Raw genomic sequence first — 144,179 nt, 5'->3', positions numbered from 1 at the left:
AAAGAGATCTTCCTGTAGCAAACCATCCTGGCCTGCCACTACATCCTCCACCCAGGATCTGAGTTTCTTTCTCCATCTAATTCTTTCTAGTATAGAGGCAGAGGCATAGGTGGAGTTGGCCACTCATCTTTTCTGGTCAGAATAATGACGAGTGTCAAGTGAGACTAGACTAAAATGTCCAAGGGAAGCTTTGAGTGGTGATGTCTAGGGGGAGTGAGTTAAGACACTCCCAGAAGTTCCCCAACTCTGTCCTAAATTAGACCGAGTGCTGGGCTTCCCCGGTAGCCCAGTGGTAAAGAATCCACCTGCAATGCAGGAACCCCAGGAAATGTTGGTTCAATCCCTGGGTTGGGAAGGTCCCCTGGAGGCAGGCATGGCAACCCACTCCAGCATTCTTGTCTGGAGAATCCTATGGACAGAGGAGCCTGGCGGGCTACAGTCCATGGGGTCAAAAGGGTTGGACACGACTGAAGCTACTGAACGCAACACACAGCACAGCACAAGGGATAGTTAGGGCGGGGGATAGGAAAGCTGTTTTCTGCTCTGTATTAATAGTGTCTAACCTAATTTTTGTACTTAATATTTCGTTAAACATCTCTCTCTCTGTGTTTTATTAGAGAGTCACTGTTTGCTTAATGCATTCATTGTAGTATTTTTTAAAAATAATTACTTATTTATTTGGCTGCACTGGGTCTTAGTTGCAGCAAGCAGGATCCTTGTTGTATGAAGCAGGATCTTCCATCTCAGAGCTCGGGCTCAGTAGTTGTGATGCGAGGGCTTAGTTGCCTCTCCACACGTGGGATCTTTGTTCCCTAACTAGGGATTTAACCTGGGTCCCTTGCACTGCAAGGTGGATTCTTAACCACTGGACTACCAAGGAAGTCCCTCTTTGTAGTATTAGGCTGGGTCATAATTAATGTTTGTGTGCACATGGCAGGTACTCTATAGAAATGATTCTTTAGGTTCATGGTACATTAGGGTTTGGGGTTTTATTTTGTCAGATTTATTGAGATATAATTTACATGCAAATGCAACTTTCCAGTCTTAACTGTACTGTTTGAATTTTGATGAATTTGTACTGAATATGTACCGTTGTTAACAACCATTTCAATGATTATAGAGCATTTCCATCCTCAGAAAGGTTTCTTCATGCCCTTTAGCACAACTTACCCCCAGTCACTGATCTCTCTACAAGATGTTTATAATATGTATTTACGTTTAAGAGAACTAGGTTAAATCAATAAATGGGTAGATGTTTAGCTATGTCCGCATTAGTAAACCACTATGGTTAGCATGAATGTTCATTTTTTTAGCTTGCTACATTTTGGTAATACTGAGTCATAATCAAGAAGAGGAAAATTTGAGTAAAAAGTTTATATCAATTATAGTAAAAAACATTTTTAAATGCTCTGAATTATTTTTTACTTAGCAAATAATGTAATTGACTCTGTTGCCAACTTTTCTCCTTCATTATTGCTAATGAACAAGACAGATTTTTCTAAATGTGCACAAGTGATGCAATTAAATTGCAGGTGAAGGTCCCTTTCTCCTGCAATTATTTATTTTTTTTTACTTGTGTGTCTGTTTCTACATGAGAAAAATACCATATTTTTTGTTGATAATATTAGATCCATAGGGCTACATAGACCTCCTCTCTGAAATTTGAAATTTGATTTAAAAACATTAAATGAGATGATTTTTAAATCTAAATGCATTCATGTTCATCTTTGGTCAGTTTTCTCAGACATTATATCTGTGACTATATTGGAAATCTGTGTGGAATTTGAAAGTTATTTTACATTCAAGGTCATCTACAATGCCATGGCTTTGAACTGTATCAGCTCAAAGGTCTTTTCAGTTCTGAAGTAGATAATTCTTTGAGGTGTTTTTTTTTTTTTTTTTGCAATTATATGTGTGCGTGTTTGATTTGTGTGTGTGTGTGTGTGTGTAGGTGTGTACTTATAGGACTGTGTATACAGATTCACACATGAAAAGAGAAAAACCCCAAATGTTGTGCTGTAGATATTTTAGAGCTATCATGTTCAGAGGATTGATTGTAAAGATCATTAAAATAAACATTCTATATGTTGATTATACCAGTGTGAACAGTGATGAAGACAGAAAGTTATTTGCTGTGAAATTTTGTTAGTCCCTCTGCTGCTGCTGCTGCTGCTAAGTCGCTTCAGTCATGTCCGACTCTGTGCGACCCCAGAGACGGCAGCCCATCAGGCTTCCCTGTCCCTGGGATTCTCCAGGCGAGAACACTGGAGTGGGTTGCCATTTCCTTCTCCAATACATGAAAGTGAAAAGTGAAAGTGAAGTCGCTCAGTCATGTCCCACTCTTCGCGACCCCATGGACTGCAGCCTTCCAGGCTCCTCCGTCCATGGGATTTTCCAGGCAAGAGTACTGGAGTGGGGTGCCATTGTCTTCTCCGATTAGTCCCTCAGTTGTGTCCAACTCTTTGCAACCCCATGAACTATATATAGCTAACCAGGCTCCTCTGTCCATGGAATTCTCCAGGCAAGGATACTGGAGTGGGTAGCCATTCCCTTCTTCAGGCTAACTTCCTGACCCAGGGATCAAACCTGGATCTCCTGCATTGCAGGGTGATTCTTTAACATCAGAGCCACCAGGGAAGGAAGTTAAAGGGCAAAAAGAAGAAAAAAAAAAACCCAGCTTATTCTGTCCTTCAGTTTCATCTCCTTCAAATTTAGAGTAACCTGATCACTAGCTTCATAAATGCCAGGCTCTTAAATCCTTTGCAGTAACAAGGGCATGTTTTAGTGTTGTCAGAACTTTTGTTTGCACCTGGTGTTACACTTGATCACTGAATAATTGAGTGATAATGACTGTTATTTTTAAACTAAAGTATAACATCAGAGGAGGATGAGAAACACATAATGATTAACTTCCCAAGGGGAGTAGGGAAAATATTTATGTGTCAAGAATGGTAGAACTGTTGAAAGTACATGCAATCAGCTATGCCAACTCAGAACAGAAGTCATGAAATGATTTGTTCTGCAGCTCAAAAAATCAGACTCTTTTTAAAATTTCATAAAGATGAAAATTCAAGCAAAGGAAAATGAATAGAATTTGGACGTTAGTGAACAAGAATTAGGAAACTATCATAACAAGCCAACCACAACTGTTCAGGACCAAGGACAGGGGCACAGGCAAGCCTCTTCCCACTTAAAACATTCCTTCCCCCCCCCCCCCCCTTTTTTGGTAAACTCTTCATAGTTACACCTTAAGTTATCCATTTGCTTCATTTATTCATTCAGCAATTATCTATTGAGTATCTATCTTGTGGCAAAACAAGACACATCAGAGCTCTGCCCTCATGAGACTTGTTTTCTCTTGGGTCCTTTTCTAAAGTTAGCTCTTTTATAAAGTTATATGCTCTCTCTCATCTTCTGGGGCTTGGGTCCTCCTCCAGGGTAATTCCTGTCTTCTGTATAAATACCTCCTGTTAGATTTCTCAACCTACTGGTCTTCTTCTGTTACATTCACTCTGCCTAGTTTTCACTAGCTTTCTATTTCTAGAGCTATTGAAGTTGTAAGTATTGTTCTTATCTCAGCTTTTATAACCATATTGAAAAAATAATTACTGTTTTCCTTATTTTTAAATGGCTGTTCTAAAGATGAATGAAGGGTGCTCTGAGTAGTTTAGTGGTTAAGTATCAGTTGGGTTCTTGCTCAAAACCAGTTATTTGGGGCTTTCCTGGTGGCTCAGTGGTAGAGAATTCATGTGCCAATGCAGGAGACACGAGTTTGATCCCTGATCTGGGAAGATCCCACGTGCCATGGGGCAGCTAAGCCCATGTGCCATAACTACTGAGCCAGGGCTCTAGAGCCCAGAGCTGCAACTGTGGCAGCCAGTGTGCTCTAGAGCCCATGCTCCACAACAAGAGAAGCTACCGTGGCGAGAAGCCCACACACCATTACTCGAGAGTAGCCTGTGCTCGCTGAAAGTAGAGAAAAGCCTGATCAGCAATGAGGACCCATCACAGCCAAAAATAAATAAATAAAATCTTAAAAAAAAAAAACAACAATCATATGGAGTTAAGTTTGTAAGCATTGGCTCTTGAATTATGACTGAAATGATACCCAGAAACAGAAGACATACAATGTCTAATTTTAAAAAGGTATCTATTGAGCCTCTAATAATTTGGAATTTGCTAAACTTGCCAAAGAATTGATGCTTTTGAACTGTGGTGTTGGAGAAGAGTCTTGAGAGTCCCTTGGACTGCAAGGAGATCAAACCAGTCAATCCTAAAGGAAATAGCCCTGAATATTCATTGGAAGGCCTGATGCTGAAGCTGAAGCTCCAATACTTTGGCCACCTGATGCGAAGGACTAACTCATTAGAAAAGACCCTGATGCTGGAAAAGATTGAAATCAGGAGGAGAGGGGACAACAGAGGATGAGATGGTTGGATGGCATTGTTGGTGACGGACAGGCAAGCCTGGCATGCTGCAGCCCGTGGGTCACAAAGAGTTGGACACGGCTAAGGGACTGAACAGAACTGAACTGCAACTTGTATTATGTTTAGGAAGTCTGATATAGTGGAAAAACATAGATCTGGAACTTAATAACCCTCTGTTTGACTCCCACAATTAACCATTTATTAGCTTGGTTCCTTTGTATATGTATTTAATGATCTCTGAGCCATCATTTCTTTATAAATAAGGGAATAGTAATACCTCAAGACATTGTAAGTCTTAATGAATGTAAAGCATGTAGAAAAATATATGTAAATTCCCTGCCCTCCTCTGTATTTTCGTAAGTAGTGAATTTCCCCTTATAGTAAAATTCTATGTTTTAGATTTTTCAATTTTAGATTGGTTTTTCTATTCCAAATACTAGTTCACTCTGCTTTTACTCAGTACAGCTTTAGTTTTAGAATTAGAATAGAAGCAACACAGAAAAATCATGTCTATTTTATTTTGGAGAAGAAACCAACATTTACTGAGCCCTTTTAGGACCCCAGAGATGGGAATACCAGCCACCTGACCTGCCTCTTGAGAAACCTATATGCAGGTCAGGAAGCAACAGTTAGAACTGGACATGGAACAACAGACTGGTTCCAAATAGGAAAAGGAGTACGTTAAGGCTGTATATTGTCACCCTGCTTATTTAACTTCTATGCAGAGTACATCATGAGAAACGCTGGGCTGGAAGAAGCACAAACTGGAATCAAGATTGCCAGCAGAAATATCAATAACCTCAGATATGCAGAGGACACCACCCTTATGGCAGAAAGTGAAGAGGAACTAGAAAGGCTCTTGATGCAAGTGAAAGAGGAGAGTGAAAAAGTTGGCTTAAAACTCAACATTCAGAAAACGAAGATCATGGCATCCGTCCCATCACTCATGGGAAATAGATGGGGAAACAGTGGAAACAGTGTCAGACTTTATTTTGGGGGGCTCCAAAATCACTGTAGATGGTGATTGCAGCCATGAAATTAAAAGACGCTTACTCCTTGGAAGGAAAGTTATGACCAACCTAGATAGCATATTCAAAAGCAGAGACATTACTTTGTCCACAAAGGTCCATCTAGTTAAGGCTATGGTTTTTCCAGTGGTCATGTATGGATGTGAGAGTTGGACTGTGAAGAAAATTGAACTCCGAAGAATTGATGTTTTTGAACTGTGGTGTTGGAGAAGACTCTTGAGAGTCCCTTGGACTGCAAGGAGATCCAACCAGTCCATTCTAAAGGAGATCAGTCCTGGGTGTTCTTTGGAAGGACTGATGCTAAAGCTGAAACTCCAGTACTTTGGCCACCTCATGTGAAGAGTTGACTCATTGGAAAAGACTCTGATGCTGGAAAGGATTGGGGGCAGGAGGATAAGGGGACAACAGAGGATGAGATGGCTGGATGGTATCACTGACTCAATGGACATGGGTTTGGGTGATCTCTGGGAATTGGTGATGGACGGGGAGGCCTGGCATGATGCAGTTCATGAGGTTGCAAAGAGTCAGACACAACTGAGCGACTGAACTGAACTTTATGACCCCAGGTACTCTGCTAGGATCTCGGTATTTCTTATCCCATTTTTACCATGAGAGAAATTGTTTTCAGTATGTTTTCAATTTTTCCCTCATCTAGGCTTCTGTAATTTTCACTCATGCCTTTACCCTTGTAATGATCCTAATTATATGAATGTTTGTGAAGTGTGGGGCTGGTCCTCAATATTTCTATACATTGAATATACAAAGAGGAAATGGTTGTCTATCATCTTTGTGATGAATATATCATACATCTCCAGGTATCATAACACAAAATGTTTCTGGAACACAGGTAACATTGTATTTCTGGTTGTTTGGGAAATGGTGCTGCTGGTAGTGATGACTCTCAGAGGGCAGGAGTGAAAATGGAGAGCCAGTTGGCTTTTTGTACAGTATACATCCTTATTACTGTGCTTTGGGGAAGGCTGTGAATATTGAGTCTTTGTGTGGGTGTCTCCACCTCTTTTTTCTTAAGCTCCGCCCCCCAAATTAGTTGCAGACTGTTTGCATTATAGCCAGTCTTTCCTCATGATCCACTACTATGGTGCCTAATATGGTATGTGCATATATAGTTTTTAGAATTGCAAAAAGAAAGTTGATCTACTATTGACTGTTATGAGGGGTGCTATTTATTCTTTTTGCTTACTTTGCTTGCACCATTTTTTTTTTTTAGTCTCTTCCGCCCTGTCCAAGCTTGTGTCGAAATCCTCCCTGGCATTCCTTTTGCTTAAACCATCTTTCTTTACTCTTTCTCTTCTTCCTTCCATCCTCATGCCAGGCATGTTCCTTACTCAGGGCTTTCCTACTTTCCTCAAGGGATCTTCTTCCAGCTCTTGATCTTCTTCCAGCTGGCTTCTTCTCATTGTTGATGCCTTAGCACAAACTGTCACCTCCTCCCAGAAGCCTTTCCTGTTCCCCCTCTCAAAAACATCCTTCCCACAAGGCCTTTTTAGTAACATAGCCTTATTTTCTTCATCTGAATTTCTTATGTAATGTCATCTCTCTTTGTCTGTCCCCCCCACCCCCTGTCTGGGGCAGAGACCTTGGTCTCTTTTGTTGCTAGCTACATCTTAAGCTCATAGTGTAGTACCTGGCATGTGCTGATGAATATAGCTTTTGATTCATAAATGGCTGTATTGAGCAGTAGCTGTGCTTTGGTAAATAGGAAACTGAAGCTCATATTGACTGGAATATTCCTGGAGTAAAGTTCGGAGTTATAGAGTATTTAGGGTTGGGATCATTTTTGAAGGAGTTGAACACAATCCATCAGTTTGTAGTTTTTCTTCAAAAAATCGCCCTGGCATTTTGGCAACTATATCTGAGGCAAATTTTTATTCTCTTGGTTCAGTTGAAAGAAAATCAATTGGAACCCATATTTCTGTGTCTTTTCCAGAATATGTCCTGATTTTGGGGGTATAGTAATAAAAAACATATCATTCTTTTCATGGTCAGACTGTCTTAAAGATGAACCACCAAATATCTGTACAATCAAACAAATGCTATAGAGATGGTCACTTTGCATAGATTCTCTCACATTTGATCTTCATGTTTACTACAGAGAGAGATCTGATGGGTCTTAACATTTTAAACACTGGGAAATAGCAAAGTGTAATTGGACTTGAATTCTCTGATTCCAAGTTAACTTCTCCATTGTCTTCTGTTTCCTCCCTCAGAACTGAATCTATCCAGTTAGGCAATAAATATCTTGCTTGGTTTTAAGTGTTCTTTGAAATTATACAGTCAAACACAATTTTGCACTGAAGAGTTTGTTTTTCAAGTACACTCAGTTTTTGAGTCGGAGAAGGCAATGGCACCCCACTCCAGTACTCTTGCCTGGAAACCCCCATGGACGGAGGTGCCTGGTAGGCTGCAGTCCGTGGGGTCGCGAAGAGTCGGACATGACTGAAGCGACTTAGCAGCAGTAGCAGCAGCAGTTTTTGAGTCATTTGAATGTGGGCTAATAGTTCTCAAACTCCTTGAGACCTGAAGACTCACTCTCGCAGAGGTTGCTGGGATTCTTCATGTTTTCTTGAAATAGTTCTTACTTTTCTGGGACTGTTTGGATTACTCAGGGTTCATTAATACACATAATGAAAAATGCAGATCTGTGCTTTATAAAGAAGCACATGCCTAATAGGGGAAACAGAATATCCAAGCCTCTGAGCACTTTCAGTTCAGTTCAGTCGCTCAGTTGTGTCCGACTCTTTGCGACCCCATGAATCGCAGCACGCCAGGCTTCCCTGTCCATCACCAACTCCCGGATTTCACTCAGACTCACGTCCATCGAGTCAGTGATGCCATCCAGCCATCTCATCCTCTGTCGTCCCCTTCTCCTCCTGCCCCCAATCCCTCCCAGCATCAGAGTCTTTTCCAATGAGTCAACTCTTCACATGAGGTGGCCAAAGTACTGGAGTTTCAGCTTCGGCATCATTCCCTCCAAAGAAATCCCAGGGCGGATCTCCTTTAGAATGGACCGGTTGGATCTCCTTGCAGTCCATGGGACTCTCAAGAGTCTTCTCCAGCACCACAGTTCAAAAGCATCAATTCTTCGGCGCTCAGCTTTCTTCACAGTCCAACTCTCACATCCATACATGACCACAGGAAAAACCATAGCCTTGACTAGACGGACCTTTTACCACCTATTAAAATTGTTTTTAAGGGAATTCTCCTGCAGACCAATGTTAGGACTCTGCACTTCCACTGCAGGACTTCAGGGGGCACAGGTTCGATCCCTGGTTGGGGAACTAAGATCCCACATGCTGAATGGTGCAGAAAAAAAAAAAAAAATCAATTTTAAGGTTTTTTTTTTTTTTCACATACTCACTCCTCTTTTGTATTACAAATACCTTTCTTTGGGGTATACTCCACATTAATGTTTCTATTTTAGCATCCTGAACTCAGAGCTTTTTATAGGATGTACTTGTTCTAATTAATTATGATGCATATTCTCAGGTTGATGCTCAGACCATCACAGCTTGACCTGCAGGAATCTTCTTAAGCTTTCTCCTTGGTCCTCTCAGCATCTCTCCAGGCATTCCTGAAAGCACTTTTATTTTCTGAGAACCAAAACAATTTCCAGTTGACCTTGATTTTCTTTTCCTGTCCCCAACACGTGGAATCAGCTATTCTCCAAGGAGCTCTGATTCTTTAGTAGAGAATAGTATTGGAGTTGAAAATTTGGATGCTGGGCCATTCAAGTGCCCCTGAAAAGAAGTGATTCCTCTGTTAGGTCATTTTAGGGTGAGATCTGTAAAGGTTAAAGTCATGAGTTCAAATAGCTATTTCCAGTTTAAATCCAGTATTACTAAATCCATTTTTATTTTGTTCTAAATATAAATTTATATATATATTTCTGCTCAACAGACCTACTCTTGGACTTTTAAGGCCCTTGTCCTCCTAAGTATTATATTTTATTCCTTTCTCTTCTATAATATTTAATGTCTCATTCATCATTTTATTGTAATCACTTTATTGACAAAATAATTTTGAGATTATCTATGCTTGTCATAAGAGACAAGGGAAAAATACGTGAAAATGAGACTTGCGTTTCATCTTTAAGTGGCATCATTTTGACCAAGCTTTATGTCTTTGCTTTTTTTCTTGGAAATGCAACAGATATTTTTTTGATGTATGAGGGGAGGTGACGAATTACTAGGGACTAGAAGAATATAGCTGATTTTGTACTTGGATGCTCCCTCCAAACCATTATCAGCAGGAAATAGCTCTGGTTTCTGGGGATGGGGGTGGGACACGGGGTCCTTTTAGATTCATCTCACAAATATCATGATTGGCCATTATTTTTGCACCAGCTTAGTGTTTGGACTTGCCAATTTCTATTTAAAAGTTAATTATATTAGTAGCATTGCTAATATCAGTATTATGTTTAATATATAATAAGATGATATGCTAAAATCTATTTTAACCAATACCCAACAGTTAATGTGTTTATACATATAGAAGTATTAGGTGTGCTTGTGTGTGTACACGTACACACACATACACATACATGTTAGACTCCAGCGCATTATCTCAAGGAATTATGAGTGGGTGTGTGTGATTGGCAAGTGTGAAATTAAATTTAATATGAGATTCTCTGTCTTAGGTAAAATATTTGAAAGGATGCTGGTAGTGAAAAGCTGTCTAGCTTTGGGGAAAATGGCTTATGTGTTTTGGGAGCAAGAGGTCTGAATGTTAAAATTTCATTTAAATGGCAAAACATTTTTAGAACTACACTGAAGAATTTGGCTTTGGTGGGAAAACGTTAATTTGCCTCTAACATGAAGTACAAGTTATTAATTGCACCAAAGATAACATACTAATTAAAAGGTTCATGTATAGTTGTCAGAGGTTACCAGTGCATACTGACAGACTTGGAATAGAAACTAATTATGTTATGTTCTCTAAAAGGAGTATTTTTACCCACAAATGTACCATACCTTATTATAGTACGGTTTTTTCCTTAGCTTGGAAAGAAGTCTATTAGATGTACTTTATAATAAAACTGCAGTGATAAGCATTCAGACCAATGGTGAGGCTATATAAATAACTTTACTTGCAACATTAGCTTCAAACATGGTTACAGAGATAATTCCAAAGAAACATTTATTCATATTTTCAGCTTATAAGAAAGATACACAGAGTGGAACTTTCCTAAACTTATTATCTTGGGTTGAAAGAACATCACAAGAACCAGGATTTCTAGAAATACTCTAATGCTTCTTTTACAATTACTTTCTCAATAACAATCATCTTTTTTGATTGTTAGTATGCTAGAGATTCATGCGTATTCAGTCTTTTATTGCACTTTAAGCCTCTTAATTGTTATATATATGTATATATATAAATATATATATAACAACTATATATAGGGGCTTCACTAGAGGCTCTGTGGTAAAGAATCCTCCTGCAATGCAGGAGATGCAGGACATGTGGGTTTGATCCTTGGGCTGGGAAGATCCCCTGGAGCAGGGCATGGCAACCCATTCCAGTATTCTTGCCAGAAAAATCTTATGGACAGAGGAGACTAGTGGGCTACAGTCCATGGGGTTGCAGAGTCAGACATGACTGAAGTGACTGAGCATGCGCAGATAACTATATATGTGAATTTAGATTGGAAAATATATTTTACGTGCAAGAATATAATTAATGTTTCAAGAATAATAAAGCCATCACTTTATTCACTATATGTGAATTTAGATTGGAAAATATATTTTACATGCAAGAATATAATTAATGTTTCAAGAATAATAAAGCCATCACTATCTAGCCAACACCCAGCTTAGTTGAAAGTATTAATAACATTGACACCTCCTCCGTGTCCTCAATTGCAACTCTTGCCATCCCACCCCCAGAGGCAGTCACTTTCCTGAAGTTTACAGTTACCACCCCTTGTTTTTCTCTATAGTTTGACTATACATCTAGTTATCCCTCAACAACATGTTGTTTGGTTTTACATATTTCTAGCCTGTTTAATAAGTAGAATTCTACTGGACATTTTCTTTTCTGCTTGCTTCCCCCGCCCCCCTTCAGTGTTATTTTTGTGACATTCATCCAAGTTTATGCATCTGGCTGCACTTTTTGGGTATTCACAGCTGTACACTACACTTTTGTGGTACACACTGCTGTACACTATTCCACTGTATGGACTGAATTAAATTCATCACCAACATTTTGCTGTTATGAACAGGATCCCTGCACACATCCTCTATCTGTATCCCAGTGCTCTCCTGTGTTTCTCTCCTGTATTTGCTTAGGAGTGCAGCTCATGAGTTTTAGGGCAGAATATGTGCTTGACTATATGATGCTGAACTGTTTTCCAAAGTGACTGTACGAATTTACACTTGCACCAGATATATCTGTGTTAGACCTCTCCTTCAAAACAGTCTTCGTATTAATGCCTCCAGATACTTGTATGATTAATTAATTCTCTAATTATATCAAAGGAATTTTTCCCCCATATAATGGAAACTTAAAGGAGTTCTGCTATGTTAGCTTATTTCTTTGATTACAATGCTTAGTCAAAAGTGCTCAGTATTTTTGATCAAATATTAAACGTGTTCAGAAATAAGCCTAAAGCTCATTCATAATATTGTTATAGCTACATCAAGGCTATATATTGTCACCCTGCTTATTTAACTTATATGCAGAGTACATCATGAGAAACGCTGGGCTGGAGGAAGCACAAGCTGGAATCAAGATTGCCAGGAGAAATATCAATAACCTCAGATATGCTGATGACACCAGAAAGTGTGGCAGAAAGTGAAGAAGAACTAAAGAGCCTCTTGATGAAAGTGAAAGAGGAGAGTGAAAATGTTGTCTTAAAGCTCAACATTCAGAAAACTAAGATCATGGCATCTGGTCCCATCATTTCATGGCAAATAGATGGGGAAACAGTGAAAACAGTGGCTGACTTTATTTTTCTGGGCTCCAAAATCACTGCAGATGGTGACTGCAGCCACGAAATTAAAAGACGCTTACTCCTTGAAAAGAAAGTTATGACCAACTTAGACAGCATATTAAAAAGCAGAGACATTACTTTGTCCACAAAGGTCCATCTAAGAGTCAAGGCTATGGTTTTTCCAGTGGTCATGTATGGATGTGAGAGTTGGACTGTGAAGAAAGCTGAGCACCAAAGAATTGATGCTTTTGAACTGTGGTGTTGGAGAAGACTCTTGAGAGTCCCTTGGGCTGCAAGGAGTTCCAGCAAGTCCATCCTAAAGGAGATTAGTCCTGGGTGTTCATTGGAAGAACTGATGATGAGACTGAAACTCCAATACTTTGGCCACCTGATGTGAAGAGCTGACTCATTGGAAAAGACCCTGGTTCTGGGAAAGATTGAGGGCAGGAGGAGAAGGGGACGATAGAGGATGAGATGGTTGGATGGCATCACCAACTCAATGGACATGGGTTTGGGTGAACTCCGGGAGTTGGTGATGGACAGGGAGGCCTGGCGTGCTGCAGTTCATGGGGTCACAAGGAGTCAGACACAACTGAGCGACTGAACTGAACTGAAGTGACCCACTCCAGTATTCTTGCTTGGAGAATTCCATGGACAGAGGAACTTGGCAGGCCCCAGCCCATGGGGTCACAAAGAGTTGGACACGACTCAGAGACTAACACCTATGCAAACTCCATAGCTTAGTTGTGATAGAATTGAGTCCTCTGATATACTTTCACTCTTTCCTGGGTTTTCTTCTGTCACCTAACATAGTTGAAAGTCACTATTTTCAAATAATATAATCTAGACTCAAAAAAGAAAGAAAAAAGATAGTATTAGGCCTGTGTGTGTGCTTAGTTGCTCAGTCATGTCTGACTCTTTGTGACCCCCTGGACTGCAGCCTGCCAGGCTCCTCTGTCCATGGGGATTCTCTGGGCAAGAATATTGGAGTGGGTTGCCGTACCCTCCTCCAAGGGATCTTCCTGACCCAGGGATCAAACTCAGGTCTCCTGCACTGCAGATGGATTCTTTACTGTTTGAGCTACCAGGGAAGCCTACGTATTAGCCCTAATAAAATGTAATTAAGATCATATAATAGACAAACTGTAAAAATGATCTCATGTATAAATGAAATCCTCAGTATGTAACTTCTAGACTTTAGTACCAGTTCTGTAGGAACTGATACTTTGGGTAACCTATGGCATTTCTTTGCTCTATTAATAGGAAAATAATCATATGTTTCATTTTCTATTTTTGACATAATGTTTTCCTAAATACGTCTCTTCTTGTTTGTGGCTTACTTTGCTTACTGAACTGTGTGCAAACAATTAAGCATAAATGTTGAAATGAAGACTTCATGACTCCTTTGAGGTGCACCTTTTTACCATCAGAAGCCCCCTGATGGTAAAGAAGGCAGGGAACTCACGTTCTTCAAGGTCATTTTGCTGCCATCAATTCTCTAAAGTCTCTTGTTTTATTTTTTTAATACAGTTTTGTTTTTTAAACATAGTTCCTCCATGTTTACTATAATACAAATCATGGCTTTCTCCCTCCACCCCCATTCTTGGAATAAAATTTGTCTGGAAGATTGTCAACTTCATTCTGTGACTTGGAAAATATTTTTATGTATACCCAATGCATCTGTGTGCCCTAGTTAAATAGTGGTGTTCCATCTATTTTAGCATTAAATATGAACTATGTGAGCTTCATCACCTTGACAGCCAGTGACCACTTTGTTGGAAGCCTTAGAACCGTGTGAGAGGAATTAAGATCTCCATGGGGGACTCTAATCACAGTTTCCTGCCACTTAAATTCATTAGTCTCCATGATGACTCAGTGAGTCATCTCACCTCAGTGAGTACTTGGCACAAACATTTGTTGTTCACTCGCTCAGTCGTGTCTGACTTTTTGAGACCCCATGGACTGCAGCATGCCAGGCTTCCCTGTTCTTCACCGACTCCCAGAGCTTGCTCAAACCCATGTCCATTGAGTTGGTAATGCCATCCAAGCATCTCATCTTCTGTCATCCTCTTCTTCTCCTGACTTCAATCTTTCCCAGTATCAGGGTCTTTTCTAATGAGTCAGTTCTTCACATCAGCTGGCCAAAGTATTGGAGCTTCAGCTTCAGCGTCAGTCCTTTCAGGGAATTATTCAGGACTGATTTCCTTTAGGATTGACTGGTTGGATCTCCTTGCAGTCCAAGGGACTCTCAAGAGTCTTCTCCAACACCACAGTTCAAAAGCATCAATTCTTCCATGCTCAGCCTTCTTTATGGTCCAACTCTCACATCCATACTTGACTACTGGAAGAACCTTAGCTTACAAACAATACTATGTTATACATGGAAAAATCATAGCTTACAAACAATACTGTGTTATAAATTGTAGTACTTCTTAGATGAAGTAGATTTAGAAGGACATTCTAAGGGAAATCAGAATTCTAAGGAGGAGAATGTTAATGTATGATTTAATCATGTTTTTGAATTTTTTAAATGACCATAAGTGGTATCCCATTGTTGGGGGCCACCACAATAATTCCATCCTCCTTACTCCCCCATAAAAATTCTCTTACCTTGAACCTTGCTTTCAGGTTCTGATTACTTTGTGAACCTGAATAATATGCTTGTAATAAGCAACTTCTGGTAGGAGTCTGGCTGCCATGACCCTGTGAACTTTGAGAGAAAGGTCAAGAATCCATAAGACCCTTGAGTCATGTACTGCAGCTCTTTCATGATGACTATGGTCTACCATTCTGTGTGATGCATCACTTGGTGAGTTGGGTTGATATGAAGTTTCTGATGACTATGTATTTTGAATTCTTACCTATGGGAAGTTGTTCACCTTCTTGTTCTTTCCTCTTTTCTGTTGGACCTGGCTTCTAGCAGTTAGAGAAAAACACGCCTCTCTATCTGTTGTATTTGTTCATGTCTTTTGGTAGTTAGACCTTTGGGCATATGAGGAATGAAGCTTGAGTATTTTGTGTGTTTCAGGCATCTGCCTGCTAAGACTTGAAACCAAGAGGCACTCGGTGCATTGTTTTCAGCATGAGAAGAGTTTCAATTGCACTGCTTCCCAAATTCTTGGCTGTAGATAAAATAGCCTTGGAATTGAATATTGAGACCCCTCTCTGGTGATTGTAATTTTGTGTGTCCACTCAGGGCTAAGTTAATAAAATTCATCATTCAGGTTTCAAATAGATTTAGATGAAAATTGAGATTCTCCTAGAGATTCTTCATTCTTCTTGTGATTTAAAATTATTAATTAGTTGATTGTGATCCTGATTTTGCATTCACCAGAAGGAACTTGGGGCTTATCCATGAGGTCAAAGCAGTTGATGATTTTTGTGGCAAAATGCAGTCATCAGCTCCATGAAAACTCAATTTAGTTACATTGTCTAGTATAATCTGTAATTATTCCTATGCTTACCAATTGTCAATCAGCATGCTTAATGCTTAGTTTGGAGACCCCGACACTCAGAGTTTATTATAGCTAAAGATACAAGCAAACAAGTCATCCCTCTGAAAAAAATGGATAAGCCAGTTATTATTGTTATTCAAATGAGAAGTTAATAAAGTCAGAACTATTGGTAGCAGAAATGAATTGTTACATCTGAACTGCATTGATGACTAAATAAGAGTAGCAAAAGAGTCAGATTCAGAGATTCTTAGCCAGGCTTGTTCTTTCCCATGTATTGGTATCCTTAACTGATCTGTGTTTTCTTAGTGCTTTAAAGTTTCTCTGTCTTTAATGTATTACTGCTGCTCTATCTATGTCAATAGGTCTTTAAGAGACTTCTTTATGCCAACAGTGAAGCACACATCTCTTCCATCCTTTGAATCTCACCTGTGCTTTTCAGTGCTGTCGTGTGAGCAGGAAAGCAAGTGTGTGTGTGTGTGTGTGTGTCTGTGTGCGTGTGTGTCTGTGTGTGTGTGTGTCTGTGTGTGTGTGTGTGTGTATGTAGAGTCCTGTGTGCACACAGACATTTCTCATTCTCTTCATTTGAGAATGTGATCATCTTAAGGGAGTAAGCCAGGCCTTTTGGTTCTTTCCCAGCCACAAAAATTGTTGCACAACAGGAATGGTTGGCATATGTTGCCCTTATGTTCAATTTTGCTAAAAGAAACTACTTAATCCCTGGACTTTCAAGACCTACTATTTATTAAATATCTCATCTCATGCTGTCGTGAATAGGAAGTTGTTGATTCTACTGGAGGACAGATATCAGAATATGTCTACTTGATTTAAAAAAACAACAATAAATCAAACTTTGGAGTGATGTGTAATTCTCTCACATTTTTGTTCTAAAGAGTATTGTTTCGTAGTATTGAAACCGGTTAATTTACAATATGTGTGTTGTTTCCATAAATGCATCCCCTGGTTCAAGGTTGTAAAATAACAGCTTTCATTTACTTTTTATTTCTTATTCCTTGAAAGTTGGAGAGAAGGGCATTATATATAATTTTCTCTAGAAAACCTGTTGATACAGTTTCAATATTAACTATTACTTTCTGTTGCTTTTCTCTCTTGTGAAACACTGGAAGATCCAGTTTATGCCTTGACTTGGAAGCTAAGGTAACATTTTGCCATCTCCTACTCTTTCATTTATTTAATTTGATCATTCATTCAACACAGGTGCATTGTGCTGGATTTTTTAAAAAAATATCGTTAGAGATAAGCTGGAAGAAAGTTGATAGCAATGACTGTTATAGGTCGTGTGGTAGAAATGTGCTTTATAGTCGCTGTCTGGTCCTCACAAGGAATGACACTATGGTGTCAGGACTGCCATCATCTCCATTTTACAGGGGACAAAACTGATATCTGTTGATGGTAGGTCACTTGGCCTGAGTCACACAGCTGTCCTAGAACCCATCCCTGTTTGACTTCATAGTCCAAGGCTCTTTCTTCATCCTGTATTTTTATGAGCAAACATAATTTTTAATGGGCAAATATAATTTTTATGGTGGAATGATCCCAATAAACAGCAAGCTGAAAAAAAGTTAAGTAGATACAAGTAATCATTTAAACCAGGGGATGGAGAACTATGGCTCGAGGGCCAGTCGTTAAGTTTTTGTAAATAAAGTTTTATTGAAACACTGCCACACTCATTCATTTATGTATGTCTGTCTTCTGTGACTGCTTTCATGCTGCCTCAAGCAGAGCTGAGTAGTTGCAATACAGATCAGATGGCTCATAGAGCCCAAAATATTGAATTAGCCAATGTTCTGTGAAAGTGTACAGAAACCCAAAAAACTTTTTGGCCAACCCAATAAGTACTATCTGGTCCTTTAAGAAAAAGTTTGCTGAACTCTCTGAAATGTAAGAATGCATTGTTATTATTATTCTTCATATTAATATTATACCAGCAAGCTGAAGTTATACTTAGAACAAGAAGCAATATTGTTTGATTATGTTTTGAAATTCCCAGAAACTGAATTACCAAGGTTTAGTCTTCATCAGGATACTATGGAATTCTTATGTTAGTCTCTCAAAAAAAGTTGGTAATAATTGTAAAATACTTTCTCTTCTTTTAGTTTTGTTAAAAAGTTATATTTAGAGCTCATTGTGGCATTCTTCATTTTGACTACAATATAATCCATTTATTTGGTCGAAGTTCACTGCTAAAGATTATCCTTAAAAACCTTAGGGCTTTTCATTAGACATGGAAGCCAGGATCAATGGTAATTTTCCTTCTTTGCTACTGAACTATTTTCTCAATCTGTCCTTTTTGTTGAGAATAGACTTTTACATTTTAACTGAAAATTGTTTCCTTTTCTTGAAGACCCCATTCTTGTAGGTTTGATCTGTATGGTATTGACTACTGCTTATCTTGTTAGAAACTGGCTTTCTGGCTAATATACAAGAGAAGATATTTTAGAAATGAGAGTTAAACTTAAAGCATGGAAGAGTGTAGCTTTTTCTAGCCATGTTAGGTTTTCTTCCTGTTTTTTATGGTTGCAGCTTTTGTGTGTGTTCCTGGTAATGTGCATGGGCTGGCAAACAGTAGGCACTCAGGAAATGCTTGAGTATTTGCCTTATTGTAGGGTTGGAAGGGACTGTAAGGAAAAAAAATGTAGTTGCAGTGTTCCAGAAAACCATGCATTGATAAGCCACCTGGGAAGATGTGGCCACTTTATTGACAGGACTCATTGACATGCCCATGTTTTGTTTGGTGGGTATTCAACTTACAGGAAACTGATACCTTCCTTCCTTTTTCTGTTGCTTCCTTTCCTCAAGTAATTGCAGGATGGTGAGACAAGTCTGTACCACCCCAGGAAGGAAGGCAGAGGGAGCCTTAGTTGGTGGTGTGGTTGTCTTTCATAGATCATTCTAGATAAGGAGGGTTGTCACAAGTAATTTGTTTAGCAGTGGTTTCCCTATTATGGCCTCACATAGCTCAGGGAGTGACTTTAGGATCAGAAAAGAAAATATTAGTAATTGTCTCTATGTTTCTCATCCTTTTCTTTATAATTTTTGGTACGTTTTAAAGTATGTACACCATGTCAGAACGGTGATAATTAGCTATATAAATTAAACTAAATAAACCTGCATATGTTGGCAGCGGATGTCAGTGATTTTAGGGAGACACTTCAGTCGAGGTGGAGTCTGCTTATCTGCATCACCTGGTTGCCTTGATCAAGGTCCTTAGTTTGTCCCTCTGTAGAATGGGTATAGTCATGGCACCTGGCTCAGATTGTTATGAGGAAGTAATGAATTAACATAAGGAAAGGGCTCTGAAGTGTGCCTGGTACAATGGTAAATGATATGAAAGTGTTAGCTACTATTATTTATGAGAAGGTTTTAGTAGAGATGTACAATAAAAAAATTGTAGACTACTGAATTAGAATATAAGACTTCAGAATCAGACCATTCTTAGTTTGAGTCCACGTTTTCTTGCTGTGCAATTGTGGACAAGTTACTGAACCTCTCTGAACTTTGTCTCCTTAGTTGTAAATGGGTATAGTAATAATAAAAATACCATATATCATTGATCAAGGCACACATTTATTCAAATTTTAACAATCTGTAGTTGGATTTTATCTTATAATCGGTGGTGTCCTAGGTTTTATAAAATATGATAGTTTCTTTTGTACCTCACATAGATGTTGTGAAGGATAAATTAGATAATTAATGAGATGTGATGAGCAGAATGCCTAGCATACAGAAGGTACTCAATAAATGTTAACTGTTATTATTATTAAGACACATTGGCATATGAATTATTCTAAAGGGAGGTAAGAAAGCAAAATGCAGTGACCATCACTGGAAGGTTTTGGAGATCAGCTCTTGATAACCAGTAGGAGTGTAGATTCAGCCTTCACAGCTCTTGGAAATTCCTCTATGGTACCCAGCTTGAGAAATGTGGCGGCACTTAAATGTTCCCCAGAAATCTTTGTGAAACATCCAGTGTGATACTGTTGGTTCACGTGATCAAATACTGATGAGGTAGTGCCAGTGATGGTCAGTTAGCAGGGTATTTGTTGACTATAAAGCTATGTCCTCAGCCAATGCTGAGGAGCTGATATCTATGGGGTGTACGTGTTTTATTTACATACTCTTTGATATTTGTTTGAGTCATAGTGCCAGTCCTCCAATGAAGGAGATGTTTAAACACAAGAAGGACTTGTGCATTTACAGGGTAAAATTTGATGTGATGTGACTTCCTTTGCCAACTAAATGTCAGCGTGTTACTTCTTTTAAATCTCTTAAATATAGCATAATTTCTTTTATCTGGAGAGGAAAACCATAGTCAGTGATCCTTTTTCCAGTTCTAGAATGCCGTATCTTTGTAAAGATGGAAAACTTCTGGCTTGCATAACAGTATCCATTCTTAACATGGAGCCAGAAACAGAAATTCATAGTTGTCACTTTGAAGCCAGTGACTTTGTGTTTAAACCAAAGACTGATGCTTGCTATGGTTTTGTGTTTGTCTCAGACATCTTGTATGCTCTCAGAAGCTGACAGAGAACTGACTTGGAAAAAGCTTTTATGAAGGGTCATGCGTCTATACCTTGTACCTAAGATGATGCAAAAGTTGCTGTTTGGTACTTTTCTGCTCACCCTCTACCTGTCCAGGAAGATATATTTTTGAGACCATAGTGAAAGCATATTCTCATCTTGCTAGAACCATGAGTCCAGGTGTGCACTCTGCCAGCTGAGAGTATCCTGAGGTGGATCTTAGATCCTTCAAGATTGCTGGAGAGGAGACTGGTTTAGAAATAAAATAACTGAAATGAAATTTACATCCTTTTTACTTGGGCTGGGAGACAGGGATGAAAGAGGGCCTTGAACCAAAATACTTCAGGCAGTTTTGCGTCATTTGTTTATTCTGGACTTTTAGAATCACTTGATCTTTAAAAATCTGATTCCAGAAGTGATGAATTCTTCATACTTTGTCTAGAATCCTTTAGTTTATGGTTTGTTTTTTTTTCAATTTTAAAAATTTTACTGAAGTATAGTTGATTTACCAAGTTGTGTGAGTTTCAGGTGTATAGCGCAGGGATTCAATTATACATATACACATGTATTCTTTTTTTTCAGCTTCTCTTCCCTTATAGGTTATTACAAAATATTGAGTATAGTTCCCTGTGCTATACAGTAGGTCCTTATTGGTTATCTTATATCTTTTTTAAAATCAGAAACCTTATACTAATGATATACGTGAACACAGCTTTAGTTAATATTATGAGTATCTGGAACATATGCCATGAAGAAAAACGAAGGAATACCTCTCAGATAATTCACGAGGATGGGGTGTTTGCGTTGTTCCCAAGTAAATGCTGCCTGGCTTCCTCCAAGCAGCTGTCTGCCTCACTAAGACTGGTGTGGGAACACCCAATTCCCTTCTTGCCTACTGGCTTTCTAATTTTTCCCCTGTGATTATAGTTATAAAACCTAATTTCCAGGGGGGTCTTGTGAATCATATTAGTAGCTTTCTGTTATAATAGCAATTTGATATTGCATTGGTATTCATTTTCACTATTACAGAATAATCAAATCAGCACCTCTCTTGTTATGCCGTTGAAATAGAAAATAATGGACTGTAATGTAAAACTGCTAATGTGATGAAACTCGCTCATTGTGTGAGGGTAAGAATGTCCTCCTTTCTTGTTCCAGCTCACTTGAAACTGTGATTGAGGAAGGAAATGGAAAGCATTTCTACATCTGTGATAAGGCCCCGCGTATATCCTTCATTTGAATACGTAATTGTCTTTTTATGGCTCAGGCAGTGACGGTCGGTCCACACGCTCGGAGGCCTTCCCTGCCACTGGGGCGATGCTCAGGCTGGCGAGCAGGAGGTCGTGTGGCTCAGTTTCATACCACAGTCTCCCTTTTAATCATGAGTAACATTTGATGTCTCTTTGCTTCCAGAATTGTTTGCATTTGCTTTCGTGTGCATCCAGGCCTTCTCCTGGCTTAAAAAAAAAAAAAAAAAAAAACAACCAAAAAATCCAACTTGAAGAACACATTTAGGCTACATTGTTAGAAAATACAACAACCCCCACCCTACCACCACCAAAGGTTCTGATTTGACAGGAATCTTGGGAGGGCGGTCAAGTGACTGCCTAATAAAGATGAATGAAGGAAATTGCTGGTACCAGGATCATGCCGGGGCTCCCAGCCCAGGTTGTTGAAAGTGTGATGGAATCTCATCGCTTCATTTATCAGTGTCATATTTGGGCTAAAAGTGAGCAGTATTGTTCTCATTTCTCCCAGATGGATAGGTCAACGTTAATATTTATTGCTCTTGTAGAACATTTGTTTGATGTATTTCCATTAGCTAGGCAATAATAGAAAAGCAGTGGAGAGAAACATAAAACAGTTCTCTTCCTATTCAGTTGAAATACAGCATACACTAATGTCGAACTACAGCTTGAAGTGCCACGAATTTCCCCCCTTTTGGCTGATGACATGATTGTATATATTAGAGAGTCCCATGAAAATAATGGGGAAGTGGAATGAATATAATGTATATTGAGAGCAGCTGGTGGGGTATAAATTGTGCTGTCTTTTGATTTTCATGATTTGGTCATGTAATTGGTGGATTCCTCTTGGCTATATATTAAATTCTTAGCCCAATATCATATTTTGGAACTGGGAATAATGTGCAGTAGATCGCATCATCCTCTGGGTTCTATGGCGAATCTCAATAAAGCTAGCATTTTCTTCACATCATAGAGCAAATTGTTTTCAGTCGCTGAATAATGTTGATTTATTTTTTCCTTTCTGTCTCTGTGGGAGAAAAATACCATGTTCCACAAAGTATTTTCCCGTATGTTTTGAATATATGAAAAGATAAGACCCTAAACACTTGAAGAGATTGGCTCTGCAAGGACATCCCGATTTATTAGCTGATACTCACATTTTGCAGGCATCTCAACGTTGGGATATTATTTTCTGCTGTGGCACAAACCTAGCTCTTTGTGAGGTAGGTGTTGTCTTAAGTGCAAAGCAAACATCCTAGCCATATGTTTCTATAATTTAAATTAATTTGGTACAGTCATACTGTTAATCTTTAGTGACTTGTTGATTGGCATTTTGCAGACATATTTCTGGAAGGCTCCCAATACCATTTTCTGCAGCCTTTCTGGCAGTAGCAAAGAGCAACATTTCCACAAATTGGAATCTTGTACAGCACTGGGAAGCAAGCCAAGATTTAAATTAGACAATAACCTCTGCTCTGTATATAGCTTCTATTCTTCAGCTGTAGGCAGAATGATTTGTTTAAAACAGTCAGCCCTGTAGCATATAATAGACTGATATATGAGTCACTCCTTGGCAATGTGTGTTTCTTAAATTTATATAGATTGAACAACTGGTTGGTAATGTACTTAGTTACAGTTGTACAAACAATAACTATTAGCAGGGCTGAAACAGGCCTGGAAAAGCTACACTGGGCTGGTGTTTGCAAGGATCCTGAAGTATTGCCGAATTTCAGAATAATTCCCCTTTGGAGGCCGAGGGAGACTCTATTTCATAAACATGAGTGTGCTTTTTTAGCAAAGTAGCAATAAAAGTTTGATGTTATAGTTTTCTGTTTCTCATTTTCTATTTGTTTAAAATTGAATTGGGGAACCTAATTTGCTTCAAAAATTAAACTTAACATCAGTCTACCTTTGGGGCAGGATCATTTGGTTGCAGGGTCTTTGTGTGTGGGTTGTGTGCATGTATAAACGTTTCAAAGAACATGAGTATAAATATGTATTTTCCATTTTTTTCCCCAGGTTAGATTTGTCACTGGCATTAACCGTTCATAGGTTGAAAGAGATCTTTCTGGACAACAAAGATCTTTTCTTAAGGGAAAAACCTGTGCTCCAAGTTCAGTTCATGTTTATTTAAAAGATTAAATTCATTAGACCAGATCTCACTTTTTTTTTTGGTCCAAAAGAAAATTGATTTTGCTTTCTATAAAAGTGGGATCTAAAAGAGGATATTCAGGAATACACAAATGGAGGCGATGGAGGAATCTGTTTGTGCAGCTGAACAAAGCAATTGTGTTTTTACCGCTGAACATTTACTTAGCCGTGGTGTGAAAATTTCTGAACAGAATTGTCACCTGTCTTTAGAAAGTGCTTCTTTTGTAAGGCAAAGGGGATCATTTTGATCTGAAATGTTTTAATGCCTTTTTTTTTTTTTGGCTTATGCCAACTCGAGCATTTATAAAATAACACACCCTGTAAATATTGAACAATACAAAGACATCTTTCATAACAGTTTATAGTATGTTGCCTGTGCTCTGTGGAAGCCAAGCAGTAGTTAGTGGCAAATGATATGCCAATCAAAAATTATTATTGCGAGTATAACCTGGTATAATGCAGTATCTTATCTGGAAGTGTCAACTTGATATAAGCCAAGTCTTTGTCTTTTAAAGTTAAGCTCCTGTTTGCCCTCAGTTAATTCTGTCTCCCAAAGGCTCATTTGAATTGCATAAAGGATAATCTACTTGACAGTTTTATACATTTAAACAATCTTGATTATATGGTATTTTACAGGTTTTTTTTTTTTTTTTTAAAGCTCCGAGTTACTATTTTGTGCAGGCTTTTAAGTCTTTAGAAAAGAATGAGAAAAACTCATGGGTAGAATTTGATCCTCTTTTGTGAACAGCATTTAGTAAAATTGGATACACAGCACTTCTTTTCACCGGCCCCATAGTTCTTAGTGATGATGTTTGATCATTGTTGATGGTGTAGAGTCTGCTTTCAAAGTTTCTCAGGCTAAAATTCTAGTGAGAATAACTGGAAGAAAATGTAATACTCAAGTTTCACTCTTCTGAAATAGACATTTATAGATCTTTTTTACCCTCTCTCCACGGTCATTTCGAGAATTTCTAGATTAATTTGGAGTGGGGGATTTCAAAATCAAGTGCCTTGCTGCAAGAATTTGGAGATTATCAGTGGGCCAGCTGTGCTCTGGAAGGGCAGGGGTGGGTATCGACACTGTTGTGGTCACTGAGAGCACAACATCTGGCATGATCCACCTTGGCTTGGAACCCTGGGTCCACCACACATGCATGCACTATGGTTTCTGAACAAGTTGCTAAAGTTCTCTGAGAATCAGCGTCTGCATTGACAACCAGAGGAGACAGCAGTACACCCCTCATTCAGGGCTGTGATCCAGGTGAAATGTACTGAAATCCCAATAAATGTTACTCCAGTGTGGTCTATCCTAAAGGAAATCAACCCTGAATATTCATTGGAAGGACTGATGCTGAAGCTGATTCTCCTATACATTGGCCACCTGATGCGAAGAGCTGACTCATTGGAAAAGACCCTGATGCTGGGAAAGATTGAAGGCAAAAGGAGAAGAGGGTGGCAAAGGATGAGATGGTTAGAAAGCATCACTGACTCAATGGACATAAACTAGAGCAAACTCTGGGAGATAGTGGAGGACAGGGAAGCCTGGCAGCTGCAGTCCAATGTTGCAAAGAGTCAGACAGGACTTAGTGACTGAACAACAAGTATGGTCTATTCATTCAATGTTTTAGAACTAGTGAGATTTGGGAATATGGATCCAGAGTGGTTAATACTTAAATTTCCTTTCACCAGCCATGTATTTAATAATTATTTGATCATTATTAGGAAGGTCACATGGCAATTCTCCATATCTTTTGAAGAAATGTGTTTTAAAGACAAAAATAAGGCATTGGAGAATTGCATTTTGAGGAGGTAAGAGGATCTCTGTTTCCAAAGTACCTGGTAATGTAGAGGTAAAGATATCTTAATGATAAAAGGGGTTTTCTTCATGTCTCTTATGGGTGGATGGTCAACAGTCCTACAAGGTCTAGGTCAGTATTATCTCTGTTCTTTGGATGAGGAAATGGGAGCTTACAGAGTTTAAGACACTTATAAAGATCTTACATAACTACAGCCTGTGGGTGGGATTTGAACCCATGTGTGGAGAAGGCACTGGAGACCCACTCTGGTACTCTTGCCTGGAAAATCACATGGATGGAGGAACCTGGCAGGCTGCAGTCCATGGGGTCGCTGAGGGTCGGACACGACTGAGCGACTTCACTTTCACTTTTCACTTTCACGCATTGGAGATGGAAATGGCAACCCACTCCAGTGTTCTTGGCTGGAGAACCCCAGGGACGGGGGAGCCTGGTGGGCGGCCGTCTATGGGGTCGCACAGAGTCAGACATGACTGAAGTGACTTAGCAGCAGCAGCAGCAACAGCTGCGAACTCCAAACCCCTGCCCTCTTCAGTATCAGCAGACAGTGATCCTATTTTTAAGAGAAAAATTTCTCCTATGGAAGATCTGAGAACCACCCCTCCGTGTATGGTGCTGAGGTGGATATTGTCATCAATGAGGTAATGACACCCTGTTGGCCATTTGACATAAACTCTTGTACCTGCAGTATACAACACAGGTGAATGGTTTGTCATAGGAAAGCAAGCAAGCTAAAAAAAAACCTTAGTCTCTCCTCCAATGTGATATCATCAGGTTGCCAAATAACTTTGCATTTGATATAAGAGTACTGAATAAATATTTATCAATGGAGGGATTAAAAGAGTCATGTGACCAGATGCAAATGAGTGTAATACAAGCAATACATAAGGGCTGAGAATATGGTTTTTGGTGGAAGTTTTGATTAGAGAAGTAGATTTGATTAGAGCTTTGAAGGTCAATGTGGACACTGAATGAGTCATTCAGTGATGGCCTCAAAACCTGTGAGACTAGAAATGTTCAAATGGAAGATGAATAGACCAAATAGAAGATGCAGCCGAGCAAATAGAAATGGTGGTCTGGTCAAAATAGCCCAACCGCTGTATAGCCTAATAGCTCTAACACCAGGGGCTTCCCTGGTTCCCTGGTGGTTCAGATGGTAAAGAATCTGCCTGCAGTATGGGAGACCTGGGTTCTACCCCTGGGTCAGGAAGACCCCCTGGAAAAGGGCACAGCAACCCACTCCAGTATTCTTGCTTGGAGAATCCCAATGAGAGAGGAGCCTGGCGGGCTACAATCCATGGGATTGCAGAGAGTTGGACACGACTGAGTGACTACACTTTTCTATAACAAATAGACTTCGAATGTGTAATGAAATATACATAATAGAGATGTAGTTCTTGTTCACCCATACCGATCAAGACTGAGTCCACTAGTTGGGAAACTAGGCTGGTGGAGCTTCTGCCATCTTCTTTTAAGTGCCAGCAACAGCTGTGATAGAAGTGGAAGTAGAAGATGGAGAAGCCACACTTACTTCTCAACTGTTTCCTTCCAAACGTGACACACATTCTTTCTGCAGTGATGAGAGCTAGTTGCCCAGCCTGGCCAAAGGGGTTTAGAAACAGCCAGTAATTCTATACCATGAAGAGAGGAGCCTGACTTTTAGAAAATAATTAGCTGGAGCTGCCACACATGACAGAAAGATTTGTTTGCTAGTATTAGAGGATTCTTTGGGGAGTTGCAAGAAGAGATTATAAAATTATTCTTAGAAGTGTGGCTGGAAAGATTGTAAAGGAGTTTTGGATGATCAGTTGGAAAATATCTGCTCTTCTAAGATATGAAATTCAAACCTTTCAATGTTGGGGAAGATAAATGTTTAAGGAGTATGTGCCCACAGGGAGAGTTATAAACACTGAGAGAACATCTAAAATATTGACACTGAATATAGAGAATGTGGCTGTGACCAAGAGTTGTCTGGCTGGTTGTGGGCTTCAACGCTAGGACTTTGGGAAATAATTCTTCCAAATAAAGGGGGAGACTTTATAGGAAAGGTGGGCTTTCAAGAGATAGAAGCAAAGGTACTGAGTATTTGGATGAAAAGACGCCTTCTCTAAATAAGACGTAGTCTTTAGGAAGGTTCTGAGATGGACAGGGGTGAAAATAAAGAAACTGAGGAAATTTTCCTGTGAGTAAGAGAGAGGTTGGAAAGGACAAAAAAGACTGTTTAGGGTGGTCAAATATTTATAACCAATTGTCTCTCTTCTTGCCAGTAATTCTCTTCAGGTGATATTTGGTATAAAGTGGGCTTTATGGTTTCTTATCACTCTGTAGTTTGTTACTGCATTTATTTTTTAAGCTCTCCTGGGAACTCACCATTACTTTTATGTTATGGTCCAATTTATGGATATGCTGAACTTGAATAAAGATTTTAGCTCTCACTTTCCCAAAGAACTGGTTTCTGAGAGGGAGAGGGTGGATATGCACACGTTCATATGAATATGTGTGTGTTGTGTGTGTGGGGGGGGGGTGTATGGCTGTGTGTTCAAGGTTAAATATTTCTTGACATCATCTTACATTTATTTCTCCCCTGTACATCACTGCACATGTTGTCTGGAATACTGAACTGAGATCCTCTTGCCTTTGCCCCAGTTTTAAGTCACTAGTTTCAGCTACTTCTGCCTTTTGCAGGCGAGAAGTCCTTTGCAGGTGTGAGGATTAATGAAGCGAAGGAAAGCATGCTTCTGTCCACTTGTTCTGTGTTCAGTGAAAGTACAAAGTACATGTTTGTTTCACTTGTAAGTATAAAGGGGAAAAACCCACCTGTTTTGCCTTCAGAAAAATTCTTTTGATCTGACTGTTCTCAGAACGAAAGCTGGGGTGAACTTTTTTTTTTAGTTGGATTGTCTGATCTACCTTGTGCCTCGCATGAAAACAAAATTGGGAGTTGAAAGAGTCTACTCTTGAGGAAAAAGAAAATAAAGACGCTTTTCATCATTCTGCAAATCAGAAGCAAAGATACGGCCTTTCATTTTTCTCGTCATATCCGATAACACCTGGTAATGTTTGGAGCCCTGACTCAATTGGGAAGGAGAAGAGTGCCTTAATTTTGATCGGCCATCTGTCTTAGATCCCAGATACAGTGTGTGAAAATTCAGTTGTTCATGAGTGTTCTACATAAAAAGGAAAATTAAGGAATTTTTATATAATTTTAAAAATGATTGACAACAATAGAGCCATTAAAAAGTTTATAAAAATGGCCAAAGTAATTTGATACCCAGATTCATTGCACACACCCATTTTGAGAAACTGATCTAATTTATAAATCCTGGAACAACTGAAGGAATAATATTTCAAAGCCAACCTTCGTCATGTCAAGGGGGCCCAGCAGATTCAAGTCCTTCAGAAGCCAGCCTTCCTCTTGCTACCAGCCCCAGGGCATGTGGCCTTGAAAGCAGCTTGGCCTGTGTCTCATGAAAAACAAGAAATCCTCTGAAAAAATGATTATGGGATGCTGAAACATACGAGTGTGTCATCTTCTGATTCTTGATATTCAGTTTCTACTCTCTAAGGTTGGAGATCATGCTGTCAGGGACCTCATGGAGTCACTTATTCCTTCTTGCAGGAAGTATGTACTTAGCACCTGTCTAGTCCCACAGTGTGTCCGATACTCAGAACAAAATAGGAAAAAGGGATGCAGTTTCTATATGACATTGACAGTCAATGAGTGGGTCAAGCACATTCATCAAATAATTACCAATACTTTGTCCACCTGATACAAAGAGCTGCTGCTGCTGCTAAGTTGCTTCAGTTGTGTCCGACTCTGTGTGACCCCATGGACTGCAGCCTATCAGGCTCCTCTGTCCATGGGATTTTCCAGGCAAGAGTACTGCAGTGGGGTGCCATTGCCTTCTCTGATACAAAGAGCCGACTCATTGGAAAAGACCACAATGCTGGGGAAGATTGAGGGCAGGAGAAGGGAGCGACACAGGATGAGATGGTTGGATGGATGGATGTGTTGAATTTGAGTTGTTGGTAAGACATCCATTGCAACTCTCAGGAGGAGCTGGAAAACTGAAACTCAGTATAATGACAGATATTTAGCCTGGAGAGTGTTGGTAGTGACTGATGCATCGGACATGATGAATATCCGAGTATGTATTAAGAAGAAACTGAGAACTCTTCAGAGGAATAAGAAAACTGGCAGAGAGTCTTTCCAAATAAAAAATACTCTTTCAAAAAGGGGATGGTTGAAAGTGTCAGAGGAGGGAAAGTGACCATTTGAGACAGAGCAGGGAAGTGATGGTGAATTTTGGTAATTAAGAGTCCAAGAACAGCAGTGGACTTCCCTGGTATTCCAGTGGACCAGGATTAAGAATCCACCTGCCACTGCAGGAGACATGGGTTCAATACCTGGTCTGGAAAGATCCCACATGCCGAGGAGCAACTAAGCCCATGTGCCACAACTACTGAGCCTGTGCTCTGGAGCCTGGGAGCCACATCTGTTGAAGCCTATGTGCCCTAGAGTCTGTGCTCCAAAACAAGAGAGTAGCCTCCATTCGCAGCAACTAGAGAAAAGTCTTCGTTCAGCAACAAAGAAGACCCAGCACAGCCATATACAACAAGAACAACAAAAACCCCGCAGTTCATTAAATAGAGGAAGACACTTGCAGCCTTAGGAATGAATGAAAGATCAGGTGTGGAATCAGGGTGGGTAGAGATGGGGTGGGAAAGAGGAGAGGTTTATTTTAAGAGGGGCTCTGGTCTCAGTGGTCTTTGGTTCCCCTTTCCCTAAAGGATTTGAATATTTTTATAAGTCTAGGGAGGAAGCTGTGAAGTGGGAAAAGCTGAAGGATCAAATGAGAGGTAAATTAAATAGAGGCAAGTCTAGATGGGAGTAGGATGTACAGGAAGAAGAACACGTTTTCCTTGGCAAAGGAAGGAAAAGGATGATTTGACGGAATGGTTTGGGGGTGATAGTTGAAGAACTCAATTGATGGCCTCTGCTTTTTTTTGATAAGGGACACAGTTCTCTTGTGGAGGAGTAGGTGAGGACTGGCAAAGAGCTAGAGGGGAAGGGAGGGATTTGGCAGAACCACTCTGGGAAATGGATCTGCAGTTGCAGGGGACTGCTGAGTGTTTTCAGGGCTCTGCTGAGATCAGAAACTTAATAATACAGAGATCATGCCTATTGGGAGTTACATATTTTTGGTGCTGTGTTTCCATAGTCTCTTGTCTGTGTGTGTATGGGTATATGTGTATTCTATAAGGAAGGCTCCACACACGTTTGTTGAACAAAAGAGTCATAGGTTGGCAGATAATTTGGGGTTAGACACTTTTTCCTAGAACCCAAGTAATATGTCAAGATTTGAATCCCTTTTCCTTGTTACTTTTGTGACTTGGTTTCCTTTCTCTTCAGTTGATATTTTCTCTTCCACTAAAATACAAAGTTAATGTCAGAATGAAAAATTAAATCCAAATACTTATTGTGTCTCTTCTATGGATAAAGCATTGTATGTAGCTAGCCTTGCAGAAGAGTCGGAGGGGACAAGATGGTCCTTGGCCTTAAAGAGCTTCCAGTGTGGTGGGAGAGGTGGGATAAAGCATAGGAAGAATGCATCATTTTTGGCACATGCTGAGCATCGTAAAAGACATGGGAAGGAAGGGCTTTGAAGATTTCAAAGAAGGAGAAGCAGCTCTGCTGTCCTGGGCTAAGAAGGATCCTGCAGAAGAGGAGGTGTTCCCAGTGCATCTTGATGAATGCATAGAATTTCAACAGGAGGCCACTAGCTGGGGGCAGGAGTGTGTTGGGATGGGGTTGGAGAGAAGCAGCACTTAGATGGAGAAGATGGCCTGGAGCTGGGAAAGGCTGGGATGTGTTCAAGAAGGAATATATATACCCGGAGACTACATATGGAGGAAGTACAGTCAGTTAGTTACTCATTTTCAAGTTTAGGGACCCAAAAGTTTATCTTTCACTTAATAAAGCTGACAGGACCTCAGATTCAAGGTAGACAAAGTTCTTGGAGTGTAGTTTTGACTTACAATATTCTGTTAGTTTTAGATGTACAGCAAAGTGATTCATTTACACATATACATGTATATGTCAATATTATTCTTTTGATTCTTTTCCACTATAGGCTACCACTATGAGATATTGAATATAGTTCCCTGTGCTATACAGTAAATTCCTGTTGGTTATCCATTTTATATATAATAGTATGCATCTGTTAATCTCATACTCCCAATTTATCTCTCCCCTGCCCCTTCCCTTTTGGTAACCACAAGTTAGTTTGTTTTCTATGTCTGTGAGTCTGTTTGTGTTTTGTAAATAAGTTTATTTAGATTCCACATATAAGTGATATCATATCTTTCATTGTCTGAGTTAATATGACAATCTCTAGATCCATTCATGTTGCTGCAAATGCCATTATTTCTGAATTTCATTCTTTATACATATCAGAATCAGGAGGGAAATTTTGCTTTTCCCTCTTAGCCACTACATTTTTGATCCCAAAATTTATAGACTTGTAGAATTCATATTGATGGCTTCATAGACAATGAGTCAGTTTTCAAAGGCCCCAACAGCAACCTTTATCACAACCAAATTGCTTTGTGAGAAATAGTTTCAAATTTCTTAGAAATTTCCTCCAATTTTCAGTTAAAATTTCATGCATTAACTTTAACCACAACATCTAGTCTGATTCTCTTGTTTTTAAAACAATATTGAGAAAATAATCTGACAATAGCAGTTGCAGGCTTACAAATTTGTTGTCCTAGAAACAGAAGCAATCCTTCTAGCCCTGTTTCTTCTAGATGCTATTTCCTTCTGAACATATCTGGATAATTCCTTATGTTTAAATGGTGTGTGTGTTGGGGGGCACTCCCCTGGTGGTCCAGTGGTTAAGACTTTGCCTCCCAATGCAGGGGGTGGGGGCTCGATTCCTGGTTGGGGAGCTAAGATTCCACATGCCTCATGGTCAAAAAAAAAAAAAAAAAGCAGAAGCACTATTGTAATAAATTCAATGAAGACTTAAAAAAAAAAGTGGTCCATATTGAAAAAAAAATCTTTAAAGGGTGGGGGTGAATAAAAGTGGAGAGAGGAAGTGTTTCTTCTTCCATTACATGTATGTTTAATTTTGAACTACCCCTATTTTAGAATTAAATATTGGCTTCCCTGGTGGCTTAGACGGTAAAGCACCTGCCTGCAATGCGGGAGACCTGGGTTCGATCCCTGGGTCGGGAAGATCCCTTGGAGAAGGAAATGGCAATCCACTCCAGCACTCTTGCCTGGAAAATCCCATGGATGGAGGAGCCTGATAGGTTACAGTTCATCGGGTTGCAAAGAGTCGGACATGACTGAGCAACTTCACTTTCACTTTCATTGTCCTAAAATCAATCTACAATACCTTTTGTATTATTTATTATTTTAATTGGAGGATAATTGCTTAACAATATTGTGTTGGTCTCTGCCATGCATCAACATGAATCAGCCATAGGTATACACATGTCCCCTCCCTCCCCCTCCCACCTCCCACCGCATCCCAGCCCTCTAAGTTGTCACAGAGCACTGGACTGAGCTTCCTGTATCACACAGCAAACTCCTATTGGCTCCCTGTTTTACAGATCGTGGTGCATATGTTTCAGTTCCATTCTCTCATTGCATCCCACCCTCTCCTTCCCCGACTGTGTCCACAAGCCTGCTCTCTGTGGCTGCGTCTCCATTGCTGCCCTGCAAATAGGTTCATCAGTACCCTGTCTCACAGTACCTTTTAATGTGTGACACTTCTCAGCCATGAAAGAATATTGGGAAAGCTCACTTTTCTCCCTCGTGGCCCCACTCATGATGAAGCAGGTGTCTTCCTTTTTCCTTGTCTGTCATCTATGACTCAGCTGCTCTGGTGAGGAGGGATGTGAGGTGGAGAGCTGACATGGCATTGCCTCGTGCTCATCACCACCTGAAACCAACAGTTTTGGGCCATTCAGCTCTTTGAGCTCATCAGCAAACAAGGCCTTTTCACTCATCCCAGAAAATGTACCTTCTGCTTTATTATAAGAGAATCTTGTTTGTCCATTTGTTCTAAGGGCTTTTCCTTTACAGATGTTTTGGGACCCTTGTTTATCTATTAAGGGATGATTTATATGTGAAGACCATAATGCTTATTATTTTTTTGTCCCATAATAAATGAAAACTGTAGGGTAGCCGTCCATCACATTTATTTACTTACTTGTTCATTTATTTACATTGATTTATAACATTAAGTAAATTTCATCAGTTTTTATTTTTAAAGTTTTATTTATTTGTGGCTGTGCTGGGTCTTCGTTGCTGCTGCCCACTTTCTCTAGTTGCACAGAGTGGGGGCTAACTCTCCACTGCGCTGTGCGGGCTTCTCATTGTGTGGCTTCTCTTGTCTGTGGGCCATGGGCTCTAGGGCTCACGGGCTCTGTAGTTGTGACTTACAGGCTTAGCTGCCCTGTGGCATGTGGGATCTCCCCAGACCAGGGATTGAACCCGTGTCCCATGTGTTGGCAGGTGGATTCTTAACCACTGGACTCCAGGGAAGTCCTATATATATATATATATATATTTTTTTTTTTTTTTTTTTTTTTACGTAAGTGAAATCTTCCTTAGCCACAGGCATCCGCCTTGCTTCTCCCCTTTTCTCTTCTCACCCAAAGTGGAGCTGAATCCTGGAGCCCCTTTGGGAGGTGGTTTCGTGCCATTGCCTGCGTGTCAGTATTGTCTTCGCAACCGCTGAGGGCAGCTGGTACTCTCCCTCTGTCATCTTTCTGCTCGGCGCCTTCTGTGAACAGCAAAGTATTTTGGTGTCACTAAATCCAACAGATGTATTTCAACTTCATCCTACTTTAAGTTTTTGCAGTATTTAACAGGACCTCTTCCTCTCTTTCTGAAGTTTCTCTTGGTGTCGGGAATGCCAGTCTGTCTAAACGGCACTTCTGCAACCCTCGCCATGCTTCCACAGGCTCCTTTGCTGAGTCAGCATCCTGGACTTGCTCACTGTTCTGTTCTAGGCTTCTTCTCCTCCCGGTCTCATTCCTGTTCATGGTTGTGCTAAACATCTGCACCCATGAGTCTTAACAAAGATTCTCGCCAAAAAAATTCTCACTGTTTCAGACCTTTCCCACACACTACAGATGTTTCTTAGGTCTCTGAATCCCAGTTGTTGCCAAACACAAGTTCAAGTGTCCAGCGCACAGTGAGGCCAAACAATACCTACACATTGGAGTTTAGAGCAGGGAAAGGTTTATTGCAGGGCCATGCAAGGAGACAGGTGACTTGCGCCTCCAAAACCTCCATCCGTGAAGAATTTCAGCAAAGCCATTTTTAAAGGCAAGGTGAAGGAGGGGGCGTGATTAATTGTTGGAAGCTTCTTGGTGTCTGAATCCTTTGTTCTTGTAGCTATCCACATTGATCAGATCACAATGTTCCTATACACCTCCAACAAAATAAATGCCATTCTTTGTTCTGAAACTTTTTATCTCTCTATGAATGGACTCTTAAAGGTCAGAGCCCTGAGAATAGGCTATCCTGTTTATTTCAGGCTATAGGCAACTTTTTTTTTTTTTTTTACAAAAATACAGAACCAACTTGACTAAGCACAGGCAGTAGAACAGATCTAATATGGAGTCAGATTTATTCTTCCTTATTGCAAAACTCTGGGTTTTTCTTGGCTCCTGAATCTCAACACAGTTAAAATGCACCCATGATTCAGCCCACCCCCCAAACCCAAGTCTGATTCTGTTCCGCATCCCCTGCTTAGATGAATGCCACTGTCACTCATCCGGTCTCATGAGCCTCAAACCATGCCATCTTCCTTGACAATAGCCTTCTCCCTCACTCTTCTCAAGTCATCATGAAGTCCAGGGAGAAATAAATTCCTGGATGCCATCCACTACTCGACTTTCCCCACCTTCCCTCCCTTACCCCCACCATTCCCACCTTAGGTCATGCTACTATCACCGCTCATCTGGTCTGTTGTAATATGTTCCTTCTGATCTACCAGCATCTATTCTAATCCATTTTACAGCCTATGTCCTTCTTCATGGCACACCTCACAGGTGAAGTCTCGTCAAATATTTCTATAATCATTTAATTGCTATCTTATCTCTCTGCTCTCAGCTATATGCTCCATGGAGTCAGGAACCACCTTTTTTTGGCTTGCATTGTATTCTCAGTATTAAAGCAAACTTCCTGGCATGTAGATTTTATCAGAATATATTTACTGTAAGAATGAGTAAATAAATGAACAGTAAAAATTGATTATTGCTGTTTCTTCAGTATTTTCTAATTTATTATGTGCTTTGTGCTGATAGACATTGAGGAAATCCTTCTTGGGAGCAGTTCCATTATAAATAATATAGTTTTTCTGATTATCAAACTAGTAGGTGCTGATTTTAGAAAGCATAAAAGAAGAAGAAAAAATTATTTCACACTGTATATGGTTTTCTAACAAATCATGACCATTTTCCTACAACATTAAAGCCACTTTAGAATTATTTAAAATAAAATTCCCAAATGTGAGACATATAGCTTTTCTAGAATGTTTATATTTGATGCATGTCAACATTGGGAAGACCCTGTTTAGCTAATGGAGTTAGGAGCTGTTGGAGTTCGTAAGGTTTGATGACTCTTAGGCTTCATTTAAAATATACGGTCACTGTTCATTGTCAAAGATATGTTTTCTACTTTAGACTGCTACTTTCTAAAACCCTTTATTGTTACCTGGACCTCCCCTCATTCAGATTTTTCAAGAGCAGGGTGAAGATTCCTTGATTAATATCTGTCCCAAAGCAACACTTGATATAGGCCCAGATGACCACCTACAATATCCACTTCAGGTTCTACCATTAGAAATGAAGTCTTGTCTCTTTGGTAAACTTAGTTTCCTTGTATTAAAAACTGCCCTGACCAGTATGGGAAGCAACTTGAAAAACTTTTGCCCAGCAGTGGAGAGAAAGCAGGTGAGGCTTTCCTTGTAGCTCTTGTTTTCTAAAGGCATGCGCAGGGAGTTGATCACTGTTCAGCGCTAGAATGAGATGAACACTGAACACTTGGTGTTTTCCCAGCCCTTCTTTTCTGGTCAATGCAAGGATCAAGGACTTTGACTTAATAGAATACATTTCCTGTTATCTCTGGAGGGTTTATTTTTCCATGGAGATGTGTGATCTTTTATGTCAAGAGTTTCCCTATTATATGTATCTCCCCCCTGCACCCCAATGGTGTATTAGGATATGAAGCTTCACCTCTTTATAATCTGATGCAAGTCATTAAAACATGATGAGAGTAAACAGTTTGGGCGATAGTTGTGGTTTTTAAGGGCGTGATCTTTCTGTGAGCATTTATTTTGGGTATGGCGCGTTTAGACAGCACAGTGAAGGGAGCAGCAGCCAGTGCCAGATGGAATCCAGGGCATCCCTCGTGGAATCTGTTCCTTATCCCAGGGGCCCTATTAGACAGGGTTCATTTTCAATATTAATCTTGATATGAAGGCAGCTGCGGTTCTTTAAAAAATCATGCCCTAGGACTTGCCAGGTGGTGCAGTGGGTAAGAATCCTCCTGTCAATGGAGGGGATGCGGGTTCAATCCCTAGTACAGGAAGGTCCCACACGCCATAGAGCAACTAAGCCTGTGTGCCACAACTACCGAGTCTGTGCTCTAGAGCCTGGGAGCCACAGCTACTGAAGCCCACGCTCTAGAGCCAATGCTCTACAAGAGAAACCACTGCAGTGAGAAGCCCGTGCACCGCAACAGAGTAGCCCCACTCGCCTCAACTAGGAAAAGCCCTCACAAAGTAACGAAGGCCCATAGGAGGCAAAAAAAAAAAGAAACAACCGTTAAAATAACAATCATACCCTAAATTCTGTTTATTAGGGCCAAAGAAATTTATAGATAGGCTTTATAGATGGATCTGACTTTTCCCCTCCATTATTAACCAGCACTATAGAACGTGTAGTAATTTTTCCTCTGTGCCATATATATTCTTCCACTAGTAGAAATTCTCTTCCTAGGAATAAATGGAGTCAGTATAGGTTGATAAATATGTACGTTTAAAAAATAAGAGTCACTATAAATAAGGTGCTAACATTTTACTTTAAAGCCAAGTAGTTTGCCTTTTCTAAGAAGTTTCCAAGCAAAAATTTCCTCCCCTAATAGGTGGCATTTTAACTGTGGCCTATTAAGAGGGTTGGGGCCTCCCAGGTACAACTTGTGGTAAAGAATCCACCTGCCAATGCAGGAGACATAAGAGACATGGCTTCGATCTCTGGGTTGGGAAGATCCCCTGGAGGAGGGCATGGCAACCTACTCCAGTATTCTTGCTTGGAAAATCCCCATGGACAGAGGAGCCTGGCGGGCCACGGTCCATGGGGCTGCAAAGAGTCAGACACGACTGAGCGAGCAACTAAGCACATTGAGAGGATTGGTTCATGTTCAAATAGGATGCACACAGTCCAGCCTTGCTAATATCCCTTTGTGATTGTTTTAAGATTTTCACCTGTTTTACCTCATTTGGGGTCACTTTTGCATTTACAACTTGATACAGTTTGCCTTCATAGCGTTGAGTCACTCTTCTAGACTCGAATGTGGATTTTGCTGAAGAGTAAAATTTGATATATGATTTAAGAAGAGCTGCTTACAAATTGCTGTATAATCACATCTTTTTAAATTCATGCAAAGAAATGTTAAGGTAATCTTGAATGTACTGGCATACAACGACTGGGATTCCAAGAATAAAATGCCTCTCTTATTTAGGAATGCTTAAACTCATGGTTATTTTATGTAAAATGCTAAAATAAGTTTGAGCTCTACACCAGATTAACACTGACATCTTGACTGAATTCCATTATTTGTTTTTAAGATGAAAGCCAACAGTTCCTACTTTGAAGGGATTTTATTTTATGGTTATGTTTAAAAAACCATTAGCCTCATACTCAAACTAATTAAAATATAGGTCTAAAGGGGGGAAAAAACCTCCTTTAAAAATAAATATAAGATATAAAATCTTAAGTTACAGATTTCAGAGTAGTTGTTTGGGAGGCATGTAATTTCCCTCCCTCCTGCCCTGAGACCTTATCAGAAGTGGGATTTAGAGTCTCCTGTGAGCACTTTCCTAGTAAAAGATTTTAGCTAAATAAACAAACATAACTGGTAGGATACAGAGAACTAATGAAAGCTATATGATCGCCCATCTGGTAAAAAGTTGTCCCTGCAGAATTCAGACAATCATAAAATCACAGAAAAAATGTATATAATCAAGATATTCTTGCAGTGTGAGCAAAAACTCCCTGCCCTATACTGTAAAACACTAGTCCTGACATGTTTCCATAGCCAGCACAGAGCCAGGGTCTTGTACATTCTTACAATTTCTTATCAGGTATCTGAGACATGTTCTTAAGCTTTTGGAAATGATAGATGTGAATTAATAGGCATTCATAGACATATGTAATCCTGTTTGATTTAAACGATTATGTATTTGCTGACAAAATCTTATCATTGATAACTTTTGAATTAAATGGGCTTCAAGTATTTGGTGCATCAAATATGTCTGAGACTGGAAAGTGCACACAATAAGTCACTTATCGTTCTTTGGGAAGAATTTATAGGTTTATTTCTCTTTTTAAAACAGCCTTAGAATAACGGCTATAACTATTTTTGTTTCTTGACTTATTCAAAACAGGGAAAAAACATGCAACTAGGTATTTATATAAGTGTAAAGCTTCAGAGCTGACAACCAACTAGTTGATACATATTTGAAACCCATTTAAGATAACCCTTAATTGCAGTCAATAATCTTATAAGTAGATAACATCCAAAGTCAGCACAATGCCCACTTGAAGAAAGAACACTGGTTGTCTTTGGATAGTGTAACAGCAAGAATCCTGTAATATGTCTTTTAAAATACTTTAACTTTTGTTTATGCTTAATGTATGAATTGATCTATATCCGGATTTCTCAGTCTCAGCACTGTTAGCATTTTGGTTTTGTTTTGTTTTTTTAGCGGCCAATATTTTATTTCTTTTCCCATTGTCTTTTGTTTTTTAATTAAGCCTATTTTGTATTGGAGTATAGCCGATTAACAATGTTGTGATAGATTCAGGTGGACACTAAAGGGACTCAGCCATGCATTTACGTGTGTCCATTCTCCCCTCAATTCCCCTCCCAGCCAGGATATGGCACTAATGGCACTTTGGATAGGATAACTTTTTGATGTGGGAGATGCTCTGTGCATTGCAAAATATTTAGCAACATCTGTGGCTTTTACCCACTAGATGCCAGAAGCACTCTTTAGTCATGTCAATAAAAACTCTTTCCAGACAGCATCAAATATCCCCTGGGGGGGCAAAATTACCCCTGGTTGGGAATCACTGGTCTCTATACCTGTGTATGTATATCTGTAAATCTATAGCTTTATCTCATCTCTATATGAGCATAGTTGTTTTAGGCACCCCAACACAATATGATACAATTTAGGAGCATTAAACTTTATACTTTAGCAATCAAAGAGTGGAAAACAATACAGAAAGTCATTTTTGGTGGAATTCATACTAACTCATAATTAGAGAGATTGAAACTGGAGAACACATGTTTTACCTTTGGTTAGGAGAGTTTGGTGACTGAACTAAAAAAATACTGTAATTAGTTAAAATGTTTTCATTTAAAAATAGTGAAGAGCATTTTGCTTAATGCATGGTTCCTTTTTTACATTTGAAATTTCATAGGGTTGTGCAAGAATTAAGACCCAAGAGACTTACTGAAGGTATTTAGAATAAATGTGTCCTGTCATTAGAGACCTTAAAGTTTGTTTTCAGTGGAAAGTTTCTGAGGTCCTGGGTCATTTGACTGCAGTATGAACTACAAAGTCTGGCAGGACAAGGAAAAGAACTCAGATTTTATCTTAGATGACTTTCCATTTCTATTTTAAGACTTGGCAGTGCTTTGGCAAACCCTCCCAGCGGTTCACCTGAATTTGAAGTGGACTGAATCATGTGCACAAAAATAAATGGTTTAGAAAAAAAATAATAAATGGCTTAGCTACACACTAAAGCTGCCAGTGGCAAGGACCCCTGAGTTGATTCTGAGGCCTCAGTAGTTGAGTACTTCCTGTGTGCCAGGCCATGGGGCTGTGATGGCCAATGAGCCACATACAGCCTCTGCCCTCAAGGGAGACAGACTTGGAAATAGATTGTTTTAGCACAGTGTAGTGATGTCTTGTGGCTTAGCTGGTAAAGAATCTGTCTGCAATGCGGGAGACCTGGGTTTGATCCCTGAGTTGGGAAGATCCCCTGGAGAAGGGAAAGGCTACCCACTCCAGTCTTCAGGGCTAGAGAATTCCACGGACTGTATAGTCCATGGGGTTGCAAAGAGTCAGACACGACTTAGTGCTCTTCACACTTCCCTTTAGAGTGATGTACAGTTGGCTTTGGAGCTTGAAAGAGGAGAATCTAGCAGAGCCCGGGGGTGCACAAGGTGCTGCCAAGGAAGGCTTTCCAAGGTGTTGTTTTCTATTTTTTTTTTTCTCTTTCAGTTTTATTGAGATATAATTAACATATGGCATGGTATAAGTTTAAGGTGTGCAGCATAATAATTTGAAATGATTAGCCTGGTATCAGGAACATCCATCATCTCATACAGATACAAAATTAAAGAAATATAAAAAGTGTTTTTTCCCCTAGTGATGAAGAACTCCTAGGATTTCTTCTTTTGACCATTGTCATATATTACATGGAGCAGGGTTAATTATATTTATCATGTTGGACATTACATCCCTAGTATGTATTTATCTTATACTGAAAGTTTGTACCTTTTGATCACCTCCTCTGACCCTCCCTCCCCCAGTAACCACAAATTTGACCTATTTTCCTATGAATTTGTTCATTTGTTTTTGAAGTATAGTTGACCTATAGCACTATATTAGTTCCTGTTACACAACATAGTGAATCGATACTTCTATACATTTCAAAATGATCACTGAGATATATCACATGCAAAGACATTACATAATTATTGACTGTATTCCTTACACTGTATATTTCATACCCGTGACTCATATACTTTGCAACTGGAGGTTGGTACCTTTCACTCTCCTGCCCCTATTATATTTCTGTCCTCCCACCACCACCTCCCCTCTGGCAGCTGTCTGTCTGTTCTCTGTGTCTGTGAGTCTGTTTCTCTTTTGTTATATTTGTTCTTTTTTTGTTTGTTTGTTTTATAGATTCACATATACATGAAATAATATGGTATTTGTCTTTCCCTTTTTGACTTACTGCACTTATCACAATACCCTCTAGGTCAATCCATGCTGTCACAAAAGGTAAGATTTCTTCCTTTTTATGGCTGAGTAGTATTCCATTTATACATGTACCATATCTTCTTTACCCATTCATCTATTGATAGACACTTAAGTTGCTTCCATATCTTGGCTATTGTGAATAATGCTGCAGTGAACCTCAGGATGCATAGATCTTTTCAAATTAATGTTTTTGTTTTCTTCATGTAAATACCCAGGAGTGGAATTGCTGGATCTTCTGGTAGTTCTGTTCTTCGTTTTTTGAGGAATCTCCGTGCTGGTTTCCATAGTGGCTGCAGCAATTCACATTCCCGCCAGCAGTGCACGAGGGTCCCCTCCCTTTTCTCTGCATTCCATGGAATTGTTTTCTGAGCATCCCTGAAGATGATACCACTGTGTGCATCAGTGGGTCTATTTATTATAAATTAAAGTGAAGTGAAATTCGCTCAGTCGTGTCCAACTCTGCGACCCCATGGACTATACAGTCCATGGAATTCTCCAGGGCAGAATACTGGAGTGGGTGGCCTTTCCTTTCTCCAGGGGATCTTCCCAACCCAGGGATCAAACCCAGATCTCCTGCACTGCAGGCAGATTCTTTACCAACTGAGCTATCAGGGAAGCCCCATTATAAATGAATCCACACTAAAGTGCCCTTGAGAGATGAGAACAAAGTAGTTATTTCTTTCAGGGATGTTAGAATTTATCTTGAGACACAGCCCTTTCTAAACCCAAGTAAGTGCTAGTAACAGAAATTTGCATGTGAATGTCAGATCTTTGGGGGACAGGCAGAGATCTTTCTGGTTTTTACAGTGACATCAAAGAAAGTAGCTGTTTTTTCCATTCACATTAATGGCTACTCTTCTCTCTCATTTCAGACCTTTTTAAGAAACCAAAAGAGACCAAGCACATCTAATGTACAAGTTGCTATCATTATATAAGAGATGCCCACAGTTTGCCAAATACAAGGGAAAACACTGTAAGAAAAGACATTATTCTTGCCTTCTGGAAGTTATACTCTGGACCTTATCTTCTGCTTAATGTTGGCTGCTACTTTTTTTCTTCTGTCTTTAGTCTTTCCTCTGCCTGCAAACATCCGTACAGCATGTCTGAGCTAAAGCTCTCCAAAGTGTAGTCTGTACTTGCTGGCTCCCATACACTCTCTGTTCACTGCCAAGAATGCACACATCCCCATTTCTTTGTCTGCTAGGCCCGCTGATGACAAGTAATTTTCTCTACCAGAGTGCTCTTGTCTCATAGACAAACTCCTATACATCCTTCAAGACCCCATTTAAGTGGCCTCTATTATTTGAAAACTTCTGCTGACTTTCCATGGGGAGTGTTTTTCTTATCTCTAGTGTATAGAGTGGAGAAGGCAATGGCACCCAACTCCGGTACTCTTGCCTGGAAAATCCCATGGGCGGAGGAGCCTGGTGGGCTGCAGTCCATGGGGTCGCACAGAGTCGGACACGACGGAAGCGACTTAGCAGCAGCAGTAGCGGTGTATAGTGTGGTGATGTGGAGTCCTACCTGTCCTTAACATTGGAGCACTTCTAGGGTAGAAACTGAGTTTTATTCACATGTATTCTACCAAACGTGTACCACTGTGTCTTTTATATTATGTGTGTCCTCAGTAGCTCAGTCACGTTTGATTCCTTGCAACTGCATGGACTGTAGCCCACCAGGCTCCTCTGTCCATGGGATTCTATAGGGAAGAATACTGGAGTGGGTTGCCATTGCCTTCTCCCAAGGAATCTTCCTGACCCAGGGATTGAATCTGTGTCTCCTGCATTGGCAGGCAGATTCTTTACCACTGAACCACCTGGAAAGCCTCTTTTATATTGTGGAAGTGAAAGTGTTAGTCGCTCAGTCGTGTCTGACTCTTTGCAACCCCATGGTCTGTACCCCACCAGGCTCCTCTGTCTATGGGATTTTCCAGGCAAGAATACTAGAGTGGGTTTCCATTCACTTCTCCAGGGGATCTTCCAACTCAGGGACTGCCCTTGGGTCTCCCACATTGCAGGCAGATCCTTTACCGTCTGAGCCACAAATAAATATTACATGAAATGTTTCAATGATGCATTTATTTTTCCCAGATTACCAAACACCAAGTTCTTTACTCTCAACTTTCTTTTTTGTTTAGTCACGTACCCCTTCCATATAAAACACTTTGCTGGGGGCTTTGTCTTGTCTTACGTCTCCTTACATAGCCCAGTCCCATGAAGTTCTATCCTTTCCTTCTTAGAAACAAGAAAACAGAAACTTAGGGATGGAACATGAAGCATGGTACCTAATGATAACCCAACATGTAAGTGGTAAAGCCTGGATTTGAACTTGGATCTTTCTGGCTCATTCATCCACTCATGCATTCAACTATCAGGTAATTACTGTGAGCAACCATACTTACACAGGAGCCAGAGGAAACCATGTAGACCCAGATAAATTCCTTGTCACCATGGACTCTCTATTCTGGTGAGGCCAGAGACAGACAACTAAATACGTTGAAGGAACTTCCCTGGCTAAGACTCTGAGCTCCCAATGCAGAGGGCCCAGATTCCATCCCTAGTTGGGGAGCTGATTCCACATGCTGCAACTAAGACCCAGTGCGGCAAAATGAAGAAGGATGGGGTGTGGGTGCCTTTATAGCCAAGCTGATCTGGGGAGGGACCTTAAGCAGAAACTGACATGAATTAATGGTGGAGGGGATAATGGTCCAGGCAGGGAGAAGATCAGAGGCACTGGCCTGGAGAAGGGAGTGAGGAACAGCCAGGGCAGAGTGCCTTGATCTGAGCGGCTCTCTTAGGAGGTATTTTGGAGGAGGAATCAGCAGCCAGGTCACGTGGGTATGTGTAGCCCATGGATAGGGATAAGGCTTTTACTCTATATATCAAAGGGAAGCTATTGGAGTTCTTTAGGTAGTAAAATTCTCTTGTGCAATCTTTTAAGCCTTCACAGTTTGTAAAACAGCCATGCTTGGTCTGTTTTGGTTTCTGCAAGACTCTGAAAAGTCACCTTAGTCATGAGTACAGATAGAAAAAGTAGCTTTCTGTGCACAACCCATTTCGTTCTCAAAACCCCAGGATGAGGCAAATGCTGTTCTTATGCCCACAATAAGAATAAGCTAGGCTAACTAGCTTGTGCATAGTTACATGACTCGCAAGTAGTCAATAACTGCTGGAGTTTGAACTTGTCCCAAAAGTGAGTTAGTTAACTTACCTACCTTCCCATAACTAGCTCAGTGGGATTGGAGTGCAAAGCCAATTGGTCTGACTTGTAATGAAATGCATTGCATTCTTCCTGCTCTTGGCCCTGCCTGGTCTCAGCATCTGCAACTTGGTGCCAACCTTGCCATGTGAACTGGTTTCTCAGCTTCTATCCTGATACCAATCTTGTACACCTCCTACAGGCAATGTGCTCAGGGGAGAGAGGCTTTACATCTCTCTCACTGAATCTTCCCTTCAACAAAACCCTTCCTGGACCTTCCTATTTAATGCATTTCAAAATATTGGGTTGGTCAAGAAGTTTGTTTGGGTTCTTTCATAACATCTATGGAAAACCCCAAATGAACTTCTTGGCCCATGCAATAAGTACTTAGACTGGCCTTCAGGGCCCCCTCAGAGCCTAGCTGCTGACCATCTCTCCATAGTGACCTTGCCTTTCCTCAATACCTGCCCTTCGCCTACAGCCAGATGGATCTGTCTGTTCCTGGAAGGAAGCCTGTGCTTGCTAAGGTCTGCGGCTTTGCTCATCCCATTCTCTCTGCCTGGGCCATGCCCCACCCCCACCTTCTTACTTCATTCAAGATATGTTTTTTGAAAAGGCCATTCTCTTTTGATTCCATCTTCTAAGCTTGCGGACCATTTGTCAGCATCACTCACCAACCAACCTGGCCCTTGATAGATGTTTTTGTGCTATCACCTGAACTGAGTTGTCATCTCTTAAAACCAACAGTCACGTCTCCTACTTCAACTTCTTGACATCTGCAGATAGAGCCCCAACCACATCCTTTTAATTAGCCTCTATGAGGTCCTCAGTGAAGTGTTGGTAAGGCTTTGAGGAGGAGGAAGTGAGATAAATTATAATTACACAAAAGGTGTGGTCACTTCACAGCAGATGCCTCACCATCGGCCCCTTTGGGTATGTATTTAAGGAAAATCGGGCCTTTTCCTGTTCCCTGAATATCGGTGATGCTCAGTAGCTGGACCAATCCCAAGGACTGCTCCATTTTTGCTAAAAGGAAAACTTGATTTGAGAAATTTAGTATCCTCTCCTCTACTTATATTTCCTTTTTTTTATATTAAACAAGTGCAGTTGGGTTTGAGAGGGTGTTGGTTTTTTTTTTTCATTATTTTTCTTGCTACTTCTAACTAGTCCAGATGGCTATGCCATTCACAGACTCAAACGTGTCCAGATCATGAAACTCCAAAGGCCTCCCTGTTTGCGTAGAGCCCATATGTTTAGGCATTGTTGTTCCTTGTGTGGGTCCACACAACGTGTTGCAAAATCTAACAGGGGAACTTGCATTTCCTACTTGGTCCAAGTCAGGATGTTTCTGTCCTTCCTCCCGGTCATGAGGGGAGGGGAGGGGGATCATGGTCACCTTTCAAGTGATTACTTTCTCCTCTAAGCAAGGAAGGTAAGAAGAGATGATAAATAATTGAACGAAGCCTTTATTACTCTAAACAGTACAGCTTGTGCTATGTCAGCATTTTGGCAAGATCAGCGTCAGATGTATGGAAAGGGTTTTTAAAAAAAAAGAAGTTTCCACCCATTAGCCTAAAATTAATCAGGCTCATCATTTTCAAATAGGAGTCTATTTTTAAGTTCCTGAGAAATTGGTTCAAAGTATAGATTTAAAAAAAAATAATAATACTTTTTCTCTTTTTTTGTTCATATCACGAGGCATGCAGGACCAGGGATGGAAACAGTGTCCCCTACAGTGGAAGCATGGAGTCTTAACCACTGGACCACAGGGAAGTCCCAAAATACAGATTTTTTTTTTTAGGTCCCCACTTGAGATTCTGATACATTAAATCCTAGTTGGGTATCAGGTCATCTGCTTTTAATACCAGGCATCTGATTACTCGTTGGTACCTAGCACCAGACTTTGAGAAACTCTAACCTAGACTTGAAAGCCAAAATTTCAAAAAACAGGATATTTCAATGAGAAAAAAGACCTTTGGCTTTCTCTTCTCTTCTTGCCTGCCAGCCAGAATCTCTGTTATTCATTGCAACTTGTTTTTAGCCACTGAAGGCATCATCCTTAACACTCCAACCCCACCCACCTATAGTCCTCTTTATCCTTCCTAGAAAAGGGTTAGTGCATTTTCTAGAATAAAGCATTTTTCTTCCAAGCTAAGTATCTCTAGTGTTTAAAATATTCATTTTATTAGAGCATATAGGTGACAGAGGATGAGATGGCTGGATGGCATCATCGACTCAATGGACATGAGTTTGAGCAAACTCCAGAAGATGGTATAAATGACAGGGAAGCCTGGTGTGCTGCAGTCTATGGGGTCACAGAGTCAGACACGACTAAGCAACTGAACAATAACAGCAAATTCTTTTTCCACTTTTACCACTTTTTCCCCATAGGCTTGGTTTTTCAAGGGACCCTCTGGTAATGTTCTTACTCAGTTGCTTCAGTCATGTCCAATTCTTTGTGATGCCCAGAGGAGCCTGCCAGGCAAGAATACTAGAGTGGGTTGCCATTTCCTCCTCTAGGGGAACTTACTGACCCAGGGATCGAACCCCTGTCTCCTGTCTCCTGCACTGTAGGCATATTCTTTATCACTGAGCCCCTTGGGAAACCCAGTGGTGATGGATGCTTGGTTTCTCCTTCTTATTTGAATTTCATGTGCTGACTCTGTGCTCTGCTCGGCTTGGAGAACAATGCCACATACCATCATTTCACATCTAGAAGTGAATTTACCTATTTGTTTGTTCAGTTGAGATTTATTGAATACCTACTATTTATCAAACACTCACCTTGGCACTGGGACATCAGTGTAAACTATAGATAACGCATTCTTATTCTAACTTTACAATCTAGTGGAGAAGAAAGATAAAACCTAGGTTATGTTGTGATAAGACCTGATGCAAAGAGCTGACTCATTGGAAAAGACCCTGATGCTGGGAAAAATTGAAGGCTGGAGGAGATGGGGACGACAGAGGATGAGATGGTTAGAAGGCATCACTAACTCGATGGACATGAGTTTGAGCAAGCTCTGGGAGTTGGTGATGGACAGGGAAGCCTGGCGTGCTGCAGTCCACAGGGTCACAAAGAGTCAGACAAGACTGAGCAACTTACCTGAACTGACTGAGGTTACGTTGAAAAGTGTTATGGAAAAGGAAAGTAGGGGAAGGGTAGAGTTCTAGAGGTGGAGGAGGGCTGCAAGAAATGTTATATGGTGATCAGAAAGAAGGTGACATTTGAAAAAAGTCTCAAAAGGAGGGGAGTGAGCAAGCCATCAGGCTTCCCAGGTGGTACAGTGATAAAGAATATGCCTGCCAATGCAGGAGATGCAGGAGACTCAGGTTTGAATCCTGAGTCAGGAAGATTCCCCTATAGGAGGGCATGGGAACTCACTCTAGTATTCTTGTCTGGAGAATCCCATGGACAGAAGAACCTGAAAGGCTATCGTCCATGGGATCGCAAAGAGTCAGACACAACTGGGCATGCACAAGGCTGTACATGAGCACACCAGGGACACTTGGAGCGACAACAGTCTGGGCAGGGGAAACAGCCAGTGCAAAGACCCTGAGATGGGAATGTGTCAGGCATCTTGCAGGAACAGCAAGGAGAGGCTGGCAGGGATAGGGTGGGATAAGCAAGCAGGAAGAACATTGACAAAGGGTGGAGAACACATCGGGCCATTGTGCAGATTTGGGCTTCTTCCCTTGGGTGAATGGGCAGCCACTGCAAAGTTTTGAGCAGAGGAGGGAGGTGATGTGACTTGGATTTTCCAAGGGTCTCTGGCTCCGTGCTGAGAATAGACTGTGTCGTAGGGGCTTGGCAGAGCTAGTGGGACCTGCCAGGAGGCTGCAACAGGGATCCAGGAGGGCATGGATGCTGGGGCCTGCCTGAATCCTGCAGAGGCGGTGGCAAGCAGTCGGTTTTGGATATAATTAGAAAGATGAGCCAACAGAATCTTTTGATGATTTGATGGGGGAAGGGAGAGAGAAAGACTGGATTCAAGGATGATTTTTGGCCTGAGTCACCGGAACTGAGTCACTTCCCTTTCAAAGGAGATGAGGAAAGGCTGAGGGTGATGTGGTTGGGGGAGAAGATGAGGAATTCAGTTTTGCTCTCATGACGGAGATGCCTATTGATATCCAAGAGGAACTGCTGTGGGTGACTGTATATATGAGTCTGGTGCTCTGCAGGTAATTGTCTAGCAGTTTTTAGCATATGCACAGGCAAATAATATTTTTGAAAGTGTATTTCCTTAAAAAAGTCTTGCTTTGTACTTGAACCTATTTATGTGTGCTTATGTATGTGTATGCGTGCCAAGTTGCTTCAGTCTTGTCTGACTCTTTGCGATACTATGGACTAGCCCGCCTGGCTTCACTGTCCAGGGGATTCTCCAGGTAAGAATACTAGAGTGGCTTGTCATGCCCTCCTCCAGGGCATCTCCCCTACCCAAGGATGGAACTCATGTCTTCTTATGTCTCCTGCAATGGCAGGCAGAATATTACCTCTAACTCAACCTAGGAAGCGCATGTCTGTGTATGTGATTGTTTATATGTGTGTACATAATTCTCTCTGGTTATAATTGTATAATTAGCAGAATTGTGTTTGTATGCAATTAATATGCTACCGATCATCACCAGCACACCTCATAAATGCCCCTGTCTCACAATGACCATTTCCCCACATAGATGAGGTCTTTGTATTTGCTGAAGCTATAATTACTCATCAAGCAGCAAAAGCAAATCTACCTCCAAGTACAATGAAGATGTTCTTTTGTGAACTTATTAAGATAGAGAAGTTCGACATGCAGAGTAATTTAGTCCTGCTTTATTAATAAATGAACCTGTAGGTGAAACAGAATTAACTACTACTATGTTACCACATGTGTTGGCGGTTGGGGAGGGGCTTCCCATGTGGCTCAGTGGTAAAGAATCTGCCTGCCAATGCAGGAGATGTGGGTTCAATCCCTGGGTCTGGAAGATACCCTGGAGTAGGAAGTGGCAACCCACTCCAGTATTCTTGCCTGGAAAATTCCATGGACAGAGGAGCCTGGTGGACTGTAGTCCATGGGGTTCCATGACTGAGTGCCTCCACACACGCACACACGTGTGCTCTTACACGTGGTATGCCTCCTAGTCCATTATTTGCAGTTTTTTTGTGTCCAGCCTATTGTTGACCCCCTAACCTTTGGTACAGACTGACTTTTTTGACAAAGCCACCCTTTGTTTCCTGGAGTGAAGCTCCAGATTTACCCCCATCACCATCAGTATTATCGTTCACCATATTGGGCTTTCTAAAGACAGATTACCACTGCTGAAAATGGTTAAATCTTGATGATCCCTGGCAAGCTCTTTTCCGCGGGATAGTTACCAGAGCCTTCGAGAGTGTGTACACTTAGCGGGGCAGCCTTCTCCATCACGTGACCGTGCTTGGCACACTTGGTCCATGATGGCACAGTTCCTTTGTGTAAGCAACTTGACAGATGTCCTTACTGAGGCATCAAAGTGGATGGTGTCTGCTAACAAATCTAATGGGAAAAAAGGAAAGAGAATTCAAAGGATTATCTTTTTTTTTTTTTAGGATTAAATTTGTGCCATTTAGCTGTTTGATACCCTGTAGTTAATGCTGCTTTATTAGAAGCCTATACAATTCTTCACATGGGTGTCAAAATAATTTCAGTGAGAATGATGTTGTGTGGACTCATCAGGCTGAAGTCTTCGTCTTGTGACTACAGATGGGTTATTGTCTGCTGTTCCACTGTCTTCCAAGCCTTTTGCTGGATGAGCGAGACTTAACAATCTCCATTAATTTGCTTTGGCACTTCACATGGTTAGTCAGGCCATGAACATGATGGTCTTTAATAATTTTTTTTTTTAATATTGCAATGCTCCTTTTCAGTTGATGTCCTTCATAAATTGTATTTGCTGAAGCTATAATTACTCATCAAGCAGCAAAAGCAAATCTACCTCCAAGTACAATGAAGATGTTCTTTTGTGAAGTTATTAAGATAGAGAAGTTCGACCTGCAGAGTAATTTAGTTCTGCTTTATAATTATATCTTTGGGGATCCCATCTATTAAAGCCTATCAAATTGGAAAGGACTGATCATCACCAGCACACCTCATAAATGCCCCTGTCTCATAATGACCATTTCCCCACATAGATGAGGTCTTTAAAACAGTTGAATTAGCCTGTTTCTTTCATAACATGTTTGAAAGCTCTTTAGAGTAGTTAATTCTGTTTCACCTACAGGTTCATTTAATCTATTTGACATATTTTGTTTTGACTCTTGAAATCACATAGAAGAACTTTGTTGTCATTGAGTAGAGGATCTTGGAAGGAACATTAGTGAAGAGTTACCACTGAGAAAGTTTGGAAATGGACCAAATTAAGGTGACTTGTTGTTGCTGTTCTTGTTTAGTTGCTAAGTTGTGTCCAACTTTGTGACCTCATGGACTGCAGCACGCCAGGCTCCTCGGTCCTCCACTGTCTCCTGGAGTTTGCTCAAATTCATATCCATTGAGTCAGTGTTGCCTAACCATCTTGACTTAGAATGTCTAATTCAAAAACTTATATTTAGTTGATTAGTAAAATGCCTAAACTTTACCGTGGTGCAAAGTTAGGATATTAGTTATGATGAGACGGATTCAAGGAAAGTAAGACAGTAGTATCAATAAAGGATTTGGAACAAGGTGTCCCAGAGTTGTTCCCACAGGGTGTTGTGGGGGGAAATGAAGTGTTCCACAGCCTGTTTATGTGGGGCTGGGTTTACTAGCTCTCAATTAAAGAAAAATGTCAGCTCCATCCAAATAGGAACCTTGTCATCTTTTTCATCATTTTGTCTCATGTCTTGCACATTGTAAACACATAAATATTTGCTGAAAAGTGAACTGCAGGACATCTCACAATCTTTAATGTTACAGGGAGCCCTGTGACTCATCCAAGAGAGGGCAGTGATCCACAGCCTTTCCCAAATTTACTGGTTTTTGTAATACTTTTCCTGAAGTGCATTTTACTAGACTTAGTAAATGAGTTACCCTCTGGGAAATTTAAGCTTTGAGTAAGATCATTAAAAATGAAGTTCTGAAATTGATCACTAAGTGAAATACTCAAGTTTTTGCTGCAATTGGAATGTAATTGATACAGATTATGAGGCAGGAGGGGCTTCCCCGATGGCTCAGTGGTAAAGAATCTGCCTGCCAATGCAGGAGATGCAAGAGACGCAAGTTTGATCCCTGGGTTGGGAAGATCCCCTGGAGAAGGAAATGGCAACCCACTCCAGAATTCTTGCCTGGGAATTCTCATGAACAGAGGAGCCTATAGTCCATGGGGTTGCAAAGAGTCAGACACAACTGAGCAACTGAGTAGACAAGCATGAGGCAGGAGGGATGTCAGACTTTACTGCTTGTATCTGTGTTTGGGGCAAGTTTCCTGATTCCCTAGAAGCCTCAGTGTATTCATCTGTAAAGTAGGGGTAGTAATTTTATTTCTCTGTTTGTTGGGAAAATAAATTACATTTGGCCCCACTCTGGAAAGTTAAATGAAATATTAATTATGTATGTAGAGGACTTCCCTGGGTAAACCTTTATTATCATTATCATCATAAAAAACTAAGGGTAAAATTGTTCTACTTCGGATGGGTGATTATGATACACTGAAATTAAAATAAGATCACCCTCCCTTCCACAAATATCGGAGGGCTTATAATATGCCAGGCATTGTTGTTATTCAGGCAGACAGAGGTGAGCACAGTCAAGGCCCCTTCCCTCGTGGACCTAGAGTTTTTGTAATACAATGTGTTTACAGATGTCACTGTCTCTTAGAAGTAAATCTAATTATACACAATTCAGTTAAAGTTAATTGTTCTGGGGTCATTATATTAGAGATCTGCCCCAAATGATCACTTTTTCCTCTCAGAATCAGATTGGTTCTTACACAAAAGAAGCGCAACAAAATCCAGAGGTCATGTTTTAAAAGAAAATAAAATTAAGCTAGCATTACTTGATAAGGTAAAGCCAGTGACCATGGGATCCCGTTCTTCCTTGTCAGGTCTATCAGTGCACGAGGGTAGCCAGATTTAGCAAATAAACACATACAACCTGCAGTTAAATTCGAATCCCCCGTAAACAAATACTTTTTTAGTATAAGTATGCCCCAAATACTGCATGGGACATAATTATACTAAAATAAAGTGGATTTTTTTCATTTTTATTTTATATGGGAATTGCTGTTTAGTCACATCCTACTTTTTTGTGACCCTATGAACTGTAGCCCACCAGGCCTCTTTGTCCATAGCTATTTCCCAGGCAAGAACTCTGGAGTGGACTGCTATTTCCTTCTCTGGGGATCTTTCCCACCCAGGGATCGAACCCACATCTCTTGCACTGACAGGTAGATTCTTTACCACTGAGCCACCAGGGAAGCCCAAATTGAAGTATAGCTGACAACAATGTTGTGGTAGTTTCAGGTGAACAGCAGAGACTGAGCCATACATATGCATGGATCCATTCTCTCCCAAGTCCCCCTTCCATCCAGGCTGCCCCGTAACATTGGGCAGAGTTCCCTGTGTTATACAGTAGGTCTTTGTTGGTTATCCATTTTAAATACAGTGGTATATTTGAAAGGGAAATTTAGCTGGGCATCCTGGGTTGTTTTTTTTTTTTTCTTCTTCTTCTGAGTACCCTTCAGTTCCAAACCAGAGGAGTTGTTTTTACCCCAAACAGAATAGAAACCTTCACTTCCATTTGAAATGATTTATAACTCTTCCCGCCTGATCACCAAGTGTTTCCAAATTAAAAGCCATTCATTAAGGCCTTATATAGATACAAAAGATATGCAAGGAGTGCTTTGTAATGCCAGCTCAGTACTTCAGGTGAGAGCTTTTCAAATTACGTGGGCCACTGGAGCCACCTGCTTGAGTAACCATGGTGGGGCCGGCCCGTGGCTCATCAACGCACCACCGTGCCCGAGTTGTTACTGATTTTTCTCATTTCTCCAGGGCAAATACTAATTAATGGATACAATTCACAGCTGATTAGCTGTAGTTTCTTCAGTAATTACATTCGCATACTAACTGTTCAGAAGAGGATTTCTAACCCAGTTCTTATTTCACTCTAAGCTTAATTTGTTTTTTGAATTGTTTAAGCCCTCCGTTTAATAGCCATTTTATTTTTCTTTGTTGTTTTAGGTGCTATTAGATAATAAGTGAGTTTAATCTTAAAAAAAAAAAAAAACTCTGATAATGAGCTGTTTGCTTTAAATGGATTTCTAATTCCCCAACAAAACCTACATTTAAATAACAGTAAAGCTGTGATACAGGCTGTTGTCAGTAGGTTGGGAGCCAGGGTTGGTACACGGAATATACATCGTGATCCAAGCTCTCATAAAAACCCTAAAAAGAACATTTGAAATGGAGGCCTGAGATCTTAATTCTAAAATCCTTCATTCAACAGAAATTCCTGTCCCTTCTCTTGCGTGTATTTAACATTGTGGAAAAATGGGCGGGGGTGGGGGGGTGCGCAGAATATATGTGTATGTGCATGCATCCGCTCGTGTGTTTTTTTTTAATTTTAAAATTATTTTTGAAACACTTTATTGAGGTATCATAGACATACAAAAAAAACCCTGTACATATTTAATGTATACAACTTGATGAGTTCGGAGATAAGTAGACAGCTGTGAACCCATCACCACGTGTTTTCGATATCACATGCCTTCAGAAAAGCTAGATAAAGGGCTTTCTTAAGCGCTAACAAGTACATCTTTCAGAAATCCTCATAAAGATACTTATCCAAATGAATCTGAGGGCTCCTTGTGTGAGGATGTATTTAGGTGTCGGTTTACGGGGTGGGATTTTGCTTCTGTAGACCGTAACAGCGTTCTGGAACTATTAGAGCCTTCTTTATAAATCCTGCCTAGTTCTTGGATCCCTGACATGATAAAGTGGAGCGTGTCAATCCCGCTTCTGTGCACGGATCCTACAGGTTCAGAGTTGGAGGATGAGAGCCCCTCAGAAATAAGTGTTTGGGGGTGTATTGAGAGGAGGATTTGTGGGTTTATTGTGGGTCTTTCATATCTGTATGTCTGTATTTATATTTATTCTCTGTCTTTATCAATCTTTGTATTTGTATCTATCTGTCTACCTTAGGAAAATTGCACCTTTTACTTTAAATAATTACTGGCTGTATTTATAATAGAGAATGGATATACATTTCACCCTTTGGAGACCAAACCTACGTGTTATTTGATGCATGAAAGGGAGGAAATAATACACTTTATAAAAAGAAGGGCGTTCTTTAACCATTTAAAAATCTTGAAAATAATATAGCTCCAGATAATTTTGTTCCCAGAGCCTCTCTGCATTGCCAGACTGATAACAGAAATGTTTAAAGCAACAAAAATATGTCTTCTTAGACCATCTGAACCTGAAAATGCATTTCTGCCAAAATCCAAGTTTTACATTTTGATAACAGGTCTCTGGAAGGAAAGAGCTTATGTCTGAAATGCTGATACAGTCTTATTTGTGATGGTCTGAATGGGCTATTGTGTTAGGGAATTAAATAAAAATTGCTGTGTTCATGGGATCCTGCTTATTTTTTAAACCTCTTTGCACTTAATGTTATACTGAGAGATTAAATACCACTATTTTCAAAAGCTCCGATGGATATAGATATCGTTTTAAACTCTATTTGAAGGTTTAAAAGATATTCTTTAGTCTTATTATTTATTTATATTCATGCCACACCCTATTCAGGGGAAAATAGAATTTGAGTCCTGGGAACTGAATTCTATTCAGTTTAATTCACATTTTAATCTACCCACACTTGTGATATTTGTTCTTGAAAAGTAAGCTATGAGGTCCCAACATGCTTTAAAAATGTGTCAAGGTGATTTTCTTGGAAACTCTTTTCCTGCTAACCTCTGACAAATGCCAGTTCGATAAACAACACCCACTAGTGACCAGTTGGCCAAATGTTTACAGTTGTCTCCTTTCGCTGTTAGTCTTGATGAGAAAAAACACTATTTTCTAGAATTATCGTGTAAGCTCAACTCGATGCTCTATTTTCTGAGGGAGTCAGCTGACAGAATATAGCATATAGTGCTCTGAAACCTGTCACACTTCACACTTGGTCTGAGTCAGACCACCCTTTTATCTCATCGCACCAACGTTCTTTCCAGATCCCATCTGAGCACTAAGCAAATCCCCAGCATTCTTTATGACACTGCATATTAACATAAAACTATGTGTTTTCTTTCAGTTTGGAAATAACAATAACTACATGAATATGGCTGAGGCAAACAACGCTTTCTTTGCAGCCAGCGAGGTAGGTGTCTATCTTAATGTGTCTGTTCATGTTTCGTGTGTTATTTAGATCATTTAAAAGGCTTGAAGGGAAAAGCCAAGTGTTGAATTTATCTCACTCTCGCTCTTACATGGCACGAGGTAACAACTTTGGAGGAGAAATGAGAAAAACCTATTGGAAGAGAAAATAACCTGACAAGTCTTTATCACTCGTCCGTAGGCTGTTACAGTGTTAGTAATTCACACACACACACACACACACACACACCTCTTGATGAAAAAAATATATAGGTGCAAACAGAAGTAAATATATAAGAGAAGAGAGACTATCCAAACTATACTGGTGTCTAAGCAGATAGGGGTTATTTTGGAAGCTAGGATGGAAGGCATTTCTAATAGAAAATATTTAAGCTTCACACAGCTCTGGGAATAATTTCATTAAGTTGCCATGGTTTGGGAATGATGTGGCAGAATGGTATCATGATTTCTTGGGTCTTCAGTGGGTTGATGTAAAACGAGTGTTTTTTTGTTAGATTCCCACAGTTGAGTACAGTGCTGTGCACATATTGCCTGCTAAGTTGCTTCAGTCGCATCCAAGTCTTTGCAGACCGCATGGACTGACCTGCCAGGCTTCCCCATCCATGGAATTCTCCAGGCAAGAATACTGGAGTGGGTTGCCATTTCCTTCTCCAGGGGATCTTCCCGACCCAGGGATCCAACCTGTGTCTGTTATGTCTCTTGCATTAGCAGGCGGGTTCTTTGCCTCTAGCACCACCTGTGCTCAGTAAATATGCGCTGAATGAATGAATGAATGAGCATGCTCCAAGACTCCGTCAGGGCTAGGAAAATAGAGGGATGGAATCAAAAGGCAGCACCATGGTGGGAAACCATGGGATTGTGTGAAGGTTATCAGCGCATGTGGAATGAACATATTTTTGTTGCTGTTTTCACTGCATTCCTTACTCTGTGACTTAGGGCTGCTCCCTGGTCTCCTTGGTCTGCCCTCCAGAAAAACCTCCATCTTGATTAGATCAAGAAATGTTTTCCTGAAAGTGGTAGACTGTGTGAGATTTAAGGAAACAAAAACAAGCAGAAGTGAAATTGATCCAAATGGAACATTTCCTCTTGCAGTGCCCATAATAAAAACTCTTCATTTTCCAAATACATTCAAATATAGGAAACTGAACCAGCTTGACCCCAGAGAATGAAAATCATAATGGCTTCGTAAATGATCTCTGTTACAGGGAGGCAAGTGGTATGGAAGAAATGAACTTGGCAAAATGAGTAGAAAAAGTGGGGAATCAAGAATTAAGGGTATCCGTAGATTAATCATTTTTGCAGTGACCGTCATCTCTCTAACCAAGAAGACTGCTAGATAAGGGAATATTGTTTGGCACTGGCTGCTGTGTTGTTTGTGATAATGAGCACAAACCCCATCTGTAAGGACAACATGATGTTTCATTCTGTAGGATTTTTTTCCCTACATTTGAATCAAACATTGATGAAAGCTCTAGTGCCAGCAGCTGTTCAGAGACAATTTAATTCCAGCTGTGATAATTCACCGTGTCAGACATTGGCTGTTATATGTTGATACAACAGTTCTCCAGATTTGCATTTTTATCAAAAGGAACAAATGTTTTGAACATTTCAGTACAGATGGTATTTAACCATGTACATACTACTTTAACATGTACAAGGTAAACACTGGAAAGTCAATATCTGTAAAAAGTAATTATATAAACTCTAACTGATTAATCTGATATTGGTCATATGGCATAGTTGCAGAAGTCAATGTCTTTTTTTGGTTGCTGCCATACTTGGTTATTTTTATTATCTCAGATAACCAGTGCTTTGATTACTCTTTTCTCTAAGGAATGCTTAACTTTATATTTCATGGATTACCTCTCTTTAAAAGTCATTTAAGGTTTTAGCCTTTTCTTAGTTATATAATATAGTGTTATGGTATTGTTTTATTAGATTATGAAATAGTAATATATTGAATTCTAGGTCAAAATTAATTTCTTTAAAAAATATACTAGAGGGACATATTATATGTAAGATCTCTTTATACCTTAACAAAGATAAAAATGAAAATCTCCTTAATTTTAACTGCCTAGCAAAAGACATGCTTTATGTTCAAGTTTAAAAAATAATCCTATGTGATGATTTCACTGTACATCTTTTCTTGAGCAAAAAATAAAGCCCAACTTAACGTTAATACACTACATTAGAGTATGTGCCTAATTTCCCAATCACTTCATTAAAAGCATTAAAAGTAAATTTATTTGGTTTTTTAACATTTTAATGAGTGCAAACTCATTCAGGAAGACTTTAGGTTTGATGCTGTGAAGTCAAAATTGTGCCTGAAACTGATTCCCTTCCCATAGATATCGCCCAGTAGATAACACTGTGAGGGCCAGGATGCTCTGAGTTTGAAATTCACACATTTGCTTTATGTTTTCTGTCTGTATCATGATTACCCTGACCATTTTTAAAGTACTTTAAATATTTATTGAAATAATATTTCAAGTGTTAATTACAGTGGTAATGAAAACAGCCAAATGCCACATATCAAGAATGAGTGTTTATCCGTATTGTTAATGTGATATGTTAGATTTCATTAAGCAGTAATGGGGTAGCAAATGAGTCACAAATTACAGTTGCATCTGTTACTAGACCACATTAGTGCCAAAATAACAGCAAATGCAGCCATAGGGTTACATTCATTAGCCAGCCACGCTTGTGGCCAATTCATCCTTTGTGTTTGAGAACTCGGGGTACCGCAGTCGGAAACTGACATCTTTGGGGAGTTGTTCTTGGAATCAATATGTCAGAAAATCTAATATTTCACTCTAGCTTTCAAATGTGCAGTTGCTTTCTCATGTTTTGCATCTGCTGAGTCTGTGGAGAAACTCAAGATGTTCAGTTGCCCAGCCACGGACACCCATAGCTTGTGACTTCTTTATTTCTGGTGAGATACAAATAGCAGTTGACAGGCTCTATAGACAAGAAATGGGGGGTATGTGTGTGTTTGTGTGTGTGTGTGTTTCTCCCCTTGGGTTTGTTTCTATTTTCTTTCAAATGGTTATTAAGTTACATCATCATTGATAGCTTGAAGAAGGGTGATTTTCAGCTCTTAATTAGTTTTCTTAACCAATTATAGTAGATTCAAATTATCTTGCACCAATTCATTCTTCAAAAAATGCTATTAATAATAAATGAGCTATAATGTTGACCCTCTGAGCTGGAAATAAAAAGTATCTGAGTAACTGCTTCACCCTACCAAAAAGAATATTCTAGACACTGACCCCTCTTCCCACAAAATCGAAGTTCTATTTTAAGAAAGATAGTTAATGGGGTTCAGCAGGCAGCTCTAATTTGTACCCCAAGGTCCTATGTGAAAATACTATCTTTAAGGGTCTAAGTAGCACTGAAAAAAGTATGCATTATTTACTTAGGTCTTGAGAAATAACAGTAAGTACTTGAGTAACATCCATGGAATTAGTACATTTCTATCAATATATCTCTATGCTCCTTCTATGGCGTTTTAAAACTGAAGACCGGAAGAGAAGTGTTCCGATAAACACAAATCAAAAATCTTCCTGTAAAAGAAAATTCTCCTTTTTGTTTAAATAAAAGCCCTGGATATATATGCTTTGATGATCCTTATATAAAATGCTTTATTACAAAGAGTAACAACTTCCATAGAATCAGGTATTGCACTTGGCAATATACCAATAAGGAAATTTAAAAAAGCAAACCATACATTTGGCATCACTTGTTTTATATGTTGTGGCAGAAAGTAAATATGTGTAATGTTCACTTCTGGATTAATGTTGTGTATGCGCTCCACAAAATCGTCAGCATTTGATGAAGCATGTGGATAATGTAAGCATTTGAGCTGTTTCACTAACATATCAATAAAGTGGCAATTTGTTATATAGCCAAATCTAATGTCGCTGGTGCTCCAACTAACAACAAAGACAGATGTTGCTAATTAAGTACGCATTAAAAAACTGTTAATACTGATACTCCATTAAAACCATATGATAATGAGACTTAAATCTTTAATCAGAATGATCAGCAAAACTTTATATATGGAAATCTGTGTTTAAGATGTTTTCATTTGAGAAATAAATATTTGGTCTATCTGTGTAGTGTTTTCATGTGACATAGTTCTTTTTCCCTCCAAGGAGAAATAAGATCTAGGAACAGAATATGAAGATATCTATATTTTGTTTCCTTTTAGCAGACATTCCATACACCAAGCCTTGGGGATGAGGAGTTTGAAATACCCCCCATCACTCCACCTCCAGAGTCGGATCCCGCCCTGGGCATGCCTGATGTCCTTCTGCCCTTTCAAGGCCTCAGCGATCCATTGCCTTCCCAGGGAAGTGAATTCACGCCCCAGTTTCCCCCTCAAAGCCTGGATCTTCCTTCCATAACAATCTCAAGAAATCTCGTGGAACAAGATGGCGTGCTTCATAGCAGCGGGTTGCATATGGTAGGCAGCAAATTTACTGCTTGAAAGTATTTTGCTTATCGTTTGAACTTCACAGGGTAAAGATCTGAGAGCCCATGTTCTGAAACATGCTCATGCCTGTCTACTGGTGGACATGTCTACTGGTGGACATGTCTACTGGTGAACATGCAGATTGTTCCTCCTGGTGCCATTTAAAGGCAGATAGTGGAGCAGTCCCTGGTGTTGGACAAGATGGCATTGGGTTGGTTGACTTGAAAAAGGAGGACCCCACAAGATCCTCTGGTTTGAATTGATTTTTTAAAGAAGTCTAACTCATTGGTTTGAAAGCAGCCAATTTTTCCTTGCTTTTAGTTTAACAAAGATATGTCCTTGAGTTGAAAGTTTGCCCAGGAGAGTTTTTTAAAAAGGGAGCCCTTACCAGGGCTCAGGCCTTTTGCATTTGTTGGATTAAAGCGTCATGTTTATGATATGTGATTTGCTCCTACCTGAAATAAAATATCAAACTGTGATACAGAGAAAGGGAAAAAGAATAATTGTTTATAACCAGCAGAGGAAAGTATAGAGCAGGTTATTTTGTGAAATATACCTAATTGTGTTATTTATTGTTGTAAACATCAAATAAGGCACTCCAGAGAGCCAAAATTACTAATGCAATAATTTTGGTTCTGTTTTTCTTGGTGTGCAATTATAGTTAGCAATCACCAGAGTAAATCTACTTAAATATTTTAAACTATTCTGCTGGGGCTGTTTTTTCCCTACCATAGTATATAAGGCATTGGGTGTCTATCTAGGTGAAGTACGAAGCAGACATTTTAAAACAAGATTAATAGTTTATAGGGCTTTTTTTTTTTCCTTAAACCCTGATAAAATGAAATAGATGTGTTGGTATAACAAAAAACAAATCCTATTGCTTGTTTACATATTTCTCTGCGCATTATGACCATGCCAGTGATGTTTATTGGTTTCATTGTTAATTCCCCAGATAACAGCAGATGATTGCAAAATATGTAGTGGATTAGCAGTGCAAAGATTCAGTGTGCGCTCTGAAATATAAGATTACTTTCCCAAATAGGATTGCAGCAACATAATTTTCTTTGCCTGTGATCTTTTGTGTTTGAGCTGAACATCAGGGTTTTTATTTTTACTTTTTTGTCAGAAAAGAGTGCAAGGAACAGTCGGGAAATGGTCATTAAGTATTCATAAATGTTCCTCGCCATCTCAAATAATTGTTTCCTGTGGACTTTCTTGCGTTTCTGTCCCTTTGACACTGGAAGGGAGGGTTCTGTCCTCTGTTTCTCTACAATCAGCCTTGCAATGTTGTGCCTGGAAAATAATAAAAATAAAAAGGGTGTTTAGTTGCCAAGGGAGTTTGCCCAGGGTTCACCATTATTCATAGATGCTCAGCGAGGCTCATTTAAGTTAGGGAAATAGTTAAAAGACCATATAATGCATGCTAAAATGTGTGCTTTATTAAATTGGTAAATATTTATTAATAATATAAGAATCTGCCTTTAAATTAAACATCTGATGAATTACCTTGCCTTAAAGCTATAAAACTGTTATTGCTGCTATAAAAAAGTGTAAAGGAGGCATTTTGACTATGAAATTTCATTTCATGGTCAATTGAATTTACTATATTGGAAAGAACTAAAGATGGAATCATAAAATAATTATGATATTCACATACACTTAAAGAACAATGCTTTCACGGAGTGGCGTTGGGAGAGAGGACTCAATTTTTAATGCTTCTTTTGTAATGTATTGCTAATCACTCACGCAGTTGAATTATTTCATTGATTTTGAAAAGTAGAAGTCCTTTAGCTAAGTGCAAATGGTTGTCTTGGTGTTTACGTGGACCTCATCACATTTATTGGTGCCTTTCTGAAGTTTTGCTGAACATGAATGATATTTATTTTGGCTGGAAACAAACTAATCTTGTTGAAAATTCGAGTAGAATTTCACCTTGAAGAAATGTCATGGGATTTTAAATCACAAATGTTGGAAAAAATAAAATGTACCAGGACAGAATTACGATGAATACAACGTGTCGTTGGCTTTGTTCTATGTACTCCCTGACATGTTCACCTATAAACTGGGATTCAGAATCGCCAGAGGCATGGTTAAAAATAGGTTATGTCAAGGTTCTTCTATATTTCCCTCCGGGCACCGAGGTGGCTGGTGACATCGTAATGCTCCACAGCAGCTCCTTGGAGATTTCCCTCAGGAGGGTCACCAGAAAAATAATAAATAATACTTTATACATCAGGCATTCAGTTTCCCAGAGTGCACTGGCTGTTTCGTACCTTATGCAGCTAAGAAGTTTTATTATCCTAATGAGCATGGCTGTCGCTTAAGAATTGCTATGGTAAATTAAGACTATCATGTAGGAAGAAAAGCCAGCTTGTTTGTGTAGTATTGAACCAGCTTTTCTTCAGAGCCTCATTGGTTTTCCTTTAGAGAGTGACAGCTTGTCACATTACTGATTAACTGCATTTTGTTGGCAACATGTTTATCTTCTTTAAATTTCTGCCATTATATTTAAAAAAACAGAAAGCAGGAACAAAAAAGAAAAGGGGGGGGGGTTAAAAAGAGTCTAATGATTAGCATTCCCATTTCAAAGTATGCAAATAATGCCCTGGTATTCAAAAGCAAATTGTTGAAAAAATTGAAATCTGATGCATTTGTGACTTCAAAGAACAACCTTGATTTGCTTGTTGTGGATATGTGTATTTTCAAACAGGATGTGGTTGGCAAGTCAAAATCAACAGTCATAGTTTGGTTAAAAATTCTTTTTACCTCTAAGCATTATTGTCAGTTCAGATGATCATCTGGAAATTATTTTAATCTACCAAAGATGGCAATCCTAAAAATCTACAACATGCGCTCCAAAGGGTTTCTTTTTTTTTTTTTAACACCTCTCTATAATCTGCCCAGCCTGCTGAGTAGCACTGACATCAGTAGTACATCAATTTCAGAAAGTGGATTATTTTTACTAGACAGCTATTGTGACATATTGGGTCAGTCATAAATGAAAGATATTCATGCAAGCATGCAATACTTGTAATGAAGTCTCACTCTGACCTTCTGTATGATTGATTCTGTAATTTAGTTTTCTCAGGCAGTGCCTGAAATGAAATGAAATCATGTTGAACAAGTTTTGAATACCCACAGTGCACCAGGAGAAGAAAAATCTGCAGCCCTAGAGGCTTGAGAGAGAGCAGCTGAACGATTTATCTCTATGCTATTATAGCCTTTGCCAGCATTCAACATTTCTTTTTTTTTTTTTTTTCTTATTTGGCTTAAGTACTTAATTCTGCAGGTAGCTGTAAATGGGAAAATAAAATGCTGTTCAGATTTAAAATGACAGGACAGGAGTATGTGCAGGGGACTGATAAAATATCTTGAATAGAACTGACCTTTCATGTAGCTGAAAGTTACTGGGGGATTCATCCTCATAATTACCATATAGATTATTTTTATTTCTTTCCTGCAATGAAACATTTCAGAGAGCAGTAGTGCTGATTGAATGAAAATTGAACTTGTTAACATTCTTTTCAGCTTAGCCTGTTGTACATAACAGAAGGTTAGCTTTGATGAATTTCAAAATTCTCTTTGATATCCAAGAAACAGTAAAATAATTGTCTCTAGTCTGATATTTTAGATGCCCCCCCCAAAGAGAATTTATAAAACACACTGATAATTCACATACTTTTTCTTTGTGCATTATATTTCATGTTTGAAGGACCAACGTTTTCTGTTTGATATTTGCTTTGGACCTAATTGTGACAGCATATATTTATAGAAAATACTCCTGGTGCTCTGGTAATATCAAACATAGTATTAGAAAATTGAAAATGATGGAAGTAAGGGAGGTAAATTTGAGTATGGTAGTCTCTGTACCTGTTAAAGAAAGAGAATAAGAGAGAGAAAAAAGTCCTATAGAAGATATGCACACAGAGAAGAAAAAGTAGCAGCTTTTAAAATATTCATAAAGCTCTTAAGACATAGTCCAGGCAGACATCATTTTTGATCAGAAAAATCGAAGTGTGTCAAAATAATTCTAAAATTACCAGGCTTCTTTTAGAAATTTTTATTTTTCATATAGTTATTTAGTATGGGTCTAATTCTGGATTATTTTTATTTTCACAAAATAACTTTCATGCCATTTTTGTACTTCCCCAAATCTTAAAAGAGAAATAGCCGACTTTCAATTAATACATTGTTTTAGCAATGTTGCTTAATGTGTTACAGATAAAACAGTTATTTCATGGGTCATTAATGTGTTTAATGCGTGGAACGTTCTATTAAAACAAGCCCTTATTATTGTTATGGACATGTTCATTGCTATTGTCAATAGAAGCGGCAAAGCTAAATTCCGCTGGACGATCACCATTTAGCCATTGGAGGGGACCAACAATTTCTCATACAAATTGAACGATTACTTCAATAATGTTTATTTTTGGTCAAGTATGGTCGAAACATTTTCTTATTGTAAGTTAACAGTAGAAAAGGCATGTCTTACATAAGCAAAATGACTCACTTTGAATGCAGTGGGACCCATCTCTTAAAAGTCCAACTTATAAAATTGAAACCATATTAACTCTAGCACACATTTACTGAGCACCTACTAAGTGTTATATATTCTTAATCATTAGAGACTGATCACTTAGAAATTGAGTTTTTGGTTAGCAGTGTCTCTTCCATGTAATACCAAAAATGCAGAGTCTGATGACTGCTTCATAGAGGCATGTTGTTCGGAGTCAACTTTAATTTAGCTGTTACTACACCTTGACAATTGTCTGCTCAAAATACCAAGGCCACAGACATTTGACAAGCTGCCTTTCTTGGTAGAGCAAATAGCCTTTTACCACGCATAGCTCTACGTATCTACTGAGCCTGAACATCAGAGTGTTCTCTTTAAGGCTGAGTTAACTTTAGGATCATGTTTTTGTTTTTAAAAGGATCATGTATTGAAGGAGGGGAATGTTCCAAATTTCTACTAAACCCAATTAGCTGTTGTGAAGGGCAACCTGTGATGACTTGGCTGGTTTATCACATTCAAAGGAACATGTTATTAAAAAGTTAGCCTATGATTTATTTCACTGTGTCTCATTTGAACATATAATCTACAGTTATAAGCTTTTATACCATTAGCAGTACTTCCCTGTGGGTTAGGGGCAGTAGACAGACCATTTTACACATTTTTATTTATGTATTTATTTTAGTTTTGGTCGCGCTGAGTCCTTGTTGCGGCTCATGGGCTTTCTCCAGTTTCGCAGAGAGCAGGGTCTGCTCTTTAGTTGAGGTGTGCCGGCTTCTCATTGCAGTGGCCTCACTTGTTGCGGAGCGTGGGCTCTAGGGTGTGTGGACTTCCGTAGTTTCAGCGCATGGGCTTAGCTGCCCTGTGGCACGTGGGATCTTCCCGCACCCGGGATTGAACTGCACTTGCTTGCATTGCAGCGTGAATTCTTAACCACTGAACCACCAGTGTGTGCGCGTGCTCAGTCGTGTCCGACTGTGACCCCATGGACTGGAGCCCACCAGGCTCCTCTGTCCATGAGATTTCCCGGGCAAGAATACTGGAGTGGGTTGCCATTTCCTCCTCCAGGGGATCTTCCTGATCCAGGGATCGAACTCACGACTTCTGCATCTCCTGCATTGGCAGGCGGATTCTTTACCACTGCACCACCTGGGAGGCTCCCTGGACCACCGGGAAGGCTCTCAAACAGTTTTTGGAGGATGAGAGTTACTCCTGTACTGTTGCCCACTTTCTTGTATTCACAGCCCTCGTTGCCCTTAGGAGGCAGCCTTCTTGGCTTGTTTAAGGCCTGTCCTCCCCTCCTTGCCTGTCTTGTTTTCTACTACTTCATCCTGAGACCTAGAAGTGTCTGGGCTGAAACACGCGAGGCTCTCAATAAATATTTTGTTGAATGTATGAATGAATGAAAGGATCATGAGAGAACATTTATTGGTTATTAAGAGTGTACATTGAATACTAAATCAAAATGGAGGGGAAGGGGATTTAAAACATCAACAGCTGTAAAAATAGAATTAATCTTTAAAATTTTAATTTAGGATCAAATAAAATCAATATAGAGCTGACTGCTTGGTAAAACAAAGGGAGTTAGAGGGTGTATGAGAAAATACCATTGTTTTATCATAAACTCTTAAAATTTTTATTTTGCTGAGAAGCTATTAATTATCTTTGGGGAAGACTGTTTTTCACAAAACTTTCATGTGTAGGTATGTTTGATTATAACCCTGAGAGTAGTTATTAAGTAAAAATTATCTATTTCAGTGTAGATATTTTGATGAATATAAAGTTTATGGTATGTAGGTCTGTAATTATCATTGGTATGCATCTGGCACAACTTTATTTGTTTGAGGTTCTGTTTGGGTTAGGAATACATTAGTTATGCCTAAGTATCGATTAATTGCTTACCTGCAAATAAAATTTTAACATTGCTCTAGAATATAAATAATTGAGCTTAAAATTATTGGATTTCCTATTTGTAGTTCTCTGATATTTATAAATACAAAGCAATTTTTATTACTGATAATTGTTTAATTGCTCCATTTCTTAAGAAATATTGATTAAAATAACACATTGTGAAAATTTATTTAGTCACGCTCGCTAATATGTTTGGGCTGTTTGCTTCTTAATTAGATGTTCTCCTTTATTATGAAAACCTAAGGTTGAATTGTTACAGAGAATATTGTTTGTAAATGCAGATGGTAGATGCATTAAATACATTTGCATCTTAGATTTTTAAAATTCCTTTTGATAAAATCCTTTGGCTTACTTTCAAAGATGGAAGTAAGCACCGTTGTACTGAGTACCAATCAATAGAATAATGTGTGGTACTTAAAATTATAAAATCTATTTGAATATATTTTACTTTGTAAAAGAAACAAGAAAGCAATACAGGAGGATGTATGATTATGTATCACCAAGCATGTATCACAGAGATAAATGTCAGGCATGGGAAGGAAAGAGAAATGTACTCAGAGAGGACTTCGTGGAAGGACTGGTCCTTGTCCTGAAAGTAGGAGTGGAAAAAATGTGAATGTGTAAAGGAAGTAGAGTTTTCTTGGCTAAGGTAGTAAGAACAAACTGTTTCCATTCCCCTCCCCATCCCCTCAAACCCCAGATATCTTCTAGGAAGTACAGACATGGTAATATGCGATCGTGATTTACACAGTAGGGACATTTTTCAACTTTTCATCCTCTTTCAGTCTTGATTAAATCAAGAAAGCAGTCTCAGTTTGAGGCTAATTAGCCTTTCACATCTCTCTTTCATCTTTTTTCAAAAGGAGAAAGCAGAACTCTGGCCCCAAATCTTAGGTAGATCCCCATATTTAGATGGACTGTGTTATTATTTGCTTTACTTGGTATTTACCTGGCATTGCAACGATCATGGTGATTCCAGTTTCTAATTTATGCTAGTGAGCTAAAGTTTCCTTTTTAATATAAAATTATTCAGATTTTTAGTCATTTGCTCCAATGATTAACGTTCATTAATAGAATGGATTTCAGGCAAGTGAAGAAAACAAGGAACCGCTACCCAAAACATCCATTTCTTGGTTTCCTTTTTAAAAAACAAACGACAAAGAGGCTCCTTCATCAGGTGGAAAGAGGAGCAAGTCTCAGCTAAGCACTCTGCCCATGAAGACACAGACAAACCATCAAGGCATCATTGCCCAAAGACTTTGTCGAATGGTATTTATAGGCAAGTAGAAGGCAGTGTGCTTCCTGTTCGAAGTCTGTGACCTGCCCATTCTGAATAATCTTCTCTGGTTGCAAATGCTTGAGTACTCTTCAAATCATGCTACCATATGACTCAGCAGTCCCACTCCTGGGCATATACCCGGAGAAAACCAAAATTCAAAAAGATACATGCACCCCATGTTCCTTGCAGCATTATTTACAATAGCCAGGACATGGAAGCATGTCCATCAACAGAGGAACGGCTGAAGATGTTATACATATATACAATGAGATACTACTCAGCCATAAAAAGGAACAAAATTGTGCCATTTGTAGAGATGTGGATGGACCTAGAAACTGTCATACAGAGTGAAGTCAGAAAGAGAAAGACAAATATCTTATATTAACACATATGTGTGGAATCTAGAAAAATAGTACAGGTGAGCTTATTTGCAAAGCAGTAATATAGACACAGACATAGAGAACAAACGTATGGATACCAAGGAGGGGAGGGACTGTGTGGGATGGATTGGGATTGACATATATACACTATTATATACAAAATAGATAACTAATGAGAATCAAAAAATGAAATAAAAGAGCCTGGGCTTTTAGGAGCTATCATATATATTTGATTGATTTACAGTTTAATTTTTATTAGAAAATTAAAATTTATGGCTTCCCTGATAGCTCAGTTGGTAAAGAATCCACCTGTAATTCAGGAGACCCTGGTTCAATTCCTGGGCTGGGAAGATCCACTGGAGAAGGGATAGGCTACCCATTCCAATATTCTTGGGCTTCCCTTGTGGCTCCTCTGGTAAAGAATCTGCCTGCAATGCGGGAGACATGGGTTTGATCCCTGGGTTGGGAAGATCCCCTGGAGAAGGGAAAGTCTACCCACTCCAGGTATTTTGACCTAGAGAATTCCATGGACTGTATAGTCCATGGGGTAGCAAAGAATTGGACACAAGTGGGAGTCTTTCACTTCACTTTTTATTAGAAAGTAAATTAAAAATTGCTTCATTCTACACAAAATAAAAAAGTTCATACCAATTAAAAAAATAAGTTGAGGTGTTAGGCTCTTTATAGTATTTATAATTAAATCCAAGTTGTCCACAATTGATGGGTTGTCCATGAAGTAAAATCAGTTAATATTTATTGGGATGAATGACGTCATTAAATAGGTACCAAGCTTTTAAACTTTCAATGGCTTGTCTCTCCATTGTGAATAAAAACCAGAATGGATTATAGACCCATTACTTATGGCCATTACTTGTTCTCCAGCTTCACAGCAAGCCTTGCTTTTCCTGGGCAGTGACATAGACCTCTTCTTTACTTATCCATCATGTGCTTCCTTAGGGCTTCCTAGGTGTCACTAGTGGTAAAGAACCTGCCTGCCAATGCAGGAGATTTAAGAGACGTGGGTTTGATCCCTGAGATGGGAAGATCCCTTGGAGGAGGGCATGGAAACCCATTCCAGCGTTCTCGCCTGGAGAATCCTTTGGACAGAGGAGCCTGGTGGGCTGTAGTCCATAGGGTTGGATGCGACTTAGTGAGCACACACACACATGTGCTCCCTTATGCCATGGGACTTTGACATGTTCTTCTTCTCTGCATACAATGCTCTTCCCTCTTTTCTAGCTCTGTTAGCTTCCACTCATCCTTTACAACTCAGCCCAGTGGGTCACCTCTGCAGGGGAGCATCCCCCAGTTTTCCCACCTCGCCTGATTTGGCTCATCTCCATCTTTCCCAAACCCACTGCACTTCTCTGTTCGCCTTGCCTACCCCTCTCCCGCCTCTCCTGGCCTCCTCATTTCTCAAGCATGACAAGCCTTCTCCCATCTCAGACTTTGCACATGCTCTTCCCTCTGGCTGGAACATACTTTCTCCCCATTTCCTGATGGACTTCTTCTTATTTTTCAGGTATCAGCTCAAAAGTCACCTTCGAGAGGCTTTTCCTACTAACCGAATCAAATACAGCTACCCTCTCCTGAATAAATTTTTTTTTTTTTTTGCATAGCCTTTTTATTTTTCCACAATATTTATCACAGTTTGAATCTTTTTTATGCACATATGTTCTGTTTTTACAGACAAAACCTAATTTTGGACACCCACTTCTCTTCCCCCACAAGAAGATGATTTCTGTTATACTTCTCTAATAAAATCATTTTCAAATGGGGCATTGCAGATTTTGTCCATCAGGGAATTTTGCTGTGTCTGGAGACAGTTGAATGTCACAGCTTGGTGGGGAGGGGAGGTTACTGGCACCCAGTGGATAGAGACCAGAGATGCTATTAAGCATTTACAATGCTCAAGATGCATTGCAAGCAAAGGATTTGATGCATCTGCCCAACAAAGAATTATCTAGTCCAAAATGTCAATACTGCTGAGGTTGACAAACTCTTATCTAATATTATCAGTTAGAAGACAAAGTGAGATAAGAAGAAAGAAGGAGTTGCTTTCCAATGATGAACAATTTAGGAAACGATACAAGTGAACTCTCCATATAAAACATAATTGTATGAAGAGTCAAAAAGGCTACCAGCATTCAGTCCTTCTTGTTGGATGTGATAATAGAATCTCTTATAACCCAGTAGTTGCTTTGTCTTTCAGTGATCATTGGTAAATCTTTCAATGCTTAATGTTAATAAGCAAGATTAATGATTTACAAAAACACATTAAATTTCTTAGGGCTATATCCATGGTTATACATTTCCATCTCATGTCATTGGTTGAGGTGGTGGTGGTGGTGGGTTAGTTGCTAATTCACGTCTGACTCTTTTGCAACCCCATGGACTGTAGCCTACCAGACTCCTCTGTCCATTGGACTTCCCAGGCAAAAATACTGGAGTGAGTTGCCGTTTCTTTCTCCAGGGGATCTTCCCAACCCAGGAATCGAACCCACATCTCCTGCATTGCAGGCAGATTCTTTACTGACTGAACCATCAGGGAAGCCCTGTAGTGTCGTTACTACTAGGAAAAGTGGTGAGCTCTTTTGGAGGACTATAGATGAATTATTCTTGCCTACACTTTTTTATAGTATTAATAAATTCATTAGTCCATTCTAAATTCTGTCTAAATAGAGTCATGTTTAAAAGAATCACATGGTAATTTTCTAGTTTTGAAAGATATGAGCATTGGTATACTGGCGTCGCTGGCCTGCCACATCGTACGTGCTCAATAAATGCTTTTCAACTGAGCTGACATCTTTTTCTTCTTAAGTGGAAATCCTAAGATCACAGGAGGTTTTTTTTAAGGTTACTTTTTGAAATAGAAAATGATTGGAGCTGTTAAGGATCACCAGGTTCCCCAAGGAGGTTGTTAATAATTGGTGACCCTAAAGGAACTTGATTCTCTAAAGAGATACTTTCACCATTAATCTTCTTATACTATAATCCTCACACATAGGAAGTTACTATCAGATAACAATGGACCATGGTAGATGCTAGCACATTTGGTTGCATTGATTATGTGGTTCACAGGTTACCTGACAATATTTTGGAGGTCCTTGGTGTATGGTCCTGTGGGAGATAAGAAAGGTGGGCCAGCATTTTTTGGATTTGAAGACCACGTGGATGGCTCTAAGTTTTGGCAAGATCTTGGCCCCACCACCACCAGTGTGCTTCAGGAGTGGTTTTCACACTGTCCCCAATTCAGAAACCACCCCCCCACTTTTTTCTTTTTGAGAAATGAGTCTCAATTTATATAAAACAAATAAAAATGGAGTTGCTTTTGTTAAAGGAGGGTGGTGATGGTACAGAGTTCAGAGCCCCTTCATCTCCCACTCAGTCAGTACAAGCTCCCAGCTGCGGTGCCACCATGGCGCCTTTGTGCTGTTCTTGTTCAGTTGCTAAGTCAAGTCTGACTCTTTTGCCACCCCATGGACTGTAGCCCGCCAGGCTCCTCTGTCCATGGGACTTAAAGAACGGTTTCTCCATCAACCAATCACCCCAGCTACCTCTGTGGCTTAGGGGATCCTTCTTATCCAAGAATAGGTACAATAGTATCTAACTCAGGAAGTTATTTAGAGGATTGGATTGGAAAGTGCACACTAAGCTTAGCACAGGTCCCAGATCCAAAGAAACACACCGTCGATGTTCCTCGTTCATGAACCTTGGCTGTTGGTCAACAGGAACTCTTAGGCAACTTGGTCCATCATAAATGCATAAATTGCAGGTGGAGTTCAGGAAGAGTGGACAAAGCCAAAAATCTAACCCCATGGCCTTCTGTGTGACCATGAGATTCCTCTGAAATATTGTACATCTGGGATGCACCTGTCAAGTATCTGTACGTGCTGATGTTCATGGGCATGGGAGTAAAGAAAGCAAAGTGGCTTCTTGGTTAATGAGAAGGCTGTGTAAATTATATCCTCATATTTCGTGGCCATGCCAGTTAACTGATTATTTTACCATTGGAATTAAAATACTCTGGAGTTGCCTGCAGATATTTTAAAATAGTTAGGTCCTTTCAGACTTCTTTAAATCTTTGAAAAGCCTCTGAAAGATGTATTTGGAGACTAAAGTTAAGAAAAAGATAGCATAATTCCCAGTTGTGGCGGGCTGAAAAACATCAGTAAGCAATGATAGAATTTTAAAAGAACATCGAAGAGTGGACAGTCTCCTCAGATTTTTGAAGAGAAATAGCTAAATGTGTGAAGAGTACCAATGAAAGGAAATTAAGACACACTGATAACGTGAAATCCATTTTTGTGATACCAGACTGCAGAAGGACTCCTACAAGGAGAATGTAGTATTTTCAGAGTGTATTGTTAGTGAGACAAAAAGAATTGGGGTTGCTCTGAAATGTGGAGCACCTTTTTCCAGGATTCCATAGGAATTTGATAACTCAAAAATTATTAATGGAAAATATGTATATTTTCTATGAAACCCTGGCAATTAGCCACAGACTCTTTTAAGTGTTTTTGTCTCTTGATTTTAGATTTTCCTAACTATAGTGTTTTGGAGAAGGAAATGGCAACCCACTCCAGTGTTCTTGACTGGAGAGTCCCAGGGACAGCGGAGCCTGGTGGGCTGCCGTCTATGGGGTCGCACAGAGTCGGACACGACTGAAGAGACTTAGCAGCAGCAGCAACTATAGTGTTTTAGTTTCTGTTTGTTTTGTTTTTTGTTTTTGTGAATGGGAAAAGTTAAGATGCTCCCCTCCTTACCCCTCCAATCCAGTATAATGTAACTACTGTTTACACTTTTTAAAAATATTTATTTATTTGGTTGCCTCCAGGCTTAGTCACAGTGTATGCGATCTTCCTTTGCTGCAAGCAGGCTTCTCTCTAGTTGTGATGCAACTATGTGGAATCTTAGTTCCTTGACCAGGGATCAAACCTACATCCCCTGCATTGGAAGGTGGATTCTTATCTACTGGATCACCATGGAAGTCCCTAAACTTAAAAAAAAAAAACGGGGGGGGGGCTATACTCCATAACTGCTTTGCAACCTGGTTTTTCACTTGCTGCTGCTGCTGCTAAGTTGCTTCAGTTGTGTCTGCCTCTGTGCGACCCTATAGAAGGCAGCCCACCAGGCTCCCCCGTCCCTGGGATTCTCTAGGCAAGGACACTGGAGTGGGTTGCCATTTCCTTCTCCAATGCATGAAAGTGAAAAGTGAAAGTGAAGTCACTCAGTCATGTCCGACTCTTCGCGACCCCATGGACTGCAGCCCACCAGGCTCCTCCATCCATGGGATTTTCCAGGCAAGAGTACTGGAGTGGGGTGTCATCACCTTCTCCATTTCACTTGCTAGATCTTGCATATCATTCTAGATTAGTGGCTCTCTAGAACTGGAAGCAAGTTTGCCCTCCATGGGGCAATGTCTGGAGACATTTTTGATTGTCATGACTGGTGAAGGAAAGGAGGCTGCTATTGGCATCTCCAAGTTTGATTCCTGGGTTGGGAAGATCCCCTGGAGAAGGGAATGGCAACCCACTCCAGTATTCTTGCCTGGAGAATTCCATGGACAGAGGAGCCTGGTGGGCTACAGTTCAAGTGGTCACAAAGAGTTGGATACGACTGAGCGACTAACACACACACACACAGGGAGAGACCAGGGTTACTGTTAACAACCTACAATGCAAAGGACAGCCACCACAGCAAAGAATTATCTCGTCCAGAATGTCATTAGAGCCAAAACGAAGACACTCTTCTCTAGGTCAATACACATAAATCTAATTCATTATTTTAAAAAGCTTCATAATACTTTGTAGCATGATCGATCATAATTTATTCAACTAGTTTCCTATTGATAGCTCTTGGCTTCTGAATTAGTGGCATGATAATATTTACAATTCATTTGTTTCTTTAAAGAGCAAAATAAGCTTTATGAGAAATATTGAAAAGAAGAATTCATAGGGTTATGTATAAAATTAGATTCTGGGTCACTGTGAGTCAAGAGAATTTGGTTTCAAGAAAATCACAGGCTCATTCTAAATGACAAGTCTTAAATGAAGTCATTTGAAAAGCATGTCTTCATTTTTGTATTCTTTGGAATGAGAAGAAGAAGCAAATCTAAATCCTTTTCTATGCCTCCCCAACACAGAGAAGGCTACTTTTGAAGTGTCGGCAGTAATTTTCAGAGGAGCTAATTCTGAAGGTCTCTACCTCCTCCTGATACATATTTTAAACAATTCATTAATACATTAAATCAGGATGGGTTAAGCAAAAGAAAACAAAGCAAGTTTAAGATGAAAAAAAGTGATATCCAACCCTAAAGATATGAAATGGCTTCCAGATGCCATTGACAGTGTAATTCTGAATTGGAATGATCCTCTGGTTAACCACAGAGGGTTTTACAGAGAGGGTGCCCTGAAGCAAACAGATGCTTGCTCCACGTTTCTCTAGCCCATCCTTGCTACATGGCGTATGCATGCCTGGGAGGATAAAATAGAGAACAGCTTCTCCCCGTTTTGCAGAGCTGGAGAAAGGATAATTGAACCAGCTCTGTGTGGAAGAAGGATGGCCAGTGAGTTGGTGAGCCTGAAAGGCTTAGACCTCGGCGTCACCCCTTTCCTTGACATCAGTTTCCTCAGTAAGGAGCAAGAGGTAGAGATTTGTCTTCCCTTTGCTAATAGTCCTTTATTTTCACTTAGTTAAGTCATCCAGCAATAGGTCTAGGCTTCCCTGGTGGCCCAGTGGTAAAGAAATCTGCCTCCCGATGCAGGAGATCCCTGGGCAGGAAGATCCCTTGAAGGAGGAAATGGCAACCCAGTCCAGTATTCTTGCCTGAAAAATCCCATGGACAGAGGAGCCTGGTGGGCTAGTTCGTGAGACTGCCAAGAGTCAGACGTGACAGCATGCACGCACACTCACACAAGACAGTTCTGCAGTGTAATAGTTGAGGCTGGATAATTTGGGCTTTGGGCTTTTGACCTTTCAACTTTTCAGCATGAGTCCTTCTAGTTAATAAATTAATAGAGACCATTATCCTGCGATAAATCAGATCTAACAAAATTGGAACAAGTCAAACCTATCTAAGGAGCTGCTGAAGTTATGTTCATTGATCATTTTAATTGAGGTATTAATTGACATATAATATTATATTAGTTTCAGGTGTAACAACATAATGATTGGATATTTGTATATATTCCAAAATTATTACCACAGTCATTATAGTTAACATTTGTCATCATACAGTTACAAAAAAACACATGATTTTTCTTTTTCTTGTGATGAAGGCTTTATGATCTACCCTCTTAGCAACTTTCAAATCTGTCATAGAATATTATTACCTACAGCCAACCAGGCTGTGTATTCCATCCCTATGATGTTTAGGGCTTCTCTGGTGGCTTAGCGGTAAAGAATCTGCCTACAATGCAGGAGACACATGTAGGAGATGCAAAGTTTGATCCCTGGGTCAAGAAGATCCCCTGGAGCAGGGAGTGGTAACACACTCTAGTAATCTTGCCTGGGAAACCCCATGGCCAGAGAAGCCCCACGGGTTGCGAAGAGTCGGATATGACTTAACAACTGAACAACAGCGCAGTGCAATGATGTGTTTATTTTGTAACTGAAAGTTGGTGCCGTTTGACCCCCTTCTCCAACCCCTGCAAGCTCACTGATGTTTGGGAAAACTAAGAGTCTCCCATTTCTGTTGCCCCTTTAGGATCAGAGCCACACACAAGTTTCACAATACCGCCAGGATCCCTCTGTGATCATGAGGTCCATCGTCCACATGACGGACGCTGCTCGCTCTGGGATCATGCCGCCTGCCCAGCTCACCACCATCAACCAGTCTCAGCTCAGCGCCCAGCTGGGGTTGAATTTGGGAGGGGCCAGTGTGCCCCACACGTCTCCTTCACCTCCTGCGAGCAAATCAGCGACTCCCTCTCCTTCCAGCTCCATCAACGAGGAGGACGCTGATGAAACCAACAGAGTAAGTTAACTGCCTTTAGTATACAGGGAGCCCCCATATTCTTGTGTTTAAGCTTCATTCACAATATTACCTTCCTTTTCTTCAAGGATGTGGAGTAGCACTTAAATGTATGACAGCTTAATTTTTTCTTAACTCTTTTATATCTGTTTATTTCTGTGGAAAGTATATTCAACTGAAACTTGGGAGATCTGACTTCAACTAGTTGTAAGGCCTTGAGCAAATCAATTAATAGGCTGAATTTTACTTAAATCGGCAATGGAGAAGGCTTCCGGTAGACTTTTCAGAAATTCTGAACGGCTCTGGTCCTAAGTTAATGTCCCGATGGGCACGTTTCATCTGGTTAGTTGGCTGAACTGCTGCCCATTGGACAGTCTTGCACCCCAGTGGTGTTTACCACATGCTATGTTCCAGTGGTTTTGCACCTTTGCTTTTGTGGAGGAAAGTGATTCAAATATACACAATTTGAAACAAAAACTTAGTTGCCAGTTTGACTTTTTTGCATGCCTAGAAAAGACATCGTTTCATTAAAGTTACTTATTCTAGTTACACAATTACTCATTCCTCGTTTATTAATTATGTGTGGTACACCTACTCTGTGCTTGGCATTTTACTTGGTTCTGGTGACACAAAGACTTATGAGAGAATTGCTGCCCCTGGGACTTCCCACTGGGAACAAATAAGAGTGTTTAAAACTAGCTCCAGATGTGATTAGTGGCATAGCTGATGTATCTGGTGTACTGAGATTGTCATCGATTCTGCTTTGGAGAGTGATTTGAGGAAGACTTTATTGAGAAGGTGATGTTTGAATTAGGTCCAAGAGGATACACAAAAGTTTGTGAGGCAGAAGAGAGAGGCCCACATTGTGGTAGAAAGAGCAAAGGAATTATATGTCCATTTATGGGTACCATGAATGGTGTGACATGGAGGAGGAAAGAAATGGGACTTGAAAGAAATTGCTGGAATGTGGCAGCCTTTCCCTGCTGGTAGTTGAGAGCTGATTAATTCTTTGCATTGAGGAATGGCATGAACAGATTTTTTGCTTTAGAAACATAGCTTAGGCTGTATATAGAACGAGTTACAAAGAGAGGGACCAGAGAGAAGGAAACCAATTAAAACATCCTTTTGTTATGATTTGTTTCCTTTAATTTTAGCAAAGGAAGGCATACAGGAGGTGCGAGATTAGTGAGACATTCAAGAGAGAGAGAATCATCCATTAAGGTTTGATGATTGCCTGGAATTTGAAGGAGTAAAAGGTATGTTGGGTTTTAGTTTGAGAACCAGCATGGATATCAGTAAATGGAGAAGATTAACCCAGGAAGTGAGGAATGTTATTTTTCCCCACCATGGGGAAGCTGAAAGTTTGGCATGGTAGGGGTTGAATTTGAGACACTTCCATTTGAGTCTAGAACTCAGTCCATTGGAGAGAGTCTAGAATTCAGTCTGTTAGAGATGGAAGTATAGATTTTTGAACCATTGGCACATAGATAGGAGCACATAGAAGTAACCAGAATTTCTTAGAGTGGGTAAGGAACAAGTCAAGACCAGAATATTAAGCATCATTTATTTTTACCTTTAGCATCATTTATGTTTAAGTAGAAATGGAAGAAAAGGTGCTTAGAGATTTCGGGTGATGAAAAGAGGAGGGAGTTTAGCTGAAAAGAGGAGAAACGTGGCAGGGATTTTAAGGAGGGTTTGGTCTGTCCAGATATGTTGACTCCCCGCTGGACACAGAGTGGAGAAATTTGCTTAGCAGTCTCTACTCGCACTCACAAGGACTTCAGCAGGGTGAAGTGGGAAATAATAAACTCAAGGGATGTGTATAAGATATAGCTGGGTTACAGCTGGCTATTACACAATTCAAATAGATTCCTTTCATTTTGTTCGCATTCCCACTGATCTTAATACTTACCGCTGTATCAATCTGAAATTGTCATCTCTATAAAGAAAGTTTTATGTGACTCTTAGCTCATTCCATTTTTAGACAGAGTCTAGGTTTTGAGTAAAGACAAGGAATCCAGTTTATCTGTTAAGTAACTTAGCTGAAAAAAGGAAGATTAATGTTATTGTTGATTATGTCTTTGGAATAAAGCTATTTCTCCACTTTTTCATAGCCCTTTGAGTCAACTATGCAAAGTTTCTTTAGGAGAATTAATTCTGAGCTTTTATTTAAACTTGTGAGATTCTTCACTTTGGATTTATTCTTAAACGGTAAGGATGACTATGGCAAGTCATGGTTGTCCAGGAAAGATGACAAAGGTTGTCGACATTTGAATGTTGTTTTGCAAAGAATGGAACTGAACTCTTATTTGGAAAAAGCTACACTGGAAATAGGTCAGAGTATTGTTGGTGCAAACAGTGCCAAATTCTCTTCCAAGAAAAGAATAGAGTTTGACTCAATTAGAAAAATCTGTGTATATATTTTTTCCTTGTGGCTAAAGTAATATTTTTCATTGAAGGAAAATTTGGCTCAAGTTGAAGCTCTAACTAGAAGACATCTGACTCATTTGCAAGTTCAGATTCATTAACTAGAATACAAGTTTCATTTATTCTGAAGATTTAGAAAAACGACTGTGGCATCTATGGAATTTTATTTAATTCATTGTGTGAGTTATGAAAGATGGCATTTTGGAGGAGAGGTGAAGTCGAGCTTAATACCTACTGACATCTGTAAGCTACTTGTGTAAAGTATGGGTGTGTTATTACTCAAATAGTGCAAACAGCATGCCCACCAAGAAGGTTACTGGCTTCCTAGGGTTCAGAGCTCTCAAATAAAAGTTGCTTATCAGTTTCCTCCCTATGAATTCTAGTCATTGAATTAAGTTTCAAATGACCCTCTTTCAGAAAGTAATGATACTCTTGGAAAATTTGAGTTAAGATTCAAGACTCAAGGCCATTAAAAGCCAATCCGTTAGTAACTTGAATCTATCTCTGTTGATCTTGCCCAGAGCTGGCTTTTAAAACATATTTTGTCAAACACTTCAGGATTCTTGATAAAGTTAACTGCAAAATTATCTCCAATATAGTCATCATATTATAATCTAGGGGATGAGGAGGGGAATAAAACAAGGTTGATGAATCATTTCCCCTGCTTCTCTAATGAGTCTGTTATATGGCAGCCCACTCCAGTACCCTTGCCTGGAAAATCCCATGGATGGAGGAGCCTAGTAGGCTGCAGTCCATGGGGTCGCGAAGAGTCGGACACGACTGAGCGACTTCACTTTCACTTTTCACTTTCATGCATTGGAGAAGGAAATGGCAATCCACTCCAGTGTTCTTGCCTGGAGAATCCCAGGGATGGGGGAGCCTGGTGGGCTGCCGTCTATGGGGTCGCACAAGTCGGACATGATTGAAGCGACTTAGCAGCAGCAGGTGAGTATTAGAGCTCAGTGATATATAAATTTGGTAAACTATACCTATATCATTCCTATAGTTTTGATTTCAGAGTTCATTGGGAATATGTGTGAATATCACTAGGCCAGTATTCTTGTGGCAGCGTTACTTATTATAGATAATAGTAAGCATCTTCTTACTAGTCTTCTTATTAGCCTTGGTGATTTTAAGTATCTACTGATGCTGCTATTTTACAGGTTTTTCATTTTATGAAGAGTATCAATTTCCTTTCTAGCTCTAGTTAGAATTTGAATACTTTTACATTCCTTATTATCCTATTCTTTAGCAAGTTTTTATTATTTTAGAAAATAAAAGTGTCCTTTCCCTTTTTGTGCAAACTTAGGAATTAGAGCTAATTTCCATTTGAGTTTCTGGAGACCATTAGCAAAGTAAAATTCTGGTAAAAAAAACAAAAAAACAAGCTTCAAAAAATCAATTCAGACCAATCATACATACGATGGTATGTGTCTTTGGCCAAGGGACTCATTTAAAGTATCTGAGTTTGATCAACATCCTGAATATTATTTAGGTTTACTTCTAAAACCTCTGAAAATGTAAAATATTTTGTTTATGGGTACATATGTAACACACACATACATATACACACGCACACATACATACGTGTTTGGTACAAAGCATCCTGTTTTTCATTACTCATAATTGCTATTTAAAGCATATGTTGCAAATGTATTGAAGATACTTCTGGGTCTCATTAATCAATGTTCTAAATGCTAATCTCTGCCATCCAGTTAACACTAAGTAAATTTACCCCTCCCCCTCTTTTGGTGGTGATTCATCTGTTGATGATGTTTAACAAAACCTTAAAAGAAAGACCGGGGACCTGAGTAAGTCTTTCTGCATTCTCTGCAAGTACATTCTAGGCAGTGAATTTTCATCTTGCTTTGCAGGCCATCGGAGAGAAAAGAGCTGCTCCAGATTCTGGCAAAAAGCCCAAGACTCCAAAGAAAAAGAAAAAGAAAGATCCCAATGAGCCACAGAAGCCAGTGTCAGCATATGCCCTGTTTTTCAGAGACACACAGGCAGCAATTAAAGGTCAGAACCCCAATGCGACCTTTGGAGAGGTCTCAAAAATCGTAGCATCTATGTGGGACAGCCTCGGGGAAGAACAAAAGCAGGTAAGTTCAGGCAAAGACCCATCACAGCCATATAACTCAATGTTCCAAGAATATTCCTGACTCCTTTTCTGGGTGAATGCCTCCCCTTAATATGATTGATTCTCATGAAAGCATTTTTCTAAGCTATGGAATTAAAAAAACACAAACATATAACTCCAAAGTACCTTCCACTTGTCTGGATTTCTCAGTTCCCTTAAAGGGTGTGTGTTCAGAACCCATTCAGAAGAGAGTTGGAGGAGATCCAGGCAGTATCCTGCAAGCATAAACTTTTTATGATAATCTTTTCATTTTAAATAATGCGGAATTTCCCCAACCCTCCCCCCCTCCCCACTTTGTCACAAAGGGCACTACAGAGAGATTAAGTCCATCCTGCTTGCTTTTTTTTTGATCATCTTTCTGAACCCTTGTGCTCTCCTGGTGGGTTTCCAAACTTGGAAGCCATCTCTGTGTGTTTCATTATTGTCAATGAGCATTTGAAATTTTATTCCATGTTCATTTGAAAGTGTGGCTGTATGAGAGGCCTTGAGCGATTAGCCACGCTGGTGGGAGACAGTTCCTTAGGGCCTAGTGTCCTGTCTTTCCCCATGCAAGTCCTCCACACAAATGCAGAAGAATGGCTTCCTTGGGGCTCAGTTCTCCTATGTCTTCTCCGTGAAATTCCAATGACCATTCATAGGCGTTAATTTCACAGATCCTCTCAAGAATAGACCCCTGTAGTAGTTCAGTTCAGTTCAGTCGCTCAGTCATGTCCCACTCTTTTCGACCCCATGAATCGCAGCATGCCAGGCCTCCCTGTCCATCACCAACTCCTGGAGTTCACTCAAACTCACGTCCATCGAGTCGGTGATGCCATCCAGCCATCTCATCTTCTGTCATCCCCTTCTCCTCTTGCCCCCAATCCCTCCCAGCATCAGTCTTTTCCAATGGGTCAACTCTTCGCATGAGGTGGCCAAAGTACTGGAGTTTCAGCTTTAGCATCAGTCCTTCCAAAGAACACCCAGGACTGATCTCCTTCAGAATGGACTGGATGGATCTCCTTGCAGTCCACGAAACTCTCAAGAGTCTTCTCCAACACCACAGTTCAAAAGCATCAATTCTTTGGCACTCAGCTTTCTTCACAGTCCAACTCTCACATCCATACATGACCACTGGAAAAACCATAGCCTTGACTAGACGAACCTTTGTTGGCAAAGTAATGTCTCTGCTTTTGAATATCCTATACCTGTTAGTAGTAAACCAGAATAATTGTTTCAGGAATAGAATGGAAAACCCTTGGTTTTCTTTCTTTCTCTCTTCCTTCCTTCCTTTAATCATGAACTCATTCCTACCAGCTGGTTACCTTGGGCTGATGCTGCTGTAGAATCCGCCTGTTTGTTTGCACTGGGCTCCATGCTCTAGGTAGCAGCCCCATCTTCTACCCTAGAAATGTAATCCTAAGGGGCTGGCAAACTGCTGCATCTAACTTTTAAATTCTGGAGAAAAAAACATAGTTGCATTTTGGTGTAACAGCTAGCCATCAGACCACTGTTTAAGAAAAGGAAGCCCAAATCAGGTTTTGTATACTGGGATTTATGTAAATCACTGGTCTCACTAATGGAAATCTTATATCTTTCACTATTTCTGATTTTTTTTTCCCTCGAAAAGAAAGGTCTCCATCTTTTCTCTTCTGTCTTCACTCGCTCTTGCTGTTGTTGCTGGGTTTTCATCCTCTGATTTGTTTCAGCTTAGAAATGAATGTGAGGGAAAGAAGACATGATGGAGAAATTGTTAATTTTCTATAATTTAAACTGTTTGCCACACCTTTCATTCGCATTACCTTATTTACTGTCTGAACAGGAGGCCCTCAGCTGTTATTCTCATGAATTCTGTGCTGCTAGACGAAATCTTTTTCTGTTTGTAATAGTGAACATCAAAACTGTGCCCAGTGAGGGTGGCAGGGTTTGGTTTTGTTTTAATACCTGTGTGTGTGTTTTCACATTTAAAAATCAAAGCCAGGGAAACCAACTTTTTATGTGAGTTCTGTTGCAACCTAATTTGCACAGCAGTTATTTTATGGCTGAGAATGTGTACGCTAAAGGTGGTGCTAATTGTGGTCTTTTAATAGGTATATAAAAGGAAAACGGAAGCTGCCAAGAAAGAATACCTGAAAGCCCTGGCTGCATACAGGGCCAGCCTCGTTTCTAAGGTAAAAGAGCGGCCAATCTCTGCGTTACAAAGTTGAAAACAGCCCTGGAGCATTGAAAACATAAATGCTACTCCTCAAAAAGATAGCACCTTGAATAACTCATAAACTTATTTGTTCTCATTAGAAATAACTCAAATGATGGCATAAAAAATAAGAGTTCATTCAAGCTAATGAATCCAAATTGTTTGCAAAACATTCACTGATCTCTGCGTATGTTGGCTGAAGCTATTTAGACAAGTCTTAAACAGCCCCCTTTCTTCCGGTCAGGGGCTGAGATCTGTGTTAATGTCCTCTATTTAAATTGAGAAGTATGTTTCTCAGGCATTTTGGACAGCAGATCATAAATTCTCCAGTGGTTGCATTATTGTAATAGACGATGTTGCATTTTTGACCAAACTGTTCCACATCATATAAATAAATAAACCTCATGATTATTTAAAATAAAATTATGCTCCAAGTACTTAAAAAAAAAAGACATGTATATATGTATTATACATAGAGTATACAATGGGCCCTGATGCATTATAAAATGCACCGGTATTCTAAAGCAAATGTCACTCTGGATTATTATTACCTTGATCCAAAAGGAGCATGAGCTGTTACCTTCTATTTTAACATTTAATTAACTTTGTCTTTAGCCTTCGTAGAATTTAGAAAGGCTTTGGGGAGGATAATGTGAACTAATGTTTTTGCTCTTGATGTATTTCCTCTGGCAAGCAGAGATTCCATTTCATTGTCTTTGTCGTGGCCTCAAAGTACCACATAGGGCCTCAGGGCATGGTCGGTGTTGCTGGCAAAGCCATTTAAAAAGAATGTAGCCCTTTTTTCTCTTTTTCACCTGAGTTGTTTCTTCTTTATATTAAGAGCTACCATTGGCAGCTGCTCAGAACATGATCAAGAGAGGTTGTCTTTGACAGTTCTTAGGACACTGCCCATTTCATTAGAAAGAGAAAATATTCATCAGGTGGTCCATAGCAAAGCCTTTTTCTGGGACTCTGGAAGATGCACATTGAGAGATATACCGATTCTGGATGCAGACTCGCACGTTGGTAGAAAACCACTGAATGTGTGGGCTATAGATGTTAAGAATTGAGGTGTACTTGATGGTTAATTAGATGGGGTGACGTGAATAGAGTAACAATGTGCATGTACTCAAGTGGATCATTTATTCATTCACTTAGCCAGAAGCAGGTATAGGTGATCTTTGTGCATTAGAGTGTGAATAATTGACCGTACATGGATTTAAGCCAAGAGCCAGTAACTCAGGGTGCACTCTGAAAATAGCATCTGTGATTGGGCTGATCAGGTCAATGACTGACTTAGAAGGGATAACTTAAAAGTTTTACTTTTGGATACTAAAAAGTGATTCAGAAATGTTTCCCAATGGGTAGACTGAGTCCATGGATACTGGAAAATCTATCCAATAGGATGGGATTTAAAAAGAATAAATCTAAAATTCTTTAGGGGTAGTTTTGTTTTGCTTTTGTTTTTTCAATAGGTAAGTATTGTTGTTGTTTAGTTGCTAAGTCGTGTCCTGCTTCAGCAACCCCATCAGGCTTCTCTGTCCATGGAGTTTTCCAGGCAAGAATACTGGAGTGGGTCACCATTTCCTTCTCCAGGGGATCTTCCAACCTAGGGGACCAAACCCGTGTCTCCTGCTTGGCAGGCAGATTCTTTACCAGTGAGCCTCCTGGGAAGCCCCAGGGCAGTTGAGAACACCCCAAATTTATAGTCAGAGACATAACAGGCAACTAAAATGGCCCTTGAGGTATAAGTTTAGAATAACTTCAACCAGACCCTAAAGTGTGAAATAGCTGCTAATATGGTGATCTCACAGGAAGTAGCATCTAACTGTATAGTTTGATGACTAGACCACATCTGAAGAATTGGTTCTCTTCTTTTTGATCCCCATGATATAAAGAGAAATGGTGACTAATTGAAGACCCTTTAGTGCATTATCTCCATGATGGTAAGGACTGAAAATCAAATCATATTTAAATAATTAAAAGAATCATGGAAGCAAGGATTTGGGGCCATTTGATTTTGGTCCTCAAGTATAACAGCCATCATGGAAGGAAAGCTTAAGTTTGATCTCAGTGTCCTGGATGGAACTCATTCAAGGAGTGGGATTATAGGGAGCAAGATTTCAGCCTCAGCATTAGAAATAATAAACAAGGGTGCATCACATGTGCTTTGAACTTAAGCCTCTACATTCAGAGGGCTTCTCCAGTGGCTCAGCGGTAAAGAATCCACCTGCAATGCAGGAAACACAGGAGATTCAGGCTCATTCCCTGAGTGGGGAAGATCCCCTGGAGGAGGGCATGGCAACCCACTCCAGTATTCTTGCCTGGAGAATCCCATGGACAAAGGAGCCTGACGGGCTATAGTCCATAGGGTTGCAAAGAGTCAGATGCTATTGGAGCAACTGAGCATGCACTACATTCAGAGCCTGAAACTCCCTCCCTTAAGATGTGACTCAGCTATCACTTTTAGTCTTCAGAATAACCAACAAAATTAATCAAAGCTTAATATTAAACCATAAAGGAGTAGAACCAGCAGGTGAGCAGGAGCTCTTCAGACTCATCCGCTTTTCCATTCTCTGCTAGGGGAGCATCTTAAAGGTGCAATGGTGTGATTGCCCAGGTGTCTAAGCATAGACATCTCTTGTAGTTTCTTCCTTAAGACTGTCTTGGCAATTTTTAAATATTTGAGTATTTAAAAATAGTGTGTCATTTACATGTAGAAAACTGTGCATATTCTACTTTGTGGATGACATAATGGTTTCTAAAGATCATTATGAACATTTGTGGGTTTCTTCTTAACCAAAGACTTTAGAACATGACCCTCCACCCTCAAGTCATGTGCAGCCCCTGCCCCCACCCCATCCCCTGAGCTTTTGTGCAAAATCAGAAAACTGTCCACCAACGGATGGAGTCTTACACTGATAAGGTCTTCAAACAGAAGCCATCAGCCATGGCTTTTCCTACCTCCAGTGATTCTCCATGTAAAGTCATTCCTTGAGTGTCTTCTAATAGTAGATTTTATAAATGTAAGTAATAAAATCTAGAAATAAACATTCAAAATCATTAAAGAGAGTAGATGGCAGCTTGATGCCTCCAAGTTCCCCTGTTCCTACTCCCCTCCAAAAAACCCTAATTTTATGAAGAAAAGGAAGAAAAAGTAGTCTTTAAAAGAAGTCATTCCGATCACAGTTGCATTAGTAAAATATTTTTGTGGAGGTAATTATGTGTTTTTTAGTACAAAATACATTAGGCAGTTTCTCTGCATGTTGAGCTCCAGATTGTTTGTTTATATCAGGTTGTTCAGTCACATGAGAGTTGAACACTCTCCACTTATGCATGACGTCTTGGATAAATTTTGGAAAACTTTGAAAGTATTTGGTAAACCAAAGTATTTCTAAAGTTGTAAAGTTCTTCAATTAAGTGTTTCTAAAGAATTCAAGTATGTTTTTTTATATTCAAGTAAGCGCTGTTATAAATAATCATGGCTCTATATTATATACAGGGCTTTGAAGTTTTCTAGTAATAGTCATTTTCTGGCAGTAGAGCTTGTTAATGAGTGAAAATAGCTAACATTTACCAAGTGCTTTCTGTAGGCCAGGCACTGTTGTAAATGCTTAACAATTATATATGAGTACATTTAATTCTCACAACCCCTACACAAGGTGAATACCATTAAACCCCATTTTATGGATAAGGAAACTGGGTGAATGGAGATGGGTGAATGAACTTGCCGCAAATCACAGAGTTGTTGAGTAGTGGAGTTAGACTTGGAGTCGGGCAGTCTACTCTCATTGTCTTTCAAAATGGTTTTTGGTGGTGATCTTAGTTCAGGGTTCAATGCTGAACAACTGTTACTCACTCAAAGGTGCATCAGTCATCTTTCAGTACAGTAGTGCTGTGGAACACTTGTATAGACTCAAAGCCCAGTGAGTTACAAAGATAAGCATGTATCTCAGAGAGTGCCAAGTAACTAGCTGGGTCTTCAGATCTAGGCCAAGGCAAGGCAGCGTCACCAAATCCTTCTCATCTGTGTGCAGCTGGCACACATATACCCATACGTGGCAGTGGGCTGGCTGGCAGTAAGCTAGTAACTGAGTCTGGTACCAGGGCCACATGTCTGTCATCACCTAGTGGTAGGTTCTGAGAGAGACAGACAGTCTTTGAAGCCTTATTTCCATCACCTTCTGTTGACCAGAGCAAAGGTGCCAAGCCAGCTCAGATTCAAAACGTGGGGAGTTGGACTTCACCTCCGGGAGGAGCTGCCTAGTCCTCCCACAAAGTGCTTGGGAAGCAAGAGTAACGCTGACCATTTTGGTCATCCATTCACAGTCCTTATAAAAACACTCCAACCATCTCCCCTCAAATGCAGGCTGCTGCGGAATCAGCAGAAGCCCAGACCATTCGCTCCGTTCAGCAGACCCTGGCGTCCACCAATCTGACCTCCTCCCTCCTTCTCAACCCTCCGCTGTCTCAGCACGGAACCGTGTCAGCGTCCCCTCAGACTCTCCAACCATCGCTCCCTCGGTCGATCGCTCCCAAACCCTTGACCATGAGACTCCCCGTGAACCCGATGGTCACGTCGGTCACCATCGCCGCCAACATGCCCTCGAACCTTGGGGCTCCGCTGATCAGCTCCATGGTGGGCTCGGCCTCCTCCGCCCAGGTGAGCCCCTCAGTGCAGACGCAGCAGCAGCAGCAGCAGCAGCAGCAGATGCAGCAGTTGCAGCAGCAGCAGCTCCAGCAGCAGCAGCTCCAGCAGCAGCTGCAGCAGCAGCATTTTCAGCACCACGTGCAGCTGCAGCAGCAGCAGCTCCAGCAGCATATCAACCAGCAGCAGCTGCAGCAGCGTCTCCAGCTGCAGCAGCTGCAGCACATGCAACATCAGTCCCAGCCTTCTCCCCGGCAGCACTCCCCAGTCACCTCCCAGATCACATCCCCCATCCCCGCCCTCGGGAGCCCCCAGCCGGCCTCTCAGCAGCACCCGTCGCAGATACAGTCTCAGACACAGACTCAAGTATTATCGCAGGTCAGTATTTTCTAAAGAAGAACGCGCGGGGCAGGCGGTTGTGCCGCGTCTGGAAGCGAGTGGCCGTCAGAGGGTATACCCCAGGCGGCTGCAACTCGTGGAGTCGGGGTTTGGTGGTGATGCAGAAAGGTGTAACGATCGCGGCGGTCCTCTCCAGTGTCTATTAGATAGGCAAGAAGAACTAAACAGTGGAGCTGAAAGATCTCGAAACTACTCTGTTTTTAATAAGAAAAGCTGTGCTCTTCTATGTGATGGCTTTTTTATTTATTCAGGCTCTACCTACAATATGTGAATCAAACCGTGTCATGAATCCTAAGACAGACTGATGACTATAATAAACTGGCCTCTCTGAGTCATAGCAAATGGCCTTATTTCTCCTGAAGTGAAGCATCCCCACTTCAAGGCGACTGGAACTTCCGAAGCCCTGAAAATAAAAAGCACAGTCAGTAACTACCTGAAATCTGAAGATCCAGTTTCATACAAACATTTGTATGATGTCAATCGTTGATGGCATTTTTTTGTCATGAAAAAAAAAAAATAATGTAAATCACAGACTTTTGCCAAAGCTCTTATTTTTTTCCTTGAATCTCTCCAGAAAAAAAAAAAGAAAAAAAATGCAAGTGATTAGATTCAATTATTGACTCCTTTTCACTTTTTACCCATGACTTCTCCAAACCAAACCACAGTATATGTTGTAACACTATGACCACTGTTAGCCCATTCTATTCATTCCAATTAGAAGAAAAGAATGTGAATATTATATTCTGTGTTTTGAGTGACAAGTTTCGAAAATTAAAAACACTGTATTTTTAAAAGGGAAATGCACTTAAATGAAGACAGTTATTACAAAAGTTAAGATTTAAAAAAAAGCAAGAGTTTTTATTATGATGTAATACCGGTAGAATATTTAAAAGGCGCATCACATCTGAATAATCAATGTAAATATTTTCTTTCAAAGTTGTAAGTTTTCATATCATGTGTTGTAAAGTTTTCATAAACGAGGCTTTAACGTAAACACTGGTGACATAAACCATTCATTGCTATGTTGCTTATTGTGTTTTTATGCTGTTTTATACTTTTTTATGAGTTATGATAGCAGCAATTAAGTTGTTTGTATTTTGCTTAACTAAAACAAAAATGCTTTTATCTTGCTATAGAATAAACACATTTCAGTAAAAACTGTGGACTGTATTTTGATGCAACAACCAGGCAACTGTTCACTTTTCAAATAAAATGATATGTCAAATTTCACTTGTGGTTCCTTGAATATGTAGAAGATGGGGGAAATAGATCCCATACCAACCTGTGTTTAAGCCCTGGTATCTTCTATTTTTAGCTGAAAATACGAGATTTACAGCTAAGAATGTGGATTGCATGGCCCCCACACCAGGGCCTGTTAAAAAGAAGCTAAACCATTAGGAATAGAACCATTAATGGAATTCCCTGGTGGCCCAGTGGTTTAGGACTCTGAGCTTTCAGTGATAAGTGCACAAGTTCGATCACCGGTAGGGGATCTAAGATCCTACAAACTGTGCAGTGGGGCCAAAAAATAACAAAATAAATAGAACCATTAGTAATTATTTATACTTATCATTTTATTAAGATGCAAGGGCAAGGTATGTCTAGAGGAAAAAGCAATCGTCTTCTATTTGGGGCTCAAACTAGCTGGCATTGTGTCTTTATTGCTATTAAAATGGCTGGTGAATGCTAATTCTTAAGCCAAAATAATTATTTCAGTGCCCACTCCTTCCCCCCTTTTCTTGCTCTGTAGTGGCTCCTCTTTGAGAACACTGTGACCACTATCCCCAGTTGTCCTGCATGATTAATTACAGCATCTGTCCTGTCAGAAGCTATAATGAAGAGGTCTTGATAAAAATTGCAAATTACCACTGGCAACAGTCTTCAACTGCTTATGATAAAATGAAAATTAAAAACAGCAAGTGTCAACCCTGACCGGAATCCTAATCTGGAAAAAAAAAAAATGAGGGTGTGAGTGGTGGTATCCATGGCTACTGTGTGCAAGACATTCAAAAAATAATGGAATATGGATTCCTCAAAGTTGTTGTTGTATTTCAAAGAATATTTACTGTATGTTGTGGGCTATGAATAATGAATTCAGCTTTCAATATTTCATAATCCTCTCGTCCTCTGTATTATGTACAAATATTGAACAGCAAGAGATTCTAATTATAAATTTATAGATTTCTGGCTGTAGAAAAATTTATGTCTAAATTGAAGCTTTTCATGAGATGTATTAGTTGACAGGTATCAGTGTTCAAACAGTCTAAGAATGATGCCTAATCACATCTACAAGGGGGCAATTGTATTCCACAAAGAAATGAGATGCTTACACCAGACCCATCAGAGGCAGAGCTGATGGTAAAAGATTTTCTGTGAATTGAAACTAACATTACATAACAATAAGAACCATTTTATATTCTGTTGTGAAACCTTTAGACAAATGTCTTCAAAATTAATTGCTAAACTACATGTGACAGTAATTGTGTATTAGTTCTGTAATTGTCATTTTGAAAGCCCATGAAGTATTGCTCGGAAAAAAAATGTCACTAGTGATAAGACTTAATTGCAAATGAAGTCTGTTTTCAACTGTTTGCAGTTAGAAGCAGGTGGTGTATCATCTATTAAATGATTTTTATAAATTTTGGGTTTTATCACATCTGATTAAATGTTGCTAAGCCACTGATGGTCCATTTCAAGAAAGAAATAGCTTAATTACTACAGTTTAAAAAATTAATCACCAGGCAAAACTATATCTTGAAAATGTCAAAAAGCTTGAATCATGAAACAAATTCCCCGACCTTGTTACCATATTATTCTCAGGATCTGCTAAAAGCATATTATGAGTCAACTTGTATTTCATTTTGTACATAGGATTGATTCCTATTTCTGAGACATAAGTAAGTACGTGGTGTATGTGGTGTGTGTGTGTGTTGTTTTTTTTGTTGTTGTTGTTACAAGTCAGAAATGAATCAGGGTAATGAAAAATAGGCATGAACTTTATAGAAGCTGATGAGTGGGACACCTCTGTACATTCCCTCTTCAGGGGTCCACCGACATTAACAAGGCACCCCTCATCCCCTCCTCCATGCCACACACACCTTTTCTCTCCCCTGCCGTGTGCACGTTATTTTATTACTCTGGCTAAACAGGCTCTATTTTTTGCATTAACCTGTCCTGCTTTATGATGAGAGAATATAAGGAGTTTTCATTTTCTAGCTGACATGGGGTCGTTAGCTCCCAACTCACAGAACAGAAGCTTAAATGCCTTCGTCCAGCATAATTTCTGCAATACATTACCACCGGACGGAGGTTTGAAGGCTTTCTAGACAGATGGATGAATATCTCAGGTTTAAGTAGAAGTCCTCTGCTGTGTCCATTCAGACATCTGAATGGTTTCTCTCCCATTTCTCACTTCACGGAGCATTTTTCAGCACTGGACTTCCATCTAACCTTTCCTTCCCCCCCTTCCCCACCCCCTTTGTTTGGCTTTTGTTTTGCAACAGCTGTTATTATCGTTTTTGGTCAGCTGTGATTGCTGGAGGCAAAATAGGACCAGATGGTGTTTTGCTATGCATGAATGGCGAGTTAGAGGAGTTGGGATTGAATAGGCCAAGTTTGAATGGTGTCTCCGCACCACCTGCCTGCCTGAGCCGTGGCACACACATCACAGGAGCATGATCTGCCTCAGACCTACTAGGATCGGATGGGAAAGTGGGGAGCTGGGCTGGATTTTCCCCATATTTATTGATCTTCCATGCACTCACAGAATAACGTGGTGTACAGTCAATTTGAGTTAATTGGAAGTGACACAGCATGGGCGTGTAATCTATCACTCAAGAATTCTGGTTTGCTTTAAAGATTTCGTTGCTCCCCCAAACACACACACACACACATACACACAATACACAGTAATAGCAAAAATTAATGGGCCTAGTGAGCACAAAATTTTTTGAAATATCTGTCTGAAGTGCTAGAATTAAGGGTCTGGCATGAGGTTTTGATAAAGGGAGGATTCTTCAAAATGATATTTGTATCAGTTAATAAAGCAAGGTGAGAGAAAAGCTATGATTCTAATGGGTGTAAAGAGCCCTTGTACTTGAAGATTATCCATCAAATATTTCATGTGTAGAAGAAATGTGCCTTACTTGAAAGACCACATAAATAACACCCAGATTAAAATTCTCTTAGAAAATATTCTTATCTAGGTTTTGTTCTTATCCTCTCAAATACAGTTCTTTTTGCTGACTGTCTGATGTAACTTGGAGGATTAGCACTTTCCCTAAATCTGAAAGTTGGTAAACGGGTTTAACCCATGTTGACTGCCATCCCACAGGTGTGTGGGTTGTGCGTGCTGGGGTGTTACCGAGGAAAAGCGTAACCATCCAGGAAACGTGGAGTCAGAGATGCTGACCGGCAGCTCTATTTGCCTAAGGCCCTAATTACTTAAATTTACTTCTGCTACATGCAAAACACTATGATAGATCCCAAAGGAGATGCAAAAATAAATAGGGCCTTCTGTTGGCAACTTTGTATATGTTTGAGATTTTCCATAATACAAGTTAAAAAAATAAAAGCCATCCTTAACTTTGGGAATTTTTTTTTTTCAATTGTGGTAGGGAAAGCACTCGGTAGATCGATATGCCGACAGAACACACATGGGTGGTTATGAGGTTTTGTTGCTGTTGTAATTGGAGAAAATTACAATTTATTTGGAAAGGGAAGGGATTGCAATTGGTCAAGGGTATTAGGGAAAGCTCCTTGGGATTATTGGCATTTAAGACGTGCCTTAAAGGTTGGACAGAATTTCACTAGGCCAGAGATGGAAGCCCCATCCTGATAGAAGGAGACATCTCCAGACAAGAAGGAGCAGGAGAAAAGTCACCTGGGTTGAAAGCACAGACCCCATCAGAACAGCAACCAAGGACTTCCTGGTGGTCCAGTGGTTAAGAATACGCCTGCCAGTGCAGGGGCTATGGGTTCAATCCTTGGTCCGGGAAGATCCCACATCCCACGGGGTAGCTAAGCCCATGCACCGCCACTACTAAAGCCTTCATGCCTAGAGCCCATGCTCTGCAACAAGAGAAACCACAGCAATGAGAAGCCTGCTCACCGCAACTAGAGAGTAGCCCATACTTGCCTCAACTAGAGAAAGCTGGCGCACAGCAACCAGGATGCAGCACAGCCAGAAATAAATAAGCAAACAAATCTTAAAAAAAAAAAAACAAAAAAAACAGCTATAGAGGATATAGCAAATTGGACACACAGTGCTTTGGGTGGTGATGGGGTGGGGGAGGGAAGATTGAGCAGGAGAAAGGACTAGAAAGGAAATTTGGGATTAGATTTGTAGAAGTTCTGTACGCCCAGCTGGGGACTTAAATTGAAAAGCACTGGAGGTGTCTGAGTAAGGAACGTATGATAATCAGGGTTGATTGAATGCATAAGGGATTTAATCTTAACTTACTTTTGAAAATGAGAGTATCTATTTGGCCCTAAAAGCCAAAGGAGAAAAGGAACAAGATTCCCACTTGAAAATGTATCCCAATATTTTAATTCTTCACATAAATAATAAGGCAATGGCTTCAGACTCACTCTTACCACTCCCAACTTCCTGGTACAGAAACATGCCACTAACAAAGCCGAATCGAGGCATTTTGGGAGACGACCGCAGAATAAGCCTCATTCTCACATTAGCATCCAGAGGGAGGGCATTTTCTGTGTTTCTGCTGTGAAAAGAAAGCTATTTTCTCCACTGGTAAAAAGTACCTCTTGGTGCTTGAACTCAAATGCGATGAATGATAAAAAGAAGGCCTTGCTTTGTTGCTTGAGTAAAACCTCAGGCAGCACTGGGAGGGATGTTGGTTATGGTCTCAATTTAATTTCAAAGAAGAACCTTCACAGACAGAAAACGCGAATGTGGATGTACACTTCTTAGCAGAGAAATAATATTCTTTTGTAAAACATCTCATTATATCCCCAGCATTTGTATAGCACCCTGAACTTTTCAAAGCAGTTTGCTATGGATTTGCTCATTCAATTCCCTTTCTAGATAGTACAGGAGTGAACCCCACATCACAAATAAGGAAACTGAGGCACGGCGAGGGTCTTGACTTATTCCAGTATCTCTTTGCTTGTAAGAGACATAGTCAGAAATGGAATGGAAATCTTCTCCTTCTAGACCTGTTATTTCATTTATCTTCTAATATTTGTATAGGTATGACATATATATTTGACATGTACTTATATCTGTCATATGTTTTTATGTAGGATGTATAAATAAATATATGTGTGAATAGATGGGTGATATATATAGATAATAGGTAGATGTTAATAGATAGATGACAGAAATCCATCACAGTAGCAAAGAGAATAATTAATCCATGTTTTCCTCATGGCTAGTCATGCTGTAAACCAAAGCAAATGCCCCCTAGCCTGTGTTCTCAATGGGGCATAATGCCACATGGCAGTTTTTACAGTGTGAATATCTTCCAGTCTGATTGTTTTCTCTACTGAGATCTCTCTAATTATTTTCTATTTGGGTAAACAACTTTGACCTGTGGGCTTCGAATGCTGGGGTTGGAGGTGCTACAAAAGTGCGAAAGCATGATATTTCTCTGTGTGTTTATGAACGGATAAATGAAACAGGCTTTAGGGAAAATTGGGAAGGATAAACACGACATAGGTGTGCACTGTTATACATAATTTAATGAATCCTGTGAATCAATACTGAGCATGGGAAATCAATGACAGGATAGGGAATGCGTCTCCCTAGGGATTATGGGTAGGGGCGCTGATTCATAAGTTACCTGTCCATTTCCCGCTCATTAAGTGGGCAGTGTTCTGCCAGAGGCTGCCACTTGTTAAAGGAAATACAGAAGTTAAGTATGTCTGCTGACCACAAGATTTTATTATTGTCTTAACTTTATATAAACACTACTAAAAATACCTTGAAAATAGTCACTTGCTAAGCTTGAATAGAAATGAATACCATTCTAACAGATTCATAATGCCAGATACCAGCATTCTGGTGAATGAACACTTGGGAGCTTTCATTCATAATGTATTTGAGTGACTTATACAAAGTCAACAGGATCGTGGTTATTTTGAGATCCAGGTCTTATGTTTATTTTCAGATTTTTGCCTGCTTTTTCTTTCTGGTCAGTCTGCCCTGCTTCCAAGGATCTACTGTTATCAAGTAAGATCCTTTTGATAATATTCCTTGTTAAGCGACATCCCTCTGCCATGCAGTGGGAGCCTTAATTTCCAATTTGTCACAATGAGCAAAGATGATGCTATGTTCTAAACCCACCTTAATTGGTAATTTGCAAATCTGATACAAGATCTTAGCCCAAATCATTCAGACCTGCTGTTCCATCCTCACCCTTTCTGCCCATTCTTAATCCTCTCCTCCATAATTGATATTGGGTATGTGGATTCCCAGGGGACAAATAATAGCATCTGAGGAAATTACCTACATCCAGTCTGACCTCTTGTGTGCTTTTTTTTGGATGCCAAATTAAGATATCCATCTTCGGCTCTTTGGATGGTTACCTGGAAGGACTAGCACCATTTTCTTCAAAATAACATTTTTATAAATCGTATCCAAAGGCTGGCATACCTAACATGGAACTTTTTAATGATTGTTCGGAATATTTTGGCCAACTAATGTGAGTACAGTTATAGCTCTTTCCAAAGAGCTAATTCCACAAGGGAAATGCACTTTCTTCCCCCTTAATTGATCCATTGCTAAGTTGCTTCAGTTGTGTCTTACTCATTATGACCCTATGGACCAGAGCCTACCAGGCTACTCTGTCCATAGGGATTTCCAGGCAAGAATACTGGAGTGGGTTGCCACGTCCTCCTCCAGGGGATCTTCCTGACCCAGGTACTGAACCCACGTCTCTTACTATCCTCTGCATTCTTTATTACTAGTGCTACCTGGGAAGCCCAGAAATGCAGTATTTTTTTGCATGTAGAAAATAAAGTCATCATTGTTTATGCTATTTGGAGAAAATGTCTTACCAATAAATATCACTTTTTTCTTGCAGCATAAATTCTAAAATCTAGCAAGAAGAGCAGGACTTTCTGGCACAGAAAATTTGCAAGATGTAAGTATGTTAAAAGTGTGGCAATAACATTTGCATATAGATCTTTAAGAGCCCAGAAATGGGCCTCTGAGGTTCAGTCAACTGCTGGACACAAGTTACCAGTTGTCAGTTATGTCTGAAGTTTGTTTATTGCCAAATAACAACTTACTTGTCTGTTGGGGACAAAGTATGTATGTCGTTCATTTTTTGGACAAAATGTGAAGGTCAGATTCTTGAGATAGGTAATTATCTATAGAGGTTTAAATTCTTTTTCTTTAATGTTTATTTTATATTAAAATATAGTTGATTTACAATTTCTTTTTTAAATTTAGTATTTTATTTATTTATCTTTTAATTGGAACATAGTTGAATTACAATGTTGTTAGTTTCAGGTATAAGCAAATTGAATCAGTCATACATTACGTATATTCACTTTTATTTTAGATTATTTTCCCATATAGGTCATTACAGAGTATTGAGTAGAGTTCCCTGTGCTATGCAGCAGGACCTTATTAATTACATATTTCATATATAGTCATGTGTATATGTCAATCCCAGTCTCCCAATTTATCTCCCCCTCCCCACCCTGGTAACCATAGGTTTATTTTCCACATCTGTGATTCTATTTCTGTTTTATAAATAAGTTCATTTGTACCATTTTTTAGATTCCACTTATAAGTGAAATCATATGATATTTGTCTTTGTCTGATTTTACTTCACTTAGTATGATAATCTCTAGGTTCATCTATATTGCTACAAATGGCATTATTTCATTCTTTTCTATGGCTAAGTAATATTCCATAGTATATGTACCACATTTTCTTTATCCATCCCTCTGTCAATAGAGACTTATATGGCTTCCATGTCCTGGCTCTTGTAAATAGCATTGCAACAAACATTGGGGTGCATGTGTCATTTCAAATTACTATTTTCTCTGGGTATATCCCCAGGAATGGGATTGCTGACTCTTAGGGTTTAAGTTCTTGAACCGAAAACTGTTCAGAGCCCAGAGTCATGTTTTTTCCATTGTTCTTCCCTTTCATTGTTAAAACCTTTTGCATAGAGACAAACATCTTTAGGGGAAAGCTTCATTTGGAGATTTCCCGGGGAATGGTCTGGCACCCAAAGACCTCAACAGCATTTAGCCAAGGGAAATTCAGGAAGCGGTGCTCTTGGCCAGCTTCAAGTGCTTAAATCACCACTACACATAAAGAAAATGAACAGAACTCTGCAGAGCAAATTAAGCACATTCAGTGCTAAGCAAAACCTCTGCAGAAGCATATCACTGGTCTGAGCACCTAGGCATCATTTCCGCAAGGATGCTGAGCACACAGGTAACTAGGCTGTGTGTCAAAGAAACAGAATGGAGCCCAAGAAGAAGGAGATTGTTGGATTCATGTGGTTTGTAGGCACCCGGGCAATAGCCATGAAGCTTCTTGGCTCCAGAACTAATCAGCTACGTTTCGTCAGCCTGTGTTCTTAGAGCAACTAAGAGTTTTATGTTTGATACAGATGGTGTTTATATAGAGTCTACGAGCTCAGCGTGAGAAGTAGTCGTAAAACAGACTGGGGTTTGGTATAATTATTCACAATTACTATTGTATAATTGGATGCCATAACTATTATATAAAAAATATTTTAAGAAGTAGACTCTGCTTCTACTTTCACAATAGTTCTTAACAATAAGAGACATATGCTGTAAACGTTGTAGCATATTTTATGGTGTTTACAAACTCATACCAGGTTTGGCAAAATGGCAAATATAAAAGGCCAGGTTCTCTTTCTTGCATCCTTGGGAGACTCACTTGCGCTAACTTACCTCCAACAGTAAGGTCACTTTCTAATCACCCACAGGGCTTCAGAAGCTTACTGCATTCGGTCACCCAAATGAATGGGTGGGTGCGAATAACAATGTTTTAGAAGTTAAAAAAAAAAAACAAAACAGGTCTAATCTGTGGAAAGTACTCATTTCTTCATCTTTCTCCAAACCAGCAAAAGAAAATTCTGTTGGGCCAAATAACGGCCATTGCACATCAATTCAGTTCTTATTTTAATGCTTCTAAATGGAATTAGTGAATCTACAGACATCCAATCATTATATACATGAACACCCATGTCTTCTAAAAGGAAAAAAAAAATGAGCCTAGTCCTAATTGCCCTCAAGGAAAGCAAGCAAAAAACAAATTCATGAGAGTTTTAAGAGAAACTTCGTTTCCTCTTAATTGCATTTACAAAGCGGGTCTGTGTTCATGAGTTCTGTGGTGTTTCTAGCAGGCAACAGTAAAGCATGGGAAGTAAATTTCAGAACGACTGACTTTGGCGAGAGACTTGCTTCTGAACACATGTGTAATGGGCATGGAAATCAGTAGAGCTCTCCCATTGCCCCTTGTGCAAACTCATGCGTGGGCAGCCACTGTTAAACTTTTGCCTGTGAATCTCAAAAGTAATTGCTATGTTTTAATGACTGGAGTCTTTATTACAGTAGGATCTGGGGTTTCCAAGGTGCATTGTGTTATCATCGAGAAGTGAAAAGCATCTTTCCCGTCTGAACATTGGGTGCCAGGATGGAGACCATTATTTGTGCAAGTCCACCACCTGTTGCTTTAATGATGGTGTCCTTGAATATTTATCTACCAGGTAAATACAAGCACGATGTCTGTGCCTCAGGAGCCAGGGAGAGTGAAGGTTATGTCTCTGTTATAGCAACGGCCAATACTTAATGTTCCAAGCTTGGATTGAAACAACCTGTTTTAAGTATGGTTTCCAAAGGGACTGCTTCCAGGAATCCTCTTTGGCTCTAGAAGAGGAAGTAGTGAAGTATAGCTTTAGTACTGTATTATGCCAGAGTGAGCAGACCCAGCCTTTCAGAAATTCTCAGCCATCAGGCTATTCCCTATACCTGGCAGATGGCCAGGAATGCTCCATGAGAGCAGTAGCCTGCACAATAAGCCCTGAGATCAGGTTCTCCTACAAAAGAAAACATGAATGAATGCTTAGTGTGCAAGGTTGCTGGGGTTTTGTCTACTTGGACCTGTCCTTTACACTTTATGTGTTCTATGTAGAATGTATAACACATGTGTATGTATTTATGTACTGCTAAGTTTGATCAATATATTGCAGCTGTTTTGTTTTTGATTTCTGGCCACACTGCATGGCATGTAGGATCTTAGTTCCCCATCCATGGATCGAACCCATGCCCCCTGTAGTTGAAGCATAGAGTCTTAACCACTAGACCACTGGGGAAGTCCCAGCAATTTCTTTATGACTGTATTGTATGGTGTGCCTTTTTAACAACCAGGCTTAATTCTCTGGTACAAGCAGCCCAAGGGAATGTTAATAAAACAGAACAGTTGTCCATTCTGATGTTAACCTCAGAACTTCAGATTTTATTTCCAACACCGTGCTTTCCATTAATAGCTCTCTGTGAATATGTTATCTATTAATTAGTCTTACCTTTCCATGTTTACAGATTTTATGGGTTTTCTCTAAGCTTTATGAAATAGAGTATCTATTTATTCTACTTCTTACCCTTTATCCCACCATCTCATTGGTACACTGGTAGGCCTAATAATACCCAATTGAGTCACTGACTTGTGCGTTTGTTCAGTAAATATTTTCATGGTGCCTTCTTTCATGGAATTATAATGTGAAGGGGGATATGGTTTTATTAGTTCAATAAGAATTTGGATACCAAATGCAGTGGATAAAAAGAAGCAAGAAAGGGGGATGGGGAGGGTATCAAGGGATGGGGAAAGGATGAACTCCTGTTATGAATAGTCAAAGAAAGCCTAACAGAGAGAGTGATGATGGGCGAGGTGAAAAGGTGCTTGTCTACCTGGGAGGAGAGCATCCAGGCAAGGAGAATGGCAAGTGCAACGGCTTGAGACTGTGTCTGAGACACTGCAAGATAGCAGTGTGACTGGAGGAACTGGAGGAAATGGGTATGGGAGGAAGTAGATGAAGTTCAAGTGGAAACAGGGAGTTAGGCCTTGTAGGGTGGTGGCTCTCCGTCCTCGGTGAATCACAACCACTGTTCCCTTAGCTGTGATTATGATATTGTGGTTATGTTTGAAAAAGTGAGTCCTTAACATTTCAAGATACTGAAATATGTATGGGTAGAAAGAGATGATGTCTAGGATTTGCTCCATAATCGTGCAAGATGGGGGAAGTGGATGGGGATGTGAAGACCATCCCCCTTGGCCATGGATTTGAGAAATGTGGGGACTGGATTATGGATATGTATATGTCAGTGTGCTTTTTTACTTTCTTGTCTAATTTTGTATATGTTCAAAATTCACCATAATAATAACATAAAAAAGAAACCACCTGGGGAACCTTTATGAATAAGCAATGGCCCCAGTGAGTGGTATAGTTGGTTTGGGGTGCAGCATCGATGTTGTTTTTGTTTAAGTTGTTGTTGTTGTTCAGTCGCACATTCACTTCTGACTCTTTGCAACCCCATGGACTGCAGCACACCAGGCCTCTCTGTCTCTTGTATCTCCCGAAGTTTGCCCAAGTTCATGTGCATTGCATTGGTGATGCCATCCAGCCATCTCACCCTCTGATGCCCTCTTCTCTGTCTGCCCTCAGTCTTCCCCAGCATCAGGGACTTTTCCAATGTGTCAGCTGTTCATATCAAATGACCAAAATACTGGAGTTTGAACTTCAGCATCAGTCCCTCCAAAGAGTATTCAGGGTTGATTTCCATTAAGGTTGACTGGTTTGATCTTGTTGCTGTCCAGGGGACTCTCAGGAGTCTTCTCCAGCACCATAATTCAAAGGCATCAATTCTTCGGTACTCTGTCTTCTTTACGGTCCAGCTCTCACAACTATACATGACTACTGGGAAGACCATAGCCTTGACTATACAGACATTTGCTGGCAGAGTAATGTTTCTGCTTTTCAACACATTGTTTAGGTCTGTCATTGCTTTCAGGCCAAGAAGCAAATGTCTTCTGATTTCATGGCTGCAGTCACCATCCACAGTGATTTTAGAGTCCAAAAGAGGAAATCTGTCACTATTTCCACCTTTTCCCTCTCTATTCACCATGAAGTAATGGGGCCAGATGCCATGATCTTAGTTTTTCTAATATTTAGTTTTAAGCTAGCTGTTTCACTCTCTTCCTTCACCCTCATCAAGAGGCTCTTTGGTTGCTCTTCACTTTCTGCTATTAGAGTGAATTCATCCACATGTTTGAGGTTGTTGATGTTTCTCCAGCATATCTTGATTACAGCTTGTAACTCATCCAGTCCGGCATTTCTCATGATGTGCCCAGAGTATAGATTAAACAAACAGGGTGGCAACAGACAGCCCTGTCATACTCCCTTCTCAATCATGAACCAATCAGTTGTTCCACATAGGGTTCTAGCTGTTGCTTCTTGCCCGGTATACAGGCCGCTCAGGAGATAGGTAAGATGGTCTGTATTCCCATCTCTTTAAGAGCTTTCTACAGTTTATTATGATCCACACAGTCAAAGGCCTTGATGTAATCAATGAAACAGAGGTATACGTTTTTTTGGAATTACCTAGCTTTCTCCATGGACTGTAGCCCACCAGGCTCCTCTGTCCATGGAATTCTCCATGGACAGCCAAGAATACTGGAGTGGGTAGCCATTACCTTCTCCAGGGGATCTTCCCAACCTAGGAATCGAACCTGGTCCCCTGCATGGATGGCAGGCAGATTCTTTCCCATCTGAGCCATCAGGGAAGTGTCCCTGGGTTTTGTTAATTTCCTATTACCTGAGAATAACTCATATAGGATCTTTTAGGCCATTATCAGGACTTGGGTTTTTCCTCTGAAAAGGGAGTGAGAATTTTGAGCAGTAGAGGGATGCAAACTGGCTTATGTTTGAAACAGATCCTTCTGGGTTCAGAATAAACTAAGGATCAACAAGGGCAGAAGCAAGGTGATCTAGGCAATTATAGATGAAAGTCATTATAAAACAGTTTGGTGAGGACTGTGATAGAATGTCAGACACATAGAAAGGTAGGCTCAACATGCATATTCTCACTCTACCCGCCTACTGCTAGACCATGAGGGACATCCCAAAATATGCTAGATGATTTATGGGGAAAGAGTAATGGTAGTAGGCAGGTGCTGGACAGAATACAGTTAGTATGTGACAGTACAATAACCCAGGGAAATTCCCACAGCAGGATAAAGTCACTTGCCCTTTAAGACTTCTGACTTTCTTTACCTGAAGCAATTATGTCCTGGTTACTTGTCCAATCTTTTCCCTGATTTCTGATCTTTAACAAAGAGGGCAAAGTGAAAGGTTATAAAGAAGAAATACATTTTGAGTCCAACATGCAGGAACTCAGCATCTCATAACCATCTTTCACTGACTTGCGAATGTACAGAATGCTTTGGAAGTTCTGCCAAACTAATCAACCAGTTTTTCAATGACAGTTTAGCATATTTTCCCACATGATGGAAATTTACAAGTAGAAATGGAGTATTTCTCATCTTTCTGTCTTGTATCTTTCAAATATTACTCTCAGCAAACCTTCCTTGCTGTGTTGTGCTGTGCTTAGTTGCTCAGTCGTGTCTGACTCTTTGAGACCCCATGGATGGTAACCCGCCAGGCTCCTCTGTCCATGGGGATTCTCCAGGCAAGAATTCTGGAATGGGTTGCCATGCCCTCCTCCCGGGTATCTTCCTGACCCAGGGATAGCACCTGGGTCTCTTGTGTCTCCTGCATTTCAGGCAGATTCTTTACCCCAGAGCCACTGGGGAAGCCCAAACCTTCAGTAAACCTTGCTTAATCCTCATCTATCCACTGAGTGTGACTTTGGTAAGGTCATGAATTGGACTTAGTGAGAATGAGTAGCTGAAGATGCAAACCCTTTCATTTTGACCTCTCTCTTCTTGAATCAACCACTGTGCTTTAGTTAAAACCAAATAAGTACCTAAAGACTGTTTTAATTTGTTGTGTACGTCACTACTGATTTTAAATCAGATGGATACAGAGATCACAGCTTACATGTGGTCATTTGTATTCCTTCACCACCATGGAAAGTGCTGAGTCTACAAAAGATGCTTAAAAATAATGGTTGACTGATTTCTAGATAATTTTCATGAGCAATCAATAGTAAGACATTTAAGAATAGTGCATTCCCTAACAGTAATTGCAGAGGGATGACAGGATAAGTTGAGCTGACCTAAATTAGCCTCTGGAGCATCAGGATGGTTCTCAAAATGCAACTGGCCAAAGAGCACACAAGAAAGGAAAGCTAAATTCATTATTTCCTGGTGGCACCAAAAAGGATTATGGAGTTGAACAAGACCCTTAACACTGGTCAACCTGAAGCTCTTTCCACCAGGCCCATAAGGGGAAAGAAACCCAGTTTATCTCACCTCCTAGAAAACCTCCCTTTACCTTCCATGTGGATCTTTCTCTTTGTATCACCTCAACTCTTTCAGAAATCATTTGGTATAATGACTCTTTTCATTGCTTTAAGTGGGAGAGTGATTCCATACCTTGTGCAGATTGGAGCAGTATGAGCATTGTCTTTTCCTTCAGCAACGAAGCAAATTTTGGTAGAAGGACAATGCCTTCTACTTTAGAAGCCCATAGCAAGTGCTCAACAGGTAGTGTTTTTTAAAGAAACAGAATTACCAAAATGCATTATTCTGTTCACTCCTGTTTTAATTAGGGTTTTCAATTGCAAGAGGTAAAAACCCAAATCAAATTGGCCAAGGGAAAATAAAGAAATTGATTTGCTCCAGTAACTGAAAAGTCCAGGGACAGGACTGGTTTCAGGCTCAGCTGGTATCAAGAGCACAAGCAAGTCATCAATAAGTCAGGGCTCATTTTCTCTGTTCCTTTGCTCTGCTGTCTACAGAACCATCTGCATCCTCAGGTTCCATTTATTAACTCTTGGAAGTATCATCTCAGGATATCCTGTCTGCTGGCATTCTCAACAGAAAAGAGGATGTACTCCACTCACCATCCCAGGAAAATTTCATTGTGTTAAGTTGGTTCTGATTGGGTCTTGTGCCCGAGCATAAACCAATCACTGTCGACTACTTTAATGTCCTGCTCTGATTGGTTAAGCTCATCACCTCTTCTACCTTGGAGAGAATGGATGCAGCTCGTCTAGAAGTACATGGACTGAAAACAGGGAGAGGTGGTTTCCCTATGAAAACAAAGAGTACTGTTGCCAGAAGGAGAGAGTGCCCACTGGGTAGCATGGACAGTGCTCGTCAAACACTTCTGCAAAGGAAATTCTTCTTAAGATAGTTGGCTGATACAAAGCATCTAGTAGGAGTCTGGGGAAAGGGTACACTTGCTTTGGGTGTGTGCCAAAATTAGTTTTGCGGCTTTGGGAATGTGTTCTCTCTTGCCCTTAGCCTGCCTTTTGAAGTGAGGGCATTGCCTGGAGTCTATTCCAGTTGTCTGTCCCTCAGAGTATGACAATATGACCTGCTTATTGTTCAGATTCCTTGAACAATATATAAAATAAATTCCTTGAACAATATATAAAATAAGGAGAGACATTCTTCCCCGAAACATCCAGTAAAGTACCCAGACTTCACTTTTCTCCTCCGGTTAGATTCCCTGTGTGGCTGTGGAATAAATGATTGAACATGGGACAGCACTTAATCTTCTGAACAATGGCCCTCCAAACATCCAACACTGTCAGATGCTTTTCTGGCATTTGAAAATGCGCCTGCAGCAAAGCCATCTATTGAATGTTCACTGTGACTAAGACCTCGTGGACAAAGAAGACTGTAAAGCTTCCATTATTGGCAAAATCAGTCACTGTGGGGCCTCCTAGGGAAAGAGGAGAAGACATGGAAAGTGACCTCCTGAAAGCCAGCTAAGAGTGTGGTGTTGGGGTTGTCTCAAGCTTGTCTGCCGACTTGATGCTTTCCATACAGCACAGTAGGGATGCACTCCTATTTGGAAACATTTCAGGGTGCGGGCCTGGGGGTTGGGGAGAAGGGTTGTCTCTACATAAGTGTTGTCTCTGATGTTTCATTTGTAACTATAAGGCTCTATATTTTGATTTCTTTCCACTTGCTTCATCCAAACTCCTAATTCAGGTTGGATTTGCAAATAGGACATTTCCTCCAACTTTCCAGCACAATTATATTTCATAGTTAAAAAAATTATTGATACAGTATTTCAGAACTCTAAATGAATTGTAAAGACCTGATAATGAATTTCTACATGACTTGGCTTATTTTATTGATGACAGAATGACTTAGTGGTGATTTCCAAGCTATTTGTGATTTCTCCTTCTTTGGAACTGCATCTTGATGCATGGGATAGTGTCCCCTGACGCAGCCCTTCTGGTCATAGCTGATGGACCAGAGACACCTTTCTCCATGTGAGCCAATCAGATTATCTCTTTCTGGAATTGCCAATTGTACTGGAGCCAGAGGACCAATGGAGCAGAATTCATATGACTACTTCTCAGTGTTTCTTTTTTTTTCTGTTAAGTATGCTGATTCTAGGCTACTCCCTGAAAATTGAGTTGCTTTTGTTGTTATTTTAAAAAAATTTACTTATTTTTTAAATTGAAGGATAATTCCTTTACAGAATTTTTTTGTTTTCCATCAAACGTAAATGTGAATCGGTCATAGGTGTACATATGTCCCCTCCCTCTTGAACCTTCCTCCTTTAACAAGCACTACTAGGTGAGTCCTATCCCATTGATATGGAAGATACTAGTTAAGAAAGAGTCTAGGAACTTCTCTATGGGATCTCCATAGTAGGCTGGGTTCTTCCTTCCCAAATTCTTGTGAGTACTCAACTCTTCACTCCATCAATAAGCTTAATGCATTCTCCTTTGCCTTTAAATTGATCAGAGATAGTTTTTGTTACTTACAATGAAAGGCTACTAATATGGAAATACACTTGGTGCTTGAGGCACCAATCAAAGGGTATGACTTGCTGAAGTCAGAGTTACCGATGAGCTAATAGAATAAACCTGCTAGCTGGTTGAAGACGATTCTATTCTATAGTATACCCTTCATTCATTTGCCCTGGAAAGAAGAAAAACATGATAAATGAGGGACTTTGACCCTTTAAGCAAATGAACAAACTGTAGCTATTGTTTTGCAGACCTATGTGACCTACTGTTCTGTGTCTGCTGCCTTATTTTGCTTCCTATCATTTTATTTTCAGAAAGTAGCCAATGCCCTGGCCTCTCTCAGTCAATATCCCCTTTGTGTGAGAATGAATGTTCATCTTTGGATGTAACATTGATGTATGAGATAAACATGTGGCGGGAAAAAAAAAGAACCATGATCCCCTGTTTGACGGCTGGGTCAAGAAAGGCCAACAGGCCAAATGCTTTGACATGAGCACATAGTCAGTGAGTTGTCCTATTTTCATTCAAAGTTTCTTAATTCCCAGCACTGGGAGGTAGCTTCTGCCTTCTTAAGTGAGGTGAGTCTGCTAAATGGACATGGATATGCTTCCCAAAAGGCCAAACTCTAGGGATCATATTATTTGTTTTTTTTTTTCACTTAATCAGAAATCTCTAGCTAAATTTCAGTCTTAAACACTAGAAGATTTGCAACTCTGTGATCTTCAAATTAATACAATGCAATAGGCAGAGTCTCCCAAATGGACAGTCTTTGTAAGAAGGAATTTCTTTATACTAGAAATGTAATGTGTGCCTATTTTAAAATCCCAGAGAAAGGAATATCTGCAAAAAGATATGTTTCTCGAATTGAGTTCTATAGCACTAGTATGGGAGGAGGCAATGGCACCCCACTCCAGTACTGTTGCCCGGAAAATCCCATGGACGGAGGAGCCTGGTGGGCTGCAGTCCGTGGGGTCGCTAAGAGTCAGACATGACTGAGCGACTTCACTTTCACTTTCCACTTTCATGCATTGGAGGAGGAAATGGCAACGCACTCCAGTGTTCTTGCCTGGAGAATCCCAGGGACGGGGGAGCCTGGTGGGCTGCAGTCCGTGGGGTCGCACAGGGTCGGACACGACTGAAGCGACTTAGCAGCAGCAGCAGCACTAGTATACTTTCTTTTATTTCTGTTCCTGAAAGCCAAACCTTAAAATAGCTTCCACGCCCACCCCTCCTTCTCCAATATTTGGTTCATGGATGGGATTCTAAGTCACTCTAGATTTTTCTAAAAAAAAATCCTAGTTTGGACTTGCCTGACAGTGTGACTCTTGGCAAACCAAGATAATTTGATCTAGGGTAACAGTGTCCACTGTAATATATCAAGCCTTTCTTCTTATTCCTCAACCCTGAGCTGCCTTTTGTCCCCTCTCACACTGACAGCCTGCTATCAATTTCCAGCCGGGAGAACACAGCGTGGCTATGTGGCAGGTAATTAGTTGGCTCTATATCAGCAAGAGTTGGTCATTTTATTAAGCATGTTCACATCTTGTTAGCAGTTCCTCACCAGGCCCCATCAGCATTGTGGCAGCTTTAGTTTGTTAATCTAATATTAAGTCTCCAGGCTAATGAGGAATTGAGAAAGAACATTCAAATAGGGTGGTATTTGCTGTCCTTTTTCTTGTATTGCACCTGAATATCTAACATCAGCTCTAGGAACCCACTGTCAGGAAGCAGTATCCTCTTGTCCTACTTTCAGTCCCTGTTCTCCTCCCCGCAAAAATGTCATCAGTCAACTTTGCTCAAAAAATACCAGAATGGAATTAACCCCGTGAGTTCTGAAAAGTTTCAAATCTCGCTCTCTTCTGCTGTCATGCAACTGTCTTTAGAGCTAAGTTTATGGACTCCGCCCACCCCTCCCACCTAGCTTTGTTGCTAGTTTGAGAAAGCTATGTGTGCCATAGAGTGAATTGTGACTTTTCTATTTTTCATGTCCTATTGACTTCATGTTTGGACAAGACTCACCTGAATTTGGGGGTTGTCAGTTTCAGTATCAAATTTAGCATTATTTCATCTTCTATTCTTTCCTATATTTATAGTTAAGTAGAAGTTATAAGATTCTTTTGCTTGCCTAATATCTATTCTGGGCTTCCTTGGTGGCTCAGTGGTAAAGAATCTGCTTACCAATGCAGGAGATGCGGGTTCAATCCCCGGGTTGGGAAGAATCCCTGGAGAAGGAAATGGCAACCCACTCTAGTATTCTTGCCCGGAGAATCCCATGGACAAGAGGAAACTGGCAGGCTACAGTCCATAGGGTCCCCAAAGAGTCACAACTTAGTGACTAAAAAACAACAGTAGCTGTTCCTCTTCTTTTTGCAACTGAGTTCTGGTTCTCCCTTGTCTATATGGTATAGGTATTGCTGAATCCTTTCCTGAACCAGAGATAGATGATCGAACCAGGCATGGCACATCAGAGAATCACATCTTACTCGTAAACAGGGATAGATTTAGAGGTGGGCAGGTGACTCAGTCACAGTCAAGGTCTCTAAGGATGGAAAAATCTCTTGGTTAACTCAGGTTGCTCAGGAACAAACATTAAGTTTATCACAGCCAACTCTAGGAGAAACACACTAGGGTGAAAATGATGTCCAAGGGAGGAAAATGAAGCCAAGAGGTGCAAGAGTCAAGCTGAGTCTGGGGACATGATGTAAGTCTCTGGTTCCAGGTGCCTGCAGCATAGATTGGACTTCTCAAATTTTCATGCCAATACATTCTGTTTCCTACTGAAGCCACTGGGTTGGTTTTGTCATTTGTAGTCAGGTTTTGTCATTTGTAGCATATGAGTCTTGACTAATGCTCATACCTCTTTTCATCCTGTTACACATGACTGCTTTTCTTTCCTTTCCCAATCTATTGTATGCATCTCTGTCGAAATCTGCTCATCCTCTAAGATTGACTACACATGTCCCTGTTTCCAAAAAGCATGTTTTCCTGGTATTTCCTCCAGTCAAGATAAATTGCTCACTCCTCTATCCACCAGAAAATTCACTATGGCAATTTTCACATTCACATTTCCATGTATTGTTAAGCTTTCTGTTTCACGAACGTTTTAGATATTCAGTAATGTATTAAATTGAAATTAGGACCTTTGGAGGCTGTGAGCGCTTTTGCCTTCTTAGGAAACATTAATTAGATTAGTGATGAGTCCCCAAAGCAGCATTTCTGAAACTGAACAGTGGAATACTGTGCACTTGAAAGTACTTGAGTAATAGGTATTCAGCTCTTCAGAAGGTCTCATGGTCAAATAAACCTGGGAAACTTGGTTAAACAAAATTGAACTGGTGCTTTTTAGAGCCTTATTACACTAGTGAACAACATGACACTGCAGGATATGGGTGGTGTGGCTATGAATGATGAGTCTAGTCGGGAAATAGAAGCTACACAGTAATTTGAACTGGGAAGATTTAATAAATTATTATATATATAATTAAAATAATTATTAACTAGTTTCAAGGGATAAAGAGAGCTCTATCCAGTATCAATATACATTCTTATATATTCATTAAGGGCAGTGATATGGAATATGTGTGCATTAGTTCCTTAATATTTCTGTGAAAATAAGAAAACACAGATGATGGGACTCAGTGTGGTGTAATGGGCACTGTTTGACTTTGAAACTAGATGGACTGAGAGTTTCCCTGGTGGCTCAGACAGTAAAGAATCTGCCTGCAATATAGGAGACCTGGGTTTGATCCCTGGGTTGGGAAGATCCCCTGGAGAAGGGAAATGCTACCCACTCCAGTATTCTTGCCTGGAGAATCCCATGGACAGACGATAGTCTATGGGGTCGCAAAGAGTTGGACATGACTGAGAGCGACTAACACTTTCACACTTTTCACACACTAGATGGACTGAAGCTTGAATATGAATTTGCTTTCATTACTTACTAGCCCTGTGATCTTACTCAGAGCTTATTACCTTATCTTTCACAGGCAATGATAACCCTTTTTTGCAAGGAGGTAGTACAATAATGAAAACGTAGTGTTATCTGCCACAGTGCCTTGCTCATAATGGTTAATGGATTGTAGATATTATTTTAATAGGATTGAGTCTTCCTTCCACTTTATTAAAATCTCATACAGCCTAACACCTCAAATCCTTGTAATGACCTAAAAGGCTTTATATAATTTGAACACTGATTACTTCTCCATCCTGAGTTACTACCATTCTCATCTTAGTAAAGGAGCTGTGCCGGCCTCTTTCTAGTCTTCTCGGGTGCTAAGCTTGTCCCTGCCACAGGGCCTTTGCACTTGCTACTCCCTCTGCATAATATGCTCTTTGAAAAACTGGTTCTTATTTAGCCAAAATGTTATCTCTTCATCCCACATCACTTTCTGTTAAGTCACTCTGTTTTGTTTTCTTTATGCAACTTAGCACTCTAAAATGATCTTATTTTTTAATTCATTTTTTAACTTAGCTATTGCCTGTCTTTTGCCACTAAAATGTAAGCTCCCAAAGAACCAAAAGTATACCTGTCTCAGTTTCTGCTGAAGCCCTAGTATATAGAATAGTCCCAGGAAATATCTGTTGAATGGAGGATTTTTTTATTAGTCACTATCTTCTTTTCCTATTTGAACGAACACAGCTACATCAGTCATAGTATTTCATTGAGATTCGAGTTGTAGTACAGATTGTTTGGCATTGCACAAATGAGGAAACTGAAAATTAAGAGGTAGAGATGCTAAGAAAGAGGAAAAGTTGTGAAGAAAATCCCCAAACTTTTTTTTTTCCCCACAAAGTACTATGACTGATTTTCAATGTTTACTTCAGGGTCCCTTTTCAGCATTTGTTTTTTTCCTCTATCATCAATCACTGTCAATTTGAAAAAGTACAATACTTAGGGTCATTTATCTAGACCTATTGGAGTCTGAAATTATGCAGCTTCAGTCAAATATATGTGAATAAAGACTGTCATTTCTGATTAATGACATGTGACTTGAATGTCTCACAAAATCACGTGTGCCATCCAGGCTTTACAGAAAGGTTATTATGTAAGGTCTTCCACTAATGTTTCTGCTTTTCTCCCTAAGAATCCTAGAGGATCTGATTTCTCCACAGGGGGAAAAAAAAGCGATGCTTAATGATTTCAGTTGTAATTGTTACTCAGATCTTTGATCTGCTGGACCAAGAGTGTTTTTCAAGTTGAAAATTCTCTTCCACTGGATGGTTAGGCAAGCTTATGATGTTGCTGTTTTGCAATTTTTGTTGCCAACATAGCCTTCCCTATTATTGAAAAAATAATCCATGTAAGACACTAATCTTATTCAGCTGATGCAGAAAAAAAGAAGAGTGAAAAACATGCCAATTCTTTGTCAATTACACTTTCCATGATTCATCAACTCTCTTCTTGAAGCATAAAATTCCACTTCAGCATAGTCCCAAAAACCTGCAAAGAAAGACTTTGGAAAGCAAACCCTGAAGGAGAAAAAGCCAAGGCTGAAATCATGAAATTCTTCATATGAAGTGACATTGTGTCTAGTTCTCCTCAATGGTATCACAAAGTCTCTTAGATTATCTCCATATAATCACTCTGAGAACCTTTTTCTATCCCTAGGAGTGTTTTGCTTTTTTTTTTTTTTGGTTGAGCCACATGTGGGATCTTAGTTCCCTGACCAGGGATTGAACCTGCGCCCCCGGCATTAGAAGTGCAGAGTCTTAAGCAGTAGACCACTAGGGAAGTCCTCTATCACTAGGAATTTAAGAGGAGATCACTAGCAAGTGTAAGTCACAAGCCCCTAAGGTTTGACCAAGGTAAGTAGCTAGAAGCACATGTAGGGGGAATGCTTCTTTTCAGCCCTTGATGTTTCCTTCTGGGTGAAAGGAAAGTCTCAGATGTGACACCTCTGATTTTCTCCTCTTCATCCCTTCCTTGGAGCAGGAAAGTGATATATTTGATTGTAAACATGAAGGGATTTACTGGCTATGGTAGGTTCGAATCTGACTTTATTCCTCTTGGGAGTGAGCTGTCTGTTGGCGATAAAAATCAGAGTATGATTTCTCTGCTTCTCCTTTCACTCCAAAGGAAGCTTTCCTGGTTCAGTGCTGCCAAGACTAAATAGTTAGCTCTTCCTGATGTGGGCTTTAAAGTTAGTAAACTCATGAGATTATCGTTCCTGATAGTTCATCTTCCATCTTTGTTGCTGTTGTTTAATTGCTAAGTCATGTCTACCTCTTTGCAATCCCGTGGACTGTAGCCCACCAGGCTCCTCTGTCCATGGGATTTCCTAGGCAAGAATACTGAAGTGGGTTGCCATTCCCTTCTCCAGAGGAACTTTCCAACACAGGGATCAAAACTAAATCTCCTGCCTTGGCAGGTGGATTCTTTACACTGAGCCACCATGGAATCCCCATCTTCCACCTTGGTCTCTGTTAATTTAATAGGGATGACATTTTGGCCTTCATCTTTTTTTCTTTGCCAGCGGTGGTTGGGGGTTCTAATTTTCAAAGACCTCCCTCAGAGACTGAGATAGTTGTGTCCTCTTGGGTCATAGCAGGAAATTCACATTGTATCTGAAAAGTTCACCAGCATCTTGGTCCCTTCTCAAGTACCGGGTGCATAGTATCTTTAGCTCATTTTATAAAGTCTCTACTATGTGCTAAGCTCTATTTTAAGTTTTAATATGACTACAAAATATCTGTGAAACATGGCCTTTTCCTGCAATATTTTACTTAGGGTTAAAACCCATTTTTTTTTTAAAGGCACAATAGGCCATAAATAGCTGAAACTGTTTATAAGTTGGGTGCTATGTGTTCAGAAGAGAGAGGGAAAGTGAATCTTAGGATTGATGAAGGAGAATTCTTGGAGGAGGTGGCACTGTACTTGATCAGATCAGATCAGATCATATCAGTCGCTCAGTCGTGTCCGACTCTTTGCGACCCCATGAATCGCAGCTTGAACTAAACCTTTACAGGTGAACAGAATTAGAATGATGAAGAAGGGACCATGTTAACCATGGTTGTCTTGGTTGCAAGTGATGGAATGACATTCAAACTGGTGCAAGTGAAAAAGGGGATGCTTTGGTTCACAGCTGAAAACCCAGAGGTAGTATTGTGTTAGGCATAGCTGGATCCTTGGTGGTCAGTGGTCCTCTCCAAGTTTGGTTTCATCTTCTTCATTTCCCTCTCTTTTATTTTTTAGCCAAACCACATGCAGGATCTTAGTTCCTCAACCAGAGATTGAACCTGTAACCCCTGCATTGGAAGTGTAAAGTTTTAACCACTTGACCACCAGGAAAGTCCCTCATCTTCTCCATCTCTTGATTTATATCTCCTTTGCCTTATGTTGGCTTTATTCCCAGACAGGTCGTCTCTTTGGTAACAAGATACCTGCCAGGATTTCCAGACTTAAATCTCATCAGCAGTCTCAACAAAAAGCAAACTCTCTTCTGCTGCTGCTGCTAAGTTGCTTCAGTCGTGTCCGACTCTGTGTGACCCCATAGACGGCAGCCCATCCCTGGGTTTCTCCAGGCAAGAATACTGGAATGAGTTGCCATTTCCTCCTCCAATGCATGAAAGGGAAAAGTGAAAGTGAAGTCACTCAGTCGTGTCTGACTCTTCACAGCCCCATGGACTGCAGCCTACCAGGCTTCTCCGTCCATGGGATTTTCCAGGCAAGAGTACTGGAGTGGGTTGCCACTGCCTTCTCCAAACTGTCTTCTAAACAGTGCTAAAAGTTCTGGGTTTCAGCCTCATGGACTCTGATTGGGTCATGTGTCCCTCTTTAAAATAGTCATTGTGGCTGCCTGGTCCTTATTCCCTGTTGAGTGTCACATGGATTGACAGAGGGGAATGGATATTTCTCAGGAAATTTAGAGTGCCATCAGCAAGACCCATGGGAGAGTAGATATTGGATAGACAAATGTAAAACATGGCTGTAGGAGGTAAGTCAACAAATGTATGATGGGGTGATGCTGTTTAACTAAGAGATGTTCTATAAATATAAGTAAGTATTAGGGGTTGGTTATGGAGTGGCAGTTGATGTAAAACTTGATTAGGACATCATCCGGTAAGAAAATGCTGTGTTCAAGGAACAAGGGAGAATAAAAATTGATTAGAATGTAAAAATATCTTGAAAATGGTGAGCAAATAAAGCTAGAGAAACAGAGTGGACCAAAGCATAGAGGAAGTTGTCTCAAGGCTAGTTAAATTTTATGCCCTTGGCAAAAGCAACTAGCCATTGAAAGAATTTTAAATATCTTCGTTAAACATTGCACCACATTATTTGCAATGTCAATATACTAAAAAAAACCTCCCTACCTGTTTTCATTTTTTGAAGGGAATGGCAGGTGACTCACCCAAATGCATTCCTAGTGAGAAGCTTGGTGTGAGCCAATCGGGGTAGGCCCTTTTCCTTGACCAGGGAGGGACCGAGTCAGAAGTGGGCATGAGATCCAACTCTATCTCATGAGAGGTGAGAAGTCTGTTGGAGGAATTTCTGCAGAAAGTTTTATTTTTACTAAGAAAGGTCTAAAGGGAGAGATTGTTTTCTTTTTCCATGGGAAGCTGGCCCTGATATCTAGAACTGCTGAACCTTTTTACTACAAGTCTGAGGATGGAACCCATGCTACGAAGACATAAGAACCTGGATCCTTGGTGTCAGAGTACTGCAGTCTGATCTACTTTGGGCTTTCTATTATGTGACTTGATAAATATCTTTTTTGTTTCAGCCAATTTGAGATAGGTTTTCTGTTATTTGTAGTCAAAAGCAACCTAAGCGATATACTTTATGTATAGAAGATATAGACATAGAAACCTTTATTGTAATATCATTTATTTATTCTTTTATTATTCACACAACAAAACTCACTAAAATAGAAAAGAAAAAGCTGTGCTATCATGTACAGAATTGTATATATATTGGTACTACAAGCTCATGGGAAAAAAAAGACTAGAAGGAAATTGATCAAAATCTTAATACTTCACTTTAGGGACATCTATACTTAATATAGAAGGGGCTTCCCAGGTTGCTCAGTGGTAAGGAATCCACTTGTCAATGCAAGAGGCAATGCAGGAGATGTGGATGCGATCCCTGGGTAGGGAAGATCCCAGAAGGAGGAAATGGCAACCCACTCCAATATTCTTGCCTAGAAAACTCCATGGACAGAGGAACCTGGTGGGCTAGAGTTCATGGGGTCTCCAAAGAGCTGGACATGACTGAGCACACATATAGATGGTGTGGTATTTTTCTTCTGTCTGGTTCTTTTATTTTTCCCCAAAAATGTTATATTGAGAAACTTGTTGCTTTTATAAAAATTAGAAAATGGAAAAATTTTCAAGACCAAAACAATTAAGTCAATCTAAATTTTGAGTGATTGGTTACTGTTGATATCTTAATTTTCTGGGTAATTTAGAACCCTTTTGATTCCAAATGTTGTGATTAGCAATTGTTCTGAAATACATGAGTCACTTTTATATCTTAGTAAATCGGGCAGTAACCAGAATGGAATTTTTCTTTGCTGATGGCAGATGTCTCCGGCTTTAGGTCATCTTTCTGAAGGTCAAGGCCTGGAATTACAAGCTGAGCTGGTGTGGGAAATTAGGCTTAGTCTCTACTGATGGAGTACTGTCCTAGAAATTGCCTGCCCTCCTTGTCCTATATGTGAGTTCCTAGGAGTCATTTGTACTCTATTATTTGAAGGATTTACTTAGAATTTCTTTTTAAATTAGTTTACTCTTCTTCCAGAAAAGGACTTAATTGAAAAGGAAAATTTTTATCACAATGAAACCTGGTATCCTTTGAGATTAATAGAAAGCAACCTATAAGGATAACCCACATGAAATGTAAAGATATTAATCACATTCTCTCTTGATACTATTGAATGTTAAAAGGTTCTGAGCCAAGACCTGCTATGTTTTTATTTAAAAGAGAGATTACTAAGTGTTAGAGAGATATTAGAGAGCCTATTAGTACCAAACTGAGTCTTCTTGAGTAGGGAGAAATGTTGAAAAGGCTTAGCTTTCTTTCTAAGAGATTCAATATTATTTAAAATTGCGTTCCAGTGTCATTTGAAATCATATCCTCCAGACCACCCAAGGTGACTTATCTTTCATTATTTGGGTGTCACCTGTGTTACCTGCTGTGGTCCACATTTTAGGAAACACTGAACTACGTCAGTGGCTGCACATTAAAAGCACCTGGAGGGTTAACACACACACACACACACACACAAATTCTCAAGCAATGTGTGTGTCAAAATCACTGGCAGTGCTTGTTGAATTAGAGTTTCTGATTCAGTAGGTTTAACATAAGATCTCAAATTTTGAATTTCTGACAAGATTCCAGGTAACACTAACATTGCCTCCCAAGAAACCATTTTGAGAACCACTTTGCACAATAATAATAATTAAAAAAAAAATCAGTGTAAGACTAAGCTCTAAAAAATGTTGTCTCCTCAGTTTCATTGAAGCCAGTCCAGGCTGGTCTTACATGTTAAGCGGAAGACTAGAGCAGGGTTGAAATCCAGATGAATTAAGATGCACATATTTCTTAACCTTTACTCCAGCTAGGAGTACATCACTTCCTACAAGTGGAGCTGTAGCACAAAGTAAATAGATCTGCTCTGAGAAAAGGTCAGTACACATGTTCTGCTACAATCTAATTTCAGTCTATTGCTCTGTGCCCTATTACTCACTCTGGTGCAAGAGAGCCAATGGTGAAAAGCTTGAATTTAATTGTCTCTGCTATCCCTAAAAGCTTCTTGGCCTACAGAATATTCATGAAAATAAAGAGAGCTGCTGGAGAAGGCAGGCTTGTCCAGCCACAGTATCACACATATCCCCTCCACTCTGCCTCTGAGACTGCTGCTTCTCTGGTTTCCATCAGTGTTTGGGAGAAGCCTCCTTTTAAATCTTCAAGCAGTCCTCAAGTCTATGTTTTCCTGCCTCTTCATTCACTGCATGTCATCGTCAAGAACCAGATATGAGAAGTTACCGGAGAAAGAAGCCCGGAACAATTCTTACTCTGGCGTGCTAGCTATTTGTCAGCCCTGCTGTTGATTGTGGAATTGCATTTCGTTTCTATGACTTAATAATTACTTTAATTTCACTTCACACTGTTCTGAAGAACTCCTTTTGAATGAAGGGCACTTACCACACTCCTAGTGCTCGCCTGGCACCGACACAGCAAATCAGAATGTGTAGAATTAAATAAAAGAGTAATTATGGGAGACTGTGATGTGTTATAACAGATGTACCAAACAAGACTGGATCAACTCATTGCTCAGAAGAGATATAATTTATTAAGGCAGTTTCAGCACAGATCTTACAAGCACAAGTGGAAGTATTTAACAGGGTAGAGGAGGAGAAAAAATGGAAATTTTTGAAGCATGGAATTTAATAAAAAGATTCCAATTACTTTATTTATTCTGTGCACTCTTCAGGTGCATCTTCAAATAGTCCTTGGTGCTCAAATCTGTTTGAATTTCCATGGGATATAGGTCCCTTTTTGGTTCAAATGACCATGAAGGAAAGGTCTCTAAGAGTAGAGTGGGGACCACTGAGATATCTCCCCAGGATAAGTCTCTAGTCAACACAGCTCCTCATCTTTCCCTTTCTTTTAAGGTGATCTATGGTATGCTAGGAGAAGGAAATGGTAACCCACTCCAGTACTCTTGCCTGGAAACTCCCATGGACAGAGGAGCCTGGTAGGCTGCAGTCCATGGGGTCGCTAAGGGTCAGACACGACTGAGCGACTTCACTTTCACTTTTCACTTTTATGCATTGGAGAAGGACATGGCAACCCACTCCAGTGTTCTTGCCTGGAGAATCCCAGGGACGAGAGAGCCTGGTGGGCTGCTGTCTATGGGGTTGCCCAGAGTCAGACACGACTGAAGCGACTTAGCGGCAGCAGCAGCAGCAGCACGGTATGCTAGCTGGAAAACTGAAGGTGAGAGCAAATGGAAGTCAGGATACTGAAAGTAGCTGAATCGATGGTGTGCTTCTCATCTAGCTCTGAGCTTTGCCAGCCTCTTAGGGAATGTTTTCCCTAAATACTGCATGGTTAAAGCAGCCAGTATACTTAGAGCTCATTAGCTAAATTAGATTTGTTTCAATACCAGTCTTATAGAATTTAGCTTTTGCTGTGAATACAGACTCTTGATGAGGAGGGGAAGAAAATGTAGAAAACAAGGTTTATTTCTTAACTTTAACAAGGCCTATGATTAACTAATAAAGACAAGACAAGCCCATGCACTTCAAAATTTAAGAACAGTTCCAGTACGTCACTAGATTCTTGCTTAAAATATAATGTCTAATTGTTCATAAACAGCCTAAGGGATAGGGTTTGCCACACTTTTAGGAGGACCCAAGTCTTAACCCTGAACTTGAAGCAATTTGCTGTCATTCAACAGGTTTGATTTGGCAAGGAGTGTCTTTAAAGGGTGCCTTTTTAAGGTGCCATTTTTTTCTTTGAACCTATTCTTCATTTGCCCTCTTTACAATTTGTATGGATTTTTTATTGTTGATTGTGTAGGGACATCTTTCCATTTATTTTGTTTCAAACTCTATCATCTATCTGTTTAAACTTTTATATAACTTACAAAAGCATAGATAATTTTTTTTCAAGTTTGTCTTGTGTCCACAACTAGGCATCAAGCTTTTTGAACATTAGTGATATTTCTTATTCATCTGTGTATCTTTGTGTTTAGGACAGTGGCTTTTTTTTTTCTAAAAGCAATAAATTGCCGATTGATTGTACTGAAATAAAGTGATGACCTTGGCTGTCTAGGTCTGAAGTAGGACAAGTCGCAAATATGGATAATGAGCAAGTGGTTCTTTGCCTTATTCCTTTTTTTTTTCATATTGTACTGATGACGAAAGAGGCCAGAGGGTATGTGAGTAGAGTGGGGACCACCGAGATATCTCCCCAGGATAAGTTACAAGGCACAACAGACTACACCAGAACAAACATGGGGTTCAGTCGGGAGACCTGGGCTCCAAGCACCATATGCCTGGCACCAAGTTGAGTCTGGAAACCTTTCATCACTTAGGCTGCCAGAGTCCCCCTTGGTCAAGCAGGCCTGGCAATGGTACTTATCCACACATGGATTTGGTGTGGATCAAATGAAATAATATGTGAAAAACATAAAGAAAAGTTCTGGTCCTATGTAAATAAATAGAAATGGTTGTTTATGATAATAAAACGGAGAGAATGGAGCACATATTGAAACCAGCATAAACCAGTTTGATCAAGTCCAGACAGTTTGGCAGTTTCAATAAATCTCATGGCTTTATAAAGTTTCTACTGTTTACTTGAAAAATCATAACATTTTCCAAAAAAACAAATACAGGCCTCTTTAATTGGGGCTGCCTTGTGGAAAGAGAAGGGCAGATGGTTACCAAATGGGCTGGTGGATTAGAGCGAGGCAGCTGGATTAATCATCCTTTTCATCAGGTTGGGAGATCTTGGCTGGAAGAAAGCAGGGTGGTTCCATCCTGGCCCTGTACCTGCATGTGCCTGTCGGATGCCACAGGCCTGAGGCAATCGAGGATCTGCCCTTAGATTCTCTCCTGCTCAAAACGGAACCCTAAAGGAAGCTGGGGAGAGGATGAAGCGTAGTTGTTGGTGCTTACACAGCCATCTGCTGATGTGTGCCTTCCTGCCACCATTTTCCAGCAAGGATAACTTGTTTACCTTGAGAAACCACCCTTCTCTCACCCCCAGAAAAGGTTATGTGGCCCAAGTCTGTCCAATCAGGGTACTGTATTGTCCTGGCTCTTATGGCACATGACCCAAACTAGGGCATCCAGGGCCAAAGAGACTCAATTTGATAACTTGCCTTTAAACTATCAGAAAAGAGACACCTTCTCTCTCTCTTTTTTTCCTTTTCTTTTTTTATTGTGGTAACTTCTCAGGTGGTGCTAGTGGTAAAGAATCCGCCTGCCCATGCAGGAGACATAAGAGATACAAGTTCCATCTCTGGGTCAGGAAGATCCCCTGGAGGAGGGCATGGCAACCCACTCCGGTATTCTTGCCTGGAGAATCCCATGGACAGAGGAGCCTGGTGGCCTACAGTCCATAGGGTCACAAAGAGTTGGACATGACTGAAGTGACTTAGCATGGCATAATTGATTTATAATAGTGTGTTGATTTCAGGTGTATAGCATAGTGATTCGTTCTTTTGTTGTTGTTTCAAGATTATGCTATAGAAATTCCACTATAAGATATTGAGTATAATTCCCTGTGCTATACAGTAAATCCTTGTTGCTTATCTATTTCATGTAAAGTAGTTTGTGTCTGTTAATCCCATACTTTTCATTTGTCTCTCTTCCTACATTCTCCCCTTTGATAACCATAAGTTTGTTTTCCATATTTATGAATCTATATAGATTATATAGTTTAATTTGTATATAGATTAATTTGCATTATTTTTTAGATTCCACATATAAGTGATATCATATAGTATTTGTCTAACATTTCACTAAGCATAATATTCTCTAGGTCCCTGCACATTGCTGCAAATGGCCATGTTTCATTCTTTTTCATAGCTGAAATATTCCATTATATATATGTATATATATATGAAATGAAGTTGCTCAGCTGTATCTGACTCACTGGGACCCCATGGACTGTAGCCTGCCAGGCTCCCCTGTTCATGGGATTTCCAGGCAAGAATACTGGAGTGGGTTATCCATTCCTTCTCCAGGGGATCTTCCTGACCCAGGGATCAAATCCACATCTCCTGCATCTCCTGCATTAGTATATGGATTCTTTACAGCTGAGCCAACATATATATATACACACACCATACCACATTACGTATGCATGAGTATATACATATATATGTATATATAGTCACATCTTAAACCAATCTTCTGTTGATGGGAATTTGAGTTGCTTCAAAGTCTTCTTTCTCTTGATATTAGAAAGATGTAAGTTTGGAATTCTTGGTAGCCAATCCCGTGATAGTGCCTGCTTGAGAGTGGAGCTGGTGCTGAGAAAAGCAAAGCTGAGAGATAAGAACACCTCACTGACCATATTGATTGAATATCTGGACTTAGTGACCCATCAGCAAGTCCTTTCTTGGAATTTATACTGGGAATAAAACCAACACATTTCTCAGAAGTGAGTGGGACAAAGGTAAAATAAATGAGACTTATCAATAATAAAGTCTTACATATTGGGGAGTGCTGTGTCCTCTTCTAGAAGTTACCTGTCCCCACCCCTCACTGTCCATCCTTCCTAACTGGAAATACACAGTCATATATTGTTTACTATTTGCTCTTGAAGTTATGTCACGTCATGTCCCATTTAGACTCCATAGTAGATTGACTTAAACTTGAGGGCAGGGTTTTATTTTGTTTTGGCTCCTACTTGGCATACAGACGGAGAAGGCAATGGCACTCCACTCCAGTACTCTTGCCTGGAAAATCCCATGGATGAAGGAGCCTGGTAGGCTGCGGCCCATGGGGTTGCTAGGAATCTGATACGACTGAGCGACTTCACTTTCACTTTTCACTTTCATGCATTGGAGAAGGACATGGCAACCTACTCCAGTGTTCTTGCCTGGAGAATCCCAGGGATGGGGGCACCTGGTGGGCTGCCTGTCTATGGGGTACCACAGAGTCGGACATGACTGAAGTGACTTAGCAGTAGTGGCATACAGAGCTACTTAAGAGTGTACAGGCTCAAAAATCTATGCCTTGACTATTGGGAAAATGGGGATGTTTGTTGACTTCTCAGAGGACAGTGCTTCTCTACTGAGCCTGTGTGTAGCCAGAGTGGACAGGCTGTGGTCTTAGCTAATATTCATTTCTCTTACGAGGCACAGCAGTTATAATAAGGGAATTTGGCCAGAGCTTTTTAGGACAGTCCCAGATTTGGGGCAGGGACAGCTCTGCGTACTGAAGAGCCAGTCTCCTCTTTGCCTTCTGCCTTGGCCATCTTGTCAAGGCTTGCATCACCACCTGTGTTTCCTGAAATGCAACAGCATCCAACTACTGACACTGAGGATGTATATCCAGTGTATGTGGAGAAGTGGGTCAGAGGACAAGACCCCTCAACAGCTTTGTCATCCAGACCCTGGATCAGGACATTGGCATAGGTCCCACGCAGCTATGGCTCTTTCAGTTTCTCCCCATCCCTTTTGCTGCGGGACACTCATTCAGATCATTCCAGCTGACAGAGGTTCTGTCAACACTCCCTTGCCAAGGCCTTCTTTCTTCCTTTCCCATCCCCCCACTACAGCAGAATAACTTCTTCCTCTATAACCAAAAAGCAAGAGCTCTGTACATAGTCAATGATCCTCCATTAGAAGCAGCGAAGTCTTCTGTCCACCCCAGCCCAGGCATTGTGATCTCAACAACCATTGTAAAAGGGGCTCTGATTATGACTTACAAAGTGCTTTCACATACATAGCTTGTTAATGCTCTATAACGCTGTGGTGAGTCAGGACACTCAGCCAGTGAATGGAGCCCATGATCACATAGTTTGAAAGGTGCAGGGCCAAGTTCCGAAAATGTGTCTCCTAACTTCTTATTTTTTATCAAATTATTTTTCTTCCATAAAATCAGCTTCTGAGCCCAAAGACTGAGACCAAGCCCATGCTTCCCCAGTCTCCTGCAAAGCTTTCTCCTTTAGCTTCTTTGGGTAAAAATAGAGCCCTCTCCTTTCTCTAGTCTATCTGTGAAACTTTGAACCAATTGGGCTGGAAATTTAACACAACCTCGACATGAACAGGGCCTCTGGTACATCTTTCACTGCTGAGCAACTCTGAGGGTTCCAGGAGAGGGTTAGGTTGAGATGGTATCCTGGACCCTTCGAACAGAATTCTTCCCTCATCAGATGAGTTGTGATTATTATGAATGATAAAGAGGTTCAGTGCTTTATTATTCTCACTTAAAAAAATTCTGAAGCAAATGTTTCTCTCTGCACCCTAACTGATCATTTTAATTTCCTTGCTTTTGGTGTAATAAAAATTGACGTTAAAGGATGCCTGAGGCAGTGTAATGAGAAAATGAAATTAGTTTTTCAGTTGACTGATCAAAAGCATTTTATATGTGATAATAAACAGTTTATTTTACTCTTTTGCTTATGACATAATTAATGGCAAAAATATTTTCCTGAAATTCATGTTATCTGCAAAACTCTCCTTCCAAGTTCTAGGAAAGTAATATTTTTGTAATTCTACAAACTGGACAAAAAAATAAACTTTACCGTCCCCTGCAGAAGAGAATTCATAATCTTTGTTTAACCCTTCATGATTTGTGGCTACTATTAGACCAATCAGGTAGCAGAAAAATGTTTGTATACATTTCCTTCCTGGGGGACAGCAATATTTCTCTGCTGAAACTGAAGCCAAACTTCCCAGTGGTCTTTCTTGTGGGAACACACTTCTTAAAATCCTGACAAGCTCCGGTTTGTTGTCAGGAATAAACAGCATATGTTTTTAACAATGTAGACTCATTGCAACCCAGCAAACTGAATTGGAACTTTTTTAATTTTTGACTTTGAAATTTGTGTTGCTTTTGCTCCACTTAGCAAAACAAGACGATGGTGGATTTGAATAAATGTTAAATTGAGTTTGAAGAACCGGCTACTAATCCCCAAATATCTCCCTCCCCATGTGTGCATTTGGAATTTCAGTTTAATTTAGCTATATCTCAGTTTCTTCATCTGCGCAGTTTCCTAATTTATCTAAATAATAATAATAGTACCAATTACTAGGGGCTTGCTATGTGCCAGGTACACTAAGATGTATATGCAAAGCCATTTCCTGATGCACTGCTGGTCAGAGCAGAAAACTGCAGACCACCTGCAGCAGGTAGCTTTTACTGCCTAACAACTACTCTAAACTATAATGGCTTAAAATAACAACCATTTTATTTAGCTCATGATTCTATGAGTTAGCTGGGTGGTTCTTCTAGTCTCAGCTGACTTGGCTTTTTGACTTTTTTTTTTTTACTTTATTTTTTCAAAAACATTCTCCTTTTATTTATTTATTTTTTCTTTTAGCCGTGGCTCATAGCATGTGGCATCTTAGTTCCCCAACTAAGGATCAAACCTGTGCCCTCTCCAGTGGAAGCACAGAGTCTTAACCACTGGACTGCCAGGGAAGTCCCACTTTTTGGACTTTCTTATGTCTGTGATTAGCTGTCTTTTTGCAGTTGGAAGGTCTTGCTTGGATGGTGTCTGGAGGTTGACAGGCTGGATGGTCAGTTGAAATAGCTGCTCTGTGCTCCACGTAGTCTCTTAACCTTGAGTAGTCTAGCCTGAGCTTGTTCATGTGGTGGTCTCAGAGTTCTAAGTACAAAAGAAGAGAGGAAGCCCCAGCATACAACATTTTTTTAAGTCTCCATTTCTATCAACGTTTGCTATCTTTCCATTGGCCAAAGCAAGTCACATGGAGTAGCCCAGAGCCCATATAATAGGGTACTACCCAAGGGAAGGGAATCTTTGCAGCCTCTTTGGCAGACAGTCTACCACATGACCTAAATAACCATCAATACCAAGAAAATGTGAAAGTGAAAGTGTTAGTTGCTTAGTCTTATCTGACTCCTTGTGACCCCATGGACTATAGCCTGCGAGACTCCTCTGTCCATGGAATTCTCTAGGCAAGAATTCTGGAGTGGGTTGCCATTCTCTTCTCCAGGGGATCTTCCTGACTCAGCAATCAAACCCGGATCTCCTGCATTATAGGCGGATTCTTTACCATCTGAGACACTGTAGCTCCCATACCAAGAATGGTTGATTCAATTATAGTTCATATTTGTTCTTTGCACATGCTTTTGCCTTTGTTTGGAATGTTCTTTTCTCTTCATTTATTTAACTGATTTTCTTCTTCAGCACTCTCCTTGAGAACTCTTCCCTAGTTCTTTGACTGGGGCCGATCTCTAAAGCTCTCAGAAACACCATGTACCTTCCTCGGTAGCCCTTCCCATGTTTGCAATATAACATTTAATTTGCATGGTTATGGTTATTGATTATCCCACCAGACTGCAAGCTCAAGAGCATAAATGACTTGTATGCTCAGTCTACCAGGGTGTTTGGCATACAACATCAAAGTGCTCATTATGTTATTGTTTTTAGATTATTTTTAATATTTCTCAATGTTATGTAGTTCTTATCATGGAAGTCTTACATATCTTTCATTCGATTTATTCTTAATGCTTTGATGTTTTCAGTCAGTTTTTAAAATTTTATTTTCTTTTTCTTTGTTGCTGGTAGCTAACAATAAGTTGAATTTTGTGTATTGACTTTATGACCAGAGACTTTGCTAGATTCACTAATTTATTCTAATGTTTTGCAAATTAAAAAAAATTTTCTTATAAGAAACGAAGTCATCTATAAATAGTGATTATTTTATTTCTTTCTTTTAAATTTCTGTCTTTTTATTTTCTTGCCTTATCATAGTACCCAGGAACCTCATTCCAATGTTTAGTAGAAGTAGTGGTATCAGGCATCCTGATTTATTTGTGACCTCAGAGGGAAACATTCTGCAAGTCACCATTTCTCTGAGGTTTGCTAAGGAGTTCTTACATTTCTGGCTTATTTTCAAAGTGACAAATTACAGAAAAAGACAAGTGACCACAGTGAAACTGGATGTGTTCTCAATGCCAGATGCAAGGTACTACCCTGTCTTTATCCATCTCAGCAAGTTATTTGGTATAATACACTGAAATAATAACTTAATATGAGGGGACATTGAAGGCAGGCAAATAGCATTAGGACTCCTAATCAAGAGAAGAGACCTCAATGAGCTGGTCTAACACCAAAAAGAGATATTTCTAGAAGGAGAAGACTAGGTTATTTCTACAGGAGGCAGTGGAAAAGCAGAGAGGAAAATCCAGGAACCTTGAGTCAGAGATTTGCTGTGTGATCTTAGGTCAGTCACTTCCCCTCTCTGAGGGTCAGTGTCCTTGACTATGGAATGAGAGGAGTGATCCAGGTAAATACAATATGATTTTCTCCAGAAACGTAGGTTTTACTGGAAAGGACTCTGGGGCCACCTCCCGGGACAAGAAAAAAACTGACTAGAAATCTGTGAGTCCCCACCCCTACCAGAGTCTACCAAGGTCCAATCTGTTTCATATTAGTGAGGTTTCTACCAATATTTTGCCTGGGAAAGAAGTTCCCATTTTTCAAAAAACAAAAAATATATATGTAAACTTAAACCAAATTCCCTGATCTAAGCAATGAGAGTTAATATATATTGAGAAGTGATCACTCTTCTTAATAAATAACATGTGTTATGTCATCTAATTCTGACAACAACCCTGTAATGTACCTATTATCCCATTTTACAGATGAGGAAATTGAGTCTTGGAGCAATTCAGTCAGTCACTCACTCAGAGACGACATTTTTACATGTGGAGTGCTTGTCTGATTCCAAAGGCTGGTTATGATACCATATTTACCTCCAAAAGAAGGCAGAAACCTAGATGATTTTTAATTCTCTTCAGATTTGAAAGTTGGTGTCTACATTTGCCATTCTAAATAAGTAACATTAAGTTTACTTGAGATCCATTCCTTCAGCCATTCAATGAATAGTTTTTGAGCGCTTACTATGGGCAAAGGCTTGGGAGCATTGAAGCAAAGTGGGTTCCTGCCCTCATGGAACATCCACCACCAGGTCAGCTGGGGGCACTGTCCAGGAAGCTTGGGCAGCTGTGAATACAGCCAGAGAATGTCTCATGTTGTTGTCATTTAGTTGCTAAGTTGTGTCTGACTCTTTTGCGACCCCATGGACTGTAGCCTGCCAGGCTCCTCTGTCTATGAGATTTCCCAGGCAAGACTACTGGAGTGGATTGCTGTTTCCCACTCCAGGGGATCTTCTGGACCCAGGGTTCGAACCTGTGTCTCTTGCATTGGTAGGCGGATTCTTTATCATTGAGCCACCAGGGAAACCTGGATGTCCCATGGGCTCTGTCTTTTATAGTCCTGCTTCTTATCCTGCAGGGACTACATTGCACAGTTCCTGAAAACACAATTAATTTTTGCTCACTTCCTGACTGCAGTGTCATCTGTCATTGAGACCACCAGATCCCTCTGACGGGCTGCAGGAGTTCTGGGCAGCTGTGGGGAGGTCAAAGTTCCCTGTTAGGTCATAGCTTCTGCTTGGAGGCAAAGATAAAGCGATTTGTAACTCCCACAGGAACAAGTAAAATGGATGGGAACTAGTAGTCAGGGAAGAGGGATTGGCATTTAAGATCTTTGGAAATGTCAACAGATCCATTAAAGTTTCCTCAGCCCAGGTTTCTTTCAGACTCACCTGGAGGGAGAGAATCAATTTCAGAAACATCAGGGATCACCAGGTACTCAACACAGATAAATACAGGTTAATGAGGCACATTTAGTTAGATGATTTTATAAGCCCTGCTATGCAGATCTTTTGATGGGGAAAAAAATGCATAGTTAAGCTTAGGTGGAAGAGAATTTGCCCTCAGCATGTGTACCCAAGCTTTATCCAGTAGTTTGGGGGCGGGGGCAGGAATTCTGATGAAATGTAAAATCACTTTCTTTAATCTGAGTTTCTCATGCAGTGTGTGTTAATATTTGTCTTCTTTGTTAAGTGCCTCAATGGTTACATTTTCAGTTGCATAACCACTGAATATATAAGATATAAACCACAGGCAATTAAATGATAGCTAAGGCAGTAAACTAAGGAAAATATTATGTCTGGCTGAGGGTCCTTTTTCCAAGAGACAGTGAGTGTCCTGGATATATGGAGGGAGTTTGAGAGGCAGGACCCCAGTATCTTCCTGCCATTTCTCCTTTGGTGCTTAATATTTTGTTTCTGGGGGACACCAATGAAAATATTTTGGTTTTTTAATTTTTTAAAATTTATTTGGCTGCACCAAGTCTTAGTTGCAGCTTGCAGGATTTTCCATCTTTGCTGTGACATGAGGGGTCTTCAATTGCAGCTTGTGGAATCTAGCTCCCAGGCCAGGATCAAACCCAGGCTCTCTGAATTGGGAACATGAAGTCTTAGCCACTGAACCACCAGAGAAGTCCCCAAATACAGCTTTGTTATGAGGGAAAGAGAGAGAATCACAAGGACCACTGTATGGAGTTTCCTATTTTTCTTTCTGCCTCATTGATGGCTCCTTTTCTTCTGTCTGACCCTTGAATGTTGGGGCTTCCCAGTTTGGATTATCAATTCTTCCCTTCTTGCTCAGCAGTGGGAAACTGACACTTAAGTGTCTTACTCAGAAAATAGAACCAACACCAGATAGTCTAACAGAGGTCAAGTTAATAAGTGCAACTGGTTATAAAAAGGTAGAAAGTGAGAAGGTTAGTCCTTAGTCATGTCTGACTCTTTTCTACGCCTTGGACTGTAGTCATCCAGGCTCCTCTGTCCACAGAATTCTCGAGGCAAGAATAGTGGAGTGGGTAGCCATTCCCTTTTCCAGGGGATCTTCCCAACCCAGGGATCGAATCTGGGTCTCTTGCATTGCAGGTGGATTCTTTCCTCTCTGGGCCACCAGGAAAACCAGGAAAAGGGTGGGGAGAATGGCAAAGCTGAATGCAGGAACTTGAGACAACCTAGAGAGTAGCAACAAGGGGAAACCTCCGGCACTCCTAGGCTTGGAGGTATAATGGGAGCAGGTGGCAGGGTCTACATCCCAGAGCCAGGGCTGCCTGTGAAAGCTTGAGCCACAGCCAGAGCTGGGCCCGGAGCTGGGCCCCAGAGGAAGGGGCAACCACTGTGGGAGAAGTGAATGGAAACAGACAGGAAGCAATACCCTGACTTTTCCCATCTCTGCCCTCCTGTCTCCTCCAGAGTCTCCCACTGGGTGAAGCCAGGCCGAAGCTAGTAGTCAATGACGCTCAGGAAATGTACTACAACTAGCAGGAAAGGGACAAAGAATGGACCTGAGTGAATAGGAGATAGCCAGACAATAGTCTATCTCACTCACTCACCTTTATGGGCTGTAAAGTTCCTATTTCCAGCCTGCAGCTCTTTCCTGAGCTTCAGACACACACGTCCACACTTGTAGACATCTTCACCTGGATCTTCCTCAAGTATTACAAAGTCAACATAGTACTTTATGTATATGTATTTGTATTCTCCCCAACCCATCTCTTCCCACCAGCCATTTCATCATGATTAGATTACTGAGTGGTTTGTGTATCTGTTGATTTTTTAAAAAGGAAATCATCCTTGATTTACTTCTTAACTGCATTCTGGATATTATCTCATTAACTATGCTTTTATCTTTACTATTTCTATTCTGCTTCCTTTCACTTCTTCTTCTTCTTCTTCTTTTTTTTTTTTTTACTATTTTGTGATGGAAATTTGTTTTAATGGCTTTATTTTTATTGGCATAAATATTTAAGGCTATAATTTTTCTATGATTATCACTTTATTATTATCCCAGAGATTCTGACAGGTAGCACATTCTACAATTTAATATTTTTAGACTTATGCCATTTTGGTTTACATTTCAACTTTTACCTGAGAATGTTAAATGGATTGTTTTTTAATTTCAGAGAAGAGGACTTGTTCTTTATTTTTATTGTCAGTTTCTTATTTTATTGAAAAAAATCTGAGAATGTGATCTGTATTCTTTATATCTTTTGGAAAGTTTTTTTTTCTGTGAAATAGGGTTCACTTTTCATAAGCTATTTATTGTATGATGCTTTAGAGAAAAGAAAATTTTTCTGTTTTTGGGAAGGACATTTTAATGTTTACCCTCAAGATCTGATCTTTCTTATACTTATGCTATTCAAGTCTTTTATATTATTATTTATTTTAGTTATACTTGGCCACTGTTAAAGTCTTATAAGTTTCTATCTGTTTCTACTTGCATTTCCAATGCTGAAAACTTGAAAATAAATACTTAATTAATATTGAAGTACTAGGTTAAATAAATTACAACATCCATTTAGTAGAACATGGTACAGCCATTAAATGTAACAATGAAGAAAACTATTTATTATACAAGATATACTGTTGAGAGGGTCAAATATACTACATGGCCTATATTTTGTTAGAAAGCATTCTTCCAGACAATCTAAAAATCTACACTGCTTAAATTTTCTGTAAGAAACATGTATTACATATTTAATTAAAGAAAAGGAAATCTTGAAGCAAAGGCTGAGTTCAGTTCCACAATATTTATTATGCATCTAGGAAAAATGGGTCAGGTGTTACACTTCAAAGGTGACTGAGACACAGTCTTCTCCCCTAAGAAAGTCATAATTTAATACAGAAGACAAATGTGTATTTTTAAATGACTATAGCATACAACAAGAGAATAAATAAACAAGTTGTCATCCAGAAAACAGAGTGATTAATTCTTAATGGGTAAGGAGGGGGCCCCTTGTAGAGAAGATACCTGGCTAGGAAAGCCAGATTTGAGTAAATATACACTTTTCTAGCTAAACCTACAGATATATATTCTCATACAAAGAGAGCTGACTTTCGGATGATCCTTTAACTTCCTAAGGAGAAGATTTTTAAAGTTTTATAGCTAACTTAATTTATAAACTTTTAGATATATTTAGAAACAGTCAAATATTTTATTATGTTCCTTTGATTGGTTTAGACATACGTATTAAAAATCATGAATTACATAACATACCTATTTATACACATTGCTTTTGTGCTCATAATTAAAGAAATACTTATCATAACTCCTTAATTTTCAACTTCAATGTTTTATGATCTCCAGGACCATAGTTTGAGACATCCAAAATAATTTTTAGATCATCATATTCATGCTTGTCTAAGTTGTCTTTGAGATATATCTCTGTTAGAGGTTGAATTGTGCCCCTGCCAAATCTGTAAGTTGAAGTCCTAATCCTCGATACCTTAGAATGTGAACTTATTTGGCAATGAAGTCTTCACTGGATGAACTCTTCACCAAAATGATCAATGTCCTTATTAAAAGGGGGAAATCTGGAGACAGACAGGTTTACCCGGAAGAAATGTGAACCGTGTGAACATTCAGATGGCAACCTACAAGCCAAGGAAAGAAGCCTGAAATGGATCCTTCTCTCAAACCTCAGAGGGTACTCACCCTGCCTACACCTTGCTTCAGACTGCTAGCCTCCAGAACTGTGAGATAACAAATTTCTGTTCTGTAAGCCATTCAGTTTGTGGTAGCTCATTGTGACATCCCTGGTAAATTAATACAAGCGCTTTTTTACCTCCTGGAAAAAAAATTAGTATTTATATATCAAGTGCAGAGATTTGGTCATTCTTATTCCTCAGTTCCCGCATACTATCATCTGAGTCTTTGAACCATTTTTATTTCATTTCTGATTGTGTTCTGCATCTCTTTTCATCTCTAGTCCCATGCCTATCTTGCCTAGAGATGTCCTTGCTAATATCTTAAATGCACACACTCCTTCCGACCCACTTTATATATATTTATACATGTATGGAGAATGCAGCCTTGAAAGACACCAGTGTTGCCTTCCATGTGTTTGCTTTGAATCTGAATTATGATATTGTTTGATAAACCGTGCTCTACTTCTAACTTGGTTTACGCGATGCGATTCTGCTCTGTCGCTGGAGTTCATTATTTTCAACTGCTGTGTAGTATTTCACTGTCATACACCACGTTTTACCCACCTCCACATCGAATTATGGATATCCAGTGACATCCAGCTCCTTGCTACCACTGACAGTCTGATGCAGCACTTTTGAGCTTATCCATGACCTTGTTGCTAAAAGTGCTTTCCATTTAGGAATCCTCCCAAAGAAATTTTTAGTAAAATAATGTCTTTCACCAGATGAGATATTATTTCTGCTCAAATGTCTTCTTATTCATTGTATTATTGGATGCAATGAGCAATCTCATAAAGTAAGGATGAAATTATCAATCCTATTCCACAGATGAATAAGCAGGGTCTTAGGGATCTGGAGATGCTTAAGGCTTACCTAACTGGTCAGTAGAAGATTTAAAATGGAATCCAGATCTCCTGTCTTCTAGATGGAGGTGATGGTAAACAGGTCTATGGGAAGTGAGAGGATGGAGGTGAAAACTGCAGAGTGTGCGTGTGCATATTCTCACCATTTGGCTAAAATTTTTGAAGAATGGGGGAAAACAAACAAAAAGAGTAAGTATACAAGAAGAGTTTGTTTTTGTTTAGATAATTTTTTGGTGTATGTCCCTTAAAACATTTCCCATTTTGATCACCTCATACTCTTGTCACGGAAAACAAAGCATGAACATTTTGGCTGCAGATATCACTGTAATACCAGGTCTAGCGTGAGAACACTTACAGGTCGACAAGATACGTTGACCTGCAGGACTGATCCTCTTGTTTGCTGAAGGTGGAGACAGTGCTGTTTTTCAGGTCGTGTTACACCAAGAGTCGGCTGATACCTGATGCGGAGATCATCACTTTTCTTGTTTTTGTTTTTTCAACAAATACATATTATGTAGTTTCTTTGTGCTTGGCTGTGTGCTCAGTTCTAGAGATATTAATCTGCTCAGTCACTTCAGGTGGGTCCAACTCTTTGCAACCCTGTGAACTGTAGCCTACCAGGCTCCTCTGTCCATGGGATTTTCCCAGGCAAGAATACCGGAGTGGGTCACTGTGCCCCTCCTCCAGGGGATCTTCCCAACCCAGGGATCAAACCTGTGTCTCCTGTGTCTCCTTGCATTTGCAGCTGGATTCTTTACCTGCTTAGCAATCAGGGAATCCCAGAGAAATATTAAAAGTCTAGTAACAAAGAATTCCTCCCCTCAGCATATTCCCTATCCAGAGGCTCTTCAGATAGAGTGGTGACTGCTGGGACTGGAGAATAAAGGCGGTGATGGATACACAAATGTGGGGCAATGGTTTACAGAGAGACCTGCTCCCCATTCCTGCATAATCCTACTTTCTTTTTCACCCTAATTTCTTGGAGTTTGAGGTGGCATATGAAAACTAAGATCTGTCTGCCCTCAGCAACAGGGAAATCCATTTTTCTGCTTTGAATATTTTGTCTTTAGGATCCCCTGGAGGAGGGAATGGGAACCCACTCCAGTATTTTCGCCTGGAGAATCACAGGCACAGGGGAGCCTGGTGAGCTACAGTCCATAGGGTTGTTGCAAAGAGTCAGACAGGACTGAGTGACTCAGCACGCAGGTCTTTAGGTTTAATGGATTAACAAAGTCTAAAAGGACAAAGAAATAGAGGAAGACAATAGAATAGGAAAGACTAGAGATCTCTTCATGGAGAAGGCAATGGCACCCCACTCCTGTATTCTTGCCTGGAAAATCCCATGGATGGAGGAGCCTAGTGGGCTGCAGTCCATGGGGTCACTAGGAGTCCGACATGACTGAGCAACTTCACTTTCACTTTTCACTTTCATGCATTGGAGAAGGAAATGGCAACCCACTCCAGTGTGCTTGCCTGGGGAATCCCAGGGACCGGGGAGCCTGGTAGGCTACCCTCTATGGGGTCGCACAGAGTTGGACACGACTGAAGTGACTGAGCAGCAGAGATCTCTTGAAGAAAATTAGAGATTCCAAGGAAACATTTCATGCAAAGATGGGCTCAATAAAGGACAGAAATGGTATGGACCTAACAGAAGCAGAAGATTTTAAGAAGAGGTGGCAAGAATACACAGAAGAACTATACAAAAAGATCTTCATGACCCAGATAATCACGATGGTGTGATCACTTACCTAGAGCCAGACATTCTGGAATGTGAAGTCAAGTGGGCCTAAGGAAGCATTACTACGAACAAAGATAGCAGAGGTGATGGAATTCCAGTTAAGCTATTTCAAACCCTAAAAGATGATCCTGTGAAAGTGCTGCACGCAATATGTCAGCAAATTTGGAAAACTCAGCAGTGGCCACAGGACTGGAAAAGGTCAGTTTTCATTCCAATCCCAAAGAAAGGCAATGCCAAAGAATGCTCAAACTACCACACAACTGCATTCATCTCACACACTAGTAAGGTAATGCTCAAAATTCTCCAAACCAGGCTTCAGCAATATGTGAACTGTGAACTTCCAGAGGTTCATGACATTGTACAGGAGACAGGGATCAAGACCATCCTCATGGAAAAGAAATGCAAAAAAGCAAAATGGCTGTCTGGGGAGGCCTTACAAATAGCCGTGAAAAGAAGAGAAGCGAAAAGCAAAGGAGAAAAGGAAAGGTATAAGCATCTGAATGTAGAGTTCCAAAGAATAGCAAGAAAAGATAAGAAAGTCTTCCTCAGCAATCAATGCAAAGAAATAGAGGAAAACAACAGAATGGGAAAGACTAAAGATCTCTTCAAGAAAATTAGAGATACCAAGAGAACATTTCATGCAAAGATGGGCTTGATAAAGGACAGAAATGGTATGGACCTAACAGAAGCAGAAGATATTAAAAAGAGGCGGCAAGAATACACAGACGAATGGTACAAAAAAGATCTTCACGACCCAGATAATCACGATGGTGTGATCACTCACCTAGAGCCAGACATCCTGGAATGTGAAGTCAAGTGGGCCTTAGAAAGCATCACTATGAACAAAGCTAGTGGAGGTGATGGAATTCCAGTTGAGCTATTTCAAATCCTGAAAGATGATGCTGTGAAAGTGTTGCACTCAATATGCCAGCAAATTTGGAAACGTCAACAGTGGCCACAGGACTGGAAAAGGTCAGTTTTCATTCCAATCCCAAAGAAAGGCAATGCCAAAGAATGCTCAAACTACCACACAATTGCACTCATCTCACATGCTAGTAAAGTAATGCTCAAAATTCTCCAAGCCAGGCTTCAGCAATACATGAACCATGAACTTCCAGATGTTCAAGCTGGTTTTAGAAAAGGCAGAGGAACCAGAGATCAAATTGCCAACATCCACTGGATCATGGAAAAAGGAAGAGAATTCCAGAAAAACATCTATTTCTGCTTTATTGACTATGCCAAAGCCTTTGACTGTGTGGATCACAATAAACTGTGGAAAATTCTTCAAAAGATGGGAATACCAGACCACCTGACCTGCCTCCTGAGAAACCTATATGTAGGTCAGGAAGCAACAGTTAGAACTGGACATGGAACAACAGACTGGTCCCAAATAGGAAAAGGAATACGTCAAGGCTGTATATTGTCACCCTGCTTATTTAATTTCTATGCAGAGTACATCATGAGAAATGCTGGGCTGGAAGAAGCACAAGCTGGAATCAAGATTGCTGCCAGAAATATCAATAACCTCAGATATGCAGATGACACCACCCTTATGGCAGAAAGTGAAGAGGAACTAAAGAGCCTCTTGATGAAAGTGAAAGAGGAAAGTGAAAAAGTTGGCTTAAAGCTCAACATTCAGAAAACGAAGATCATGGCATCTGGTCCCATCATTTCATGGGAAATAGATGGAGTAACAGTGGAAACAGTGACTGACTTTATTATTTTGGGATCCAAAATCACAGCAAATGGTGACTGCAGCCATGAAATTAAAAGATGCTTACTCCTTGGAAGGAAAGTTATGACCAACGTAGATAGCATATTCAAAAGCAGAGACATTACTTTGTCCACAAAGGTCCATCTATTCAAGGCTATGGTTTTCCCAGTGGTCATGTATGGATGTGAGAGTTGGACTGTGAAGAAGTCTGAGAGCCAAAGAATTGATGCTTTTGAACTGTGGTGTTGGAGAAGACTCTTGAGAGTCCCTTGGACTGCAAGGAGATCCAACCAGTCCATCCTAAAGGAGATCAGTCCTGGATGTTCATTGGAAGTTTTGATGCTGAAGCTGAAACTGCAATACTTTGGCCACCTGATACAAAGAGCTGACTCATTTGAAAAGACCCTGATGTTGGGAAAGAATGAAGGCAGGAAGAGAAGGGGACGACAGAGGATGAGATGGCTGGATGGCATCACAGACTCAATGGACATGAGTTTGGGTAAACTCTGGGAGTTGGTGATGGACAGGGAGGCCTGGAGTGCTGCGGTTCATGGCGTCCCAAAGAATCAGACACGACTGAGTGACTGAAATGAACTGAACTGAAAAGGACAAAAGGAAGGAATGTTTTGGGATGAATAGAATACTACACAGGAAGGAGGGAGTGGAGATTCTCCTGGCTTTGGATAGAAGAGCCCTGTCGCTATAACCTGACTCAACCACTGGTCTGGGCCAGTTCCTTGAAGAGACGGCCTGGCCTAGAGGCTATGAATGCATGGTCTCTCTAGAGTGGACAAGTTCAGAGGCACAGGAAAGCTTTCACAGACCTCTCCAGGCATGAAAATGGGCAGCAACAAGGCTCCAAGAGAGCAATGGAAAAGCAGACAAAGATTATTGTTAGAAAAATACAGTGGGAGGGTGTCTAGAATTGTCCCCCTTTTTGTTCTGGGTTCTGAATTTTAGTACAGCTTCATTAAAGACCAAGGAAGGATTTCTCACCAACCTCTTGGAATTGAGATTTCAAGAAAAAAAAAAAATAAATTGATTAATGAAAAATAAAGAATTGTGTTATTACCTGTCTGAATCTTACAACCAAGGTTCCTGTCTGTGCTGGGTATATTCAGGTGAAGCTCGATAGAGGCAGGACCATGGCCTCTGGCCATATGCTCAACTATGCTGATTCTGTAGCTCAACCTTGTTGAAAGATGCTGACTATTTACTTCACAAGATAATTCCTGGCTCCTCTGCCACCTTTCTCCACAGTCTGTCCAGGAATTTCAGGTGCTCCTCAGTGGTGGTTTCCAAGGAGAAAGGCAAATTTTGGAGCCTTAGGCTCTCACCCAGGAAGCCTGTGCAGCAGAGTCTCACTCTGGCAGGAGTTACAACGTTACCATCCCATTAATGCGTAATATGCACAGGGATAGGTTAGATTGCTTCCATTATTCAAGGAGCTCCATGTGCCTGGTAGCAACAATTACCAAGACGCATAAATACAACAAAGTTAATTAAAATGTTAGCTGATATAAATAACCTAAGGTTATTGAACATTGTTCCATTTTAAATTAATAAATACGCAAAGGTAATGTTTATAATTAAAGCTATAATTTATCTTCATGCTCTGTTTGTTTAATAGCAGTGGTAATATAACGCTACATGCAGAAATGTAGTAATAGATTTGTTTAGCACTGACATTATAAACAAATGTCTCAGTCTATTTATTCTAAGTTATGATACAGATTCTTTTCACATGCATCTGATGGCCTTTAAACCATTTAAAATGAACTGCATTAACGTAATCTAATCTTGATACTGAACATAACATTTCAGTTTGAATTATCCTGAATCCATGATCCATTTTATTACTCACAAGGCACTTTATACATTTATGATAATGGCAAACCTTGCTCTGTTATTTAAATCCCATTTCAAAAGGGATGTTATTTTTTTCTTAAAAAAATAAATAAACCCCACACATTTGGGGTAGTAAAGTACAAATAAGGAAAAGTCAATGCCCAGCAAGCCCTTTAACAAAGCAAACAATTCAGATTTTTATGACATTAGCAAATAATAAAGGGAAGAACTGACATTTACAGTTGATGAAATTTTATGTTATAACAGATGATGAAAATGGAATGAAAATCACACTGAAAAATTTGTCCAGGAGGTTCAGCCATTCTGAGGCAATCTCTACCTGTGGACTGTCTTTAGGGACTCTTTCCTGACTTCAACCTTTATTCAACCCTCAGAAAGGTCTCAGGTCTACCCAGAGAGGAAGGCTTGTTCGGAAGAGAACAGGGCACACACCTTCAGTGGCCTTTGAGTCTTCCTCCTTTTGGCTTCCTTCTCTGACCTCCCCACTTCCTCCTCCCTCCCAATCATTCACCTTCTTCTGCTCTCAAGGGAATACTTATTCTCCACCCTCTCATTTAAATTATAATAGGCAAACTGGGCTGTTTTTTCCTAAGGTTGCTTGAGGTATGGCAGAAAGAAAAGACAGGTTTTTGTTTTTTTTTTTCCTTTCTTGTGTATTTCTAATTCTTTTCCTTAACACAGCTTCTCCTTTCTCTCCCTCCTTAATCCCTTTTAAAATAAATGTTTCTTCTGGGTTCATTTGCAGTCACTGGAAAAAAAAATCTCACTTTATTTTAGTAAGAATATTTCATTGGATGTCTTAGAAACAGTTGCCCTGAAGTGAAATAAACAAGAAATTTAATTTTTTTAAAAAGGCATTTCTTTCTTTCTTTTAAAGGAAGTTAAAAATGTAGCAAGCCTATTTTTGGAGAAAGAATGGGCCAGAGAGGTTTTTTCTTTTTTTTTAATTTCTAAACAGATTACACACTTTGAAAAATCCTAAAAGGATTTTTGATACTGGAACGTCTGAAATTCAGGAAGGATTTAAATTTAGGATTATAAACTATCCCACCGCAAAATCCTCCTGTGATCAAATATCACATTTTAGGAGACGAGTGTCTTTGTAGCTGCCACTCAGGCTGGTTCTTCTCGTTCTGTGCAGTATTAATAAAACAGGAGGAATGCGGGGCTCAGGGCAAACTTTGCAGAGCTGGGCTGCCAGGCTGGCCTGCTGTCAAAGGTTCAGGCTTCAGAAATAAGTCAGAGGGCTCCAGTCAGTCCCCTACAGAGGCTCAGAGGTGCTGGGAGAGGCTGAAGTGGTTGCCTGAGCTGGTAGATCTGGGTTGCCTTCAAGCCCTGAGCACAGAGGCAAGGAGTTGGGCCAGAGAAGGTGATGGTTGAGGAGAGAAGAGATGATTAAACCCCAACTTCAAACCCACTCCTTTCCTTTGCTACCATCTCATATATCTTTTAAATTCAGGCTCTTCTCAATGTACAGTAAGTTTCCTAGATACTAGAAAGTTCTGTTCCAGGAGTGTGTTTGTTAAGTCCAATTTATTAAGTCCAACAAAATTAGCCCAGGTACCCACCTGATACATTCATCCATACAGTATTGTCCTATAACAGGTTTATAATTCTTTCAACACAAATAACACATAAACTACAAAGAAACACATAAAAAAAAGAAAACATTTTTAGCCTTACTGTGTGAAAATAGTGCAAGTGTTAGTCATTCAGTCCTGTCCCACTCTTTGGGACCCCACGGACTGTAGCCCGCCAGGCTTCTCTGTCCATGGGATTCTCCAGGCAAGAACACTGGAGTGGGTGGCCATTTCCTTCTCTGGGGGATCTTCCTGACCCAGGGATGAAACCTGGGTCTCCTACAGTGCAGGCGGTGGTGTCTAAGCCACAAGGGAAGCCACGTTCACTGCACAGCTCCTTGGAAAGTGCAGTAGCGCAGCACAGCAGCTGGTGTACAGGGGCGGGCACGGAACGAACAGGCAAGAAGAGTTACTGACTGCAGGAGGCAGAGGGGTGGGAGATGGGAGAGATGAAGGATCGTCAGCAACAGGAGACGAAGGGCAAGCTGAGCAGCCATCTGCAGAGGACGCACGGATGAGACAATGTATGCCAGACAGGTGAACTAATTTACATGGCTGGATATGTGAATGCTCGTGTGCGTCTTTGAAAGTTCAAGGCTTGACGTTTGTGTGTAGAGGACTTACTTGTACTCTATTTTTGGTCCTTTCCCATCACAGTTATGCTGTATCAGTGAAATGAAGGAGGAATGGGTTGATAGGCTTCAGAACACTCTATGCCAAGATATAGCCCTGTGGCAAAACTAGTATTTTAAACGGAAGGAATTTGGGAAATGGGAGGGGCAGGAAGGACTTTCTGGCCCTCCCTGGACGCAGATCCTAAGACCCTCAGATGAGAGGAGTCCTCCCATCTCCCATAGGAGCACCTTTATCTCTGGAAGTGGAAGGACACCATCAGGAATCCAAATAAACAGGCCTTGATAAGCTTAAGCTTCCTCCATTTGCCTGGACGAACTCCTATCCCATTTTGTCCGGTCACTTTCTCCCACAACTGTTTCATTCTTTATCAGACCTGGTATAAAAATACTCCTTTGACTGTTCGTTGGGTATTCATTTCCTTAGGAAAACTCCTGAGTTGCATAAAACTTACTTTAAGTAAATTTGTATATTTTTCTCTTGTTAATCTGTATTTTGTTATAGGGACCCCAGCTGAGAACTTAGAAAGGTAGAGGAAACCCCTACCCTTGCTCTCCCTCAAATTCTTGGTCTCTTTAAGTCTGCCTTTAGTGGCTATTCAAGTATTTTTGTACACAAAATTATGTCTATATTAAGAGTTTTTCTAGAATCCTAGAACCTGAAGGATTCGTTGATATTACCTAACCTAGAGATTTAAAAACTTTAATAACAGTTATGCCTCCCTGCCTGCTAAATTGCTTCAGTTGTTTCTGACTCTTTGAGACCCCATGGACTGTAGCCCACCAGGCTCCTCTGTCCATGGAATTCTCCAGGCAAGAATACTGGAGTGGGTTGCCATGCCCTCCTCCAGGGGATACTCCAGATCCAAGGGTCAAACCCAAGTCTCTTATGTCTCCTGCATTGGCTGGTGGGTTCTTTACCACTAGCACCACCTGGGAATCCCCAATAACACTTATACATACTGATAAAGATTACTTGACCAAACTGTTGTCAGACTCCTGAATCTTCTCCCAGGCCTATCTGTCCATTTTTTTTTTTTTTTTTTTTTTGGTAAAATCTAGTTTTAGCAAGAATACTGATGATGCAATTTAATCAGAATCCCCCATTCTCAATATCTGATCACCTTTGATATCTGATCAGATTCCTCATTCTCTACCACCCACCTCCAGGTAATATCTGACTACCCTGGCCAGTTTTCAGCAAGAGTTGTGTTAGCTGGATTTAGATGGAACCCCCCCTTTACCTCTGTTATTTTCTCTTAGTAATTTTCCATCCACTGACCACAAGAACTTGCCCATAAATTTCCTCTTGCCCATGCTATATTCAGAGTTGTGTATAATCTCTCTGCCCTTTGCAAAATCCCATGCCTGTGGTTATAACTACTGAGATAGCCCCCCACCCTTTGACTAAAGTCTTCCTTACTGTGACTTAACAAGTGCCATTGAATTATTTCTTTTAAACACACACACACACACACACACACACACACGCGCGCGCGCGTGCGCAAGATGCTGAAACACTCTCTCAGGAAGGAAATTTAACCTGGAAGTCCAGTATGAAGAATAGATAAGAAGCAAATTGATCTTATTGACTCAGCATTTGAGCGGCAGCCTAGCACTCCTCATCTCACATTTTCTCCCAAGGGGGTTCCTGCAATAATAGCTTTATTAAACTTTAGAAATACATACAACAGTTTGAAGATCCTTAATTGGGTCCAAGCTCTTCTTTTTCTGCACTTCTACTGAAAGAAAGTCAAACAAGGCAGCCAAAGAAGGCAGGGGAGTTGCTCAGTGGCTCCCAGATGACCTGGACCCCAAACCCACTTGCCCTAACTCTGAGCTTAGATCCCTTTCTTTAAGGGTGTCATTAAGCACTGCCCAGTTTTGTTTTATATACTTTAATAAGCAGAGAACCCCAACTAGGGTATAAGCATTATCTAACAAATTCAACAATTAAATTTAGAGCCAGGAGATTTGATGGGCCAATAGAAATGTACAGCTTCATGTTGACCCTCAGGAGACAGGTCAGTGATTTCGACATGATATCATTGTGTCGGTTTGGTAGAGGGTGCCAAGGAGACTAGAGGTAGGAAAAGGCATGATGAGTAAGTGAGCCTAAATTTAAATTCAACTGTTCTCTTTGTCCTAGGTTATCACCTCTTCATGAACTTGTGTTAAGGTTGGTCTTGTAATCCTGTGATGCGCTAGGACAGTGGTTCTCAACTGGGGTGATTTTGCCATTCATGGGTTATTTGGCAATATCTGCAGACTTTTGATGCTCCTAAACATCCTACAAAGTATAGGACATTCCCCCCAAACAAACAGTTATCAGGTCCAAAATGTCAGCAATGCCCAGGTTTAGTTAACCTGCTTGAGAATTTATCAATCACTTTCACATACCCAGTCTCATAATTATCCAACTAAATCCTTATCCACACTTTGATTTACAGCATAATCAAAACTCAGCACTGAATTAGACAATATACCACAGGTAGATAAGGCAAACATGTTGAAGAGTTCCAGCCTTTTGGAGGGCCTCCCTCTCATTCTGATGGGAGAGGTGGGTGCATTGGGTACAGACAACTGTGTTGTTATAGCTGGGGGGAGAGAGGAGATTGGGAGTGGGTGTCTGGATCTTTGGCTTGTGTGGGAGGGGTATGGTGTGTGTTCCAAGTTTCTTTCTTGACTTTTTTTTTTGGATCAGATCAGTCAGATAATCACTCAGCAATGACATGGGGGAAAGAGAGATGTAGGGAAGTAAAAGAGAGGGAGCAAATCCATTTAGTTACTGAGGATCTGCCTGAAATAAGAATGTAGACCATCATGGAAAAGAGATGGTGATAAGGATCAGGGGTGAACATGATTTTGGGTGGCTTCGGCCTGTAGTAACTTGAAGCAGGGCTTTTGGTTCCCAGTCAGAGATTGAGGTTGGGTTGAGGAGGTGAAAGAGCAGAATCCTAGCCTCTAGACAATCAGGAACCAATGGCTAGTGACAAGGCCCTGGCCTGTCAGCTGTGTAGAAATAAATTTCCACATAGATATGGAAAGTAGTGAAGCAAGTAAAGCATTCATTAGGAGGAAAGTCAGTACAGTATATGTGGATAGACACATGGATGGGCTCAGAGAGAGATTTGTGCCCTCATGGTGGTTTGAGACCCTTTTTTGGGGCATTTCTCTCCAGTGTCCTTTGGCCAATCATCTTGTTTGCCTGGTTCTAAGTACGTATTTGGTTTATCTCAGGATCCTCCCATGTGTACAGATGCATCTTTTAACCAAGATGGATTCTACCGAAGAGGCCTATGGGTAGTTAACATCATTTTCTATGGGGTGGCGCACCCTCCTTTTTAAACCTCCAAGGAACTTTTCTGCCCATGTATAGTTGGGGAAGTCTCCTGACTTGAGAATGAAGAATATGTGGTCTTTTATATCATATCTGGGCAGGGCCTCACCTCCTCCCTTGATTGTCCTGCCTACTCTTATTGGAGTATCTGTCAACAGAGAATGAAGTCCAGCTCTTTGCCCTGGGGGCCCATCTATCTCCTGCCTCAACTTGGCCAGAGGAAGCAAGTTACAAGCATGGACAAGTTAGGTGCAGTCTCTCCTGTGGAACCATGGCTGCCTAAATGCAGGCGCTTAAAGGAATTATAGAATCAGCTCCCACCTTGGATCCTATTTTCTAAAAGCACTGCCCATTGCCTTGAAAAAAGAGCTTTCTCCTCTGCCAGCCCAGGAGACAAAGAGCAATGCTTTGCAAAATCCATAAAACAAAAGACTCCAACAGTGTCAAGCGTCTTTAAACAATCACTTGTGCTATGAGGCAAAACAACTGAGACATCCGGATAAGCACTGCGGTGGTATTTTTCATGTTGATTGCAATAACACCATCAAAGCCACGCACATTCTGTGTAAAATCAATGTCTGCTTGTTGGAGGAGGAGGGGGAGGGGAGAGGCCTGGGGATTTTATCTTGTAAGTCAGCTTTGCAGATAATCACATGCCTGGGGCTTGGAAAAAATTGATGGTGGATCAATGGTCAGGAGCATGAGCTGGATTCACTTGTGACTGTGCAATGCCCAGTGTAGCTGGGAGTCTTGCTCTGTATAAGAGAGGTGG

General features: G+C 40.2%; 1 protein-coding gene and 2 long non-coding RNA genes across 17 annotated transcripts; 2 read left to right on the top strand and 1 right to left on the bottom strand.

Moving 5' to 3' along the window:
- Nucleotides 1-54,145: 54,145 nt before the first annotated feature.
- Nucleotides 54,146-89,987, top strand: TOX3 (TOX high mobility group box family member 3). 13 transcript variants are annotated; one of them, XM_055554194.1, is made up of 7 exons: nucleotides 54,146-54,307; nucleotides 56,362-56,427; nucleotides 60,658-60,909; nucleotides 76,707-76,976; nucleotides 81,275-81,502; nucleotides 83,607-83,687; nucleotides 88,080-89,987. In XM_055554194.1, the coding sequence occupies exons 2-7, from the start codon at nucleotides 56,383-56,385 to the stop codon at nucleotides 88,749-88,751; spliced, it is 1,548 nt and encodes a 515-aa protein (XP_055410169.1). In that variant the 5' UTR covers nucleotides 54,146-54,307; nucleotides 56,362-56,382; the 3' UTR covers nucleotides 88,752-89,987. The 13 variants fall into 13 exon arrangements, with proteins under 13 accessions (XP_055410169.1, XP_055410164.1, XP_055410159.1 ...); XM_055554189.1 differs by having other exon boundaries at nucleotides 54,150-54,307; nucleotides 60,655-60,909; XM_055554184.1 differs by lacking the exon at nucleotides 54,146-54,307 and adding an exon at nucleotides 54,833-54,918 and having other exon boundaries at nucleotides 60,655-60,909.
- On the bottom strand, nucleotides 88,979-92,223 carry LOC129632502 (uncharacterized). Its single transcript, XR_008704563.1, has 2 exons — nucleotides 92,055-92,223; nucleotides 88,979-89,160 (listed from the first exon to the last, which is right to left on the bottom strand). It is a non-coding gene; the product is annotated as an uncharacterized LOC129632502 (long non-coding RNA).
- Nucleotides 92,224-93,635: 1,412 nt separating this feature from the next.
- On the top strand, nucleotides 93,636-132,540 carry LOC129632503 (uncharacterized). 3 transcript variants are annotated; one of them, XR_008704564.1, is made up of 5 exons: nucleotides 93,636-94,968; nucleotides 95,888-95,949; nucleotides 96,803-96,862; nucleotides 99,324-99,478; nucleotides 131,550-132,540. It is a non-coding gene; the product is annotated as an uncharacterized LOC129632503 (long non-coding RNA). The 3 variants fall into 3 exon arrangements; XR_008704565.1 differs by lacking the exon at nucleotides 99,324-99,478; XR_008704566.1 differs by lacking the exons at nucleotides 93,636-94,968; nucleotides 95,888-95,949 and adding an exon at nucleotides 96,432-96,639.
- The last annotated feature ends 11,639 nt before the right edge of the window (nucleotides 132,541-144,179 follow it).

The sequence above is a fragment of the Bubalus kerabau genome, chromosome 17 (genome assembly GCF_029407905.1).
Source record: "Bubalus kerabau isolate K-KA32 ecotype Philippines breed swamp buffalo chromosome 17, PCC_UOA_SB_1v2, whole genome shotgun sequence".
NCBI classification, from domain to species: domain Eukaryota; kingdom Metazoa; phylum Chordata; class Mammalia; order Artiodactyla; family Bovidae; genus Bubalus; species Bubalus kerabau.
The sequence above is the reverse complement of the archived record's forward strand: the minus strand, read 5'-3'. Positions and strand labels throughout refer to the sequence as shown.

Coding starts and splice junctions, on each gene's coding strand:
- TOX3 (XM_055554182.1), top strand. CDS start 55,038: ATGATAAAGTGGAGCGTGTCAATCCCGCTTCTGTGCACGGATCCTACA. Junction 56,428..60,654: donor CTTTCTTTGCAGCCAGCGAG/GTAGGTGTCTAT, acceptor GTTTCCTTTTAG/CAGACATTCCATACACCAAG. Junction 83,688..88,079: donor GGGCCAGCCTCGTTTCTAAG/GTAAAAGAGCGG, acceptor CCTCAAATGCAG/GCTGCTGCGGAATCAGCAGA.